The 144,179-nt window shown below is 44.4% G+C and overlaps 1 protein-coding gene across 1 annotated transcript; it reads left to right on the top strand.

Annotated features, from left to right (window-relative positions):
- The first annotated feature begins 138,011 nt into the window (after window positions 1-138,011).
- On the top strand, window positions 138,012-139,885 carry LOC125506536 (large ribosomal subunit protein uL14). Its single transcript, XM_048671334.2, has 4 exons — window positions 138,012-138,161; window positions 138,263-138,547; window positions 139,532-139,573; window positions 139,682-139,885. The coding sequence occupies exons 1-4, from the start codon at window positions 138,149-138,151 to the stop codon at window positions 139,762-139,764; spliced, it is 423 nt and encodes a 140-aa protein (XP_048527291.1). The 5' UTR covers window positions 138,012-138,148; the 3' UTR covers window positions 139,765-139,885.
- Window positions 139,886-144,179: the final 4,294 nt, after the last annotated feature.

Here is a 144,179-nt window from a genome sequence, read left to right as displayed (position 1 = left end):
TGGTCAAGACATGATGCTAAATTTTTATTGTATGAGGTGATCATGTTTTGTAACCAAGTTATCAGCAACTGGCAGGAGCCATATGGTTGTCGCTTTATTGTATGCAATGCAATTGCACTGTAATGCTTTACTTTATCACTAAGCGGTAGCGATAGTCGTGGAAGCATAAGATTGGCGAGACGACAATGATGCTACGATGATGATCAAGGTGTCACGCCGGTGATGATGGTGATCACGACGGTGCTTCGAAGATGGAGATCATAAGCACAAGATGATGATGGCCATATCATATCACTTATATTGATTGCATGTGATGTTTATCTTTTATGCATCTTATCTTGCTTTGTTTGACGGTAGCATTTTAAGATGATCTCTCACTAATTATCAAGAAGTGTTCTCCCTGAGTATGCACCGTTGCGAAAGTTCTTCGTGCTGAGACACCACGTGATGATCGGGTGTGATAGGCTCTACGTTCAAATACAACGGGTGCAAAACAGTTGCACACACGGAATACTCAGGTTATACTTGACGAGCCAAGCATATACAGATATGGCCTCGGAACACGGAGACCGAAAGGTCGAGCATGAATCATATAGTAGATATGATCAACATAGTGATGTTCACCAATGAAACTACTCCATCTCACGTGATGATCAGACATGGTTTAGTTGATTTGGATCACATAATCACTTAGAGGATTAGAGGGATGTCTATCTAAGTGGGAGTTCTTTAATAATATGATTAATTGAACCTAAATTTATCATGAACTTAGTACCTGATAGTATCTTGCTTGTTTATGTTTGATTGTAGATAGATGGCCCGTGCTGTTGTTCCGTTGAATTTTAATGCGTTCCTTGAGAAAGCAAAGTTGAAAGATGATGGTAGCAATTACATGGACTGGGTCCATAACTTGAGGATTATCCTCATTGCTGCACAGAAGAATTACGTCCTGGAAGCACCGCTGGGTGCCAGGCCTGCTGCTGGAGCAACACCAGATGTTATGAACGTCTGGCAGAGCAAAGTGATGACTACTCGATAGTTCAGTGTGCCATGCTTTACGGCTTAGAATCGGGACTTCAACGACGTTTTGAACGTCATGGAGCATATGAGATGTTCCAGGAGTTGAAGTTAATATTTCAAGCAAATGCCCGGATTGAGAGATATGAAGTCTCCAATAAGTTCTATAGCTGCAAGATGGAGGAGAACAGTTTTGTCAGTGAGCATATACTCAAAATGTCTGGGTATAATAATCACCTGATTCAATTGGGAGTTAATCTTCCAGATGATTGCGTCATTGACAGAATTCTCCAATCACTGCCACCAAGCTACAAGAGCTTCATGATGAACTATAATATGCAAGGGATGAATAAGACTATTCCCGAGCTCTTCGCAATGCTGAAAGATGCGGAGGTAGAAATCAAGAAGGAGCATCAAGTGTTGATGGCCAACAAGACCACTAGTTTCAAGAAAAAGGGCAAAGGAAAGAAGAAGGGGAACTTCAAAAAGAACATCAAGCAAGTTGCTGCTCAAGAGAAGAAACCCAAACCTGGACCTAAGCCTGAAACTGAGTGCTTCTACTTCAAGCAGACTGGTCACTGGAAGCGGAACTGCCCCAAGTATTTGGCGGATAAGAAGGATGGCAAGGTGAACAAAGGTATATGTGATATACATGTTATTGATGTGTACCTTACTAATGCTCGCAGTAGCACCTGGGTATTTGATACTGGTTCTGTTGCTAACATTTGCAACTCGAAACAGGGACTACGGATTAAGCGAAGATTGGCTAAGGACGAGGTGACGATGCGTGTGGGAAATGGTTCCAAAGTCGATGTGATCGCGGTCGGCATGCTACCTCTACATCTACCTTCGGGATTAGTATTAGACCTAAATAATTGTTATTTGGTGCCAGCGTTAAGCATGAACATTATATCTGGATCTTGTTTAATGCGAGACGGTTATTCATTTAAATCAGAGAATAATGGTTGTTCTATTTATATGAGTAATATCTTTTATGGTCATGCACCCTTAAAGAGTGGTCTATTCTTATTAAATCTCGATAGTAGTGACACACATATTCATAATGTTGAAGCCAAAAGATGCAGAGTTGATAATGATAGTGCAACTTATTTGTGGCACTGCCGTTTGGGTCATATCGGTGTAAAGCGCATGAAGAAACTCCATACTGATGGACTTTTGGAACCACTTGATTATGAATCGCTTGGTACTTGCGAACCGTGCCTTATGGGTAAGATGACAAAAACACCGTTCTCCGGTACTATGGAGAGAGCAACAGATTTGTTGGAAATCATACATACAGATGTATGTGGTCCGATGAATGTTGAGGCTCGTGGCGGATATCGTTATTTTCTCACCTTCACAGATGACTTAAGCAGATATGGGTATATCTACTTAATGAAACCTAAGTCTTAAACATATGAAAAGTTCAAAGAATTTCAGAGTGAAGATGAAAATCATCGTAACAAGAAAATAAAATTCCTACGATCTGATCGTGGAGGAGAATATTTGAGTTACGAGTTTGGTGTACATTTGAAACAATGCGGAATAGTTTCACAACTCACGCCACCCGGAACACCACAGCGTAATGGTGTGTCCGAACGTCGTAATCATACTTTACTTGATATGGTGCGATCTATGATGTCTCTTACTTATTTACCGCTATTGTTTTGGGTTTATGCTCTAGAGACGGCCGCATTCACGTTAAATAGGGCACCATCAAAATCCGTTGAGACGACGCCTTATGAACAGTGGTTTGGCAAGAAACCAAAGTTGTCGTTTCTGAAAGTTTGGGGTGGCGATGCTTATGTGAAAAAAGCTTCAACTTGATAAGCTCGAACCCAAATCGGAGAAATGTGTCTTCATAGGATATCCAAAGGAAACTATTGGATACACCTTCTATCACAGATCCAAAGGCAAGACTTTTGTTGCTAAATTCGGAAACTTTCTAGAGAAGGAGTTTCTCTTGAAAGAAGTGAGTGGGAGGAAAGTAGAACTTGATGAGGTAACTGTACCTGCTCCCTTATTGGAAAGTAGTACATCACAGAAACCAGTTTCTGTGACACCTACACCAATTAGTGAGGAAGCTAATGATGATGATCATTAAACTTCAGAACAAGATACTACTGAACCTCGTAGATCAACCAGAGTAAGATCCGCACCAGAGTGGTACGGTAATCCTGTTCTGGAAGTCATGCTACTAGATCATGATGAACCTACGAACTATGGAGAAGCAATGGTGAGCCCAGATTCCGCAAAATGGCTTGAAGCCATGAAATCTGAGATGGGATCCATGTATGAAAACAAAGTATGGACTTTGGTTGACTTGCCCAATGATCGGCAAGCAATTGAGAATAAATGGATCTTCAAGAAGAAGACTGACGCTGACGGTAATGTTACTGTCTACAAAGCTCGACTTGTCGCAAAAGGTTTTCGACAAGTTCAAGGGATTGACTACGATGAGACCTTCTCACCCGTAGCGATGCTTAAGTCTGTCCGAATCATGTTAGCAATTACCGCATTTTATGATTATGAAATTTGGCAGATGGATGTCAAAACTGCATTCCTGAATGGATTTCTGGAAGAAGAGTTGTATATGATGCAGCCAGAAGGTTTTGTTGATCCAAAGGGAGCTAACAAAGTGTGCAAGCTCCAGCGATCCATTTATGGACTGGTGCAAGCCTCTCGGAGTTGGAATAAACGCTTTGATAGTGTGATCAAAGCATTTGGTTTTGTACAGACTTTTGGAGAAGCCTGTATTTACAAGAAAGTGAGTGGGAGCTCTGTAGCATTTCTGATATTATATGTAGATGACATATTACTAATCGGAAATGATATAGAATTTCTGGATAGCATAAAGGGATACTTGAATAAGATTTTTTCAATGAAAGACCTCGGTGAAGCTGCTTACATATTGGGCATTAAGATCTATAGAGATAGATCAAAACGCTTAATTGGACTTTCACAAAGCACATACCTTGACAAAATTTTGAAGAAGTTCAAAATGGATCAAGCAAAGAAAGGATTCTTGCCTGTGTTACAAGGTGTGAAATTGAGTAAGACTCAATGCCCGACCAATGCAGAAGATAGAGAGAAAATGAAAGATGTTCCCTATGCTTCAGCCATAGGATCTATCATGTATGCAATGCTGTGTACCAGACCTGATGTGTGTCTTGCTATAAGTCTAGCAGGGAGGTACAAAAGTAATCCAGGAGTAGATCACTGGACAGCGGTCAAGAACATCCTGAAATACCTGAAAAGGACTAAGGATATGTTTCTCATATATGGAGGTGACAAAGAGCTCATCGTAAATGGTTACGTTGATGCAAGCTTTGACACTGATCCAGACGATTCTAAATCGCAAACCGGATACGTGTTTACATTAAACGGTGGAGTTGTCAGTTGGTGCAGTTCTAAACAAAGTGTTGTGGCGGGATCTACATGTGAAGCGGAGTACATAGCTGCTTCAGAAGAAGCAAACGAAGGAGTCTGGATGAAGGAGTTCATATCCGATCTAGGTGTCATACCTAGTGCATCGGGTCCAATGAAAATCTTTTGTGACAATACTGGTGCAATTGCCTTGGCAAAGGAATCCAGATTTCACAAGAGAACCAAGCACATCAAGAGACGCTTCAATTCCATCCGGGATCTAGTCCAGGTGGGAGACATAGAGATTTGCAAGATACATACGGATCTGAATGTTGCAGACCCGTTGACTAAGCCTCTTCCACGAGCAAAACATGATCAACACCAAAGCTCCATGGGTGTTAGAATCATTACTGTGTAATCTGGATTATTGACTCTAGTGCAAGTGCGAGACAGAAGGAAATATGCCCTAGAGGCAATAATAATGTTATTATTTTATTTCCTTATATCATGATAAATGTTTATTATTCATGCTAGAATTGTATTATCCGGAAACATAATACTTGTGTGAATACATAGACAAACTAAACGTCACTAGTATGCCTCTACTTGACTAGCTCGTTAATCAAAGATGGTTATGTTTCCTAACCATAGACATGTGTTGTCATTTGATTAACGGGATCACATTATTAGGAGAATGATGTGATTGACATGACCCATTCCATTAGCTTAGCACCCGATTGTTTAGTATGTTGCTCTTGCTTTCTTCATGACTTATACATGTTCCTATGACTATGAGATTATGCAACTCCCGTTTGCCGGAGGAACACTTTGTGTGCTACTAAACGTCACAACGTAACTGGGTGATGATAAAGGAGCTCTACAGGTGTCTCCAAGGGTAAATGTTGGGTTGGTGTATTTCGAGATTAGGATTTGTCACTCCGATTGTCGGAGAGGTATCTCTGGGCCCTCTCGGTAATGCACATCACATAAGCCTTGCAAGCATTGCAACTAATGAGTTAGTTGCGAGATGATGTATTACGAAACAAGTAAAGAGACTTGCCGGTAACGAGATTGAACTAGGTATTGAGATACCGACGATCGAATCTCGGGCAAGTAACATACCGATGACAAAGGGAACAAACGTATGTTGTTATGCGGTCTGACCGATAAAGATCTTCGTAGAATATGTAGGAGCCAATATGAGCATCCAGGTTCCGCTATTGGTTATTGACCGGAGACATGTCTCGGTCATGTCTACATTGTTCTCGAACCCGTAGGGTCCGCACGCTTAAGGTTTCGATGACAGTTATATGATTTTATGAGTTTTTGATGTACCGAAGTTAGTTCGGAGTCCCGGATGTGATCACGGACATGACGAGGAGTCTCGAAATGGTCGAGACATAAAGATTGATATATTGGATGGCTATATTCGGACACCGGAAGTGTTCCGGGTGATTTCGGAGAAAACCGGAGAGCCGGAGGGTTACCGGAACCCCCCTAGGAGAAGTAATGGGCCATATGGGCCTTAGTGTAGAGAGAGGGGCAGCCATGGTGGGCCGCGCGCCTCCTCCCCCTGGTCTGAATTGGACTCGGAGAGGGGGGCGGCGCCCCCCTTTCCTTCTCCCTCCCCACTTCCTTCCCCCTCCTAGTAGGAGTCCTACTCCTACTAGGAGGAGGACTCCTCCTTGGCGTGCCTATAGGGCCGGCCGGCCTCCTCCCCTTGCTCCTTTATATACGGGGGCAGGGGGCACCCCTAGACACACAAGTTGATCCACGTGATCATTTTCTTAGCCGTGTGCGGTGCCCCCTTCCACCATAATCCTCGATAATATTGTAGTGGTGCTTAGGCGAAGCCCTGTGACAGTTGAACATCAAGATCATCACCACACCGTCGTGCTGACGGAACTCTTCCCGGACACTTTGCTGGATCGGAGTCCGGGGATCGTCATCGAGCTGAACGTGTGCTAGAATTCGGAGGTGCCGTACGTTCGGTGCTGGATCGGTTGGATCGGGAAGACGTACGACTACTTCCTCTATGTTGTGTCAACACTTCCGTTGCCGGTCTACGAGGGTACGTAGACAACACTCTCCCCTCTCGTTGCTATGCATCACCATGATCTTGTGTGTGCGTAGGAATTTTTTTGAAATTACTACGTTCCCCAACAACATGATGTAGAGAGATAAATTCATGCAATATGAAATAAACCCCATCTTGTTATCCTCGATGGCAACGATACGATACGTGCCTTGATGCCCCTTCTGTCACTGGGTAAGGACACCACAAGATCGAACCCAAAGCTAAGCACTTCTCCCATGGCAAGAACTACCAATCTAGTTGGCCAAACCAAATGGATAATTCGAAGAGACTTGCAAAGATAACCATCATGCATAAAAGAATTCAGAGAAGATTCAAATATTATTCATAGATAGACTTGATCATAAACCCACAATTCATCGGTCTCAACAAACACACCGCAAAAAGAAGATTACATCGAATAGATCTCCACGAGAGAGGGGGAGAACTTTGTATTGAGATTCAAAGAGAGAGAAGAAGCCATCTAGCTACTAACTATGGACCCGAAGGTCTGAGGTAAACTACTCACACTTCATCGGAGGGGCTAGGATGATGTAGAAGCCCTCTGTGATGAAGGCCCTCTTCCGGCGGAGCTCCGGAATAGGCCCCAAGATGGGATCTCATGGATACAGAAAGTTGCGGCGGTGGAATTAGGTTTTTGGCTCCTGTTCTGATCGTTTGGGGGTACGTGTGTATATATAGGAGGAAGGAGTACGTCGGTGGAGCACCGAGGGGCCCACGAGGTAGGGGGCGCGCCCTAGGGGGGGGCGCCCACCATCGTGACCACCTCTTTGATCCCTTGCAGTAGGGTCCAAGTCTCCTGGATCACGTTCGGTGAGAAAATCATGTTTCCGGAGATTTTATTCCGTTTGGACTTCGTTTGATATTCTGTTTATCCGAAACACTGAAATAGGCAAAAAACAACAATTCTAGGCTGGGCCTTCAGTTAATAGGTTAGTCCCAAAAATAATATAAAAGTGCAAAATAAAGCCCAATATAGTCCAAAACAGTAGATAATATAGCATGGAGCAATCAAAAATTATAGATACGTTGGAGACGTATCAGGCATCCCCAAGCTTAATTCCTGCTCGTCCTCGAGTAGGTAAATGATAAAAAGAGAATTTTTGATGCGGAGTGCTACTTGGCATAATTTCAATGCAAATCTTCTTAATTGTGGTATGAATATTCAGATTAGAAAGATTCAAGACAAAAGTTTATATTGACATAGAAAATAATAATACTTCAAGCATACTAACAAAGCAATTATGTCTTCTCAAAATAACATGGCCAAAGAAAGTTATCCCTACAAAATCATATAGTCTGGCTATGCTCCATATTCCCCACACAAAGTATTTAAATCATGCACAACCCCGTTGACAAGCCAAGCAATTGTTTCATACTTCAACTTTTTCAAAACTTTTTCAATCTTCACGCAATACATGAGCGCGAGCCATGGATATAGCACTATAGATGGAATAGAATGGTGGTTGTGGAGAAGACAAAAAAAGGAGAAGATAGTCTCACATCAACTAGGCGTATCAACGGGCTATGGAGATGCCCAACGATAGATATCAATGTGAGTGAGTAATGATTGCCATGCAATGGATGCACTAGAGCTATAAATGTATGAAAGCTCAACAAAAGAAACTAGTGGGTGTGCATCCAACTTGCTTGCTCACGAAGACCTAGGGCAATTTGAGGAAGCCCATCATTGGAATATACAAGCCAAGTTCTATAACGTAAAATTCCCACTAGTATATGAAAGTGACAACATATGAGACTCTCTATATGAAGAACATGGTGCTACTTTGAAGCACAAAATATGAGACTCGCTATATCATGGTGCTACTTTGAAGCACAAGTGTGGGAAAAAAGGATAGTAGCATTGCCCCTTTTTTATTTATTTATATTTTTTTGGGCCTTCTTTTTTTTCTTTGGCCTTTCTTTTTTTGGGGACAATGCTCTATTGAATGATGATCATCACACTTCTATTTATTTACAACTCAATGATTACAACTCGATACTAAAACAAAGTATGACTCTATATGAATGCCTTCGGCAGTGTACCGGGATATGCAATGAATCAAGAGTGACAAGTATGAAAGAATTATAAACGGTGGCTTTGCCACAAATAGTATGTCAACTACATGATCATGCTAAGCAATATGACAATGATGGATGTGTCATGATGAACTAGATGGTGGAAAGTTACATGGCAATATATCTCGGAATGGCTATGGAAATGCCATAGTAGGTAGGTATGGTGGCTGTTTTGAGGAAGGTATATGGTAGGTGTATGATACCGGAGAAAGGTGCGCGGTGTTAGAGAGGCTAGCAAGGGTGGAAGGGTGAGAGTGTGTATAATCCATGGACTCAACATTAGTCATAAAGAACTCATATAATTATTGCAAAAGTTTAGAAGTTATCAAAGCAAAGTATTACGCGCATGCTCCTAGGGGGATAGATTGGTAGGAAAAGACCATCGCTCGTCCCCGACCGCCACTCATAAGGAAGACAATGAATAAATAAATCATGCTCCGACTTCATCACATAACGGTTCACCATACGTGCATGCTACGGGAATCACAAACTTCAACACAAGTATTCTTTAAATTCACAACTACTCAACTAGCATGACTTTAATATTATCACCTCCATATCTCAAAACAATTATCATGCTTCAATCTTTTCTTAGTATTCAACACACTCAAAAGAAAGTTTCACAAATCTTGAATACCAAGCATATTATTATTAGGCAAATTACCATGCTATTAAGAGACTATCAAATTAATTTAAGTGAAGCATGAGAGATCAATAGTTTCTTTAAAACGAATCCACCACCGTGCTCTAAAAGATCTAAGTGAAGCACATAGAGCAAAATTATCTAGCTCAAAGGATATAAGTGAAGCACATAGAGCAAAATTATCTAGCTCAAAAGATATAAGTGAAGCACATAGAGAAAAATTATCTAGCTCAAAAGATATAAGTGAAGCACATAGAGTATTCTATCAAATTTTAATTCATGTATGGCTCTCTCAAAAGTTGTGTACATCAAGGATGATTGTGGCATACTAACAAACAAAGATACAAATAATACAAGACGCTCCAAGCAAAACACATATCATGTTGATGAATAAAAATATAGCTCCAAGTAAATTACCGATGGAAGTGGACGAAAAGAGGGGATGCCTTCTGGGGCATCCCCAAGCTTTGACTTTTTGGTGTCCTTGGATTATCTTGGGGGTGCCATGGGCATCCCCAAGCTTAGGCTCTTGCCACTCCTTCATGATCCATCAAAAGGATTCACCCAAAACTTGAAAACTTCACAACACAAAACTCAAGATAGAAAACTTGTGAGCTCCGTTAGCGAAAGAAAACAAAAGACCACTTCAAGGTACTGTAATGAACTCATTATTTATTTATATTTGTGTTAAACCTACTTTATTCCAACTTATCTATGGATTATAAACTATTTTACTAGCCATAGATTCATCAAAATAAGCAAACAACACATGAAAAACAGAATCTGTCAAAAACAGAACAGTCTGTAGTAATCTGTAGCTAGCGAAAAATCTGGAATCCCAAAAATTATAAAATAAATTTCTGGACGCGAGTAATTTATATATTAATCATCTTCAAAAAGAATTAACTAAATATCACCCTTAAAATAAAAATGATAGCAGTTCTCGTGAGCGCTAAAGTTTCTGTTTTTTACAGCAAGTTCAACAAGACTTTCCCCAAGTCTTCCCAACGGTTCTACTTGGCACAAACACTAATTAAACACAACCAGAACAGAGTCTAAATAATTTATTCATTACTAAACAGGAGCAAATAGCAAGGAATAAAAATAAAATTGGGTTGCCTCCCAACAAGCGCTATCGTTTAACGCCCCTAACTAGGCATAACGAGCAAGAATAGATCTAGGTATTGCCATCTTTGGTAGGTAATCCATAAGTGGCTCTCATGATAGTTTCATATGGTAATTTTATTTTATTTCTTGGAAAGTGTTCCATGCCCTTTTTTAATGGAAATTGAAATCTAATATTCCCTTCCTTCATATCAATAATCGCACCAACCGTTCTAAGGAAAGGTCTAGCAAGAATAATAGGGCAAGAAGGATTGCAATCTATATCAAGAACAATGAATCTACGGGCACATAATTCCTATTTGAAACAATAAGAACATCATTAATTCTTCCCATATGTTTCTTAATAGTGGAATCCTCAAGATGCAAGTTTAGAGAGCAATCATCAAAATTACGGAAATCTAGTAAATCACACAAAGTCTTGGGAATAGTAGAGACACTAGCACCCAAATCACACAAAGCATAAAACTCATGATCTTTAATTTTAATTTTAATAGTTGGTTCCCACTCATCATAGAGTTTTCTATGGATAGAAACTTTCAACTCAAGTTTTTCTTCATAATATTGCATCAAGGCATCAACAATATGTTCGGTGAAGGCTTTATTTCGACTATAAGCATGTGGAGAATTTAGCACAGATTGCAACAAGGAAATACAATCAATCAAAGAGCAATTTTCATAATTAAATTCCTTGAAATCCAATATAGTGGGTTTAGCAACATCTAGATTTTTATTTCTTTCCATCCCACTTTCATCAATTTCAACATTAAGATCTAAACACTCTGAATTTTTAGAACGTCTTCTAGGTAAAGGAAGATCATATTCAGTTTCATCAAGATTCATATTGAAAAATAAAGATTTAATAGGAGACACATCAATAACTTTTAGATCTCCATCTTGATTTTCATAAGAATTAGAAGAACACACTTTAATAAAGGCATCTTTCGAAGCACGCATCCTAGCGATTCTTTCTTTACACTCATCAATTGAAATTCTCATGGCTTTTAGAGACTCATTAATATCATGCTTAGGTGGAATAGATCTAAGTTTCAAAGCATCAACATCAAGAGCAATTCTATCAACGTTCCTAGCCAAATCATCAATCTTAAGCAATTTTTCTTCAATCATAGCATTAAAATTCTTTTGTGAAGAAATAAATTCTTTAATATTAGATTCAAAATCAGAGGACATCTTATTATAATTTCCATAAGAGTTGTTGTAGGAATTCCCATAATTATTAGAAGGATTACTAGGATATGGCCTAGGATTAAAATTCCCTCTATAAGCGTTGTTACCAAAATTATTCCTACCAACAAAATTCACATCCATAGATTCATTTTTATTCTCAATCAAAGTAGACAATGGCATGTCATTAGGATCAGAAGAAACACTCTTAGTAGCAAATAATTTCATAAGTTCATCCATCTTTCCACTCAACACATTAATTTCTTCTATCGCATGCACTTTTTTATTAGAAGTTCTTTCAGTATGCCATTGAGAATAATTAACCATAATATTATCTAGGAGTTTAGTAGCATCTCCTAAAGTGATTTCCATAAAAGTGCCTCCTGCGGCCGAATCTAAAAGATTTCTAGAAGCAAAATTCAATCCGGCATAAATTTTTTGTATAAACATCCACAAATTCAAACCATGAGTAGGGCAATTACGTATCATTAATTTCATTCTCTCCCAAGCTTGTGCAACATGTTCATGATCAAGTTTTTTAAAGTTCATTATATCGTTTCTAAGAGAGAGGATCTTAGCGGGAGGAAAATACTTAGAGATAAAAGCATCTTTGCACTTGTTCCATGAATCAATACTATTCTTAGGCAAAGATGAAAACCAAGCTTCAGCACGATCTCTAAGCGAAAAAGGAAATGGCTTCAATTTAACGACATCATTGTTGACATCTTTTTTCTTTTTCATATCACATAAATCAACGAAGCTATTCAGATGAGTAGTATCATCTTCACTAGGAAGGCCGGCGAATTGATCTTTCATAACAAGATTCAACAAAGCAGTATTAATTTCACAAGATTCAGCATCGGTAAGAGGAGCAATCGGAGTTCTAAGGAAATCATTATTATTGGTATTGGTGAAGTCGCACAATTTAGTAGTATCTTGAGCCATCGCGACAAACAAGCAATCTAACACACGAGCAAACAAAAAGCAAGCGGACAAAAAGAGGCAAATAGAGAGGGAGGATAGAGAGAGAGGGCGAATAAAACGGCAAGGGTGAATTGGGGGAGAGGAAAACGAGAGGCAAATGGCAAATAATGTAATGCGAGAGATAGGGATTGTGATGGGTACTTGGTATGTTGACTTTTTGTGTAGACTCCCCGGCAACGGCGCCAGAAATCCTTCTTGCTACGTCTTGAGCTTGCGTTGGTTTTCCCCGAAGAGGAAGGGATGATGCAGCAGAGTAGCGTAAGTATTTCCCTCGGTTTTTGAGAACCAAGGTATCAATCCAATAGGAGCCCACGCTCAAGTCCCTCGTACCTGCACAAAGCGATAGCTACTCGCAACCAACGCGATTAGGGGTTGTCAAGCCCTTCACGGTCACTTACGAGAGTGAGATCTGATAGATATAATATTTTTGGTATTTTTGATATAAAGATGCAAAGTAAAAAAGTAAAGGCAAAGTAAATAGCAAAACAATATAAAAGTGATGGAGATTGATATGATGAGAATAGACCCGGGGGCCATAGGTTTCACTAGGTGCTTCTCTCAAGAGCATAAGTATTCTACGGTGGGTGAACAAATTACTGTTGAGCAATTGATAGAATTGTGCATAATTATGAGAATATCTAGGCATGATCATGTATATAGGCATCACGTCCGTGACAAGTAGATCGAAACGATTCTGCATCTACTACTATTACTCCACTCATCGACCGCTATCCAGCATGCATCTAGAGTATTAAGTTAAAAACAGAGTAACACCTTAAGCAAGATGACATGATCTAGAGAGATAAATTCATGCAATATGAAATAAACCCCATCTTGTTATCCTCGATGGAAACGGTACAATACGTGCCTTGCTGCCCCTTCTGTCACTGGGTAAGGACACCGCAAGATCGAACCCAAAGCTAAGCACTGCTCCCATGGAAAGAACTACCAATCTAGTTGGCCAAACCAAACGGATAATTCAAAGAGACTTGCAAAGATAACCAATCATGCATAAAAGAATTCAGGGAAGATTCAAATATTATTCATAGATAGACTTGATCATAAACCCACAATTCATCGGTCTCAACAAACACACCGCAAAAACAAGATTACATCGAATAGATCTCCACGAGAGAGGGGGAGAACTTTGTATTATATTAATAGAGAGAGAAGAAGCCATCTAGCTACTAACTATGGACCCGAAGGTCTGAGGTAAACTACTCACACTTCATCGGAGGGTCTAGGATGATGTAGAAGCCCTCCGTGATGACGGCCCTCTTCCGGCGGAGCTCCGGAATAGGCCCCAAGACGGGATCTCGTGGATACAGAAAGTTGCGGCGGTGGAATTAGGTTTTTGGCTCCTGTTCTGATTGTTTGTGGGTACGTGTGTATATATAGGAGGAAGGAGTACGTCGGTGGAGCACCGAGGGGCCCACGAGGTAGGGGGTGCGCCCTAGGGGGGCGCCCCCACCCTCGTGACCACCCCTTTGATCCCTTGCAGTAGGGTCCAAGTCTCCTGGATCACGTTCGGTGAGAAAATCACGTTTCCGAAGATTTTACTCCGTTTGGACTCCGTTTGATATTCTATTTATCCGAAACACTAAAATAGGTAAAAACTAGTAATTCTGGGCTGGGCCTGCGGTTAATAGGTTAGACCCAAAAATAATATAAAAGTGGAAAATAAAGCCCAATATAGTCCAAAACAGTAGATAATATAGCATGGAGCAACCAAAAATTATAGATACGTTGGAGACGTATCACATACTTTCTCATCTTGGATCATATGCACTTATGATTGGAACTCTAGCAAGCATCCGCAACTACTAAATATCATTAAGGTAAAACCCAACCATAGCATTAAAGCATCAAGTCCCATATATCCCATATGCAACAACCCCCTTACTCGGGTTTATGCTTGTCACTCAAGCAACCCACCATAAGCGAATCATGAACATATTGCAACACCCTACAACAGGAATCCCTCATACTTGCACGACACGGAGGGCACAATAGGACATCACAAAAATAAAACATACAACTCATACCAATCTAGATCATCAATCAACCCAAAGATAAAGGATATCTACTCAAAACATCATAGGATGGCAACACATCATTGGATCATAATATGTGGCATAAAGCACCATGTTCAAGTAGGGATTACAACAGGGTGCGGGAGAGTGGACCGCGTAAAAGAGATGAGGATGGTGATGATGATGGTGATGTTGATGAAGACGATCACCGCGACGATGATTCCCCTCCCGATGGCACTCCGGCGCCACCGAGAGAGAGGAGGAGAGGTTCTCCCCCTTGTGCTTCCTCCTCCATGGCCTCCCCTGGATGGGGAGAGGTTCTCTCTTTGGTCCTTGGCCTTCATGGTGATGATGGCCCCTCCGGGATCCTCCTCCATGCCCTCCGGTGATGATGGCCCCCTCCGGCAGGGTGCCAGAGAGGGCCTAGATTGATTTCTCGTGGCTACAGAGGCTTGCGGCGGTGGAACTTCCGATCTAGGTTAATTTCTGGAGGTTTTTGTATATATAAGAGGTTTTGGCATCGAGAACAAGTCAGCGGGGTCTCCGAGCTGTCCATGAGGTACGGGGCGCGCCCAGGGGAGTGGGCGCACCTCCCACCCTCGTGGGCAGCTCGGGACTCTTCTAGCCCAACTCTTTTACTCCTTAGCCTTCTTCTGGTCCAAAAATAAGCTCCGTCAAGTTTCAGATCAATTGGACTCCGTTTGGTTTTCCTTTTCCGCGATACTCTAAAACAAGGAAAAAACAGAAACTGGCACTGGGCTCTATGTCAATAGGTTAGTCCTAAAAACCATATGAAATAGCATATAAAACATCCAAGGTTGATAATGTAATAGCATGAATACTTCATAAATTATAGATACATTGGAGACGTATCAGTTGCCGACGGATGCGGCGTCGTCTTGTCGATCCGGCTCGAGGCAGTCCACTTCGGGGTTGAGGAAGATGGCTTGCGTCTTCTGGACACGGAGGCTTGGCAGGGGAGTGGTCGAGGCCATGGCAACGGCGATGACACGATGACGACAATGGGCGAACGAGCTCTGGAGGGAGAGAGAGCGTGGGGGATTGGTGTGTGCTACGGTTCCTCCGCAAGGGAGAGGGGGCTGGGTGCGGCCTTATCCCCTCCGCAGACCGTCAGATGGGCGGCGTGTGGGCGTCGTCGGTAGTGGCGCCGGTCGATGGGCGCCACGCCCTGTCTCCGCTGCTGTGGCGAGGAGGGAGGTGACCCGGTTGGGCTAGACCCTTTAGGCCAGATGGGCCAAATGGCCCGAGGGGTTTTCCCTTTTGTTTTTTTATTAATCTTCTACCTTTTCCTTTTCTGTTTATTTATTTCTTTACTGTCTTTCTTTAATTAGAGCTAGCAACAGATTTTTGTTAAATGTGCAAATTAGCATATAACTATTAGGTAATATTCTGGGCCAGTACAATAAGTTCCAAATAATTTTTAATAGTTTGTATATTTAAGTAAATTTAGAAACTTCATTTAATTGCTTTATGGGTCAATTAAAATAGCTTAGGGGCATTTTAATATTCTAAAAAATGTTAAACCTTTCATGACAAATTGTTAGTGAATATCTGCAACCTAACCCACATTTTTATTTTGCCATTTGAAAACTTTAATTATTTGACTTTAGTTTAAATTTGAATGTGAATTGGATTTGGATCAAAGTGAGGTTTAACCAAATTAATACTCATGACATGGCACCATTAGTATGGGGTTACTGTAGCTTAGATATCCGAGCGTTACACTTGGGCAAATTGCCTGGAGTGCTCCTGCTGCCATCATCATAGCTGCTAGAGGGACTAGTGCCCTCACTCATGTTCACTTGCTCTTATGAGTTGTTTTGGCTATCACTCTGATTAGACATACTGGCAAAGCAAACTGACAGCAGACCCTGTGAATAGATATAGATGAGGTAGAGTGGATGAGAATCACAAAGTGCCGAGTTTTTGCAAAACAAATGAGTCAAAAACTTAGTTTTAGTTTTCCCCATAAAGCATTTTGGAGCTACCGATTTGTTAAACTCAGTGACACCGAAGCAACTTTTGGAGTCTAAACTAGTGAAATCGGTCAGACTGAGACACGGTTCGGTGACTCCGAGATTGCTAGGGTTTCTCTGAGAGTTTAACTCGGTCACACCGATTTGCAACTTTTGGTCAAACCAAAAAGTGCAAGTGCAATGGCCTAGGCCAAATAGGTGAGACCGATTTCCACAACTCGGTCGGTCCGAGATGAGTTCGGCAGAAACCTAACGCTAAATTTTCAAAGCAAATCTAATCTATGGGATATTCTACTGGACATGATGATCTCAAACATGGCAAGAAACATGGCATTGACCTTGTGCTTAGAATCGGAGGTAAAAAGAATGCACAAGGGATCGAACTAATACCCTAGTTCGGCGATGAGCTCGCTACAGCGGCAACGACAGTGTTGAAATCTGTTGACTGCGATGGAAATCAGCGGCGGGAGGTCGCTAGCGACGAGGAGACAATCCGGAGACTCGAGGCGGCAGAGCAAGACACGCACGGGATGAAGGGTTTTGGAGAAACTTCCAAAATTCAACCCGTCGGTATATATATCCTGACACTGCCGGTGTGACCGAGTGGAACAACTCGGTGGCACGGAGATTGAAAACCTAGATCAACTCAGTGAACTTGGTGTGACCGAAGTGGATGGATCGGTCAAACCGAAATGCACAGAGAGGTTTTGGAAGTTTAAGTCTATGACGAATCGGGGACTCCGAGTGCTTCTCACGCAGAGTGGTTTGAATCTGACTTGATCAAACTTTGTGATGTAGCATGAATAGAGTTTTAGACGAGAAAAACATAGATAGCTAGAGGAAGTTTTTAGGCATTCTTGTCCATCCATTTGGCAAAAAAGAAAAAAAGTCAAACAATCAAAGCAACAAATGGATGTCCTTGAATGAGTAAACTATGCAATCAACATGCTCACACAATAGAATGGCAAATGAAATATGTGGGAAAGCATGCACAAACACTCTAGCATCTATCAAGAAATTGGCGATGACTAGGTCATCTATATATGAGTATATTGACTTAGGAGTCAAATAAGAACATTTGATCATAGGTCATACTCATCGTTTAAGCACAAGTGGGGTTACCAGTTTTACATAAAGCATTGTTGTGTTCACACAATTAGAGTTGCTTTAGCTCAATTGTTAGAGTAAAGCTCCCCCTAGATGTGATATCCCCCCTAAGAGGGATGAACTAACCTTGGGTTTTGTCGATGATGACTTCATGTAGATGTTGAATATGTGGATGCTCAATGTTGATGTACATCATTTGGAGTAATCCATTGGAGTGAGTTGCACTTTCAATACCTCCACGGGTTAGTCCCACAAGGAACAAACAAGAATGTCCATAGACATAGAGTGATGTTCACACAATATGATGTCAATGAAAGCATTAGGTTACCTTGTCCCTTGTCTTACCAACGAGAGGGTTTGTGACTCCTTGAACTAGTGCAAGATGTGGAAGTTGTTTCCACTTGTCCTCGCCAAAATGATATGAGTGAAGTATGTTGGCGGAGCCACCCTCAAGAACTCTCTAGTTCTTCTTCTTCGGGATCCACATCATCTTGATGGGAATCCTTGGAGTTGTAGTCATACTTGATGAAGTAGAACTTGATGTAATCTTGGGAACACTACAACAAAAGACACATCCGTGACATTTTGGGCTGAACGAAAAAAATTCTGTCATACTTATGACACTTCTATGACGATAATTGTGACAAACCCGGTATCATCATAGATGTGGTGGGTCCCTACTTCTATGAAAAAAATCATGACAGAAAATGGGCTTTTCGTCCTAGGCGGGCCGGAGACGCAGCTGCATGACATTCTTTGGGTCGTCCATGATGGAAAAAACCATGGTAGAAGCGAGGGCAAGGAAAATATCGGGGGAGTTCCCGGTTACAGTGGGTGGTCGGGGGCCGAGCGATGCGCGTTTCTCTCGTACGTACGCGCGTGTGTGCAAGGTGTTGCGTTCTAACTGAACTAGAGCGAGGCGTTGGGCTCTAACTGAACCCAAGCGATTGCACTTCAGGCTACGCGTTACTGAACCCGAGTGATCGATCGATGGCTATTAACTGAACCCGATCGAGCGATTCCTTCGCTACTGCTGCTAACTGAAGCCGATCGATGCTGCCTCTGGATGAACAGTTCCCGGTGGGGGTTGGATGAACAGGAACCCGTGGTAGTAGAGGCCGTTGCTGCTAGATGAACAGTACCTCGATTGATCGAGCCGGTGGATGAACAGGACCCCATGGAGGGCTGATTGAACAGTAGCTGGAGGAGGGCTCGTTGAACAGTGGCCGGTGGAGGGCTGGATGAATAGTAGACCGTGGAGGGGTGGTTAAACAAGACCCCATGGAGAGGGCTGGTTGACAGTAGCCGGTGGAGGTTGGATGAATAGGAGCCCGTGGATGAACAGTCACAGGTGGAGGCTAGAGGAGGTCGACGGTGGATGAACAGTAGCCCGTGGAGGCTGGAGGAGGTCAACGGTGGATATGAACACTATCCCGTGGAGTCCCGTTTTGCGGTACGCCACACCCCTTCCGATGAACAGGACCCCCGTTTCGACCGTAGCGCTCCAACACAAGTCCGTTTCCTCTGTTTTGCGGTACGCCACACCCCTCCCGATCAACAGGACCCCGTTTCGACTGTAGGAGGTCAGTTTCCTCCATTTTGCGGTACGCCAGACCCCTCCCGATCAATAGGATCCCGTTTCCACCGTGGCCGGTTGAACACAAGGCTATTTCCTCCGTTCTGCGGTACGCCAGGCCTCGTTTCCATCGACTGTTCCGTCCAAGCCGGTTGGCTACCGATGAACAACATGCGTTCCATTGCCTCCCGATGAATACGACGCATTCCGTTGCCTCCCCATGAACACGATGATGATGCAGTTTCTCCGTTCCGACCCATCCACAACCACGTACACGAGCCCTGGCCGTACGTATGCGTGAGTAGGCGTTCGAGACCGCGCCCGTATGGACGTAGGTGGTCGTATTTACTTTCTTGCACCCTAGCCGTTGTACGTACGTGTACACGCTACGTGCGCACCTCTACATCGACCAGTATGTATGTACACGTTCGCGACCAGAATGACAACGCAACGTACGCTTCGACCGGGTGGGTCCCGACTATCAGGCACTTCCTTGCCTGCGAAGATGTAGCTGGTGGGTCCCAGCAGTCAGGGGGGCGAATCATTTTTTTGCCTGTAATATGGACGCACTTCCTTGTGTGCGAGATGTAGCTGGTGGTCCCTGCAGTGAGGGGAAACATTTTTTTCGTGAAATAAGGTGGCCCGTCCGGTGGGTCCCTGCTTTCATGTGGAGGAATCATTATTTTCTGCAAAATATGGAGGCACTTCCTTGCTGCGGCCGTGGACCCAGCTGTCAGCCTCTCCACGTACAGTACTCTTCTGATGGAAGTCGTTCCTTGACCACGTTGACCAAGCCGCGGCGAGAGCACCAGGGCGGTGGACAACGGCGAGGCCTAGGAAGCGGACGACGCGGAGCCGGGGAAGACGCGGCAGTGGATGCCCACGCGGAGAGGAGTACGAGGGTTCACTGGTTTGGCTGCGGTGTGAGGCTGCCGTCGCCGCAGGGCCTGGCCAACGGTGGGAGTAGTAGGGGGTGGTGAGGCCTCAGAAGTATCACAGCCGGCCACGGGAAGCAGGAGCACGCGGCACGACCGGCACTGGTTTGGATGGCTGGAGCAACAAGACCAGAGGTTGAAGAAGCACTACCACCGTTGGATGGACATCGTACGGTCACTGGAGCTAGAATTGTCCATATTGACTAAGTTGAGAAAGCCATCCATCCCCGTCAACTTAGTAGGCCCACAAGTCAGCCTCCCACTATGGTGGGTCCCAGCTAGCAAGGGGGTATTCATTTTTTGTGCGTAATAAGGAGGCACTTCCTTGCGTGCGAAGATATAGCTGGTGGGTCCGACCTGTCAGCGGGGGGAACATTTTTTCATGAAATACAGAGGCCCTTCCGGTGGGTCCCAGCTGTCAGGTGGAGGAATCATTATTTTGCACGTAATAAGAAGGCATTTCCTTGCGTGCGGCCATGGACCCAGCTGTCAGCCTCTCCATGCACAGTCTACTTCCGATGGATGTCGTTCGTTGACCACGTTGACTACTCCGCGTCGAGCGCATCCAAGGTGGCGGACGACGGCGAAGCCCGGGACAACAACGAGCCGAAGATGGGAAGACGCGGGAGTAGAGTCGCAGACGGAGAGGTGTACAAGGGTTAACTGGTTCTGGTGCGGTGTGGTTCGGCAGTCAGTGGAGAAGAACAGGAGGTGTGGAGGGGTGGAGGGATGGCCTGGCCAACGGTGGGGTAGCGCTTCAAAGCGAAGCATGCTAAGCAAAGCTGCTAGTAGCAGGAGGCGGGAGCAGGTGGTCCCGGCGGCGCTGGAGGAAGAAGACGAGAGATTGAAGATGGACGCCAGTCGTTGGATGTAAATCCAACAGCTAACGATGTCAGAATCATTTGTTGACTAAGTTGACAACGACTTGCGTTGGCTTCGACCTATTGGCCCACATTTCAGCCTCCAAAAATGTGGCACGTATTCAACCCATTATTTCAGAATTTATAGTCAATTTGATCTTTTTTTAGAATTATAGTCCATTTGCTGGGGTGGGTGAACAAATAATGTAGCGTCCATGCGGCCCATTTATTTTTCTCATAAAGAATTGCAGGCCATTTGCACTTTCTCTAAATACATGATTTTGCTGGGCCAATTCCAATTATAATGTTGGGTTGGGTGCAGCAATGTTATCAATAAATAAATAGGGGCTGAGCATTTTGTTATAAATATATTTAAATAATAAGTGATTTATTATTACATTGGTCCTTAAATCTTACCAAGCTTTTGTACACAATCACCATGATTTTTGTTGCCAAAATATCCAGTATTTTATTGTTAAGAAATTATTTTTATAAGTTAATAAGATGTGGGATATTGTTTTCTCACATATGTAAGTATCTGTTAAATATATGATGACAATAAAAATAATATATAATAACATATAAAATAATTTAAATATGTATAATATAGTTAGAAGGGAAACAAAAGTTGGACCAGGCGTTCCTATTCTTATATATATAAATAGAACAAACCTCTGCGTTTTCTTCAAAAAATACATAAATTGGCTGCCGATGTTTCAGGAAAAATAAAACCTCGGATGGGAGGTCCATAGGCCGGTCGATACATGACGGCGCTCAAAAAAAATACAAACTGGCATGTCGTGGGCTGCGCATGTTAAAAAAATCCTAGACGGGGCAGCCCAAACCCAGCGAATACTTGTTGCCCCAGTGATAATAAATGATACTACCCGCCAGCTCCACAGCTTTGTTGTCAATTTATCTCCTACGTTGAAGCACCTAAAAAAATGTAACTATGTTGACAAACCCGTGGGCCCCAACATCAGTATAGCATTAGGAGGAAGTTTTTTTCGATGAGGCACTTGCTTGCGTACGGCCATAGACCTGGTGGGTCCCGACTGTCCGCCTCTCCACGTACAATCCTCTCCAGATTCCTCTCGTTTGTTCAGCATGTTCACAATGGCAGACAGCGGCACTGCGGCGAGCGCACAAAGGCATAGGAGGTGATCGGACCACCCAAGGCAGTGCCGTATTTGTAACGAAAGTACTGAACTAGCCCAGTGGCCAAGTGCACTACCCAACAGCTGTTCCGCCCGGGTTCGATTCCAGCCGATGCAGGGAAAATATCTCCATATTTTTTGCCTCTGCCATTATTGATTGTGGGTCCCCATTATCATCTATGCACACCATGTCCAACACTTGCCAAAACTTTGTCCCTCGTTTTCTCTATTTTTCGCACACTCGACATTGTGTGGGCATTTTGAAAATAGCATATCTTTTTGACTGTGCATCATATGAAGATGTGCTATGCATGAATGTTGATCAGCATGATGTTAACTAGATGGTAGTTCCATTTTCAACCATGAATAAAACTTGCAACATGATGTTAACCCTGTTTGAAATCCTTGACATCGTGGTTCATCCGATGAGATCATCGTGGAGCATGTGGGAGCCAACATGGGTATCCAGATCCCGCTGTTGGTTATTGACAGGAGAGTTGTCTCTGCCATGTCTGCATGACTCCCGAACCCGTAGGGTCTACACACTTAAGGCTCGATGATGCTAGGGTTATAGGGAAAGTATGTACGCGGTTACCGAATGTTTTTCGGAGTCCCGGATGAGATCCGGGACGTCACGAGGAGTTCTGGAATGGTCCGGAGGTAAAGATTGATATATAGGAAGTATGGTTTTGGCCACCGGAAGTGTTCCGGGCATCATCGGTAGTGTACCGGGACCACCGGAGGGGTCCGGGGGTCCACCAGGTGGGGCCACCAGCCCCGAAGGCCTACATGGGCCAATAGTGGGAAGGGACCAGCCCCTAGGTGGGCTGGGGCGCCTCCCACCAAGGCCCAAGGCGCAAGGGAGAGTGGGAGGGGGCAAACCCTAGGTCCAGATGGGCCTTAAGGCCCACCCTAGGTGCGCCCCCCTCTCTCCCCCCTTGGTCGCAACCCTAGATGGGTTTTGGGGCTGCCGCCACCCCTAGGGAGGGAACCCTAGATGGGAGCGCAGCCCCTCCCCTTCCCCTATATATACTTGAGGTATTGGGGGCTGCAACACACGCGAGATCATCTCCCTCTTGGCGCAGCCCTACCTCTCTCCCTCCTCGTCTCTCGTAGTGCTTGGCGAAGCCCTGCTGGAGTTCCGCGCTCCTCCACCGCCACCACGCCGTCGTGCTGCTGCTGGACGGAGTCTTCCCCAACCTCTCCTTCTCCCCTTCCTGGATCAAGGCGTAGGAGACTCACCGGGCTGCATGTGTGTTGAACGCGGAGGCGCCGTGGTTCGGCGCTTAGACCGGAATCAACCGCGATCTGAATCGCTACGAGTACGACTCCTTCATCCGTGTTCTTGCAACGCTTCCGCTTAACGATCTACAAGGGTATGTAGATGCACTCCCCTTCCCCTCATTGCTAGATTACTCCATAGATTGATCTTGGTGATGTGTAGAAAATTTTAAATTTCTACTACGATCCCCAACAATGTGATGATCAGACATGGTTTAGTTGATATGGATCACGGATCATTTAGATGACTAGAGGGATGTTTATCTAAGTGGGAGTTATTAAGTAATATGATTAATTGAACTTTAATTTATCATGAACTTAGTACCTGATAGTATTTGCATGTCTATGTTGTTGTAGATCAATGGCCCGTGCTACCGTTCCCTTGAATATTAATGCGTTCCTAGAGAAAGCTAAGTTGAAAGATGATGGTAGCAACTACACGGACTGGGTCCATAACTTGAGGATTATCCTCATTGCTACATAGAATAATTATGTCCTGGAAGCACCGCTAGGTGCAAGACCCGTTACAGGAGCAGTTGTGAACGTCTAGCATAGCAAAGCTGATGACTACTCGATAGTTCAGTGTGCCATGCTTTACAGCTTAGAATCGGGACTTCAAAGACGTTTTGAACGTCATGTAGCATATGAGATGTTCCAGGAGTTGAAGTTAATATTTCAAGCAAATGCCCGAATTGAGAGATATGAAGTCTCCAGTAAGTTCTATAGCTGCAAAATGGAGGAGAATAGTTTTGTCAGTGAACATATACTCAGAATGTCTGGGTACCACAACCACTTGACTCAACTGGGAGTTAATCTTCCTGATGATAGTGTCATTGACAGAGTTCTTCAATCACTGCCACTAAGCTTCAAAAGCTTCATGATGAACTATAATATGCAAGGGATGGATAAGACAATTCCCGAGCTCTTCGCGATGCTAAAGGTCGCGGAGCTAGAAACCAAGAAGGAGCATCAAGTGTTGATGGTTAACAATACCACTAGTTTCAAAAAAAGGGCAAAGGGAAGAAGGGGAACCTCAAGAAGAATGGCAAGCAAGTTCCTGCTCCAGTGAAGAAGCCCAAGTCTGGACCTAAGCCTGAGACTGAGTGCTTCTACTACAAAGGGACTAGTCGCTGGGAGCGGAACTGTCCCAAGTATTTGGTAGATAAGAAGGATGGCAAAGTGAAAGGTATATTTGATATACATGTTATTGATGTGTACCTTATTAATGCTCGTAGTAGCGCCTGGGTAATTGATACTGGTTTTGTTGGTCATATTTGCAACTCGAAACAGGGGCTACGGATTAAACGAAGGTTGGCTAAGGATGAGGTGACGATGTGCGTGGGAAATGGTTCCAAAGTCGATGTGATCGCCGTTGGCACGCTACCTATACATCTACCATTGAGATTAGTTTTAGACCTAAATAACTGTTATTTGGTGCCAGCGTTGAGCATGAACATTATATCTGGATCTTGTTTGATGCGAGACGGTTATTCATTTAAATCAGAGAATAATGGTTGTTCTATTTATATGAGTAATATATTTTATGGTCATGCACCCTTGATGAGTAGTTTATTTTTGTTGAATCTCGATCATAGTGATACACATATTCATAATATTGAAGCCAAAAGATGCAAGGTTAATAATGATAGTGCAACTTATCTGTGGCACTGTCGTTTAGGTCATATTGGTGTAAAGAGCATGAAGAAACTCCATACTGATAGGCTTTTCGAATCACTTGATTATTAATCACTTGATACTTGTGAACCATGCCTCATGGGCAAGATGACTAAGACTCCGTTCTCCAGAACAATGGAGCGAGAAACTGACTTATTGGAAATAATACATACTGATGTATGCGGTCCGATGAGTGTTGAGGCTCGCGTCAGGTATCGTTATTTTCTGACCTTCACAGATGACTTGAGCAGATATGGGTATACCTACTTAATGAAACATTTGAAAAGTTCAAAGAATTTCAGAGTGAAGTGGAAAATCATCGAAACAAGAAAATAAAATTTCTATGATCTGATCGTGGAGGCGAATATTTGAGTTATGAGTTTGGTCTTCATTTGAAACAATGTGGAATAGTTTCACAACTCACGCCACCTGGAACACCATAGCATAATGGTGTGTCCGAACATTGTAATCATACTTTATTAGATATGGTGCGATCTATGATGTCTCTTACTGATTTACCGCTATCATTTTGGGGTAATGCTTTAGAGACGGTTGCATTCACGTTAAATAGGGCACCGTCTAAATCCGTTGAGACGACACCATATGAACTGTGGTTTGGCAAAAACATAAGCCGTTGTTTCTTAAAGTTTGCGGTTGTGATGCTTATGTGAAAAAGCTTCAACCTGATAAGCTTGAACCAAAATCGGAGAAATGTGTCTTCATAGGATACCCAAAGGAGACTGTTGGGTACATCTTCTATCACATATCCAAAAGCAAGATATTCGTTGCTAAGAATGGATCCTTTCTAGAGAAGGCGTTTCTCTCGAAAGAAGTGAGTGGGAGGAAAGTAGAACTTGATGAGGTAATTGTACCTTCTCCCTTATTAGAAAGTAGTTCATCACAGAAATTTGTTCCAGTGATTCCTACACCAATTAATGAGGAAGTTAATGATGCTGATCATGAAACTTCAGATCAAGTTACTACCGAACCTCGTAGGTCAACCAGAGTACGATCCGCACCAGAGCGGTATGGTAATCATGTTCTGGAGGTCATGTTACTTGACCATGACGAACCTACGAACTATGAGGAAGTGATGATGAGCCCAGATTCCGCAAAATGGCTTGAGGCCATGAATCTGGGATGGGATCCATGTATGAGAACAAAGTGTGGACTTTGGTTGACTTGCTCGATGATCGTCAATCAATAGAGAATAAATGGATCTTCAATAAGAAGACTGACGCTGACAGTAATGTTATTGTCTACAAAGCTCGACTTGTTGCAAACAGGTTTTTGACAAGTTCAAAGAGTTGACTACGATGAGACCTTCTCACCCGTAGTGATGCTTAAGTCCGTCCGAATCATGTTAGCAATTGCCGCATTTTATGATTATGAAATTTGGCAAATGGATGTCAAAACTGCATTCCTTAATGGATATCTTAAAGAAGAGTTGTATATGATGCAACCAGAAGGTTTTGTTGATCGAAAAGGTGCTAACAAAGTGTGCAAGCTCCAGCGATCCATTTATGGACTGGTTCATGCCTCTCGGAGTTGGAATATACGCTTTGATAGTGTGATCAAAGCATATGGTTTTATACAGACTTTTGGAGAAGCCTGTATTTACAAGAAAGAGAGTGGGAGCTCTGTAGCATTTCTAATATTATATGTGGATGACATATTGTTGATTGGAAATAATACAAAATTTCTGGATAGCATAAAAGGATACTTGAATAAGAATTTTTCAATGAAAGACCTCGGTGAAGCTGCTTATATATTGGACATCAAGATCCATAGAGATAGATCAAGACACTTAATTGGACTTTCACAAAGCACATACCTTGATAAAGTTTTGAAGAAGTTCAAAATGGATCAGTCAAAGAAAGGGTTCTTGCCTGTGTTACAAGGTGTGAAGTTGAGTCAGACTCAATGCCCGACCACTTCAGATGATATAGAGAAAATGAAAGTCATTCCCTATGCCTCAGCCATAGGTTCTATCATGTATGCAACGCTGTGTACTAGACCTGATGTGTGCCTTGCTATAAGTTTAGCAGGGAGGTGCCAAAGTAATCCAGGAGTGGATCACTGGACAACGATCAAGAACATCCTGAAATACCTGAAAAGGACTAAGGATATGTTTCTCGTTTATGGAGGTGACAAAGAGATCGTTGTAAATGGTTACATTGATGCAAGCTTTGACACTCCTCCAGATGACTCTATGTCACAAACCGGATACATATTTATATTGAAGGGCAGAGCTGTCAGTTGATGTAGTTCCAAGCAGAGCGTCGTGGCGGGATCTACGTGTGAAGTGGAGTACATAGCTACTTCAGAAGCAACAAATGAAGGAGTCTGGATGAAGGAGTCATATCCGATCTAGGTGTAATACCTAGTGCATCAGGTCCAATGAAAAATCTTTTGTGACAATACTGGAGCAATTGCCTTGGCGAAAGAATCCAGATTTCACAAGAGAACCAAACACATCAAGAGACGCTTCAATTCCATCCGCGATCAAGTCAAGGAGGGAGATATAGAGATTTGCAAGATACACACGGATCTGAATGTTGTAGACTCGTTGGCTAAGCCTATCTCACGAGCAAAACATGATCAACACCAAGACTCCATGGGTGTTACAATCATTACTATGTAATCTAGATTATTGACCCTAGTGCAAGTGGGAGACTAAAGGAAATATGCCCTAGAGGCAATAATAAAGTTGTTATTTATATTTCCTTATATCATGATAAATGTTTATTATTCATGCTAGAATTGTATTAACCAGAAACTTAGTACATGTGTGAATACATAGACAAACAGAGTGTCCCTAGTATGCCTCTACTTGGCTAGCTCATTAATCAAGATGGTTAAGTTTCCTGACTATAGACATGTGTTGTCATTTGATGAATGGGATCACATCATTAGAGAATGATGTGATGGACAAGACCCATCTGCTAGCTTAGCATAATAATCATTTACTTTTATTGCTATTTCTTTCATCATGACTTATACATGTTCCTCTGACTATGAGATTATACAACTCCCGAATACCAGAGGAACACCTTGTGTGCTATCAAACATCACAACGTAACTGGGTGATTTCAAAGTTTCTCTACAAGTGTCTCTGATGGTGTTTGTTGAGTTGGCATAGATCAAGATTAAGATTTGTCACTTTGTGTATTGGAGAGGTTTCTCTGGGCCCTCTCGGTAATGCACATCACAATAAGCCTTACAAGCAATGTGACTAATGAGTTAGTTATGGGATGATTGTAGGATCGAGAAGAGGTGTCTAGAGGGGGTGATTAGACCCTCAACAAAGAAAAGTAGCAGTTTTTAATTTTTTTTGAGGTAAGGTGGAGTTTTAGCACAAATTTAAACATTCACAATACATTTCAAGCAAGCATGGCAAGAGTATATGAGCAGCGGAAAGTAAAGCATGCAACTTGCAAGAAAGTAAAGGGGATGGGATTGGAGTGTGCAAACACAATTGGAGACACGGAGATTTTTGGCATGGCTCCGATAGGTGGTGCTATCGTACATCCACGTTGATGGAGACTTCATCCCATGAAGGGTAACAGTTGTGTGAGTCCACATAGAGCTGCACGCATGAAGGGTCCACGAAGAAGCAACCTTGAATATCCCACCATGTCCATCGCCCACGAAGTAGGCGATCTCCTTGCCCTTACAAACTCCTTGGTTCAACTCCACAATCTTGACGGAGGCTCCCAAGTGACACCTAACCAATCTTGGAGACACCACTCTCCAAAAGGTAATAGATGGTGTGTTGATGATGAACTCCTTGCTCTTGTGCTTCAAATGATAGTCTCTCCAACACTCAACTCTCTCTCATAGGTTTGGATTTGGTGGAAAGATGATTTGAGTGGAAAGCAACTTGGGGAAGGATAGAGATCAAGATTCTTGTGGTTGGAATGGAATATCTTGGTCTCAACACATGAGTAGGTGGTTCTCTCTTAGAAAATGTATGCTAGAAGTGTAGGCACATTTTGATGGCTCTCTCCACGAATGGAGGACGGGTGGAGGGGTATATATAGCCTCCACACAAAATCTAGCCATTACACACAATTCACCAAACTCGGTGGGACCGAATCAAGAAACTCGGTCAGACCGATTTAGTTCAAAATGTGAACATTAGGATTTTCGGTGGGACCGATATGATCAACTCGGTGGGACCGATGTGCTAGGGTTAGGGTAAAACCACAACTCGGTTTGACCGATTACACAAACTCGGTGGGACCGATTTTGGTAATAATCAAAACAAAGAGTTGGTCATGCAAACTCGGTGGTACCGATTGTATATCTCGATGAGACCGAAATAATTGCAATAGGCAATAGAGAGTTTGCAAGCCCATCTCGGTGAGACCAAGATCCCATCGGTGAGACCGAACTGATTAGGGTTTCTGGCAGTGGCTGTGTCAAGTGAACTCGATGGCGCCGGATATATCAAATCGGTGGGGCCGAGTTTGACTTTTGGTTTGGGACATATGTGGATATGAGAAAGTGGTTGAGGGCTTTTGGAGCATATCACTAAGCACTTTGAGCAAGCAAGCCATTAAGCAACACCTCATCTGCTTTTAATAGTATTGGCTTTCCTATGGACTCAATGTGATCTTGGATCCCTAAAATGAAAATGAAGAGTCTTGATCTTGAGCCAATATATGTCCTTAGCATCTTGAAGGACTTCCACATCCTCTTGTCCAAGCCACTCTACTGTTGAACTCATCTGAAATATACTAGATAAAAGTATTAGTCCAACAAGAGATATGTTGACATTAATTACCAAAATCACCCAGGGAGCACTTGTGCTTTCAATGATGCATTACGGAACGAGTAAAGAGACTTTCCGGTAACGAGATTGAACTAGGTATGATGATACCGACGATCGAATCTCGGGCAAGTAACATACCGATGACAAAGGGAATGACGTATGTTGTTATGCGGTTTGACCGATAAAGATCTTCATAGAATATGTAGGAACCAATATGAGCATCCAGGTTCCGATATTGGTTATTGACCGGAGATGTGTCTCGGTCATGTCTACATAGTTCTCGAACCTATAGGGTCCGCACGCTTAACGTTCGATGACGATTTGTATTATGAGTTATGTGATTTGATGACCGAAGTTTGTTCGGAGTCCCAGATGAGATCACAAACATGACCAGGAGTCTCGAAATGGTCAAGACATGAAGAAGGATATATTGGACGATGTTATTCGGACACCGAAAGATTTTTGAGAGGTACCGGGTAAAAACGGAGTGCCCGAGGGGTTACCGGAACCCCCCGGGGAAGTAATGGGCCAACATTGGCCTTACGGGAGAGAGCGGGTAGGCCACGAGGATGTGGCGCCCCCCCATGGGGAGTCCGAATAGGACTAGGGGAGGGGGTGCGGCCCCCCTTTCCCTCTCCCTCTCCCTTCCTTCTTCCCCCTTCCATTAAGTGGAATCCTACTAGGACTTGGAGTCCTAGTAGGACTCCTCTAATGCGGAGCATCCCAAGGTCATCCCCATGTTCCTGCCTACGTCTCCCACGACACCACTTGGACCAATGACAAGAGCCCGAGCAAAGGCTATCGAAGACAAGGTGAACTCGCTCCTCTCCGAACTTCCACTTCCTACCTATGAGACATGGCTACTACCTCATGTGGAGACCCTATGTGTAATCGGTTACTTGGAGGAAAGCCACAGATCAGCTACACCCAACGGACAAGACGGCGAGGTGTAGGATCTAGAAGTAGATGTGTCTAGAGGGGGGTGATTAGACACTTAGTGTTAAAGTTGCAATTTTTAAGCTTTTTCGGTTTAAGTGGAGTTTAGGCACAATTTCAACACACACAATACATATCAAGCATGCAAAGAGTATATGAGCAGCGGAATGTAAAGCATGCAACTTGCAAGAATGTAAAGAGAAGGGTTTGGAGAAATCAAACACAATTGGAGACACGGATGTTTTTCCCGTGGTTCGGATAGGTGGTGCTATCCTACATCCACGTTGATGGAGACTTCAACCCACGAAGGGTAACGGTTGCGCGAGTCCACACAGGGCTCCACCCAAGGGTAACGGTTGCGCGAGTCCACACAGGGCTCCACCCACGAAGGGTCCACGAAGAAGCAACCACCCACAAAGGGTCCACGAAGAAGCAACCTTGTCTATCCCACCATGGCCATCGCCCACACAGGACTTGCCTCACTAGCGGTAAATCTTCACGAAGTAGGCGATCTCCTTGCCCTTACAAACTCCTTGGTTCAACTCCACAATCTTGTCGGAGGCTCCCAAGTGACACCTAGCCAATCTAGGAGACACCACTCTCCAAGAAGTAACAAATGGTGTGTAGGTAATGAACTCCTTGCTCTTGTGCTTCAAATGATAGTCTCCCCAACACTCAACTCTCTCTCATAGGATTTGGATTTGGTGGAAAGAAGATTTGAGTGGAAAGCAACTTGGGAAGGCTAGAGATCAAGATTCATATGGTAGGAATGGAATGTCTTGGTCTCAACACATGAGTAGGTGGTTCTCTCTTAGAACATATGAGTTGGAATGATGTGTGAGTTCTGATGGCTCTCTCATCGAATGAGAAGGAGGTGGAGGGGTATATATAGCCTCCACACAAAATCCAACCGTTACACAGTTTTCCAATCTCGGTGGGACCGAATCAATAAACTCGGTCGGACCAAAAATGTAAACCTAGTGACCGTTAGTGATTTCGGTGGGACCGACTGGATCAACTCGGTGGGACCGATGTGCTAGGGTTAGGGTAAATCCAAAACTCGGTTTGACCGATTACTCAAACTCGGTGGGACCGATTTGGGTAATAAGTGAAACTGAGATTTGGTCAAGCAAACTCGGTGGGACCGATTGCATATCTCGGTGGGACCGAGAATATTGCAATGGGTAACAGAGAGTTTGCAAGCCCATCTCGGTGAGACCGAGATCCCATCGGTGAGACCGAACTGATTAGGGTTTGGCAATGGCTTATGACAAGTGAAACTCGGTGGCGCCGGGTAGGAAGAATCGGTAGGACCGAGTTTGGCTTAGGGTTTAGGTCATATGTGGAAGTGGGAAAGTAGCTGAGGATTTTGGAGCATATCATTAAGCACATGAAGCAAGAGGCTCATTAAGTAACACCTCATCCCTCCTTGATAGTATTGGCTTTTCCTATGGACTCAATGTGATCTTGGATCACTAAAATGTAAAATGAAGAGTCTTGAGCTTGAAGCTTTAGCCAATCCTTTGTCCTTAGCATCTTGAAGGAGTTCCCACAACCTTTAGTCCATGCCACTCCATTATTGAACTTATCTGAAACATGCTAGATAGAAGTGTTAGTCCAACAAGAGATATGTTGTCATCAATTATCAAAACCACCTAGGGAGCGCTTGTGCTTTCAATCTCCCCCTTTTTGGTAATTGATGGCAACATACATCAAAGCTTTAGATAAAGATATAAAGAACAACAAGTAAAGCTTTGGAAGGACATGTAACAAGCATAGGCTCCCCCTACATGTGTGCACTCATGTAAATATGAAATATAGAGGCATGTGAGAGCATAACCATGACGGAGTAGGCAATGTGTTACATGTATCTTGGCCATATGCATCAGAGCAAAAGATTATCAAGGAAAAATACCTTCATGCTCATGAGTCCTTCTTGCAAACAGTATGTACAGAAGCAAGAACTCCTCATACTCATGATTTTGATGCATATACTTACCTTGTGGTCTTGAGTTGGCTTAGGATGGAATGAACCTGCACAAACAAAGTTAGATAATACAGGTACATCCACTAGCCAGAGCAAACAAAAGAAACCACAAGAATACCAAGATTGGGATGACATGTAGAGAGTGAGTACAAGGTACCATATAGAACATGTCCCCAAGAATAAAGATATGCAATGAAATTGACTGATTTCTTTCCCTTAGGTGTCTTGCTCCCCCTGAATCTTTCATGGGATATTGGGAGAAGATAGGAAACAGAAAATCAGAGCTGAAGGATATGAAAAGAACTAAATTCAAATGAGTTCATATGAACATGTCTTTCCCCCAAAAAGACATGTGGCATCTCTCCTCTTGAACATCAAGCATCTGGGATCCTTGAGTATTCTCTCCCCCTTGGAGATTTCTTTCTCTTGAACATCAAGCATCTGGGATCCTTGAGTATTCTCTCCCCCTTGGAGATTTCTTTCTCCCCCTTAATATATGGGATCCTTGAGTATTCTCTCCCCCTTAGGTGATAAGCTTTTGATGTGATCTCTCTCTCTCTCTGATGATAAGCTTTGATGTGATCTCTCTCCCCCTTTGACATCAATTTCCAAGAAGGTTTTTCCTGGAATCCGTCGAATAGGTTTGGTCCTTGAGATTCAGCATAAAGCAGTGAATAAAACTGTGATGCTTGTAGAGGACAAGATTCATTGAGTGGAGCTGGATCAGAAGAAATATAGAATATGTGGCAAACTGTTTTTCCTGTTGCGAAATCGGTGGCACCGAGTGGCATGTTTCGGTAGTACCGAAGGGATTCGGTTGGACCGAAAATGGCAATTCGGTGAAACCGAGTTCATCACAGAGAAAAACACTTGTCACCTCAGCTCACTAGTCGAGTAAGATCTCACAAAGATTTGCAATGAATTAGCTGAAAGATTTGCAAGGAATCTGATGCAGAAATATTCTGCAGAACAAAAACCAAAAAGAAAAGAGTGAAAGTTTCTAAATGAAGTTTTTTTTTGTTTAGAAGAGAAGGAAACAAATATGCAAGGGACAAATGCAATAACTCAGAAAAGAACACAAGAGAACTTCATCCAGAATTGGGCGGTGACATAGTCACCTATGTTAGAGTATATTGACTTAGGAGTCAAGTGAGGACACTTGATCATAGGTCATACTCATCGTTTAAGCTCAAAATGGGGTTACCATTTTTCGTTTAAGCATCTTGATGTATTCACATCTTGTTGAGTTGCTTTGACTCATATCTTGGAGTAAAGCTTCTCTAAGATGGAATAACATACCTTGGGTGGTGATGTGGTTCTTGCTCATGTAGTTGAACTTGTGTGGGTGCTCAAGGTTGATGTAGTTCATCAAGGGTTGGGAGCACCACTTGGAGTTTGAGTTCATCTACCTACATGGGTTAGTTCTTGCAAGGAAGAGCACTTGTGTATCCAAAAATGACAATCATGAAGCTTAATCATAGAATTTGTCAAAGGATATGTTTCATGGTTTTGTGCTTCCTTGTCTTCAACCACTATTGTGTAGAGTCTTGGTGATGTAGAGATTGCTCAAGATATGAGTGAGTCGCAATCTCATGGAATTAGACTCAACCAAGCACCTACATGGGTTAGACAACATGCAAGGTGCAAATATATCCAAGACATAAGATAGTTATCATAAGAGATATATCATGGATTAGTCATAAGCTCATGTCTTGCATGTATCCAATGGAGTTTCTACTCCAAGTTCGAAGCATCAATGATGTTCAATTCTCCTCTCAACCTGCAGAACACTTTCTCATCAAGTGGTTTAGTGAATATATCCGCTAATTGCTTGTCGGTGCGAACATGCTTAAGATCGATGTCACCCTTAGCAACATGATCTCGAATGAAATGATGACAAACTTCAATATGCTTAGTTCGAGAATGTTGTACATGATTATGACCAATTTTGATAGCACTTTAATTGTCACAAAGCAGTGGAACATGTTTCACATAAATCCCATAATCTTTAAGAGTTTGGGTCATCCAAAGTAATTGAGCGCAACATGAACCAGCGGCAATGTATTCCGCTTCGGCGGTGGATAAGGATACCGAGTTTTGTTTCTTGGAAGACCAAGACACAAGAGATCTACCAAGAAATTGACAAGTACCCGAAGTGGACTTTCTATCAACCTTGTCTCCAGCATAATCCGAGTCGGAATAGCCAACAAGATCAAAAGAAGACCTCTTAGGATACCAAATGCCAAAATTTGGTGTATGGATTAAATATCTCACTATCCTTTTCACAGCCTTAAGATGACAATCTTTAGGAGCAGCTTGATATCGTGCACACATGCACACACTTAGCATAATATCGGGACGTGAAGCACATAGGTATAACAATGAACCAATCATAGAGTGATAAACCTTTTGATCAACAGGTTCACCATCTTTGGTCAAATCATTATGTCCACTAGTAGGCATGCGTGTAGACATACCTTTGCATTCTTGCATATTGAACTTCTTGAATAAGTCCTTGGTGTACTTTGTTTGAGAGACAAATGTACCTTCCTTAGTTTGCTTGATTTGCAACCCGAGAAAGAATTTGAGTTCACTCATCATAGACATCTCAAACTTCTCTGACATTAGCTTTCCAAACTTTTCACTAAAGAGAGGGTTAGTTGAACCAAATATGATATCGTCAACATAAATTTGGCATACAAATAGTTCTCCATTAACCCTTTTAGTAAAAAGAGTAGAATCAATTTTACCAATTTCAAAACCACTTGTAGTAAGGAACTTGGTCAAGCATTTATACCATGCTCTAGGAGCTTGTTTAAGACCATAAAGAGCTTTGTGAAGTTTGTAAACATGATTTGGTTTCTTAGGATTGACAAAGCCGGGAGGTTGTTTGACATAAACTTCCTCCTCTATTTCACCGTTTAGAAAAGCACTTTTAATGTCCATTTGGTACAAGGTGATATTATGGTGATTAGCATAGGCAAGTAAGATGCGAATGGACTCAAGTCTAGCAACGGGAGCATACGTCTCACCATAGTCCATACCTTCGACTTGTGTGTACCCTTGGGCGACGAGACGTGCTTTGTTGCGAACCACTTGTCCATCTTCATCTTGCTTGTTGCAAAACACCCATTTGGTACCAATGATGTTGTGGTTGTTTTCGGGCCTCTCAACCAATGTCCAAACTTGGTTTCTCTCAAAATTATGTAGCTCTTCATGCATAGCGTTTATCCAATCCGGATCTTCCAATGCTTCTTCAACCTTCATTGGTTCAATGCTAGAGATGAATGAATAGTTTTCACAAAAGTTAGCTAAATGAGTTTTTGAGCGAGTGATTCTCCCGGTTTGTATATCATTTAGAATTTGCTCGACGGGATGATCTTTGGCAATTCTTGCTCGAACTCGTGAGAGCTTTTGCTTGGGTCTTCGTTGAACATCTTCTTCATCTTGTTCTTCTTCTTGGCCTTCTTCATTGTTGACGTCGTCGTTCTCTTGTCGTGGTGGAGAAGGAGGTTGTTGATGTTCTTCTTGACGTATTTCCTCGTTTTCTTCATCTTGATGTGTCCCACTTGTGGATGCTTCTGTGTCGATTCTTGGTTCACCTTGTCATGAAGTAGAAGCTTCCACTTGGACGGATGAAGTACTCTCCTTCACCTCCGTTGGACGAATTTTGCCAATGGACAAGTCTTGAATTGCTTCTGAAGGGTCTTTGTCTCCTACATCAATTGGCAATTGCTCTACTTGCGAGCCATTAGATTCATCAAACTTCACATCTACCGTCTCTTCAACCTTTCGGGTGAAATTGTTGTAGACACGGTAAGTGTGAGAGTTTGATCCATAACCAAGTAGAAAACCTTCATGAGATTTAGGAGCAAACTTTGATCGACGATGCTTATCAAGAATGTAGCACTTTGAGCCGAATACTCGAAAGTATCCAACTTGAGGCTTGTTACCGGTGAGGAGCTCATATGCCGTCTTGCCGAGTAGCTTGTGAAGATATAAGCGATTTGTTGCATGACAAGCTGTCTCAACCGCTTCTGCCCAAAAGTGCTTTGGTGTCTTGTATTCATCAAGCATCGTTCTTGCCATTTCGATGAGCGTCCGGTTCTTCCTCTCAATAACTCCATTTTGTTGAGGTGTGTACATAGCCGAGAACTCGTGTGAAATCCCTTCTTCGTCAAGAAAGGTTTCCACATTTGCGTTCTTGAACTCCATTCCGTTGTCACTCCGAACCTTCTTGATCTTCACATCAAACTGATTTTGGGCCTTCCTAGCGAAGTTTCTGAAGATCTTCTGGACCTGCGATTTGTCATTAAGAAAGAACACCCACGTAAATCTTGAAAAATCATCAACTATAACTAGACCAAAAGAATTTCCACCGAGACTCTTGTAGGCGTTGGGACCAAAAAGATCCATGTGAAGTAGCTCTAGTGGCCTCCTCGTGGTCATGATGTTCTTCACGGGATGTCTTCCTCCAACCTGTTTACCTGCTTGACAAGCACTGCAAAGTCTATCCTTATCAAATATGACATCATTAACTCCAAGGATATGATTTCCTTTAATAAGCTTGTCAAGGTTTCTCATGCCAACGTGACCTAGTCGTCTATGCCACAACCAACCTTTTGAGGATTTAGCAACAAAGCAAGTTTTAGGTTGTGCCTTTTTAGAGAAATCGACAATGTAAAGATCTCCTCTACGCATACCCGTAAAGACCATTTTATGATTGTCTCGACGAAATACTTGGCAATCTACCTCAGTAAATAGGACATTCAAACCGAAATCAGCAAGTCTAGATACTGAAAGTAAGTTGTAGCCAAGAGATTCAACGAGCATGACATTTTGAATGGAACTATCATGTGAGATGGCCACCTTACCAAGGCCAACCACTTTACCCTTTGAATTATCACCAAAGGTGACATATTTACGAGGGCCGTTGTTTTCAGCAAGCTCACGAAACATCTCTTCATCTCCGGTCATATGATCAGTACATCCACTATCAAGAACCCATTCCTTTCCTCCTGATTCATATCCCCGAAGATTTGCCATAAGACCAAAATGTCTCATTGCATCATCAAGATCGAAGTCACTATCATCATCATCATCATAATATTCATGTTCATCATGATCTTGTGACTCATCATTTCCTAGAGAGGGTAATTCATTAGATAAATGATCAAAGTGGTTACTTTTATGAATTCTTATAGCTTTGAGTATGATATCATTAATGATTCCAACATCTCCTTTAGTATGCTTAAGATTGGCAAGTTCAAAAAGACATTTACCAAAATTAGGATCACTAGAGTTCATCTTACTCAAGGCAATAGATTTATGGAGAATTTCATCCAAAGATTTCAAGGAATAATTGGGAAATCGTTCCTCAAGAAATTTCCATATGGTATAGGCACAATTGTGAGGCAAACTAGCAATCAAATTTTTGGGCAATCCTCTAATGGTGAGCTCAATAGTTCTAAGATTGCGAATCATGTCAATATCTTCATCTAGGGTAGGATGCAAGGGATCAATATGGGGTGCACAAGGGCTAGCAATATACTTGTTCAAATGATATTGATTGAAGATTACAAGCATCTCATTTTTCCACTCATGAAAATACTCTCCCTCAAGAATAGGCACTCTATGTCTAAGACTCCCTAATGTAGACACATCCATCTTCCTCCAATGGTGATTAAACCAAGGCAATGGAGACCAAAGCTCTGATACCACCTGTAGGATCTAGAAGTAGATGTGTCTAGAGGGGGGGTGATTAGACACTTAGTGCTAAAGTTGCAATTTTTAAGCTTTTTCGGTTTAAGTGGAGTTTAGGCACAATTTCAACACACACAATACATATCAAGCATGCAAAGAGTATATGAGCAGCGGAATGTAAAGCATGCAACTTGCAAGAATGTAAAGAGAAGGGTTTGGAGAAATCAAACGCAATTGGAGACACGGATGCTTTTCCCGTGGTTCGGATAGGTGGTGCTATCCTACATCCACGTTGATGGAGACTTCAACCCACGAAGGGTAACGGTTGCGCGAGTCCACACAGGGCTCCACCCAAGGGTAACGGTGTGCGAGTCCACACAGGGCTCCACCCACGAAGGGTCCACAAAGAAGCAACCACCCACAAAGGGTCCATGAAGAAGCAACCTTGTCTATCCCACCATGGCCATCGCCCACACAGGACTTGCCTCACTAGCGGTAGATCTTCACGAAGTAGGAGATCTCCTTGCCCTTACAAACTCCTTGGTTCAACTCCACAATCTTGTCGGAGGCTCCCAAGTGACACCTAGCCAATCTAGGAGACACCACTCTCCAAGAAGTAACAAATGGTGTGTAGGTAATGAACTCCTTGCTCTTGTGCTTCAAATGATAGTCTCCCCAACACTCAACTCTCTCTCATAGGATTTGGATTTGGTGGAAAGAAGATTTGAGTGGAAAGCAACTTGGGAAGGCTAGAGATCAAGATTCATATGGTAGGAATGGAATGTCTTGGTCTCAACACATGAGTAGGTGGTTCTCTCTCAGAACATATGAGTTGGAATGATGTGTGAGTTCTGATGGCTCTCTCATCGAATGAGAAGGAGGTGGAGGGGTATATATAGCCTCCACACAAAATCCAACCGTTACACAGTTTTCCAATCTCGGTGGGACCGAATCAATAAACTCGGTCAGACCGAAAATGTAAACCTAGTGACCGTTAGTGATTTCGGTGGGACTGACTGGATCAACTCGGTGGGACCGATGTGCTAGGGTTAGGGTAAATCCAAAACTCGGTTTGACCGATTACTCAAACTCGGTGGGACCGATTTGGGTAATAAGTGAAACTGAGATTTGGTCAAGCAAACTTGGTGGGACCAAGAATATTGCAATGGGTAACAGAGAGTTTGCAAGCCCATCTCGGTGAGACCGAGATCCCATCGGTGAGACCAAACTGATTAGGGTTTGGCAGTGGCTTATGACAAGTGAAACTCGGTGGCGCCGGGTAGGAAGAATCGGTAGGACCGAGTTTGGCTTAGGGTTTAGGTCATATGTGGAAGTGGGAAAGTAGCTGAGGATTTTGGAGCATATCATTAAGCACATGAAGCAAGAGGCTCATTAAGTAACACCTCATCCCTCCTTGATAGTATTGGCTTTTCCTATGGACTCAATGTGATCTTGGATCACTAAAATGTAAAATGAAGAGTCTTGAGCTTGAAGCTTTAGCCAATCCTTTGTCCTTAGCATCTTGAAGGAGTTCCCACAACCTTTAGTCCATGCCACTCCATTGTTGAACTTATCTGAAACATGCTAGATAGAAGTGTTAGTCCAACAAGAGATATGTTGTCATCAATTATCAAAACCACCTAGGGAGCGCTTGTGCTTTCACGGGGACACAAAGTTCAATGGACAAGAAGAAGGACTGCACCAAACTCCCAGTCATCGGACGACCGGTGACCCTCGGACGTCAGACGCCTGGAGCATCTACCAGCCGACCAAGTCCCGGCCAGAAGATGCCCCAGTGCCCGGACGTCCGATGCACTCGAGGTCCCAGACGACCAACCCCCTCCGGACGAACGACGCACCAGATATCCGACCCCGACCGGACGACCGACCAAGCGACAACAAAGGCAAGATAGCGGACGACCGACCATGACCGGACGTCCGACCCTCCCGAGCCACCGGATGACCGATGATGGCCGGACGTCCGATGCCTGTATGCCACCCGTGTGTTGGGACGAAGCCCACTTACCCTTTCATTACTCTAGACTATATATAGACCTCCTCCTCCCTCTTTCTAGGGTCAGCGTTGTGTTAGCTCATATGTGAGATAGAGCTTTGCTCATCCAACTGGATCTACTCCATCGCGAGGGACCGACACCTCTTCGGAGAAGATACACTTGGATTCAATACCCCTAACGGGAAGACCTCAAGACCTCCTCTCGGAGAAGAACCGGTTACCCTATGTATCGTCCTTTGTTGGATTCGGATTGTGTATCTCTTTTGTGTTCGAGGATCTAGTATATGTGTGATCATTCTTGTTGTTTTGAGTGATTCTCTCGTATTACCCCTCATGTTTCCCCTCGTGTTCTTCGTGTTCTTCACGGGATCCGCTCCTTTCGTGCAAGATCGGCCGTATAGGGTTCCACCCTACATCATCTTGGTATTAGAGCCACATTGATCACGATTTCAGATCTTCCCCTTTTCGTTTTCTAGCTTGATTTTGTTGTGTTCTTCCCCAATTTTGAAAATCCCCACCAAAAATAGCCCCCAATTTTTTTGTGATTTGTTGGTGTGATGAAGTTTTGTTGGATTTGATCCATGGATTTGCTTTGACACGAGTGGATCTAGTTTCCCCCATCATCCCCACCTTTTCTATCCACAAAATCGCCCGGATTTGACCGGTTTTGCCTCCACCACCACAAACCCTAGTTGTTCATCCCATGCCCGAAATCGCCCGGGCCCCAGACGTCCGCCCGTTACCTGATGTCCGACCAGCACCGGACGTCCGACGTTTCGTGAAGAAACTGAAAAAATTCAGTCCGGCCACCACCACCTCTCCACTTCCACTTCTGCATACGCACCCCAAATACCACAATCGCTTTCCGCAACCACCATTGCTTACTCGCCTCGCACTCCGACATTATTTTGCCACATTTTTCTTTGAGAATTTGAGTTGCGGTTCCTGTTTCCTAACGTGTTTCGGCTACTTAGGGACGGTTCGACATCAACATCACCGCCGCTCATCTTCGCCACGGATTCGTCATCAACAACAACCACTCCACCATTTTGACACCATACCGTAAGCAAGAACAGTAACCTCTTCTTGGTATCGCGATACACCATCATTATACACTCTTGCCATTACATTGATAACCATCATAGCCCAATTTTGCGTATCTTACCCATCGAGACTAGCCTTTGAGTATTGCCGGCAACGTCACATGTGCACATTAGTGGTCATACTTCCCATAGCATACATACCATATCATCTTGGTGCATATCTTGGTATCATCTTTTGTGTCACAAAGTTGTCATCGCATACACAATTGCTATCTTGGTTCGTGAAGCATTGCATGAGAAAAGAGCTCCAAAGCGAAAGAGCCAAACAAGCTTTTAAACAAAAAGGATAGATAAGCAAAGAGCTTTTAAGCAAGAACCATAGCATCATACTACATTAAGATTGTCATACTAGATCATCTTGGATCATATCATCGGAGTGCCATACATAGAGCATACTTGGGATAGAAGTTGTTGCATTTTTGCTTAGTAGGTTGTGCACAAGTCTTCGTATCCGCCTATTGTGCAATCGTGCTAGCGTTCTCTAGTGTTGTGCAACAAGAGCATTTTCGTGGATTCCACATTTTGGCTCATTCCTTGGTTGCATGACCCCATTTATCTCTCCGTGTGTGCGTTCCCATGTGCCATATCGTACTATTGTTCTACTTGTTGCATTTGCAAATGTGTGCATATTTTCCAATATTATTGAAGCTCACTAACAATTGCATCAAATTTTGTGCCACCATCCTAACCGAGCTCCACAATAAGCTTTTACTTGTGTAGGTGTGAGAAACCGACAAGAATTGGTACCAATTGTGCTATTTCCTTGTTCCACATTTGAGTGATCACTGATCCATCTTCAACATTGTTCAAGGTACATTTGGTATAAGTTCTTCTCTTTCTCCCACTCACATATTTGCTTGGAATGATGGATAGGCCAAGTACTTCTACCAACCCACTCTGCATCGAGCAAGACAACGACATGTCATCCTACGTCAAGAGCCACCTCTTTCATGCACAACGTGCTTTGCATCAATAGCAACAAGCAATGAACGAACGCATTGACAACCTTGCCACCGACTTGCGACTCTCCGAGCAACGTACAAGAGACTACTTCAAGAACAAGCTTAATGACGACAAACAAGAAAATGACGAAAGAATGGATGAGATTCGTGCTTTGTTGCTCAACCGCTCTTCTTCCACTTCGTCCTACTCAAGACGGAGCTGCTCAAGTCGACACTCTGACAAAACCATCTCCAGCTCAAGTACCCCAACATCGAATACTCTTCGACGTGCCGCGCGCTAAGATCGTCAAGCAAACCGCAATCCTCTACACGACAACGACTCTCAAGAATAACGACATCGTCAAAACCAAGCTACTTTTGTGCAAGCATGAGAACGACAATGCCAACGCCATCAAGAAGAGGAAGAACGAGCGCAACAACACCAAGATGCACAAGATGCCGAGGCACAACATCAAGAACAACAATTACGAGAATCTCAAGCACTTGAGGCGCAACATGCCCTCCGAGATCAAGTCGAGCCGTAGCTACTCGCAACCGGCAAAATCGTGACCACCGAGAAGCGCTTCGCAAAGAAGTTCAAGAGAGGATTTTTCAATCAAGAGTGCATCGTCAAGTTCCTCAAGGTCCTCCACAAGCTCGACAAGCACCTCAAGTCCACCAAGAGAAAGAAGACAGTGGAAATCATCCAAGACAAGAACAAGTTGAGGGAGACAATCCTCCTCATCAAGGACGTCATCACCCCTGACCCCAACACAATGAAGAGCAACGCTACGGCAAGCTCAAGTTCACCATGCCCAAGTTCAATGGAAGCAATGATCCTGAAGAGTACCTATCATGGGCAATGAAGGTTGACAAAATCTTCTGCTTGCACAACTATGAGGAAGAGAATAAGATCGCGATGGCATCCCTTGAGTTCCAAGACTACGTCCTCATTTGGTGTGAACAAGTCATTGAGCGCCGTGAGGCAAGAGGTGAACCACCCATCACTACTTGGGGTGCAAATGAAGGATGTCATGAGAGCATGTTTCGTGCCAACCTACTACAACCATGACCTCTTCAAGAAACTCCAACTCCTCAAGCAAGGAACCAAGAGCATTGAAGAATACTACAAGGAAATGGAGATTGCCATGATACGAGCTAATGACAAGGAAGATGATGAGCAAACTATGGAACGTTTCTTGGATGGACCCAATCATCCTATCAAGAAGATCGCTGACTTCCAACCATACTCGAACCTTATCGAGCTAGTGCATCAAGCTACCAAAGTGGAACATCAAGTGCAATATGACTTCAAATATGCCAAGTTCTCATCCAAGTCCTATGGTTTCTCCAACACCCAAGCTTCAACGACTCCAACACCTTCTACCTCAACCAAGCCATCTACAAGCAACGTCGACAAGTCAAGTTACAAAAAAACTTCGACAACCTCAAGTCATCCTCCTACTACAAGAAACTTCAAGCCGAGAGCTTCGTCATCCTATACCCCAAATGATGAGACCATCAAGACAAGTTCCTTCAAATGTTTTACATGCGGCGGCCGAGGCCACAAGTCTTTCGAGTGTACAAACAAGCGCACCATGATCCTCAACGACGATGGTACCTATGAATCCATGAGTGAAGGAGAAATGGAAGCCCTTGAGAAAGTTGCCATGCACCGGCAAGTGAACAACGAGGAAGATGATCAAGTATTTTTCGACGAAGATTCCAGCCCCTCTCTCGTTGTCTCCAAGGTCTTGACTCTTTGACATCAACAAGAAGAAGACCAAAGATGACATATATTCCATACCAAGGCCGACATCAACAGAAGGTCTGTCAAGGTCATCATCGATGGAGGGAGTTGTCATAACTTGGCAAGTGAATAACTATGCTCCAAGCTCCAATCGGCCAAGATGAAGCACCCACATCCATACAAGGTTCAATGGGTTAGCGACTCCGGCACTATCCAAGTCGAGCATAGAGTACAAGTTTCTTTCAAGATCGGAGCTTATGAAGACACTTTGGAGTGTGATATCATTCCGATGTCCATTTTCCACCTCCTCCTTGGACGGCCATGGCAATTTGATCGAGGTGTCATCCACAACGGCCGAACGAACCACTATAGCTTCAAGATGAAAGGAAAGGAGTATGTCCTTCGACCTATGTCTCCAAGCCAAGTGATCGCCGACAAGCAAGCTACCCATCATGGAGAGAATAGTGAGAGAGAGAACCAGCACAAAGAGAGTGAGCGCCACGAGCCCAAATTGAGTGCCTCCACGATGAGCGACAAGAAGAACTTAGTTCTATTTGCCAACAAACGTGAGATGAGAGAAGTCTGTGAGAACCCATCAACTGTCATGCACTATGTCCTTTTGTGCAAGGACGAGGCACCAAAAGCTAACACCTCTCACAATCTACCTTTAGTGTTATCTTCTCTATTGCAGGAATTCCAAGATGTTTTCCACGATGAGCTACATCCGGGTCTACCTCCACTACGAGGCATCGAGCACCGAATCGACCTCATCCCCGGAGCACCCCTCCCTAACAAGGCTCCCAACCACGTCAACCCCGAGGAAAGTAAGGAGATCCAGCGGCAAGTACAACAACTCATCAACAACGGCCATGTACGAGAAATTTTGAGCCCTTGTGCCGTCCCGGTAATCCTTGTTCCCAAGAAAGATGTTACATGAATAAAGAGCTCGATGATATGTCTAAAGAATTCTATGGTCTGAAATCTCTGTTCGCTCATCTTGAAAACTTAAATTTTGGATAAGCAGGTGTAGCAACAAGACCTCAAACGGTCCCATCTCTGTGCTCAGGTGTCATCCCTGGATCAGTAATGCTGACACCACACAGTACTTGAAGGATTTATAACAGAGTTGCAATCACACACTTATTACATCGAGTGTCTCAAAAGAGAGCTTATTACAATAAATATGGCTTAAGGCCATCTAATAACGATAACAGCGGAAGGCTTGGAAGATAAGTGAGTCCATCAACTCCAACGGCATCACTGAGTATAGAACCACGACCTAAAGGCACCTCAATCATCGTCTGAAAAGTCTGCAACATTAACGTTGCAGCCCGAAACGAGTCAGCACATGGAATATGCTGGCAATGTAACACATAGAGAGTAATGGAATGAAATAGGCTATACTATATGCATATATGGCTGGTGGAAAGCTCTATGGTTACAGTTTTGCGTAAAGCCAATTTTTCCCTACTGCAAAGAATGAATTTTATTTAACTATCATGGTAGTTGTTAAACATTGAGAATGGTTGACAGCATTCTCAATCCCAATTAAGCATCATCATTAAACAAAACCCAACAAAATTAATTTTAGAGTAACATGTTGAGATTCACATGATAATCCAGGTACTAGATACTCAAGATGTCCATAACCGGGGACACGGCTAACCATGATTAGTTTATACACTCTGCAGAGGTTTGCGCACTTTTCCCCACAAGACTCGATTTCCTCTGTTGGATTTCTCGCACTACATGGTGTTTGAGAAACGGATGACCGAGACATAGTCTTTCAAAAGCGCTAGCACCTTACGAACGGGTAGACCGTACCAACCTACATCCCCTACATCTGCTAGTCTACCACTGTAAGAGTTCACACGACTTAGTCAACTATGCTAGAGCCCATAGTAGCTTGTGGCTGCACACGGGAAGTTTCTAGCATGAATAATCTCATGATCCCTTTGAGCCTGGGTGGCGGTCCATAAAAAAACAGGCAACCGCTGGAATACCCAGGTGCCTCAATCCACCTAGATGTGTATTTAAGTTTCCACCTTAGATAAACCATTAATTTAACAAATCTCACATCTGTCATGGATACACTCACCCAATCCACGTCTACTAGCATAGCATGGCATAATAAGCAACGTAGAAGTAACTCCCAAAGGTTTGATAATAAACAGGTAATATGTTCTACCTCAACTACTTCCCAAACCCACAATTTAATTAGATCCTAATCATGCAATGTGTGAGGATTGATCTAATGCAATAAAACTGGGTAGTAGGAGGTATGATCAAAGTGTTACTTGCCTTGCTGTTGATCCACAAAACCTAGCGATTCGAAGTAGCAAGCGGCGCACTCCGGGTACTCAAGCGCAAACAAACAAGCATACAATAAGTACTCAACTAATGCACAGGTAAAACTCAAATAAAAGATCTAACCAGAAAGTTCAACTTAAGAACTCCGGTTGGCAAAAAGAATCAAATCGAACGAAGCAATGAAAGACAAACGGCAAAAGAAACAAGCTTCGTTTACTATTCTGGATCTAGGGAAATTTTATTACAGTGGAAAAAACTTGTTTGAGTTGGTTAAACGGAAAGAGGGTTTCGAGACGAAACTCCAGGCACTTGAATCGCCTGATTCCGATAAACGAGCGAAAAGTTATACTAAAACGAACATCGGATCAGAGATCGCGATCAGAAAAATCACGGATTTAATCCAAGAAAAAGAAAAATGACGAACGTTCGTTAAAACGAACGAACGGGCGAACGCTCGCTAAATAAATAAACCGGAAAAATTGATCTATTAAAAAAATGAACCTAAAAAACCAAACAAAACCGACGGAAAACCGATCGGTTTTCTAAAAAAACTAGCGCAAAAACCTACCTCCGGCGGCAGATCCGGAGGCGGCGGCGGGCGGCGAGGCAGCGGCGGCGGGCGGCGGCGCGGCAACGGCGAGGCGGCGCGGCGGCGGCTCTAGGGTTAGGGTTTGGGGCGGGGGCGCGGCTGGGCTGCCGGGCCTCGGGCGGCGGCTATATAAAGGCCCGGCCAGGCGAAGTCCTGGCCGGTTACGGCCCAGAGTCGGTTCAGACTTTTTTTTAATAATTACGCTCAGAAAAAAACAAAAGGAATACTAAACGGACTCCAAAAATCCCGGAATAAATTTTCCCCGGCTTCTAAAATCAAGCCGCACATGATGAACATTTATTTGGGGCTTAAATGCAATTTTTAAAAATGCACATTTTTCCTAAATTCAAATAAAATAGCAAATAAAACCAAAATAAATCTTATTTGATTTTTTTATTAAATCCTCAATATTTCTTTATTTTGGGAAATTCATTTTATTCCCTCACTCATATTTTTGTAATAGAAATAGTTGAAGATAAAATAAATAAAATCAAATGATCCTATTTTCAAAATTTGAGAAAAACTCAAATATGAAAATAACGAAATCCCCAACTCTCTCCAAGGGTCCTTGAGTTGCGTACAATTTTCTAGGATCAGCCAAAATGCAATAAAATATGCTATGCAATAATGATCTAGTGTATAACATTCCAAATTGAAAATTTGGGATGTCACAAACCTACCCCCCTTAAGATGAATCTCGCCCTCGAGATTTGGGTTGGCTAGAAAATAGGTGAGGGTGGTCCTTCAGCAATTCTTCCTCTCGCTCCTAGGTGGCTTCATCCTTCGTGTGGTGACTCCACTGAACTTTGCAAAACTTGGTAACCTTGCTGCGGGTGACTCGACTGGCATACTCTAGAATCTTAACTGGTTTCTCCTCATAGGTCAAATCACTGTCCAACTGAATGGCTTCCGGTGGCACTGTATCTCTCAGCGGTATATCAGCCATTTCTGTGTGGCACTTCTTCAACTGGGAAACGTGGAACACGTCGTGAACTCCTGACAATCCTTCGGGCAACTCCAACTTATAGGCTACTTCTCCCATACGCTCCAAAACATTGTATGGGCCTACAAAACATGGCGCTAATTTTCCCTTAACTCCAAAGCGCTTAACTCCTCATAGTGGTGATACTTGAAGATAAACTCGGTCTTCGACTTCGTAAACTGTCTCCTTGCGTTTAGAATCTGCATAACTCTTCTGCCAGGACTGGGCTACCTTGAGCCTATCGCGAATCAATTTCACTTTCTGTTCAGATTCCTTAATCAGATCCGGTCCAAACAACTAACGGTCTCCAACTTCATCCCACGACAATGGGGTCCTGCACCTCCTTCCGTACAAGGCTCCGAAAGGGGCCATCTTCAAACTGGATTGATAACTGTTGTTGTAAGAGAACTCTGCATATGGCAAATTCTCGTCCCAACTAGATCTGTAATCTAGCGCACAAGCTCTTAGCATATCCTCCAAAATCTGATTGACTCTCTCGGTCTGTCCATCTGTCTGCGGATGGAAAGCTGTACTAAACTCCAGTCTGGTACCCAAAGTTTCATGCAACTAATTCCAGAACTTTGAGGTGAATTGGGTTCCTCTATCTGATACAATGCTCCTTGGAACTCCATGCAGACATACGATTCTGGTCATGTATATCTTTGCCAACTTTGCACTGGTATAGGTAGTCTTCACTGGAATGAAATGAGCTACCTTTGTCAAACGATCGACTACAACCCATATTGAGTCATATCCTGAACGAGTTTTGGGTAAACCCGTAATAAAGTCCATGCCTAACTTATCCCACTTCCATTCGGGTATCGGCAATGGCTGTAGCAATCCTGTTGGCTTCTGATGCTCTGCCTTTACTCTCTGGCATACATCACAAACTGCTACATACTCCGCAATATCCTTCTTCATTCCGGTCCACCAGAAAGTATCCTTCAAATCTAAATACATCTTGGTATTTCCTGGGTGAATCGAATATGGTGAATCATGGGCCTCTTGCAGAATTAACTTCCTGATCTCCGAATCATTAGGCACATAAACACGGTCTTCAAACCATAAGGTATCGTGCTCATCCTCACAAAATCCCTTAGCTTTTCCTTTGCTCATTTTCTCCTTAATAAAACGATCTCTTTGTCAGTCCTTTGAGCTTCTCTGATCTTATCCATCAAAGTAGATTGAATCTCCAATGCTGCTACATAGCCTCTCGGAACTATCTCCAAACATAGCTCACGAAGATTCTCAGCTAACTCCCTTGGTAAATCTCCCGTCATTAAGGTGTTGACATGACTTTTACGGCTCAACGCGTCAGCTACTACGTTAGCCTTTCCGGGGTGATAATGCAATCTCATATCATAATCCTTGATGAGCTCCAACCATCTCCTTTGCCCGAGGTTCATCTCCTTCTGCATGAAAATATACTTCAAACTCTTGTGATCCGTGTACACCTCACAATGGTTTCCAAAGAGAAAATGTCTCCAGGTTTTCAATGCATGCACTACGGCTGCTGTCGGTGGGAACGACACCTATGGGATCACAAGAATCCCTACTGTGGTTGGCGGGGCGCGGGGTCGTGAGAAGACCGGATCAAACAGATAGCACACGGTTCGTTTATCCAGGTTCGGGCCGCGAGGATGCGTAAAACCCTACTCCTGCTTTGGTGGATTGTATATCTGTGTTCCTGAGCTAGCTATGGGGCATGAGGAGCTCCAAAAAGCTGAATCCTTCCTCTGGTCGCCTCGGGCCTCCTTTTATAGAAAAAGGGGTTGCCACAGTGGCACACAGGAGGTGGAAAGGGTACAGTGATGCGAGGTTATCCCTCACATTACATGACAAGGCGCATTTAATGCGTCTTGCTTAGGTGTCCTTGCTTTATCGGGGACGGGGGAGAAACCTGTCTCGTCCGTCGCCGCTCCTTCTTGTGTCGACACGCGCCCTGGCCAGCAACGCCTGCGATGCCATGTAGGTAGGCAGGTAGCTGAGATGGCACAGTGGTGGGTCTTCACGAAGATCTGCATGCCGCCATGCAGGTCCCTGCCCAGCTGGTTGGGTCGGCAGCTGCATGCGAACGGCGGTGGAGGTTTAGTCGGCATGGGCCTGATGGTGGCCCTGCGGGTGTCCTCGGTAAGGGCCTTGCCGGGGCCTCGGCAAGGGTCTTGCCGGGGCGCCTGCTGTCATCCCCGGCAAGGCGCTTGCCGGGGGCCTTGTGGTCTTCCTCGGCTGGGATCCCGCCAAGGGTTGTCGTCTCCTTAGTGTGTATTTGATCTTGAATGTCTTCACAAAGATCTGCATGCCGCCACGGGGATGTCTCCCGAAGCCCTTTGGGGGCAGTGGACTCAAGGGTGGTGTGCTCCGTAGGCGCGGGACAAGTCACCGCGGCAAGGGTCTTGCCGGGGCTGCTAGAACTGTCTCCCGGCAAGGATCTTGCAGGGGGGTCCGCTTCGTCCCCTTTGCTCTTCGTGGCCTTGGTCTTGGCGTTGTTCTAGTTCTCTCAAGCTTCGGTCTTACCCTGGCTCACCTCCCTTGCCCTGCTTGGTGTGCTGGTGCCCGTGGCTCAGACTGCCCGTGCACAGTTATAGGGGTACAAAAAGTGTACCCCTCTTTTTGTACACCGACAGGAGCCCCCGGGCCTGGGCCACACATAAGCACAACGCGTTGTTGGGCTAGGCCCAAAAACGGTGCGCGGGCAGGCGGGGCGGTTTTTACCGCGGTAAGGTTCTTCCCGCGCTGCGCTTCCCACGACTCCCGCGCGTGGCGCAGCGTGAGGAGGTGCGTGTGACGTGGGCGGCATGCGTGGGGTTGGTTCCCGCAGGCATGCGTCACATCGTAGTAAAGGGGCGGTTCGCGCCTTCCCCATAAACGGAGGGAGGCGTGGAGGCGCGGACCATTTACTGAATGGGGCTGAGGCGCGGTCTTCAAGGCGTCCACCCCCCCATGATCACGGGGTGGGGAGTGGTCGTCTCACCCGTCCCCTTGGTTCTGCACGTCCGCCACGTGTCTCCCATGCGCCTGGGGTGGCAAACGGTGGAGGCGGGAAACCGGGTTGTCGCTGGTTGGGGCGGCGGGTCGGTCCTGGCTCCCTGCGCCTTCCGTATCTTGATTGTCCGAGCGGGGCGGCCGAGCCCCAACCTCGATCCTTTATAAAGAGCGGGAGGGGGGATGGTGTCCCGCATTCTTTCATCTTCTTCTTCCTTCAGCTTCTGCTCCTCCCTTCCATCCGTCATGGAGAGAGGGAATCCCGGTCCTTCAACAGTGGCGGCGAGGGTCGCCGATCGACAATGCGTCCCTCCTTCTCCTGCACCTGCGGTGGCAGAGCTAGCCGCGAGGGGAAGAGGGAGGGGGCGAGGCCGTGGGCGAGGCCAGGGCGGCGCGCCGGCCTCGCCTCCGCCAGTAGCTCCTCCTCTAATGGAGGGCCATGTTGGGGATGACCCTTGTGATTTCTTTGTCAGGCTGTGTCGGCCGCCGCGCCGTCGCCTTCGTCTCCCGACTCCATTTGCGCGGGAGATGGATCTGGATCCAGCGGAATCATTGTGGCTGCACATGAGAGGCTGCGGGATCAGTGGCACGCGGGTCCGCGTCGACTTCCACGCCCCTCACGTGATGTATCTTTGTCGGGGATGGAAGACGTTTGCTCATATCCACCGCTTGACGGAAGGGCTCACTCTCCATTTTAAGCTGATGGAGGGTGGCCTTCTCTCCATCAAGGTCTTCGGGTGCTTTGGGACCTGTGCAAGGTGCTGCGTGGAGAGCTCTTCTGATAGTGAAGACTCCTCCTCGGGCGGGAGTGACGAGGAGGACAGCGGCAGCGACGACAAGGGTAGTAGGCGGTAGGATGACGGGTCCGACTAGGTGTCGGGTGCCGCTCCGTGCGGCACCGGTGACCCCATCATCCGTGTCGCCGGCTCCTTGAACTTCTCGGGGTCGTCTCCTTGGGAGGCTGGCGTTGGGAGGCCGTGGAAGAGGAAGAGGGCGGGCGGCAAGGCCGTCAAGTCGGAGTACGCGGGCACTGACGCCTTCGACGCGTGCTGACGTCCTACCGCCTCGTCTTCGAGCTCTGCTTTGGGCGCCGCCATCACCATCCAGCCTTTGGACGGCCACCAAGATGTTCTCTTGGTGTCTTCTGCCACCCGTAGCTCGCCTAGGCGCTCCTTTTGTCTCTTTCGCCTCCTTGACCTGCCTCCTGAGGAGAGGGACAAGAAAGGGATTACGGGCACCTTATCTCTTTTTAGTTTGTAAGCCTTCGGGCCTTTGTTGAATTTAAAACTTGTAATCCCATCATTCATGTTTTTCATTCCCTATGGACTGTACCTGAGTGGAATGTTTTTTTAATGAAAAAGGGATGCTTGCCGGGTCATTTGTTTGCAGGTGGAACCCACAACAAGGAGTAAATCCTTGATATCTTCAAGATAAACATTTCCTTGCCCGGCAACAGGCCTTGTCGTCTCCCCACTTCGCTCGACCTTCCTCACGCCATTGGCGGAGGCAGGGATGAGGTGGTTTCAGGCTCCTTGTTTCATCCTTTCGCTGCCGCGACTACGACCAAACTTGGCCCCAGGAACGAGCCCTAGGGCCTAGAGTTATGGGAGCACGGTAGCTTAGGGGAAAACGAGGTTTCACATACCTCAGTCCATAATGGAATGCATGATAAGGGATGAAGAACTTATCTGAAGCTGCAGTCCCCGGCAACCCTGGTTTGCGGTGGGTGAATCTTTGCTCTTGCAGCCCCCGGCAATACTAGCTTGCCGGCGGCTAGATGCTGGTCTGTTCCTCTCTTTTTTTTCTCCCCAAGTGGTTTGGCACGGATATCTGTGTGTCCTGTGAACCAAAGAAGACAAAAGAAAGACAAAGAGATGCACACTCGACCTCTAAGCTAGGGGTTAGTCGCCGCTAAGCACTATCAACCCTAACCAAGGACGAGACTTGACCTAGCATGCATGCTATAACTTAGGGTGCCAGTGCTTCATTTATTTATGCTCAGGGTCTGCGCCTGGCTTTGTCCAGAGGGTTACATGCGTCATCAGCAGGATAACTTGTACTAGATGTCCCCTTTCAAATTGGCCGTTGTTGGCTCCCTTCCTGCTCAATATTTGGGGAGAGGACCAGGGCCTCTATAAATAGGATTAACCACCACAGTAGGAGGCAACTGAGCCTCAGCCATCTCATCTTGGACTAGATCCAACCCATCCACACACCCACCAAGCACAAGAACACCTCGCCTCAGGAGGCTGTTCTTCCCCTTGTACTGTTCGTCCTCAGCCTGAGAGGCAATCCACCACACCACACTGGAGTAGGGTATTACACCACAACGGTGGGTCGAAGCAGTATAAATCTTGTGTCTCTTGTGTTGCGAGTTCGTCGAGCTTGCCTTTGAGGTCGTGGCGAAGTTGAGGGCGTAGGTTGGTAGGGGAAGATCTTCGTGCGCACCCCAGTGTTAGAACCTTAAGGGTTTTGTCAGAACCCGGGATCCGACATTTGGCGCGCCAGGTAGGGGTGCGCCGGAGTTTTCCTTCCGTCGATTTGCGCTCCATCATCTTCACGCCCATTCTCCATGGCTGGCGCCGCCCTCCCGGCTGGATCTACGGGTGCCCACAATGACGCTTGGGGGCTCCGAGCCCTTGCTCCCGCCTTGCGGCAGGTGCAATGGCCACCCAAGTTCAAGCCGGAGATGCCGCCGCGCTACGACGGCGCGGCGGACCCGTCGGCTTTCCTACTAGCGTATGAGGAGGTTGTCCTTAAGGCCGAGGGTGACGGCAAGTTCATGGCCAACTGGCTTCCCATGGCCCTCACAAGCGCACCGCGCGCCTGGCTGCTCAACCTCCCCAGATCCACGGTGGCATCTTGGGAGGAGTTGTGTGGCCTCTTCGCTATGCGCTACACGGCATCGGCGCACCACGCGGTCGCGGCCCTCCTCGGCGGCTCGCAAGCACCACCCTCGGATCATCACGTCAAGTCGTTCTTTCGCCAGATCGGCGCCACTTCCAAGCGCCCGGGGGCTCCGCCGGGCTGGGCCGCGCCCGAGGCCGACCCCACCTTTGACTCAGGGGATCATCCCGTCTCTGTGACGCCCCCAATTCAATCGTACACTAATCATACACGCAAACGTGTACGATCAAGATCAGGGACTCACGGGAAGATATCACAACACAACTCTACAAATAAAAACAAGTCATACAAGCATCATATTACAAGTCAGGGGCCTCGAGGGCTCGAATACAAGAGCTCGATCATAGACGAGTCAGCGGAAGCAACAATATCTAAGTACAGACATAAGTTAAACAAGTTTGCCTTAAGAAGGCTAGCACAAACGAGGATACAGATCGAAAGAGGCGCAGGCCTCCTGCCTGGGATCCTCCTAAACTACTCTTGGTCGTCGTCAGCGGGCATCACGTAGTAGTAGGCACCTCCGGTGTAGTAGGAGCCGTCGTCGACGGTGGCGTCTGGCTCCTGGGCTCCAACATCTGGTTTCGACAACCAGGTAGAAGGGATAGAGGGAGAAGGAGAAAGCAACCGTGAGTACTCATCCAAAGTACTCGCAAGCAAGGAGTTATACTACATATGTACGCATTGGTATCAAATGGATTAAGGGTATCATATGTGGACTGAACTGCAGAAAGCCGGAATAAGGGGGGGATAGCTAGTCCTTTCGAAGACTACGCTTCTGGCAGCCTCCATCTTGCAGCATGTAGAAGAGAGTAGACTGAAGTCCTCCAAGTAGCATCGCATAGCATAATCCTAACCGATGATCCTCTCCTTGTCGCCCTGTGAAAGAGCGATCACCGGTTGTATCTGGCACTTGGAAGGGTGTGTTTTATTAAGTATCCGGTTCTAGTTGTCATAAGGTCAAGGTACAACTCCAAGTCGTCCTGTTACCGAAGATCATGGCTATTCAAATAGATTAACTTCCCTGCAGGGGTGCACCACATAACCCAACACGCTCGATCCCATTTGGCCGGACACACTTTCCTGGGTCATGCCCGGCCTTGGAAGATCAACACGTCGCAACCCCACCTAGACCAACAGAGAGGTCAGCACGCCGGTCTAAACCTAAGCGCCCAGGGGTCTGGGCCCATCGCCCTTAGCACACCTGCACGTTGCGTGGGCGGCCGGAAGCAGACCTAGCCTAGTGGCGTTCCAGTCCAATCCAGCGCACGCCGCTCCGTTGCTGACGTCACGAAGGCTTCGGCTGATACCATGACGTCGAGTGCCCATAACTGTCCCCGCGTAGATGGTTAGTGCGTATAGGCCAGTAGCTAGACTCAGATCAAATACCAAGATCTCGTTAAACGTGTTAAGTATCCACGAACGCCGACTAGGGCCAGGCCCACCTCTCTCCTAGGTGGTCTCAACCTGCCCTGTCGCTCCGCCTCAAAGTAATAGTCGGGGGCCGTCGGGAACCCAGGCCCACCTCTACCGGGATGGAGCCACCTGCCCCTTCAGCCCCCAACTCCGAACAGTACCACAGGTAATGTAACTATGTAAAGCATATAGTATATGCCCGTGATCACCTCCCGAAGTGATCACGGCCCAGTAGTATAGCATGGCAGACGGACAAGAGTGTAGGGCCACTGATGGAACACTAGCATCCTATACTAAGCAGTAGGATAGCAGGTAAAGGTAACAACAGTAGTAGCAAGGACATGCTATGCATCAGGATAGGAATAACGGAAAGCAGTAACATGCTACACTACTCTAATGCAAGCAGTATAGAGAAGAGTAGGCGATATCTGGTGATCAAAGGGGGGGCTTTCCTGGTTGCTCTGGCAAGAGAGAGGGGTTGTCAACACCGTAGTCGAACTGGGGGTCCTCGGCAGTCTCGGGGTATACCGGAAAGAAGTAACGGAGGGGTAACACAATAAATAACAGAGCAATCAAAGTATAACATGGCAATGCACGATGCTAGAGGTGACCTAACGCGGTAGTAAGTGATACTGGTGAAGGGGGGCAAACGTCCGGGAAAGTATTCCCGGTGTTTCGCGTTTTCTGATGGACAGGCCGGAGGGGAAAAGTTGCAGGTTTGATATGCTAGGGATGCGTGGCTGACAAACGGATTGCGTATGCAGATTTGTCTCGTCGTTCTGAGCAACTTTCATGTACAAAGTATTTTCATCTAAGTTACGGATTATTTTATATTAATTTATAAAGATTTAATCATTTTCTAGATTTCCTGGATTTAATTTAATTCGAAATTCATTTAAATAATAAATGCTATGGGTACACAGAAGTGTACCCAAAGAGGTGCTAGTGAGGCTGACAGGTGGGGCTAGTTGACTGGGTCAACTGCCCAGTCAGCAGATGCTGATAGTGGGGTCCAGGGGCTGAGTCAGCAGTCCAGTTGCGGTCAACACATGGACCGTTGACTGGTCAAACTGGCTGGTGGGACCCAGTTGTCATAGAGGCAGTGTAAATTAATTGTTTAATTAATTTTAACAGATTAGGTGGGGGCCACATGTCATTGACTTAGATAATTTTAAACAGGCTTTTAAAAGAAAAGGGTCCACATGTCATCTCCAGTTATTCAACTAACAGTTTTATTAGGTTCTATCTAATTACGTGGTTAGGGGATTGGTTAAACCGGGCGGGCCCACGCGTCAGTGGGTCAACCCACTATTAGAACGTGCGGGTGTGCGTGCGCGTGTGCCTGTGGGTGAGTTCAGAGGACGGCGGCGCGCGCGGAGCTGGGTGCTCCGGCGACCAAAAGGGGCAGCCCGGGTGCCAAACGGATAAGCGGGAGGCGCCGCGTCAAGCTGCCTTCGTCTGTATCTAGGAGCGGCTGAAACAGCCAGGGGCGGCGACTATGGCGGAGCTAGCGGCAAACGGCGCTAGAGGGCACGGGGAGGAGGGAAAAAGGCTGTGGACGGCCGGAGGCTCACAGCGGAAGCAGCAGGGTGTTCGATGGAGCCGGTGGAGGTTGGGGTCGAGCGATCGACGACGAGGTTAGCGGCGGCGTCCGACGGTGTCGGAGCAGGGGGCGTCGGTCGATGAGGGGACTCCGGCGAGGGGAGCATGGCGAGGGAGGCCGGATCCGCGACGAGGCCTTCGGGGTCCGTCCTCGCCGGCAAGGAGGCGACTTGGCGCGGCACGGACGCGGAGGACCAGGCGGCTGCGGCCATGGCAGGAGCTTCTGTGAGGCGGCGACGCGAGGACGGCGGTAGGCGGCGGTTCCAGGCGGCGTCGGGGCAGCGGGGATCGGTGTGGATGCAGCCGGATCCGTCCGGGAACGGGAAGGGGCGACGGAGGCTGGCCGGACCTGGTCACTGGGACGGAGGAGGTTGAGGATTTCGCCTCCCACTGTAGGTGGCGGCGCACGGGAGGACGAGAGGGAGTGGGGGGGATTCAGGAGCGAGGGTGGCTGCGGGCTAGGTTATGGGGGGATATGGGAGGCCGGTTGGGCCAGGGAGGAGTTGGGCCGGATGGCCCAGTTGGCCTGGGGCTTTCCATTTTTTTTATAAACCTTATTTTCTTTTATAGTTTCTGTTTATTTGTTTTCTTTTATTTCTCATTTTAGTACAATACTACAGTGGCACCAAAATAGAGGTTGCAAACTAAGCCACAGCCACAAACCACTTAGCACCGAAACAAAATAGTTTTGAAATTGTTTAACATTTTGAAAGCATTTAAATAATTATTATTGTTACTATTTTATTCATTTTAGAGTGTTTAAACATTATTATCAAAGTTTGGTTTCTCCACCATAATTACTTACGATTTATATGTCACAACCCAAACATTTTAGTTTTGACGTTTGAAAACTTTTCTAGTTTGACTTTATTTAAAATTTGAATTTGAACGAGTTTTGAATCATCGCGAGATTAGGAAAAGTAATCGAGGTGACGTGGCACCAATAGTAGAGGTTCACTGTAGCTTAAATATTCGGGCGTCACAATTCTCCTCCACTACAAGAAATCTCGTCCCGAGATTTAAGAGGGGAAGTAAGGGGGGAAAGATCTGGTCACGAAATTCTAACAAATCTTCTCGGTCTTGGATGCTCTTCTCGAAGAGGTCAATCCATAACATTGATGTCTTCATACCTCAGCTTTGGGTCACCATGAGGAAGTCATCATATTTTTCTCCGGGAACTCCAATGCACTTACGAATAGGTAAGGGGCCGCTTGGCTATGACAACATGCTTACGAGGGAAACAATCTGGGGTTAACCATGAATGAGCATAAGATTATCTCTCAAGTTGAACATATAAAACACATCGAGAGTACGATACGAAGGTATAATGGGAGGGCCCAAGCGGGTAGCTAGCTGCTCAAAGTCTGAACCAGAGTGAGAAAGGGGTTCAGAGCGGCGAGAGTAAGCGTTGCGTCTGATACCGGAATAGAGCAGTAGGAAGGTGGCTCAAGAATTACCTATGATGCCAAGCATAAGGGATAACTTTGAAGCAGGGATGTACAGGAGAGTCAGGTTTTGATCTTGTGGAACTGTGGGTTATGGGCCCACCATGTGGGTAAAGTAGGGGGGCACTGACAACTTGCACGGTCATGATAGCAAGGCATCATGATAGCCAGGCATGTCAGAGAAGAGACTGTCGGTTATGTTGGCAACAACGTTGGTACCAAGGGCGAGGGACGAAGAGAACCATTTTCCTGCTCGTTGAACGAGGCAGACCAATAGGCAAAGTTCTCGTCCATCGGTGGCTACCGAAATGTCATCAACAATAGTAACAGGGTCTTGCTGACAGAATTGTACACTGAGGTGTTTACATAAGCAGGGAATATTACTGCTTATATCATACAGATCACAATAAGGGTTAAAAAAACCCATGGGAGGGGAAAATGGTTATTAGTTTTAATCAGAACAATGGAAAGGGAATTGTGTTTAAACACATATTTCATGGGTATATCCTTCCCAAGGACAAGTAGGGCATGATATCCATGACAGGATTTAAAGTAGAAATCTCTTTAGGTAAGGGGAGAGAAATTTCATGATATTACCCATACAATGGTGTTTGGATAATTGAGCGAGAAACATTTAGCATTGGGCTTCAAATGTTCTTTGTGGAAAATTGGAGTACCACAGACATGCTTCGAGATAGTATTGACAAGGTCTTCAAGCGAGGGTCGGACTTTGGATGCACAAAGAATCCATCAGGAAAAATTTATAAATCAAATCATCCAATTCCCTCATGGAAGAAGGGTTCTCCTTGCCAAAAAGGAAATTATAACAATAGGTCCTCCGGTCAGGTGTGCTAGGCATGACATCACCTTACCGAGTCATATAAGGACCAATGTTATAACTCTTGGAAATATGCCCCAACCATCATATCTGACCGAGGTTCAGATCCGATTGGTGTCAGGATACCTCTGACTTAGGATGCCAGAGAAGAAAAGGTGCAACACAAATTGACGAGATGGTAATGTAAGATTCTCAAGAAATGAACTATGGGAGCGAGTTCTGAAACCAGAGTTCATCATTAAACCAAGGAGAGGATGAGGGGGTGGCTGATGAACTCGGCGACAGTTCCTCGAGACTTCCAAAAGAGGGGTTTCCACAATTATGTGAACAAGGAGATAACATTAGTCAGATCAAATGATATTATGATGTATGCTCGAGGAAATCATACACAATAAAAAATGGTTGAAAGGTGCACCCGACATATGGGCTTAGGTAGCACGATCAATGTTAGAATGGTGATTCAATTATCGGAAGACTTAGAATGAAACTATCGCCCATTCACTTCAAATCAATAGGGTTGCTTAGAAGTTTTGAATTCACACGTCATAGCTCAATTGTCGGTATTCCGGTCAAAAACAATACGGGGACCAAGGAATGTACGGAGATGGCGAGAAGTATTATCATACCAAGAATTTTTTAGAGGTGGTGAAATTCTCACCACATTCTTGACAAAAGAGATGGTAATACTTCCAAGGTGAAGAAGAACAACTGCGGGGTAGCAAGGATCTCAACATGTAACACAAAACACGAACAAGTTTATGTTGAACGGAAGGCAATAAAGTGGTCGATGATAATATAAATCACCGAGGGAAAAGATGGTAATTCTCATCATGAATTTGATGGATATCCTGGAAGAGCCCAAGATGTTGGTGCTGATCTCGACACATTTGTCGAGAGATTTCATGAAGATGTAATCTATCGGCGATGACATCAAGTCAAAGGAATTATGAAGCAAAAGGTTATCGGAACCATGGTTATGACACAAACTTAAAATCAAGCTTGTTGTCCAAGGTGAAAGATATGACGAGAAAGATCGACGTAAGCTTAGCTCATCGTCGAAAGTTGTGTTCCGGGAAGAAGGGCCAGGTAGCACAGTTAAAATTTAGCACGATAATGATATAGACAACCGGGCTAGGAATGACTTGAAGGATTATTAAACTCATAAGCAATAAAAATTACTTATAGTTATTGATTCGGAGTACAGACTCGATTCACTGCCGGTGTCCTTGAGTGTCTAACAATTCAGAACCCGGGGAAAATTTTGGAATCAGTGAGAAATAATACTTGAAGAAGAACTCATAAGAAATTATGCAGTTCCGTGATAATCTCGAGATACCAGAGGGGGTAATACTCGATGACAGATCAAAGTAGAGGTTGGACTGGGGTATTGCTCTACAGAAGACAAGCGCTTAAACTTGCACGCGAAATGGTATTTAAAGGAGAACATGGTCGGAACCACGATTGCAAAAGGCCAGACCCCGGATATAAGATGAACTTATACCAAAGGAATAATTTAATTTAAGAGAAGCTTTAATGATAAGATCTACATCGTGTCCATGGGCATGAACACAAAGTTCAAGGTCGACTCCCACTTCTCCAATGCATAACCTTTCATTCACTTCTCACTTTCGAAGAAGTTGTAGTGTTGAAATTTTATCTGGCAAAATACCAGAAGTGTATGACTCGTGAAAACTTTCGAGTTCACACAGTTTAGAGAAGGCATATGTTCATCCCATAGGGGGTTCTTAGAAACATATTCCACGAGTTTCAAGAGTAAATATCACAAGTTCGAAAGTAGATTAAGGTTGAGAAAGTAGATGATACCATTTACCAAAGGCATTATGTATCCGAGGGAAGGCTCACAAGGTTATTGAATATGAAGGACGCTGTCGGATAAAATCCAACAAAGGATCTGGTGGTCCTCAAGGGATCTGGTGTGAGCATCGGCACTCAACCAGAGGGAGAAACAATGCAAGGGGATCAGACTTTAGAAACAACTGACTAATTCAGAGCTCAAATGCAAAGGAATTATGATTTTCAAATCAAGGGATCAGAAGCAATATTCTGATTAGGGATGGATAAGTTGAATATCCTTAGGGGTACAATCGACGACAATTGGATTTATTGAGAACCAGCTCATGTTTAAAATGACGTCTGAGCCGGAAAGATAATTAAAAGGATCAACTGATGATTGCGTGCATTCGCACTCATGTTGAATCAAAGGGATCAAAATGATGGTGCCTAAGGATACTAACGAATTTTGCCAGACATATGGAAAGCATCCATCATGCAAGCAGACAAGTATTGCAGAGCAATAAGCTACTAAGGATTTTTGGAGGATCGAATAGTATCTCAATGACCATTGTGAAACACATGAACAACTGGGGGATGAGCGGATACTCGATAAGTGCGAGAATTATCCGTAGGGGTATTCAGGTGACAAAGAACAGCAAGGCGTTAAGCTCAAAGGATTATCGAAACAATGATGAGTATTTCGGGGTATCTTGTAATAACAAGACCAACTGGGAATAAAAGTAAAAATGACAGATGTAAGTATTTATCCATAGGGATTTTTCGGTGGTAGGGAATTGCAAAAGCAATACGCATAAGGTCTCGAGAAAATATCGGAGAGTATTGTCAGAATATTCCGTTGAAGCAGTCGACCATCCGTAATGAAAGGGTTCTCCGGCAGGAAGTGGTAGCGAGAACCTAGAGTTAGATTTTAGCAAAATCATTTAACCCGAATAGAAGAGAGATCAGAATCCCAGAGTATAGACGAGGAGTAAAAGATCCTAATACCACCCAAATGGCGACGTGGGCCCATGGGCCGCACAGCCATGTTAGTAAAACAGTTTTCAATGTCTAGACTCGACTTCGGCCAAGGAGTTGGAAAAGGGGATTCCTACAGGCAGTCGGCTCTGATACCAACTTGTGACGCCCCCAATTCAATCGTACACTAATCATACACGCAAACATGTACGATCAAGATCAGGGACTCACGGGAAGATATCACAACACAACTCTACAAATAAAAATAAGTCATACAAGCATCATATTACAAGCCAGGGGCCTCGAGGGCTCGAATACAAGAGCTCGATCATAGACGAGTCAGCGGAAGCAACAATATCTGAGTACAGACATAAGTTAAACAAGTTTGCCTTAAGAAGGCTAGCACAAACTAGGATACAGATCAAAAGAGGCGCAGGCCTCCTGCCTGGGATCCTCCTAAACTACTCCTGGTCGTCGTCAGCGGGCATCACGTAGTAGTAGGCACCTCCGGTGTAGTAGGAGCCGTCGCCGACGGTGGCGTCTGGCTCCTGGGCTCCAACATCTGGTTTCGACAACCAGGTAGAAGGGATAGAGGGAGAAGGAGAAAGCAACCGTGAGTACTCATCCAAAGTACTCGCAAGCAAGGAATTATACTACATATGTACGCATTGGTATCAAATGGATTAAGGGTATCATATGTGGACTGAACTGCAGAAAGCCGGAATAAGGGGGGGATAGCTAGTCCTTTCGAAGACTACGCTTCTGGCAGCCTCCGTCTTGCAGCATGTAGAAGAGAGTAGACTGAAGTCCTCCAAGTAGCATCGCATAGCATAATCCTAACCGATGATCCTCTCCTCGTCGCCCTGTGAGAGAGCGATCACCGGTTGTATCTGGCACTTGGAAGGGTGTGTTTTATTAAGTATCCGGTTCTAGTTGTCATAAGGTCAAGGTACAACTCCAAGTCGTCCTGTTACCGAAGATCACGGCTATTCGAATAGATTAACTTCCCTGCAGGGGTGCACCACATAACCCAACATGCTCGATCCCATTTGGCCGGACACACTTTCCTGGGTCATGCCCGGCCTCAGAAGATCAACACGTTGCAGCCCCACCTAGATCAACAGAGAGGTCAGCACGCCGGTCTAAACCTAAGCGCCCAGGGGTCTGGGCCCATCGCCCTTAGCACACCTGCACGTTGCGTGGGCGGCCGGAAGCAGACCTAGCCTAGTGGCGTTCCAGTCCAATCCAGCACGCGCCGCTCCGTTGCTGACGTCACGAAGGCTTCGGCTGATACCACGACATCGAGTGCCCATAACTGTCCCCGCGTAGATGGTTAGTGCGTATAGGCCAGTAGCCAGACTCAGATCAAATACCAAGATCTCGTTAAACGTGTTAAGTATCCGCGAATGCAGACTAGGGCCAGGCCCACCTCTCTCCTAGGTGGTCTCAACCTGCCCTGTCGCTCCGCCTCAAAGTAACAGTCGGGGGCCGTCGGGAACCCAGGCCCACCTCTACCGGGATGGAGCCACCTGCCCCTTCAGCCCCCAACTCCGAACAGTACCATAGGTAATGTAACTGTGTAAAGCATATAGTATATGCCCGTGATCACCTCCCGAAGTGATCACGGCCCAGTAGTATAGCATGGCAGACGGACAAGAGTGTAGGGCCACTGATGGAACGCTAGCATCCTATACTAAGCAGTAGGATAGCAGGTAAAGGTAACAACAGTAGTAGCAAGGACAGGCTATGCATCAGGATAGGAATAACGGAAAGCAGTAACATGCTACACTACTCTAATGCAAGCAGTATAGAGAAGAGTAGGCGATATCTGGTGATCAAAGGGGGGGCTTGCCTGGTTGCTCTGGCAAGAGAGAGGGGTTGTCAACACCGTAGTCGAACTGGGGGTCCTCGGCAGTCTCGGGGTATACCGGAAAGAAGTAACGGAGGGGGAACACAATAAATAACAGAGCAACCAAAGTATAACATGGCAATGCGCGATGCTAGAGGTGACCTAACGCGGTAGTAAGTGATACTGGTGAAGGGGGGCAAACGTCCGGGAAAGTATTCCCGGTGTTTCGCGTTTTCTGATGGACAGGCCGGAGGGGAAAAGTTGCAGGTTTGATATGCTAGGGATGCGTGGCTGACAAACGGATTGTGTATGCGGATTTGTCTCGTCGTTCTGAGCAACTTTCATGTACAAAGTATTTTCATCTGAGTTACGGATTATTTTATATTAATTTATAAAGATTTAATCATTTTCTAGATTTCCTGGATTTAATTTAATTCGAAATTCATTTAAATAATAAATGCTATGGGTACACAGAAGTGTACCCAAAGAGGTGCTAGTGAGGCTGACAGGTGGGGCTAGTTGACTGGGTCAACTGCCCAGTCAGCAGATGCTGATAGTGGGGTCCAGGGGCTGAGTCAGCAGTCCAGTTGCGGTCAACACATGGACCGTTGACTGGTCAAACTGGCTGGTGGGACCCAGCTGTCATAGAGGCAGTGTAAATTAATTGTTTAATTAATTTTAACAGATTAGGTGGGGGCCACATGTCATTGACTTAGATAATTTTAAATAGGCTTTTAAAAGAAAAGGGTCCACATGTCATCTCCAGTTATTCAACTAACAGTTTTATTAGGTTCTATCTAATTACGTGGTTAGGGGATTGGTTAAACCGGGCGGGCCCACGCGTCAGTGGGTCAACCCACTATTAGAACGTGCGGGTGTGCGTGTGCGTGTGCCCGTGGGTCAGTTCAGAGGACGGCGGCGCGCGCGGAGCTGGGTGCTCCGGCGACCAAAAGGGGCAGCCCGGGTGCCAAACGGATAAGCGGGAGGCGCCGCGTCAAGCTGCCTTCGTCTGTATCTAGGAGCGGCTGAAACAGCCAGGGGCGGCGACTACGGCGGAGCTAGCGGCAAACGGCGCTAGAGGGCACGGGGAGGAGGGGAAAAAGGCTGTGGACGGCCGGAGGCTCACAGTGGAAGCAGCAGGGTGTTCGATGGAGCCGGTGGAGGTTGGGGTCGAGCGGATCGACGACGAGGTTAGCGGCGGCGTCCGACGGTGTCGGAGCAGGGGGCGTCGGTCGATGAGGGGACTCCGGCGAGGGGAGCATGGCGAGGGAGGCCGGATCCGCGACGAGGCCTTCGGGGTCCGTCCTCACCGGCGAGGAGGCGGCTTGGCGCGGCACGGACGCGGAGGACCAGGCGGCTGCAGCCATGGCAGGAGCTTCTGTGAGGCGGCGACGCGAGGATGGCGGTAGGCGGCGGTCCCAGGCGGCGTCGGGGCGGCGGGGATCGGTGTGGATGCAGCCGGATCCGTCCGGGAACGGGAAGGGGCGACGGAGGCTGGCCGGACCTGGTCACTGGGACGGAGGAGGTCGGGGATTTCGCCTCCCACTGTAGGTGGTGGCGCACGGGAGGACGAGAGGGAGTGGGGGGGATTCAGGAGCGAGGGTGGCTGCGGGCTAGGTTATGGGGGGATATGGGAGGCCGGTTGGGCCAGGGAGGAGTTGGGCCGGATGGCCCAGTTGGCCTGGGGCTTTCCATTTTTTTTATAAACCTTATTTTCTTTTATAGTTTCTGTTTATTTGTTTTCTTTTATTTCTCATTTTAGTACAATACTACAGTGGCACCAAAATAGAGGTTGCAAACTAAGCCACAGCCACAAACCACTTAGCACCGAAACAAAATTGTTTTGAAATTGTTTAACATTTTGAAAGCATTTAAATAATTATTATTGTTACTATTTTATTCATTTTAGAGTGTTTAAACATTATTATCAAAGTTTGGTTTCTCCACCATAATTACTTACAATTTATTTGTCACAACCTGAACATTTTAGTTTTGACGTTTGAAAACTTTTCTAGTTTGACTTTATTTAAAATTTGAATTTGAACGAGTTTTGAATCATCGCGAGATTAGGAAAAGTAATCGACGTGACGTGGCACCAATAGCAGAGGTTCACTGTAGCTTAAATATCCGGGCATCACAGTCTCCACCGCCGGCTCGAGTGTGCTCCCAATGCTTTGCACGCCCACCATCTGCAACGTATCCGTCACCAAGATGCTCATCGACGGCGGCGCCGACCTCAACATGCTCTCCGTCGAGGCCTTCAGCCTTCTTCATGTACCGCTCGAGTGGCTCCGCCCTAGCAAGCCTTTCTCAAGGGTTGGTGGAGGCTCCTCCTACTCCCTGGGGCGGATCCGCCTCCCCGTGACCTTCAGCACGCGCGACAAGTACCGCACTGAGCTGGTCGACTTCGACATAACCCACATCGGCCTCCCGTACAATGTCATCCTCGGGTACCCAGCCCTAGCTCAGTTCATGGCGGCGACCCATCCGGCCTACAACCTCATGAAGATGCCCGGGAGCAAGGGTGTCCTCACAGTAGTTGGGGACACCAAGGAAGCCTTAATGACGCTCAAGCTCGCCCTCAAGACCGCCGCGACAGCGCAGCCCGCCGACGCGGATACCTCCAAGGCCAAGGGAGCCGCACCAACCAAGAAGAAGCAGTTTTTCACTCAAGACAAGGCAGAAACCAAGCAAGTGCCAGTCGAGGAGGACGGGTGATGAGGACATCAATGCCATTGTTACACCCACAGCCCCTGCCGCTATACATACTGGACCAATTACTAGAGCTCGCGCATGCCAATTGAATTATCAGGTACTTTCGTTTCTTGATAACGATTCTAATGTTCATGAGAATATGATGCTGCCTAAATTGGATACATTTGTTTTGCTTACAAATGAAGGGCCTAGCTTGGACAAGAAAGATGAACCTTGGAGCAAGTTCAAGCATGGAGATGATGGCATGCGCAAGAGGAACAAGAACGGAGTTACAAGTGATGATTCCAGGACTCTGAAGCAACTTCGCATACTTCGTTTGTGTCCAACGACCAGACCAAGACGTCACAGAACCCCACCTTCATTAATAAAGCTTTCCTCTTTTATTCGCAATATCCATATTGCAATTTCAGTTTCTTGCTTGTTCTTCATTTGCTCGCAGGAAATAGACCCTCATGGTCAGGTTGATCGTGCTCCGGCGTGGTCAATAACCCTCGGAAGTTGGTTTAGCGATTGCTAAGGCACGACGTCTTCGCACATTCGTAGTCGGATCGTCAAAGTCGACTCCCACAGAAAACGATATCTATCTCATGGAAACATCAGGACACCTTTGCCTCTATCAAGTGGTATCAGATTTCCAGGTTGCTCGGTGAGATTTTACAGTTTTTCGTAGTTTAGATCGAGTCTGTTCTTCATACCTACAGTCCATGAAAAAAAAGCAAAAAAATTAGGGTTAGTTCATCATATCCGAACCAATCTGAGCCTTTGCATAGTATTTTCAGTATTTTGCTTTGTTGAATTTGCGGTTGCATCGTCGTGTCTAGTTGCTGGTCTTAGAGTCTAATCTTTTAGAGTTTCGAATTCTGGTCATAAGTTGTCACGCCGCGGCCACACCATCATCATCGCCCCTGCCATCTACCACCACCGCTTATCCTCCATCGATCCGTCTCCATATACCATCACCAATCCGTATCCATATACCACCACCAATCCATATCCATATACCACCACAAATCCGTATCCATATACCACCACCGCTGCCATATCCTACCACCATATATCCACCACCAATCCGAGTTCCTTTCATATTAGGTTTGTTTCCAAGGTCCGTCTAATTTCCGATTCGTGTTTCCTTGCCTGAGTAGGTTTCAGAGGAAAAAAAAGAGTCTGGAGACCCCTGGGCAATTTTTAGGCCAAAATTTTCACAGGCAAAAATATTTTTTCCCTACCCTATTTTTAGGCTTTTCTGAGTCTTTTGAGCCACATGCCATCATAGTGATTTTTTGTCGCACTTTTTCGTCATCGCTGCCCTGATTTCTGAAAAAAAAGTCAAAAAAAATTCCGTGCCCATCCTGTCAGTTTGACGAGGGGAGAGTTTTGAGACACTCGCCATTATAGTGATTTTTTGCAAAAAAAAGAGCACAAAAAAAGGAGCGCCAAAAAAACAGAGCAGAAAAAAAAGTCCCAGAGTGTGCTTTTCACTTGTTTACGTGCAGCGCCGTGATTTTGTTAGTGTTCTAGGCTCGCGTCTCTAGCACGGTCTAGCCTAGGACCAGCACAGTACCGTCGTTGAGTGTTTATTCAACTTTGCATATCTGAATTGATTATTGCTGACCCTTTTTGCTACCATATTATAAGCCTTCCCAGCTCCACATACATCTACGTCGTGTGTTTGATTTTCCCTGGTAATCGCTCTATCCAAGCTTTGAGAGTTTTGACTACGACGGTTGTCGATCACCGCCTGCTGCTGGATAAGAACTAGTAAGAATTTAAGATTTGCTTGACGGGTTTGTGACACCCACCACCACCTATTGTTAGTAGTCTGTAGGATCATATTCTTGTGTGTTTCTATTGCTGCTAACCATGGCAGGATCACAAGCCGACGAGACTGACTGGGAGAACATGACGAATAAGGAGTTGCATGATAAATTTCAGCAAATGATGAGTGGACAGGTGCAAGATGTGCTAAACAGATTTGAAGAGGCCATGGAGAAGATAGATGGCATGGACAAGACGTTTGAAACAAAGCTCGATAACAAGTTTAATGAATTGCTCGCGCGTCTTCCACCACCACCACTGGCTGCCCCTAACGCACCTCTACAACAACAACAACAACAACAACAACAACAACGTCGCTTTCCAAATCATGTGGGATGAGCACAGCGCGTTCCCATTGACCCTAGGCAAAATTCTGGTGCCGCTGTTGATGCTTCTGTCGCTCCTGCTGCTACTGCAGAGGTGGAGGACCATTACGAGGATGAGGTTGATCAAAATCAGAACTACGTGCAACCACCACCACCACCACCACCAGGTCGTCCTCAGGTATATCATCGCAACGGTAGGGCTGCACCACCATATGAGGTACGAGATCATGACCATCTTCCTAAACTGAAATTGAATATTCCACCATTTGAGGGTAGATATGTTCCTGATATATATCGTACTTGGGAGTTAGAAACTGAACAATGTTTTACATGTTTACAATATCCTGAGAAGAGACGTGTTCCTGCTGCTGTTTGTGCTTTCACTAGCTTCGCATGTGTTTGGTGGTCTGAACATTGTAGATTATATCCTATTCCAACTACTTGGGCTGCTTTGAAAACTGCTATGCATACTCGTTGGGTTCCACCATATTATCAACGTGAATTACTTCAAAAATTGCAGCGTTTAAGACAAGGAAAAAATTCTGTAGAAGAATATTATCAGGAATTACAAACTGGCATGATTAGATGTGGTATTGTTGAGGAGAATGAAGCTATGCTTGCACGTTTTATGGGTGGATTAAATAGAGAGATTCAAACCATTCTAGAGTATAAGGAGTATACTAATATCACTCGTTTATTCCATCTTGCTTGTAAAGCTGAACGTGAAGTGCAGGATCGACAGGCATTGGCGCGAACTAACTTTTCTGCAGGTCGATCTTCATCATGGACACCACGTGAATCCTCTACTTCCAGTACACCAGCACCTCCATCAAGTTCCACCTCCAGCCGTGATACAAGAAAGCAGGCACAACCACCACTATCTGCCAAGAGCACACCTGTCGGGCCTGCGCAGAGCTCTTCTTCTTCCATGGCATAAACAGGGCACACAAGTGATATTATTTGTCGTCGTTGTAAGGGAAGAGGACATTTTGCGACAGAATGCAAATCTCAGCGTGTGATGATTTCTACTGAGGATGGTGGGTATGAGTCTGCTAGTGACTATGATGAGGAGACTTTGGCTCTTATTACACATGAAGAACACGGTGGAGATGATTCTGATCATGAGACGCAGTACATTGTTGTTGAAGATGCTGACAGGTATGAATGTTTAGTTGCTCAGCGTGTTTTGAGTGTGCAGGTTACACAAGCTGAGCAAAATCAGAGGCATAATTTGTTCCATACAAAGGGAGTTGTGAAGGAACGTTCTGTTCACGTCATCATAGATGGAGGGAGCTGCAACAACTTGGCTAGCATGGAGATGGTGGAGAAGCTACCTCTCACCACAAGACCACATCCACATCCTTACTACATCCAATGGTTTAACAACAGCGGAAAGGTTAAGGTAACATGTACTGTTCGTGTGCACTTTAGTATCTCTACATATGCTGATTATGTTGATTGTGATGTGGTACCTATGCAAGCATGTTCCTTATTACTTGGTAGACCATGGCAATTTGATTAAAAAAATTGTACACCATGGTAGAAACAATCAGTATACTCTTGTTCATAAGGACAAAAATATTACTTTGCTTCCTATGACTCCTGATTCCATTTTGAAAGATGATATTAATAGAGCTAATAAAGCAAAACAGGAGCAAAATAAGAATGAAAATCAGATTGTGGCAAAAGAATTTGAGCAACACATGAAGCCTAATAATAAACCATCTAATGTTGTTTCTGAAATTAAATTGAAAAGTGCATGTTTACTTGCCACCAAATCTGATATTGATGATCTAGATTTCAGCAAATCTGTTTGCTATGCTTTTGTGTGCAAAGAGGCATTATTTTCATTCGAGGACGTGCCTTCCTCTTTGCCTTCTGCTGTCACTAACATTTTGCAGGAGTTCGCTGACGTCTTTCCACAAGATGTGCCATCGGGATTACCACCTATTCGAGGGATAGAGCATCAAATTGAGTTAATTCCCGGTGCATCATTACCCCACCGTGCACCATACCGTACCAATCCATAGGAGACGAAGGAGATTATGCATCAAGTACAAGAGCTGCTCAACAAAGGTTATATACATGAATCTCTTAGTCCTTGTGTTGTTCCTATTATACTAGTGCCTAAAAAGGATGGTACATCATGTATGTGTGTTGATTGTAGAGGCATTAATAATATTACTATTCGTTATTGTCATCCTATTCCTAGGCTAGATGATATGCTTGATGAATTGAGTGGCTCTACAATATTCTCCAAAGTTGATTTGCGTAGTGGATACCATCAAATTCGTATGAAATTGGGAGATGGATGGAAAACAGCATTTAAAACTAAGTTTGGATTATATGAGTGGTTAGTCATGCCTTTTGGGTTAACTAATGCACCTAGTACTTTCATGAGATTAATGAACGGAGTTTTATGTGTTTTCATTGGACGATTTGTGGTAGTTTACTTTGATGACATATTGATTTATAGCAAATCTTTGGAGGAACATTTGGAACATTTACGTGTTGTTTTTATTGCTCTACGTGATGCACATTTGTTTGGTAACCATGGAAAGTGCACCTTTTGCACCGACCGAGTATCTTTTCTTGGCTATGTTGTTACTCCATGGGGAATTGAAGTTGATAAAGCCAAGATTGAAGCTATTGAGAGTTGGCCGCAGCCCAAAACGATCACACAAGTGAGGAGTTTCCTTGGCCTTGCTGGTTTCTATAGGCGTTTTGTGAGAGATTTCAACACCATTGCTGCACCTCTCAATGAGCTTACAAAGAAGGATTTGCCTTTTGTTTGGGGTATCGCACAGGAAGAAGCCTTCACGGTATTGAAAGATAAGTTGACACATGCTCCTTTACTCCAACTTCCTGATTTTAATAAGACTTTTGAGCTTGAATGTGATGCTAGTGGAATTGGATTAGGAGGTGTGTTATTACAAGATGGCAAACCTGCTGCATACTTTTCTGGAAAATTTAGTGGGCCTAGTCTGAACTATTCTACTTATGATAAAGAATTATATGCTCTTGTTCGGACCTTAGAAACATGGCAACATTATTTATGGCCCAAGGAATTTGTTATACATTTTGGTCATGAATCTTTGAAACACATTAAAAGTCAAGCAAAACTGAACCGTCGACATGCTAAATGGGTTGAATTCATTGAGACTTTCCCTTATGTCATTAAACACAAGAAGGGTAAAGAAAATGTTATTGCCGATGCATTGTCTCATCATTATACTATGCTTTCACAACTTGACTTTAAAATATTTGGTTTGAAGACCATCAAAGATCAATATGTGCATGATGCTGAATTTAAAGATGTATTGCAGAATTGTAAGGAAGGGAGAACTTGGAACAAGTTCGTTCTTAACGATGGATTTGTGTTTCGTGCTAACAAGCTATGCATTCCGGCTAGCTCCGTTCATCTTTTGTTGTTGCAGGAGGCGCATGGAGGAGGATTAATGGGACACTTTGGCATCAAGAAGACGGAGGATATACTTGCTACACATTTCTTTTGGCCAAAGATGAGACGGGATGTTGGGCGTTTTGTTGCTCGCTGCACTACATGTCGAAGAGCTAAGTCACGACTCAATCCTCATGGTTTATATATGCCTTTGCCTGTACCTAGTGTTCCTTGGGAGGATATATATATGGACTTTGTTTTAGGTTTACCTCGAACAAAGAAGGGGAGGGATAGCATATTTGTTGTCATGGATAGGTTCTCGAAAATGGCACACTTTATACCATGTCATAAAAGCGATGATGCTGTTAATGTTGCTGATTTTTTTCTTTCGTGAAATTATTTGCTTGCATGGTGTGCCAAATACTATTGTTTCAAATCGTGATACTAAATTTATTAGCCACTTTTGGAGATGTTTATGGGCTAAGTTGGGGACTAAACTCTTTTTAGTACTACTTGTCACCCCCAAACTGATGGACAAACTGAAGTAGTCAATAGAACATTGTCTACTATGCTTAGGGCTGTTTTGAAGAATAATAAGAAAATGTGGGAAGAATGCTTGCCTCATATTGAATTTGCTTATAATCGTTCATTGCATTCTACTACTAAGATGTGCCCTTTTGAAATTGTGTATGGTTCCCTACCTCGTGCACCTATTGATTTGTTGCCTCTTCCATCTTCGGAGAAGGTTAATTTTGATGTGAAAGAACGTGTTGAATTGATTTTAAAAATGCATGAGTTAACTAAGGAAAACATTGAGCGTATGAATGCTAAATATAAACTTGCTAGAGATAAGGTTAGAAAACATGTTGTGTTTGCACCTGGAGATCTTGTTTGGTTACATTTGCGTAAGGATAGATTTCCTAATTTGCGCAAATCAAAGCTAATTCCACGTGCTGATGGTCCTTTTAAGGTGTTAGAGAAAATAAATGATAATGCATATAAACTTGAGTTGCCTGCAGTTTTGAGGTTAGTCCCACTTTTAACATTGCAGATTTGAAGCCTTATTTGGGTGAGGAGGATGAACTTTCGTCGAGGACGACTTCATTTCAAGAAGGGGAGGATGATGAGGACATCAATACCATTGTTACACCCACAACCCCTGCTGCTATACATACTGGACCAATTACTAGAGCCCACGCACGCCAATTGAATTATCAGGTACTTTCGTTTCTTGGTAACCATTCTAATGTTCATGAGAATATGATGCTGCCTAAATTGGAAAAATTTGTTTTGCTTACAAATGAAGGGCCTAGCTTGGACAAGAAAGATGAACCTTGGAGCAAGTTCAAGCATGGAGATGATGGCATGCGCAAGGGGATCAAGAACGGAGTTACAAGTGATGATTTCAGGACTTTATTGAAGCCACCATAAGGAGTGCATGAAGCCTTGGACGAAATATACAAGATGCCAATTCATAAATTTCGTCCAGAGGCTATTCTAGGTGTTGCGTCACCTTATTATTGGGCCAGGCCCATGTATTTTCGAAATACTTAAGTATAGGCTGTTTTTAGAGTCTGTATGTGTGGGGAAACAAGAGTTAGGGTTGGTTTCGGACCCCTCCTCCAAGGGCCACGAAATTCCCCCCTCTTCCTCCATATATATAGCCCTTAGGGCATCGTTTAGACTTTGGGTTTTGTTTAGATTAAAAGTTCGCCATAGCTGCAACTTCGCGTACTTCGTTTGTGTCCAACGACCAGACCAAGACGTCATAGAACCCCACCTTCATTAATAAAGCTTTCCTCTTTTATTCGCAATATCCAGATTGCAATCTCAATTTCTTGCTTGCTCTTCGTTTGCTCGCAGGAAATAGACCCTCATGGTCAGGTTGATCGTGCTCCGGCGTGGTCAATAACCCTCGGAAGTTGGTTTAGCGATTGCTAAGGCACGACGTCTTTGCACGTTCGTAGTCGGATCGTGAAAGTCGACTTCCACAGAAAACGATATCTATCTCATCGAAATATTGGGACACCTTCGCCTCTATCAACGGGTCCCTGGGGGCAACCTTTACCATAGGCGCCAACCTCGAGCCTGATCAGGAGGAGGCGCTGGTGAAGTTCTTGCGCGCAAACAAGGAAGTGTTCGCTTGGGAGCCCGATCAGCTGGTAGGAGTCCTAAGAGGGGTGATAGAGCACCACCTAAAGGTGTGCCCCAATGTACGCCCTGTAAAGCAGAGGGCGAGGCGGCAGTCCATGGAGAAGCAAGCTTTCATCATCCAAGAGACCCGCAAGTTGGAGGCTGAGGGTGTCATTCGCGAGGTTCGGTACCCCGAGTGGCTAGCAAACCCCGTCGACGTGCCCAAGAAAGGCGGGAAGGAGCGAATGTGCGTTGACTTCATCAACCTCAACAAGGCCTGCCCTCAAGATCCGTTCCCTCTTCTACGCATCGACCAGATCGTCGACTCCACTGCCGAGTGTGACTTGATGTGCTTCCTAGATGCGTTCTCAAAAGATGTGGAGAAGACAGCCTTCCTGACCCCGTGTGGGGTGTACTGCTACACTGCATGCCGTTCGGGCTGCGCAACGCAGGCGCAACCTTCTAGTGGCTCATGCACATCGCCTTGGGTCGGCAGCTCGGGAGAAACGCTGAAGCCTATGTTGACGACATCGTGGTGAAGTCTCGGGAGGCGAGGACCTTGATCCAAGTCTTGGAGGAGACCTTTGAAAGCCTCCGACAGGTGGACTTGCGACTCAACCCGGAGAAGTGCGTGTTTGGCGTCCCTTCCGGTAAGCTGCTGGGCTTCCTTGTGTCTCACAAGGAGATAGAGGCCAACCCAGAGAAGGTCAAAGCCATTGAATACATGAGTCCACCGCAGACCCTCAAGGAAATGCAGAAGCTTGTTGGACGGGTGACTGCGTTGGGACGCTTCATTTCCAAGCTGGGAGAGCGCGCCCTACCCTTCTTCAAGCTGATGAAGAAGAAGGGCCCATTCGAGTGGACCCCGGAGGCCGACTGAGCATTTCAAGACCTCAAGAGATACCTGACCAGCCCTCCAGTGATGGTGGCGCCGCGACCTCTCGAGCCCCTAGTGCTTTATCTTGCCACCACTCCCCACTCCGCCAGCGCGGCTCTATTGGCGGTTAGGGAAGAACACCAAGCCAAGGGCGCATCGCGCCGAGCTACGCCCCCAGCTGAGACGATGCAAGACCAGGAGGGCACCGCAAGGGCTGCAGCAGCGACAGCAGAGGATCAAGCTCAGTAGGACGACGCCCCCAAACCCGCAAAGGCCCCGACAAGCGACCAAGCATTGGGGGATCCACTACCTCAGGGGGCACCCCAACTCCCAGAAGGCACAAGCCCCATAAGTGCACCTTCCCTCGTCGAGCACCCGGTATACTTCGTTAGCACGGTGTTGCGGGATGCAAGAGCATGGTACCCCAAGCCTCAGAAGCAACTACTCGCGCTCCTGGTGGCCTCACGTAAGCTACGGCACTACTTTCAAGGCCACCCCATTAAGGTCGTCTCGGCCTACCCACTGGAGAGGGTGCTCAGGAGCCCCAACTCTGCCGGGAGGGTCGTCGAGTGGAACATCGAGCTGCAGGCATTCCAGTTGGAGTTCAGCACCACCAGGGTCATCAAGGGAGCCGTGCTCGCCGATTTCATGGCAGAATGGACGGATGCCCCGGCACTTGAAATAGGCGAGGACCGGTCCCTCTCACCGAGAAGTGAGGCGCCCGACGGCCGGTCATGTATTTCGATGGTGCCTTCGCATGCCAAGGCGCAGGGGCTGGAGCAATGCTCATCTCGCCCACTCAGGACAAGCTCTACTACGCCGTGCAGCTCTGCTTCCAGCAGGGTGAGAAGGTCTCCAACAACATTGCAGAGTATGAAGGCCTCATAGCCGGCCTGAAGGTTGCGGCGACACTGGGGGTGAAGCGTCTCACCATTAGGGGCGACTCGCAGCTCCTCGTCAACTTCTCCAACAAGGTATGCGAGCCGAAGGACGAACACATGGAGGCATACCTTGCAGAAGTGTGCAAGATGGAGAAGCAGTTCCTGGGCTTGGAGTTGCAGCACGTGCCCCGGGAAACCAACAAGGAAGCCGACGACATCGCCAGAAGGGCATCCAAGCGACAGCCCCAAGAGCCTGGCGTCTTCGAGGAGCGGCTCTTCAAGCCATCGGCGACACCACCGCTTTCAAGGACAGCGCAGCCTCGGGAGGAGCTCCTGCAGCCACCTGCCACGGGATCCCCAGCCTGTGGCCCGACTTCGGGAGCGCATCTACTCTTGGCGCTCGAGCCCCAGGAGGGATGCTAGACCAAGGAATTCAAGGAATACCTGATGCAAGGGATGCTGCCGGAGAAGGAGGAGGACGTGGAGCGTGTGGCTCGGCAAGCCACGGCATACTGCATCCAGGATGGTGAGTTATACAGGAAGCGGCCAAATGACGTTTCACTGCATTGCATCTCCAGGGAACAGGGGAAAGAGCTGCTAGCTGACGTACACGGCGGGGACTGCGGGCACCACTCGTCGTCACGAACCCTCGTCGGTAAGGCATTCAGCAGTGGATTCTACTGGCCTACGGCGCTCAACGACGCAACTGAGCTGGTGAGAACGTGTGAGGCCTGCCAATTCCACGCCAAGCAAATCCATCAGCCAGCTCAGGGCCTCCAGACCATTCCACTCTTGTGGTCGTTCGCAGTCTGGGGACTGGACATCCTGGGCCCGTTCCCTCGAGCGCCTGGGGGCTACTGATACCTCTACGTTGCCATCGACAAGTTCACCAAGTGGGGGAGGTGGAAGCCGTCCGCACCATCCCAGCTGGCTCTACGGTCAAGTTCATCAAGGAACTCATGAGCCATTTGGGGGTCCCCAACCACATCATTACCGATAATGGATCATAGTTCACCAGTAATCTCTTCAAAACGTACTGCACCAACCTTGGAATGCAGATTTGCTACGCTTCAGTGGCGCACCCCCGGAGCAATGGCCAAGCTGAACGCGCCAATGCGGAGGTCCTGAGAGGCCTCAAGACCAGGACCTTCAAGAAGAAGCTCGAAGCCTGCGACAGGGGCTGACACAACGAGCTGCAGTCCGTGCTATGGTCCATCCGCACCACCTCCACCAAGCCCACGGGCGAGACCCCGTTCTTCCTCGTCTACGGAGCAGAAGCGGTCCTCCCTCACGAGGTCAAGCATCACTCCGCACGGGTCTTGGCATTTGATTAGACGCAGCAGGACGCCACGCGGGGGATGGACCTCGTGATGGGGGAGGAACGCCACCGCAAAGCTACACTACGGGTGGCAAGATACCAGCAGGCGCTGCGGTGGTACCACTGTTGCAGCGTCCTCTCCAGGACGCTCGAGGTGGGTGACCTCGTCCTGAGGTGGGTGCTCTCCAGGGAAAGGTTGCATAAGCTCTCGCCCATGTGGGAGGGCCCGTTCAAGGTCATCCATGTCTCCAGGCCTGGCGCCGCGCGCCTGGAGACACAGGACGGGGTACCCATCCAGAACGCCTGGAACATCCAGCACCTCCAGAAGTTCTACCCATGAAGAAAGGCCTAGCGCCTGTGAAGAAGGCCCAGTGCCTGTGAAGATCTCCGCTCGTAACACTCTCACGTAATAATGAGTGGGGTTGTACACGCCCCGGAGTCTCAGGAGTGTCGCCCTTGGGCCTTGGGGGCCCCTCCCACGTCCTAGTGGCAGCACTTAGCTCCACGCTGGTGAGAAGACATGAAGACTAGACTAGGTGCCGGATGCGGCTTTTCATTTGCTTTCCGTAGTTGGCTCGCCCTCTTTTAATTGAAGTTTGCTTTTGGTGTTCTTCGCTGATTTGGTTCCGTCGCCTTCTGCCTCTGTTTCCGTCTTCAGTTTAGCCTGTACTCTCTCTCGCATTCCTCGCGATGGGGCTGGACGGGTACCCTCGTGAGCGTTTTTCCTTTTCTACCTTTCATCTGCTTTTCGCGAGGCACCCTCATTCGAGCCCACAAGCTGGCGCACCTCTCCTAATCCATGCCCCTCGGGTACCGCGATACGAAGCACTGGGTCAAGGCCAGCAGCGCCTGTGACCAAGGCTCGGGTGAACGATAAGCCTCTTAACAAAAATTTTGCAGTTCCTAAGCGCCTACCAGGCCGAGGAGGCCTCGACAGGCACCAGGAAGCAAGCGCCTCATGAGAAGGAGACTACTCCGAGCAAGTCAAGCTAAGTTATCTCTACATAAAACGACGATCTTGCGACACAGCACAAGAACGATAAACATAGCATAATACTTGAGAAATCGCAGTTTGTTGCACGCCCCTCGGGGCCCATACTGTCTTCTTTCTTAATACAGGAAGAAAAGGAAGAACGAAATAAAAGCGACGCATACCCCTACAGCGGTCCACGAGGGCGGGCTCTTGGCACCATCCTGAGCTCAGCCAGACCCCTCCTCGCGCTTCACGGAGGCGCGGCGACGAGACGACCCACTGCCGCCTTCGAAGCAGGCGCGGCGGCATGGCGGCTGGTCGTAACCACCGCTGCTGGAGCTGCCATCGGAGGAAGAGCCGTCATAGCTGGACGAGACGTGGTCGGTACCAAGGGCGGGTTCTCCCTCATCCTCATCACGACCATCGCCAAGGCCGAGCACCTCCTCATCGTTGTTGACCTCGGGGCAGCACCCGGCGCGGCGACCATCTTCCCCAAACACCCTCACATAGAGGGTCGCGTCACCATCATACTTGAAATGGAGGGTGCACCGCCTGCCCATGCCGCGCGCGGGGGCAAACATCTGCTAGCCGCAGGCCAGGGCTATGTTGCCCGCGACAAAGACCTCAACTGCGACCCAGGAAGCCCTGCTGCAGCAGCCGTCCGCCTGTAGCCAGAGCCCGCCTGGACCTGAGGCCGGCAGCTCGTCGGCGAAGAAGCGCGGGAGCTGAAGCCAGTTGCCGGCCAGGATCTCCGACCAGACGACGAACTCCGGCAGGACCTCCGCCGAGTGGAAGCACGGCCGGGGAGGCCGCACGACCACGGCACGTCTCCCTTCATCAACGTGACTACCATGACTGGAGCGACCCCTGCCACGCGAAGCAGCACCGCTGTGGCTGCGGGGGGCCACAGCGGGGGTCGCGTTGTGCTTGCGGGGATGGCCGCGTCCACGCTTGGGCACCGGAGAGTCGGGCCCCTCGCAAGGGGCCTTCCCCTTCTTCGCGGTGGAGAACCTCTTCGACGGCGCCATTGGTGTTACTACTGGCAATGGAGCAAAGGGGGAGAAGCTAGAGGAATGGGAAGAGATGGGCGACGGGGGCTCTGCCCCCCTCCCCATTTATAGCAGAAGAAGGCCAACCAGCGCCCCCCATGATCACAGGTAATGGTTTTTCCTTGCATGCAGTAGGGACTCGTCAAGTCGGGCAGTTGCCGAGGCAACATGGGGAAGCGGAGACACCCACGTCCAATCAACCGCCATGCATCAACCAAGGCCGCAAGCTATTGGGGCCCGCGGCGCTCCGCACTTGCCCTTTGGATTCGCCTCAAAGCCAAGCCCAAGCGCACCTTGGGCCCGGGGGCTATTGTCGGCATTCTGGGAACGGGGGTCCCCAAACTTGCCTGCCTGCGGCCCACGGCATGGCTCTGCAAGCGGGCCCATACAGCCCACCTTCACCAACAAGCATTCAAGACCCTCGCTAGGGGCCAAACCTCGCGAGGTGGACGACACAAGACCTCCTCGGGAGCGGCCTCACCGGGCTGGCTCGCGAGGGGCGGAGAGATCAAGGCAAGGCAAACCTCGCGAGGTTCCAATGACGTGAGCCATGACGATCGAGACCAGGCGGATGCCCGGTGGGTGCCAGCACGCACAGTGTCCTTGTTTCCTCTTTGGTGCTAAGGAGGCAAGCGCATGCAAGGAGTACCGAGGCGTCAAGCAAAGGTTTCCATATCGGTGCAATGAGACCAAGACCAGCAGGACGGCAAGACGGAGGTCACCATGGAGCCCAAGGTGGCGTCACCAACAGAGCCTTTGGCAGGCGAAGACTGCTTTTGTTAGGATAACTTGTACTAGTTGTCCCCTTTTAAATTGGTTGTTGTTGACTCCCTTCCCGCTTAATATTTGGGGAGAGGACCAGGGCCTCTATAAATAGGATTAGCCACCACAATAGGAGGCAACTGAGCCTCATCCATCTCATCTTGGACTAGATCCAACCCATCCACACACCCACCAAGCACAAGAACACCTCGCCTTAGGAGGTTGTTCTTCCCCTTGTACTATTCATCCACAGCCCGAGAGGCAATCCACCACACCACACTGGAGTAGGGTATTACACCACAACGGTGGCCCGAACCAGTATAAATCTTGTGTCTCTTGTGTTGCGAGTTCGTCGAGCTTGCCTTTGAGGTCGTGGCGGGGCGTAGGTTGGTAGGGGGAGATCTTCAGGTGCACCCCAGTGTTCGAACCTTAAGGGTTTTGCCGAAACCGAGATCCGACATCTCCCAATTCAAGACAAGATTTGTTTGTTCACATCTCTGCAAAACTTGATCAAGATTGCTTAAACAATTGTCAAAAGACATCCCATAAACAGAAAATTCATCCATGAAAACCTCAACAATCTTTTCACAAAAGTCAGAGAATATAGCAGTCGTACATCTTTGAAAGGTAGCAGGTACATTACATAAACCAAATAGCATACGTCTATAAGCATAGGTTCCAAAAGGACAAGTAAAAGTGGTCTTTTCTTGATCAGGTTGAGAAACAGGTATTTGAGCGAAGCCAGAATATCCATCAAGGAATCAAAAGTGTGTGTGCTTAGATAATGTTTCAAGCATTTGATCAATAAAAGGCAAAGGGTAATGATCTTTTCTTGTTTCTTTGTTTAATTTTATAAAATATATTACCATTCTATAGCGTGTAACAATTCTTTATGGAATAAGTTCATTCTTATCATTAGGAACAATAGTTATACCTCTTTCTAAGGGACACAATGAACATGACTTAGCCATCCACTATCAGCTATATGATAGATTATATCTGCTTCCAGAAGTTTTAATATTTCCGTTCTTACCACTTCTTTCATCTTCAGATTTAATCGACGTTGGTGATCAACAACGGGTTTAGCACCAGGTTCCATATTAATTTTGTGCTGACATAGAGTGGGACTAATGCCCTTTAAATCATCAAGGTATATCCAATAGCAGCTCGATGCTTCCTCAGAACTTTCAACAATCTTTCTTCTCCATGTTCTGAAAGGTTAGCACTAATAATAACAGGATATATCTTCTTTTCATCAAGATAAGCATATTTCAAAGTGTTCGGCAGTTGTTTTGATTCAAACACAGGATCGCCTTTAGGTGGAGGAGGACCTCCTAGAGTTTCAATAGGCAAATTGTGTTTAAGCAGAGGGCGTTGTTCAAAGAAAATTTTATCTATTTCATTTCTTGCATGCATATGTAAATCATTTTCATGGTCTATCAAATATTGTTCTAAAGGATCTGTAGGTGGTACAGCAATAGAAGCAAGACCAATTAATTCATCCTTACTAGGCAATTCTTTTTCATGAAGATTTATACTAAACTTGAAAAAATTAAACTCATGGGACTCATTACCAAAACTAACACCGACAGTTTGTCTCTCACAATCTATTCTAGCATTAACGGTGTTCAAGAAAGGTCTATCAAAGATAATGGGACAAAAGTCATCTTGTGGGGAACCAAGAACAAGAAAATCAGTAGGGTATTTTATTTTCCCACACAAGACTTCAACATCTCTAACAATCCCAATTGGTGATATAGTGTCTCTATTAGCAAGTTAGTAGTAACATCGATTTCTTCTATTTCTGCGGGTGCTATGTCATTCATAATTTCTTGATATAATGTGTAAGAAATAGCACTCACACTAGCACCTATGTCACATAAACCATGATAATAGTGATCTACTATTTTAACCGAGACAACGGGCATGCCAACAACAGGTCTATGTTTATCTTCTTTATCAGGTTTGGCAATTCTAGCAGCTTCTTCACAGAAGTAAATAACATGCCCATCCATATCTTCTTCCAAGAGATCTTTAACCATGGCAATACTAGGTTCTACCTTAATTTTTTCATCAGGTTTAGGTGTTCTAATATAGCTTTTGTTAACCACAGTTGAAACTTTAGCATGTTCCGTTATCCTAACAGGGAAAGGTGGTTTCTCAATATAAGCAGAAGGAACAACTGGATCAACATTATAAAGTATAGCTTCTTCTTTAACTGGTATTGGTTCTTTAATTTCTTCTTTAATAGGTGGGTGATATTTAAACCACTTCCCTTTAGGGAGTTCAACATGAGTAGCAAATGATTCACAAAAGGAGGCTACTATCTCAGAGTCAAGTCCATATTTAGTGCTAAACTTTTGAAAAGCATCGGTATCCATAAAACATTTAACACAATCATACTTAAGTTTAATAGCTGACTCTTTACCTTTGTCGAGTTCCCAATCTTCACAGTTGCATTTAATTCTTTCCAAAAGATCCCACCTGAATTCAATAGTCTTCTTCATAAAAGAACCAGCACAAGAAGTATCAAGCATGGTTTGATCATTAAAAGAAAGCCAAGCATAAAAGTTCTGGATAATAATTTCTCTTGAGAGCTCATGATTGGGGCATGAATATAACATTGACTTAAGCCTCCCCCAAGCTAGAGCGATACTTTCTCCTTCACGAGGCCAAAAATTATATATATAATTCCCATCACGATGAACTAGATGCATAGGATAAAACTTTTGATGGAACTCCAATTTCAAACGATTCCAATTCCATGATCCAATATCATCACATAGACTATACCGCCAATGCTTTTCCCTTAAAATATAAAGGGAAAACCTTTTTCATAACTTTATCCCCAGGTAAACCTGCAAGCATGAACAATCCACAAATTTGTTCTACATATATCAAGTGCATATCAGGATGTTCGGTTCCATCTCCTGCATAAGGATTAGCTAGCAGTTGTTCTATCATACCCGAAGGAATTTCATATTCAATATTTTCAGTAGGTGCAGTAGGTTGAGGTGTAGCTAATTGTGGTTCTGGATGAGGTGAAGATACCCCGAACAAACCCCTCAAATGATTGTTTTCCATAGTAACAAGAGACAATAAATTTCAGCACACTATATAAATGTTTCCTTACCAAAGTAGCTTCACTCCCCGGCAACAGTGCCAGAAAATAGCCTTGATGACCCACAAGTATAGGGGATCAATTGTAGCTCTTTTTGATAAGTAAGAGTGTCGAACCCAATGAGGAGCAGAAGGAAATGAGAAGTGGTTTTCAGTAAGGTAATGTCTGCAAGTGCTGAAATTGTAAGTAGCAGTGTAGTTTGATAGCAAGATAATTTGTAATGAGCAAGTAACGATAGTAGTAACAAAAGTGCAGATGGTAGCCCAATCCTTTTGAGGCAAAGGACAGGCCAAAGCGGTCTCTTATGATAAGCAAAGCGTTCTTGAAGGTACACGGGATTTTCATCTAGTCACTTTCATCATGTTGGTTTAATTCATGTTCGATACTTTGATAATTTGATATGTGGGTGGACTAGTGCTTAGGTGTTGTTCTTACTTGAACAAACCTCCCACTTATGATTAACCCTCCCGCAAGCATCCACAACTATGAGAAAAGTATTAAGAATAAATTCTAACCATAGCATTAAACTTTTGGATCCAATCGGTCCCTTACGGAATAGCGCATAAACTGGGGTTTAAGCTTCTGTCACTATCGCAACCCATCATCTAATTGCTACTCCACAATGCATTCCCTTAGGCGCAAATATGGTGAAGTGTCATGTAGTCGATGTTCACATGACACCCCTAAGGGAATCACAACATACATACTATCAAAATATCGAACACATATCAAATTCACATGATTACTTGCAACATGATTTCGCCGTGACCTCAAGAACAAAGGTAACTACTCACTAATGATAAACATGCTCATGATCAGAGGAGTATTAAATAGAATATTAGATATGAACTTATAATCTTCCACCAAACAAACCATATAGTAATCAACTACAAGATGTAATCAACACTACTAGTCACTCACAAGTACCAATCTATAGTTCCGATAAAAAGATTGAACACAAGAGATGAACTAGGGTTTGAGAGGAGATGGTGTTGTTGAAGATGTTGATGGAGATTGCCCTCCCAAAGATGGGAGAGTTGGTGGTGATGATGATGACGATGATTTCCCCCTCCGGGTGGGAAGTTCCCCTGGCGGAATCGCTCCGTCGGAGGGCAAAAGTGCTCCTGCCCAAGTTCCGCCTTGAGGCGGCGGCGCTTCATCCCGAAAGTCCTTTCCTTATTTTTTTTTCTAGGTCAAATTGACTTATATACCAGAAGATGGGCACCGGAGATGGGCCGAGGGGAGCACAACCCACCAGGGCACGCCTAGGCTCCCTAGCGCGCCCAGGTGGGTTGTGCCCACCTGGTGGGCCCCCTCTGGTACTTATTGGCTCCAATATTCCTCATATATTCCATAAAAAATCCTCGTGAAGTTTCAGCTCATTTGGAGTTGTGCAGAATAGGTAGCCTGACGTAGCTTTTCCAGGTCCAGATTTACAACTGCCGGAATTCTCCCTCTTTGTGTAAACCTTGCATATTATGAGAGAAAAGGCATTAGAATTACTCCAAAAAGCATTATTATGGATAAAAACATCATAAATAACAGTAAGAAAACATGATGCAAAATGGACGTATCACCCCCATCCTAGGGAGTCCGAATAGGACAAGGATGAGGGGGCGCGGCCCCCCTTCCCTTTCCCTCTCCATCTGCTTCCTATTCCCTCCGGTGGAGAAAGGAAAGGGGGGTGAATCCTACTTGGACTAGGAGTCCAAGTAGAACTCCCCCCTTGGCGCGCCCCTCCTGGCCGCCGGCCTCCTCCCCCCTCCCCTTTATATACGGGGGCGGGGGGCACTGAGGGAGTCTTGGACTAAGGGGTTCTCGATAGTCTGGCTCGTGTGTTGTGAGCCGGACTGATGGGCCGAGAAGATACAAGCTAGAAGGCCTTCCCCCGTGTCCGTATGGGACTCTCCTTTGCATGGATGGAAAGCTTAACGTCCGGATGTGTAGTTTCCTTTCTTGGTAAACTGACTCTGTACAAACCCTAGGCCCCTACGGTGTCTATATAAACCGGAGGGTTTAGTCCATAGAGGCTATCACAAATCATATAGGCTAGACATCTAGGGTTTAGCCATTACGATCTCATGCAATACATGAGCATGAGCCATGGACATAGCACTATAGGTGGAAAAGAATGTGGTTGTGGAGAAGACAAAAAGAAGGAGATAGTCTCACATCAACTAGGCGTATCAATGGGCTATGGAGATGCCCATCAATAGATATCAATGTGAGTGAGTAGGGATTGCCATGCAACGGATGCACTAGAGTTGTAAATTTATGAAAGCTCAAAAAGAAAACTAAGTGGGTGTGCATCCAACTTTCTTGCTCGTGAAGACCTAGGGCAATTTGAGGAAGCCCATCATTGGAATATATAAGCTAAGTTCTATAATGAAAAATTCCCATTAGCATATGAAAGTGACAAAATAGGAGACTCTCTATCAAGGAGATCATGGTGCTACTTTGAAGCACAAGTGTGGTAAAAGGATAGTAACATTGCCCCTTCTCTCTTTTTCTCTATTTTTTGGGCCTTCTTTTTTTGCCTTCTCTCTTTTTTTATTTCCTCACATGGGACAATGATCTAATAATGAAGATCATCACACTTTTGTTTACTTACAACTCGATACTTAATACGTCCATTTTGCATCATGCTTTTCTATCGATATTTATTGCATTATGGGCTGTTATTACACATTAGGTCACAATACTTATGCCTATTCTCTCTTATTTTACAAGGTTTACACGAAGAGGGAGAATGCCAGCAGCTGGAATTCTGGGCTAGAAAAGGAGAAAATATTATAGACCTATTCTGCACAACTCCAAAAGTCCTGAAACTTCATGGAAGTCAGTTTTAGAATATATAAAAAATATTGGGCGAAAGAAGCACCAGAGGGGGGCCACCCACCATCCACGATGGTGGGGGCGTGCCCCCCAGCCTCGTGGGCCCCCTGGCAGGCCTCCGGTGCCCATCTTTGGCTATATGAAGTCTTTCGCCCTGGAAAAAATCATAAGCAAGCTCCCAGGACGAAACTCCGGCGCCACGAGGCGGAACCAATCTAGGGCTCCGGCGGAGCTATTCTGCCGGGGAAACATCCCTCCGGGAGGGGAAATCATCACCATCGTCATCACCATCGATCCTCTCATCGGGAGGGGGCCAATCTCCATCAACATATTCACCAGCACCATCTCATATCAAACCCTAGTTCATCTCTTGTATCCAATCTTTGTCTCAAAACCTCAGATTGTTACCTGTGGGCTGCTAGTAGTGTTGATTACTCATTGTAGTTGATGCTAGTTGGTTTATTTGGTGGAAGATCATATGTTCAGATCCTTTATGCATATTAATACCCCTCTGATTATGAACATGAATATGATTTGTGAGTAGTTACGTTTGTTCCTGAGGACATGGGAGAAGTCTTGCTATAAGTAGTCATGTGAATTTGATATTCGTTCGATATTTTGATGAGATGTATGTTGTCTCTCCTCTAGTGGTGTCATGTGAATGTCGACTACATGACACTTCGCCATTGTTTGGGCCTAGGGGAAGGCATTGGGAATTAATAAGTAGATGATGAATTCCTAGAGTGACAGAAGCTTAAACCCTAGTTTATGCGTTGCTTCGTAAGGGGCTGATTTGGATCCATATGTTTCATGCTATGGTTAGGTTTACCTTAATACTTCTTTTGTAGTTGCGGATGCTTGCAAGAGGGGTTAATCATAAGTGGGATGCTTGTCCAAGGAAGGGCAGTACCCAAGCACCGGTCCACCCACATATCAAATTATCAAAGTACCGAACGGGAATCATATGAACATGATGAAAACTAGCTTGACGATAATTCCCATGTGTCCTCGGGAGCGCTTTCCTTCATATAAGAGTTTGTCCAGGCTTGTCCTTTGCTACAAAAAGGATTGGGCCACCTTGCTGCACCTTATTTACTTTTATTACGTGTTACCTGTTACAAATTACCTTATCACAAAACTATCTATTACCGATAATTTCAATGCTTGCAGAGAATACCTTACTGAAAACTGCTTGTCATTTCCTTCTGCTACACCTTGGGTTTGACACTCTTACTTATCGAAAGGACTACTATATATCCCCTATAATTGTGGGTCATCAAGACTCTTTTCTGGCGCCGTTGCCGGGGAGTGAAGCGCCTTTGGTAAGGAAAAATTTATATAGTGTGCTGAAATTTACTGTCACTTGTTACTGTGGAACATAATCCTTTGAGGGGCTTGTTCGGGGTATCTTCACCCCAACCAGTAGAGCAAAGAGTTGCTCCTCAACCTACTGAACCTACTGAAAATGTTTATTTTGAAATTCCTTTGGGTATGATAGAGAAACTGCTAGCTAATCCTTTTACACGAGATGGAACATTGCATCCCGATTTGCACCTAATCTATGTGGACGAAGTTTGTGGATTATTTAAGCTTGCAGGTATGCCCGAGGATGTTATCAAGAAGGTATTCCCTTTATCTTTGAAGGTAAAATCATTGACATGGTTTAGGCTATGTGATGATATGGGATCATGGAACTACAACCGATTGAAACTAGAATTTCATCAGAAGTTTTATCCTATGCATCTTGTTCATCGTGATCGTAATTATATATATAATTTTTGGCCTCGCGAAGGAGAAAGCATCGCTCAACCTTGGGGAGGTTTAAGTCAATGTTATATTCATGCCCCAATCATGAGCTCTCAAGAGAAATTATTATTCAAAATTTTTATGCTCGGCTTTCTCTCAATAACCGCTCCATGCTCGATACTTCTTGTACTAGATCTTTTATGATGAAGACTATTGAATTCAATTGGGATTTATTGGAAAGAATTAAACGCAACTCTGAATATTGGGAACTCAACAAAGGTAAGGAGTCAGGTATAACACTTAAGTTTGATTGTGTTAAATCTTTTATGGATACCGATGCTTTTCGTGAATTTAGCACTAAATATGGACTTGACTCTAAGATAGTAGCTTCTTTTTGTGAATCATTTGCTACTCATGTTGATCTCCCTAAGGATAAGTGGCTTAAATATCACCCTCCCATTGAATTAAAAGTAGTTGAACCTATTAAAGTTGAAGAAAATACTATCACTTATAATGTTGATCCTATTGTTCCTACTGCTTATATTGAGAAACCACCTTTCCCTGTTAGAATAAAGGATCATGCTAAAGCTTCAACTGTGGTCAACAAAAGTAACATTAGAACACCCAAACCCTCTGAGCAAATTAAATTTGAACCTAGTATTGCTATGGTTAAATATCTTTTGTCTGATAATATTGATGGGCATGTTATTTAATTTTGTGATGAAGCTGCTAGAATTGCTAGACCCGATACTAAAAATAAACATAGACATGTTGCAGGCATGCCTGTTATTTCTGTTAAAATAGGAGATCATTGATATCATGGCTTATGTGATATGGGTGCTAGTGATAGTGCAATACCTCATTCTTTATATGAAGAAATTATGCATGATATTGCACCTGCTGAGTTAGAAGGTATTGATGTTACAATTATGCTTTCCAATAGAGATGCTATTTCACCAGTTGGGATTGTTAGAGATGTTGAAGTCCTGTGTGGGAAAGTTAAATATCCTATTGATTTTCTTGTTCTTGGTTCCCCACAAGATGACTTTTGTCCCATTATATTTGGTAGACCCCTTATTGAATATTGTTAATGCTAAGATAGACTGCAAAAAGGATATTGTTTCTGTTGGTTTAGGGGATATGTCTCATGATTTTAATTTTGCTAAATTTTGTAGACAACCCCGTGATAAAGAATTTCCTAGTAAATATGAAATTGTTGGTCTTGCTTCTATTGTCGTGCCTCCTAATGATCCTTTAGAACAATATTCACTAAACCATGAAAATGATATGTTTATGAATGAAAGAAGGGAAATAGATGAAGTATTCTTTAAACAGGGACCTATTTTGAAACACAACTTTCCTGTTGAAATTCTAGGGGATCCTCCTCCACCCAAGGGTGATCCCGTGTTTGATCTCAAACCATTACCTGGTACTCTTAAATATGCTTATCTTGATGAAAAGAAGATATATCATGTTATTATTAGTGCTAACCTTTCAGAGCAAGAAGAAGAGAAATTATTGAAAACTCTGAAGAAGCACCGTGCTGCTATTGGATATACTCTTGATGATCTTAAGGGCATTAGTCCTACTCTATGCCAGCACAAAATAAAATTGGAGAAAGATGCTAAACCAGTTGTTGATCACCAACTATGGTTAGATCCTAAGATGAAAGAAGTGGTAAGAAAAGAAATATTAAAGCTTCTGGAGGCAGGTATAATTTGTCCTGTTGTTGATAGTCAGTGGGTAAGTCATGTCCATTGTGTCCCTAAGAAGGGAGGCATTACTGTTGTTCCTAATGATAAAGATGAATTGATCCCACAAAGAATTGTTACAGGCTATAGAATGGTAATTGACTTCCGCAAATTAAATAAAGCTACTAAAAAGGATCATTACCCTTTACCTTTTATTGATCAAATGCTAGAAAGATTATCTAAACATACACATTTTGCTTTCTAGATGGTTATTCTGATTTTTGTCAAATACCTGTGTCAAAAGAGGATCAGGAAAAGACCACTTTTACTTGCCCTTTCGGTACCTTTGCTTATAGACGTATGCCTTTTGGTTTATGTAATGCACCTGCAACCTTTCAAAGATGTATGACTGTTATATTCTCTGACCTTTGTGAAAAGATTGTTGAGGTTTTCATGGATGATTTTTCTTTATATGGAACTTCTTTTGATGATTGCTTAAGCAACCTTGATCGAGTTTTGCAGAGATGTGAAGAAACTAATCTTGTCTTGAATTGGGAGAAGTGCCACTTTATGGTTAATGAAGGCATTGTCTTGGGGCATAAAATTTCTGAAAGAGGTATTGAAGTTGATAAAGCTAAAGTTGATGCTATTGAAAAGATGCCATGTCCCAAGGACATTAAAGGTATAACAAGTTTCCTTGGTCATGCCGGTTTTTATAGGAGGTTCATTAAAGATTTCTCAAAAATTTCCAGGCCTCTGACTAATCTCTTACAAAAAGATGTTCCTTTTGTCTTTGATGATGATTGTGTAGAAGCATTTGAAATACTTAAGAAAGCCTTGATTTCTGCACCTATTATTCAGCCACCTGATTGGAATTTACCCTTTGAAATTACGTGTGATGCTAGTGATTATGGTGTAGGGGTTGTTCTAGGACAAAGAGTTGATAAGAAATTAAATGTTATCCAATATGCTAGTAAAACTCTAGACAGTGCCCACAGAAATTATGCTACTACTGAAAAGGAATTTTTAGCAGTTGTATTTGCTTGTGATAAGTTCAGACCTTATATTGTTGATTCTAAAGTAATTGTTCACACTGATCATGCTGCTATTAAATACCTTATGGAAAAGAAAGATGCTAAACCTAGACTTATTAGATGGGTTATCCTACTACAAAAATTTGATTTGCATGTTATTGATAGAAAGGGACCTGAGAACCCCGTTGCACACAACTTGTCTAGGTTAGAGAATGTTCTTGATGACCCACTACCTATTAATGATAGCTTTCCTGATGAACAATTAGTTGTCATAAATGCTTCTCGTACTGCTCCATGGTTTGCTGATTATGCTAATTACATTGCTGCTAAATTTACACCACCTGGTTTCACATACCAACAAAAGAAAATGTTTTTCTATGATTTAAGACATTACTTCTGGGATGACCCACACCTTTATAAAGAAGGAGTAGATGGTGTTATTAGACGTTGTGTACCTGAGCATGAACAGGAACAGATCCTACGCAAGTGTCACTCTGAGGCTTATGGAGGACACCATGCTGGAGATAGAACTGCACATAAGGTATTGCAATCCGGTTTTTATTGGCCTACTCTCTTCAAGGATGCATGTAAGTACGTCTTGTCTTGTGATGAATGCCAAAGAATTGGTAATATTAGTAGACGTCAAGAAATGCCTATGAATTATTCACTTGTTATTGAACCATTTGATGTTTGGGGCTTTGATTATATGGGATAGTTTCCTTCCTCTAATGGGTATACACATATTTTAGTTGTTGTTGATTACGTTACTAAGTGGGTAGAAGCTATTCCAACTAGTACTGCTGATCATAACACCTCTATTAAGATGCTTAAAGAAGTTATTTTTCCGAGGTTTGGAGTCCCTAGATACTTAATGACTGACGGTGGTTCACGTTTTATTCATGGTGCTTTTCGTGAAATGCTTGCTAAGTATGATGTTAATCATAGAATTGCATCTCCATATCATCCACAGTCTAGTGGTCAAGTAGAACTGAGTAATAGAGAGCTTAAATTAATTTTGCAAAATATTGTTAATAGATCTAGAAAGAATTGGTCCAAGAAACTTTATGATGCATTATGGGCCTATAGAACTACATACAAAAATTATATGGGTATGTCTCCATATAAAATGGTTTATGGAAAAGCATGTCACTTACCTCTCGAACTAGAACATAAGACATATTGGGCCATTAAAGAGCTCAACTATGACTTTAAACTTGACGGTGAGAAGAGACTATTTGACATTAGATCACTTGATGAGTGGAGAACCCAGGCCTATGAGAATGCCAAACTGTTTAAAGAAAAAGTTAAAAGATGGCATGACAAAAGGATACAAAAACGTGAGTTTAATGTAGGCGATTATGTATTGTTATACAACTCTCGTTTAAGATTTTTTGCAGGAAAACTCCTCTCTAAATGGGAAGGTCCTTACGTTATCGAGGAGGTCTATCATTCCGGTGCCATAAAAATCAACAACTTCAAAGGCACAAATCCGAGGGTGGTGAACGGTCAAAAAATCAAACATTATATCTCAGGTAATCCTATAAATGTTGAAACTAGTGTTATTGAAACCGTAACCCCGGAGGAGTATATAAGGGACACCTTCCAGAACGTTTCAGCCTCCGAAAAGGAAGAGGTATGTGGTACGGTAAGCAAACCGACCCCAAAACAGTCCCAACAGCAATTTTTCTCTATTTTGGAATATTTAAGAAAATAGGAAAATAAGAAGCAGTCCGGAAAGGACACGAGGCATCCACGGGGGTGGAGGGCGCGCCCTACCCCCTGGGCGCGCCCCCTGCCTCGTGGGCACCTCGTGTGCCCTCCGGACTTTGTTTTATTGCATGATACTTCTTTTGGTCGATAAAAATTCATTATATAATCTCCCGAAGGTTTTGACCACCATACCATGCAAATATTCTCTGTTTTTGTTTCGAGTTGTTTCTGCTGCATATTTAGAGCAAGATGTCATCTCAAGACTCCGACGGAGAGAGCTATGTCTCACATCTCATTGCTGACCCAAAGACCTATGGGGACCTATCTCCTTGTGGTCGAACTACGGATGATGAGGAGGATGCTCATTTGAGGAGGATCAATGATTCAAGTTCGGAGGAGGAGGATGTGCCTCTACCTCAACCTGGGGATATGCACGTGAAGTTCAAGAAGTCTAGTCTCCCTAAGAGGGCTAAACTATCTAACAATCGATCTATTCCTTCTCATTTTCGGCAGAAAAGCAAAGGAGATTTATGTGACAAGATCTTGAAGCTGGAATTGGAGGTCGATGATTTAAAGGAGGAGATCGCTCTTCTCATTTACAATGTGAAAAAAGCTGAAGGCACAATTGTCATCATCATCACCATCTCCTTCACCTCCGAAGAAAGAGACATAAATACATGGGTATGGGCACTCCCCTTGGCAACTGCCAAGCTTGGGGGAGTGCCCCGGTATCGTATCACCATCACACTTTTATCTTTATAGTTGTTCTTAGTTCGATCCTTTTGGTAATATCTTGATCTAGTAGAATAAAGTTTTAGTATGATCTAGTTTTGAGTTTTGCTTTATGATCCTTCTATGTAATCGAGTCTGTGAGCTATATATAATAAAGATTAGTGTTGAGTCAAGGGATTTGCTATCTTGCTATGATTTTGAGAAAAAATAGAAAGAACAAAAAGATCATATTGATCTTATGGAGAGTAATGACTTCTCATATAAGTTGTTGAGAGTTGACAAACATAGTTTTGGTCATTGTTGCAATTAATAGGAAGTAATAAAGAAAGAGAGGTTTTCGCATATAAATATACTATCTTGGACATATTTTATGATTGTGAGCACTCATTAAAATATGACATGCTAAAAAGTTGATGTTGGACAAGGAAGACAACGTAATGGGTTATGCTTTCTTACATCCGAAATAAATTATATTGTCATGGATCATACAACATGTTGAGCTTGCCTTTCCCCCTCATGCTAACCAAATTCTTTTCACCAAGTAGAGATACTACTTGTGCTTCCAAATATCCTTAAACCCAATTTTGCCATGAGAGTCCACCATATCTACCTAAGGATTGAGTAAGATCCTTCAAGTAAGTTGTCATTGTTGCAAGCAATAAAAATTGCTCTCTAAATATGCATGATTTATTAGTGTGGAGAAAATAAGCTTTATACGATCTTGTGATGTGGAAGAAATAAAAGCGACGGACTGCATAATAAAGGTCCATATCACAAGTGGCAATATAAAGTGACGTTCTTTTGCATTAAGATTTCGTGCATCCAACCATAAAAACACATGACAACCTCTGCTTCCCTCTGCGAAGGGCCTATCTTTTATTCTTGTCTTATACTTCATACAAGAGTCATGGTGATCTTCACCTTTCCTTTTTACATTTTATCCTTTGGCAAGCACTGTGTGTTGGAAAGATCCTGATATATATAGCTAATTGGATGTGAGTTTTCATGAACTATTATTGTTGACATTACCCTTGAGGTAAAAGGTTGGGAGGCAAAACTATAAGCCCCTATCTCTCTCTGTGTTCGATTAAAACTTCATACCCATAAGTATTGCATGAGTGTTAGCAATTGTGAAAGACTAAATGATAGTTGAGTATGTGGACTTGCTGAAAAGCTCTTACATTGACTCTTTCCAATGTTATGATAAATTGCAATTGCTTCAATGACTGAGGTTATAGTTTGTTAGTTTTCAATGAAGTTTCTGATTCATACTTCAAATTGTGAATGAATTGTTAATTTAGCATAAGAAATCATATGACAATATATATATTTATGTTGTTGTTATAAGAATGATCACGATGCCCTCATGTCCATATTTTATTTATCGACACCTCTATCTCTAAACATGTGGACATATTTTTCAATATCGGCTTCCGCTTGAGGACAAGCGAGGACTAATCTTGGGGGAGTTGATACATCCATTTTGCATCATGCTTTTATATCGACATTTATTGCATTATGGGCTATTATTACACATTAGTTCACAATACGTATGCCTATTCTCTCTTATTTTACAACGTTTACACAAAGAGGGAGAATGCCGGTAGCTGGAATTCTGGGCTAGAAAAGGAGCAAATATTAGAGACCTATTCTGCACAACTCCAAAAGTCCTGAAACTTCACGGAAGTCAGTTTTAGAATATATAAAAAATATTGGTCGAAGGAAGCACTAGAGGTGGGCCACCCACCATCCACGAGGGTGGAGGGCGCGCCCTACCCCCTGGGCGCACCCCCTGCCTCGTGGGCCCCCTGGCAGGCCTCTGGTGCCCATCTTTGGCTATATGAGGTCTTTCGGCCTGGAAAAAATCATAAGCAAGGTCTCGGGACGAAACTCCGCCGCCACGAGGCGGAACCTTGGCGGAACCAATCTAGGGCTCCGGCGGAGCTGTTCTGCCGGGGAAACATCCCTCCGGGAGGGGGAAATCATCACCATCGTCATCACCATCGATCCTCTTATCGGGAGGGGGTCAATCTCCATCAACATCTTCACCAGCACCATCTCATCTCAAACCCTAGTTCATCACTTGTATCCAATATTTGTCTCAAAACCTCAGATTGGTACCTGTGGGTTGCTAGTAGTGTTGATTACTCCTTGTAGTTGATGCTAGTTGGTTTATTTGGTGGAAGATCATATGTTCAGATCATTTATGCATATTAATACCCCTCTGATTATGAACATGAATATGATTTGTGAGTAGTTACGTTTGTTCCTGAGGACATGGTAGAAGTCTTGCTATAAGTAGTCATGTGAATTTGATATTCGTTCGATATTTGAATTTAAAAATGATCAAGCAATGGGGCTCCTAAGGTCGGGGAAGGCTCTGATACCAACTTATAACACCCTCGATGCGACTATAGCTCCCACGTGTCGAGGCACGACTTAGAGACATAATCGCATTGAAGGCATATGTCGCAAGTTAGGCAATCTTCACAACATCCCATGTAATATAGATAATAAAAGGGGAGATAACATAGTCGGCTTACACTCACCATGTCAATCAAGGTACATAAATAACATTACATCATCCAAACACTCATGGCCCGACTACGGCGCCAAAATAAAAGATAACCCAACATGCGACACGGTCCCGATCACCCCCAATTGGGCACCACTACTGATCATCAGGAAAGGAAACATAGTATCGTTGAGAGTCCTTGTCGAACTCCCACTTGAGCTCAACCGCGTCACCTGGAGCGGAATCATCAGGCCCTGCATCTGGTGTACTAGTAATCTGTGAGCCACAGGGACTCAGCAATCTCGCACCCTCGCGATCAAGATTATTTAAGCTTAAAAGGTATGGCAAGGTAAATATATGTGGAGCTGCAGCAAGCGACTAGCATATATGGTGGCTATCCTGTTCGCAAAAGAGAGCGAGAAGAGAGGGCAAAGTGCGAACGAGAAACTAGAGAACAACCTGCGCAGGCATTACTCCAACATCGTGTTCACTTCCCGGACTCCGCCGAGAAGAGACCATCACGGTAACTCACACTGTTGATTCATTTTAGTTAAGTTAAGGTTCAAGTTATCTACAACCGGACATTAACAAATTCCCATCTGCCCATAACCGCGGGCACAGCTTTCGAAAGTTCAAATCCCTGCAGGGGAGTCCCAACTTAGCCCATGACAAGCTCTCACGGTCAACGAAGGAATAGACCTCCTCCCGAGACGTTCCGATCAGACTCGGTATCTCGGTTCTTCAAGACACATCGACAGGTTAAAACAAGACCAGCAACACCGCCCGAATGTGCCGACAAATCCCGATAGGAGCTGCACATATCTCGTTCTCAGGGCACACTCAGATGAGACTAGCTACGAGTAAAACCAACCCTCAAGTTGCCCCGAGGTGGCCCCGCAGGCAGCTCAGTCGGACCAACACTCAGAGGAGCACTGGCCCGGGGGGGTTTAAAATAAGATGACCCTCGGGCTCCGGAAACCCAAGGGAAAAAGGGCAAGGTGGAAAATGGTAAAACCAAGGTTGGGCATTGCTGGAAAAGCTTTAATCAAGGCGAACTATCAAGGGGTTCCCATTATAACCCAACCGCGTAAGGAACGCAAAATCCGGGAACATAACACCGATATGACGGAAACTAGGGCGGCAAGAGTGGAAAAAAACACTAGGCGAGAGGCCGAGCCTTCCACCCTTTACCAAGTATATAGATGCATTAAGATAACATGGCAATATAATGGTATCCCAACAAGTAAAATAATGTTCCAACAAGGAACGGTCTCCAATCTTCACCTGCAACTAGCAACACTATAAGAGGGGCTGAGCAAAGCGGTAACATAGCCAATCAACGGTTTGCTAGGACATGGTGGGTTAGAGGTTTGACATGGAAATTTGGGAGGCTTGAAAGCAAGTGGTAGGCATCATAGCATTGGCATAGCAAAAGAGCGAGCATCTAGCAAAGCAAAGATAGTAGTGATTTCGAGGGTATGATCATCTTGCCTGCAAAGTTGTCAGAGTTGATTGGATCCTCGAAAGCAAACTCAACGGGCTCCTCGTTAGCGAACTCGTCTCCCGGCTCTACCCAAACAAGACAAACAAGCAACAAGGACACAATCAACCACGTGCAAGGATCAAACAATATGATGCAAGGATGGTATGCTATGTGGGATGCGATGCGGGATGCATATGCAAGATTTGACAAGGGAAAGCATGAACCTGGCCTCAACTTGGAAATCCAAGTGTGCCACTGGAAATATGAGATGAAATCGCTTGAAAACGATATAAAGAACGCCGGAATCGGAGTTACGGTTTGGAAATGGCGAGCGATTCAAATATGACCACGTTCTGCGATTTACAGCAAGTAGCCATCTAAATGCAATGAGATGAACATGCTATAGCATTCAAACATGACAACAAAATACATGGCAGGGATGCATTCATGATGCTTAACAAAATTCTAGCACTGAGCTACGGCCAATTCATCCATTAACAAGTTCAAACAAGTATGGCAAAAATGCATATGACAAATAGATCTCAGACTTTGTGAAATTAACACTTGTCTGGAATTTCAGATCAGATAGCACTCTTCGGAGCAACAAAACTACATGCTACAGGACCTGAACATGACAAGGTAAGGCATGTCATAGAGCTACTCAAAGATCTTAACAAAAGTCCCTTAGTGACCTTGAGCCAAAAGGGGTCAGAAAATACAATTGCAAGCATGCGAACATGGCAAAAACATAATCAGATCACAGACTTGGTGAAAACTGGAGCATGCTGAAACAGGTATCAAGTAGGCATGTTTACGAGCTCGATGCACTCACTACAGAGCAAGTCATGACAAGCTAAGCATACACCCATCAAGAATACACAAAATGCAAGCTAGACATAGCAAGAACAAAACCATAGCATGCACGGATCAACTACAACATCATCGGCAAAATCGCTAACAAGTAGACAATCTGCCCAGATTCACGAAATGACAAAAGTAGAGCTCGATTGACTCAAACTAGGGTGCTCCATAATTGCAAACAAAGACATGGATGGATAGAGCACTACAAGATTAACAAAACATCCTTACTGATCATCCTCAAAAGAGGCACGGATCATTAGGAAACAACATGAACATATGGCCATATGAGATAAACAGGTCAAGGACAGTGGAAATGCTAAGTCCCTGAAATCAGCATTACCAAGTGCCTCACTTTGCAAGCTTGTGCTAGTCACCACACACATCACAAAAGTACATGGGCTGCACCTCTGGAAAGATGGCAAAACCCTTAACAAAACATATGTAGGGCTCATGGGCATATCATGCACACAATAATCATGGTGAAAAAGACAAATATCTAAATGGATCAGCAGATCTGACAATTATCTCAAGTAGCACTCTTCTAGCAGCATTTCGGGTATCGAGATGAACTCAAATGAAAATGATGCAATGGAATGAAATGATGTACTCTCTGAGACGAACATTTTGATATGCTATATGCCCAAAACGGAATTACTGATGCAAAGTTATAGCACGATGAACAGGGCAACATGAGCTAGGGTTTCGGGCAAAAAAATCAACCGGATCTGGATCTGGCACTGTAGCGGTACTGTAGCAGACGGGCTCGAGGTCGCCGGAAATGGAGGTCGCGGTGACCGGAGACGCTGTGGAGCTCGCCGGACTTCGCGGATCCGGCCAGAGGAGCGGGGACTTGAGGCCGCCGGAGCTGGTAGCGGTGAGGAGGCACGCTCGTCCGCGGTCGCCGACGCGGTTTGGCGGCGCGGGACACCGGACGGCGAGGGGCGCAGCTGGCCGGCAATGGCGGGCGCGGTGGCCGGCGAAGCACCGGCGAGGTGGCGGGGCGGAGCAGGCGACGGCGTCGGGGAAGGAGAAGGCGGCTCGGTGCGGGGACGCGACCCGGTCGATGGGCTCGGAGGGCCCCGCCTGGGCTGACCCGGGCCGGCGGCGGGTGCAGCGAAGTAGGCACCGTGGGGAACACGTGGCGGCGCCCTATTGGTCGGCGGCGGCGGGCGGACGCGTCCGGTTGCGGCCGGACGTGTCCGATAGCGGCGGAGCTGAGATTTTTAGGGTTTCGAGGAGGGGATCCGAGATTTGGAATGAGGGGTCTATATATAGAGGTAGAGGGAGCTAGGAGAGTCCAAATGAGGTGCGGTTTGCGGCCACGCGATCGTGATCGAACGCTCTAGGTGATGGAGAAGGTTTTGGTGGGTTTTGGGCCAAAATGGAGGGGTGTTGGGCTGCAACACACACGAGGCCTTTACGGTCCCTCGGTTAACCGTTGGAGTATCAAACGAAGTCCAAATGATACGAAACTTGACAGGCGGTCTACTGGTAGAAAACCAAGGCCACTTGGCAAGTCTCGGTCCAATCCTGAAATCTTTAATCCCCACACACGAAAAAAGCTAGAAATGACCACCGGAGGAGAACGAAGCGCCGGAATGCAAAACGGACAACGGGGAAAATGCTCGAATGCATGAGATGAACACGTATGCAAATGCAATGCACATGATGACATGATATGAGATGCATGACAACGATAACAACACACGGAGACAAAGACCTGAACCCGAGAAAATAAAATAACTTAAGGCCAGAAATGGCAAGAGTTGGAATACATATTGGGTAAGTCATATCCAGGGTGTTACAACAATGATGGAGCATGTCATAATAAACGGAATGGTGAATAGTTGCATGGCAATATTTCTCGGAATGGCTATGGAAATGCCATAATAGGTAGGTATGGTGGCAGTTTTGAGCAAGGTATATGGTGGGTTTATGGTACCGGCGAAAGTTGCGCGGCACTAGAGAGGCTAGCAATGGTGGAAGGGTAAGAGTGTGTATAATCCATGGACTCAGTATTAGTCATAAAGAACTCAGATACTTCTTGCAAAAATCTATTAGTAATCGAAACAAAGTACTAAGCGCATGCTCCTAGGGGGGTAGATTGGTAGGAAAAGACCATCGCTCGTCCCCGACTGCCACTGATAAGGAAGACAATCAAAAATATCTCATGCTCCAACTTCGTTACATAACGGTTCACCATACGTGCATGTTGCGGGACTCACAAACCTTAACACAAGTATTTATCAAATTCACAACTACTCACTATCATGACTCTAATATCACCATCTTCATATTGCAAAACAATCATAAGGAATCAAACTTCTCTTAGTATTCAATGCACTTTATATGAAAGTTTTTATTATATCCCTCTTGGATGACCATTATATTAGGACTAAATTTATAACCAAAGCAAATTACCATGATGTCTAGAGACTCTCAAAATAATATAAGTGAAGCACGAGAGTTCATCAATTTCTATAAAATAAAACCACATATGTGCTCTAAAAAGATATAAGTGAAGCACTAGAGCAAAATTGCCTAGCTCAAAAGATATAAGTGAAGCACATAGAGTATTCTAATAAATCACGATTCATGCGTGTCTCTCTCAAAAGGTATGTACAGCAAGGATGATTGTGGCAAACTAAAGACCAAAGACTCAAATCATACAAGACGCTCCAAGTAAAACACATATCATGTGGTGAATAAAAATATAGCCTCAAGTAAAGTTACGGATAGACGAAGACGAAAGAGGGGATGCCTTCCAGGGCATCCCCAAGCTTAGGCTCTTGGTTATCCTTGAATATTACCTTGGGGTGCCTTGGGAACCCCCAAGCTTGGGCTCTTTCCACTCCTTATTCCATAGTCCATCAAATCTTTACCCAGAACTTGAAAACTTCACAACACAAAACTCAATAGAAAATCTCATAAGCTCCGTTAGTATAAGAAAAAAATCACCACTTTTGATACTGTTGTGAACTCATTCTTTATTTATATTGGTGTAATATCTACTGTATTCCAACTTTTCCATGGTTCATACCCCCGATACTAGCCATAGATTCATCAAAATAAACAAACAACGCATAGAAAACAGAATCTGTCAAAACAGAACAATCTGTAGCAATCTGGATATTTTGAATACTTCTGTAACTCCAAAAATTCTGAAAACTTAGTACAACTAAGCAATTTGTTTATTAATCTTCTTCAAAAAGAATCAATATTTTATCACGCTTTTGTTAAAAATGAGAATTGTTTTCCTGAGCGCAAAAAGTTTCTGTTTTTCAGCAAGATCAAATCAACTATCACCGTAAGCTATCCCAAAGGTCTTACTTGGCACAAAAACTAATTAAAACACAAAAACTACATCTAACCAGAGGCTAGATAAATTATTTAAAGCAAAACAGAACCTAAAAAGCAAAAGCAAAAATAAAATTGGGTTGCCTCCCAACAAGCGCTATGGTTTAACGCCCTTAGCTAGGCATAAAACAAAAATAGATCTAAGTATTATCATTCCCTCCTTTCGGGAAACAAAGAGAAAATTTCTTATCCATGGCATTTATATTTCTATTTTGTGAAAGCACATGGCCATTAATAGTAGAAGAAAGATTAAGCACATTACGAAAATTTGCATCTAAACTAGCCTTCATCTCTTTGATTATTTCATTTTGATAGAAGCACATAATAGCAGTTGATTCTACATTTTCTCCCTTGGGGTGCCCAAATATGGTTTTCATCTTCTCATAAGTGTCAATGACATCCCCTCCAAGAAAACCATTTTCAAATATAGAATCTAAAACTTGCTTAAAAGAAGGAGGTAGGCCAATATAAAAGCTTTTTAAATATATCAAAATATGATATTGGGGCACATAGCTAGCTCGAATCCTCAACAGCCTCTCTCAAGCATCTTTCAAAGATTCATCAAGCAAATAACGAAAAATTCCGGGATCATCTTCATCAAAATTATTGAAATCTTCCTTAACCACCCCGGTAAGTCTTTCCATAGCATCATTATTTATGAGCTTAGAAAGGACAGAGGGGCTATCCAAAGCATTAAAACCTAGGAGAAAACCCTTAGCTCTTCTAGAGTCGGCCATAGCGGTAGAAAGACGAACGGAAGAGGGGCGAAGAAAAGGCAAATCTTTTCGAAAATCGTTTTAGAAGTCGGGGAGAGGAAAACGAGAGGCGAATGGTGAATAATATAATGCAAGAGACGAGAGTTTATGATGGGTACTTGGTATGTCTTGACTTGTAGTAGATCTTCCCGGCAACGGCACCAGAAATTGGCAAGTTGACGGGAGACAAATCTTGACTTGACTTGGCATAAATCTCCCCAGCAACGGCACTAGAAATTCACAAGTTGATGGGAGACAAATCTTGACTTGACTTGGTGTAAATCTCCTTGGCAACGGTGCCAGAAATTCTTCCTGCTACTTCTTGAGCTTGCGTTGGTTTTTCCCTTGAAGAGGAAAGGGTGATGCAGCAAAGTAGAGTAAGTATTTCCCTCGGTTTGAGAACCAAGGTATCAATCTAGTAGGAGACAGTGAACAAGTCACTGAATACCTGCACAAACAATCAAACAACTTGCACCCAACACGACAAAGGGGTTGCCAATCCCTTCACGGCCACTCGCAAAAGTGAGATCTGGTAGAGATAGATAAATGATAAAGTAAATATTTTTGGTTTATAGACCGGAAAGTAAAAGATTGCTAAGGAAGTAAATCGGAAGCTAAGATTGTAGATCGGAAACTTATATGATGGAAAATAGAACTTGTATGATCGAAAATAGTCCTGGGGGCATAGGTTTCACTAGAGGCTTCTCTCAAGATAGAAAATATTACGGTGGGTGAACAAATTACTGTCGAGCAATTGATAGAAAAGCGCAAAGTTATGACGATATCTAAGGCAATGATCATGAATATAGGCATCACGTCTGTCTCAAGTATTAAGTTCATAAAGAACGGAGTAACGCTTTCAGCAAGATGACATGATGTAGAGGAATTAACTCAAGCAATATGATGAAAACCCCATCTTTTTATCCTGGATGGAAACAATACAATACGTGCCTTGCTGCCCCTACTGTCACTGGGAAAGGACACCGCAAGATTGAACCCAAAGCTAAGCACTTCTCCCATTGCAAGAAAAACCAATCTAGTTGGCCAAACCAAATCGATGGTTCGAAGAGACTTGCAAATATATCAAATCATGCATATAAGAATTCAGAGAAGATTCCAATAATATTCATAGATAAGCTGATCATAAATCCACAATTCATAGGATCTCGGCAAACACAATGCAAAAAAGTATTACATCGAATAGATCTCCAAGAACATCGAGGAGAACATGGTACTGAGAATCAAAGAGAGAGAAGAAGCCATCTAGCTACTAGTTATGGACCCGTAGGTCTATGATAAACTACTCATGCTTCATCGGAAGGGAAATGGTGTTGATGTAGAAGCCCTCCAAGATCGAATCCCCCTATGTCAGGACGCCGGAAAAGGCCCCTAGATGGGATCTCACGGGTTCAAAAGGTTGCGGAGGTGGACAAGTGTTTTCATGGCTCTGTCTGGTGGTTTGGGGGTATAAGAGTATATATCGGTGAAAGAATTAGGTCAGTGGAGTCACGAGGGGCCCACAAGGGTGGGGACGCGCCCTCCATCCTTGTGGCTGCCTCGTGGCTTCCCTGACGTGCACTCCAAGTCCTTTAGATGTCTTCTGGTCCCAGAAAAATCATCGCGAAAGTTTTATTCCGTTTTGACTCTATTTGGTATTCCTTTTCTATGAAACTCTAAAACAACGAAAAAACAGAAACTGATGCTGGGCTCTAGGTTAATAGGTTATTCCCAAAAATCATATGAAATAGCATATTAATGCATATAAAATATCCAAAATAGATAATATAATAGCATGGAACAATCAAAAATTATAGATACGTTGGAGACGTATCAGGTTGTTTGAGAGAGAGCATCTTCATCCTACGCCTCCCATGGATTGATAAACCTTAGGTCATCCACTTGAGGGAAATTTGCTACTTTCCTACAGAACTCTGCGCTTGGAGGCCCAACACGAATCTACAACAACAAGTTGTGTAGTAGACATCAAGCTCTTTTCTGGCACCGTCGTCGGGGAGGTGATTGCTTGAAGGTATTGAAGGAGATATGCCCTAGAGGCAATAACAAAGTTGTTATTTTATATTTCCTTATTCATGATAAAGGTTTATTATTCATGCTAGAATTGTATTGGTCGAAAACTTAAATGCATGTGTGAATACATAAACAAATACTGTGTCCCCAGTAAGCCTCTACTAGACTAGCTCGTTGATCAAAGATGGTTAAGGTTTCCTAACCATAGACATGTGTTGTCATTTGATAACAGCGTCACATCATTAGGAGAATGATGTGATGGACAAGACCCATCTGTTAGCTCAGCATATTGATCATTCAGTTTTATTGCTACTGATTTCTTCATGTCAAATGTTTTCGTAGTGCTTAGGCAAAGCCCTGCGGAGATAGCTTCACCATCACCGTCACCACGCCATCGTGCTGCCAAAACTCATCCGCTACCTCGCTGTCTTGCTGGATCAAGAAGGCGGAGGACGTTATCGAGCTAAACGTGTGTTGAACGTGGAGGTGCCGTATGTTTGGTGCTCGATTGATTGGAACACGAAGAAGTTCAACTACATCAACCATGTTGTCAAACGCTTCCACTTACAGTCTACGAGGGTACGTAGACACACTCTCCCCTCTTGTTGCTATGCATCTCCTTGATAGATCTTGCGTGTGCATAGATTTTTTTTTTGTTTTCCATGCAATGTTTCCCAACAGTGGCATCCGAGCTAGGTCTATGCGTAGATGATATACACAAGTAGAACACAAAGAGTTGTGGGCGATGATAGTCATGTTTCTTACCACCAACGTCTTATTTTGATCCAGCGGTATTATGGGATGAAGCGGCCCAGACCAACCTTACATGTCCACGCACACGAGACCGGTTCCATCGACAGACATGCAACTAGTTTTGCATAAAGGTGCCTGGCGGGTGTTTGTTTCTCCTACTTTAGTTGAATCAAATTTGACTGCGGACGGTCCTTGAAGAAGGTTAAAACAACAAACTTGATGAAACATCGTTGTGGTTTTTGCGTAGGCAAGAACGGTTCTTGCTAGAAGCCCGTAGCAGTCACGTAAAACTTGCAACAACAAAGTAGAGGACGTCTAACTTGTTTTTGCAGGGCATGTTGTGATGTGATATGGTCAAGATATAATGTGATATATGTTGATGTATGAGATGATCATGTTTTGTAGTATCGACAACTGGCAGGAGCCTTAGGGTTGTCTTTTTATTGTATGAAGTGCAGGCGTCATGTAATTGCTTTACTTTATCACTACGCCTTAGCGATAGTTGTAGAAGCAATAGTTGGCGTAACGACCTCGATGCAACGACGCTGCGATGGAGATCAATGTGTCGAGCTGGTAAAGATGGAGATCATGACGATGCTTTGGAGATGGAGATCAAAAGCACAAGATGATGATGGCCATATCATGTCACATATTTTGATTGCATGTGATGTTTATCTTTTATGCATCTTATTTTGATTAGAACGACGGTAGCATTATAAGTTGATCACTTCACTAAATTTCAAAATAAAAGTGTTCTCCCCGAGTATGCACCGTTGCCAAAGTTCATCGTTTCGAACCACCACGCGATGATCGGGTGTGATAGACTCTACGTTCACATACAACATGTGTAAGACAATTTTGCACATGCAGAATACTTGGGTTAAACTTGACGAGCCTAGCATGTACATACATGGTCTAGGAACACTAGAGACCGAAAGGTCGAATGTGAGTTATGTAGTAGATATGATCAACATAGAGATGTTCGCCATTGATGACTACCACATCTCACGTGATGATCAGACATGGGTTAGTTAATTTGGATCACGTGAGGATTATTTAAGCTTGAGGGATGTTTATTTAAGTGGGAGTTCATTAGCAATTTGATTAATTGAACTTAATTTATCATGAACTTAGTCTTACAGTTTTGCATATCTATGTTGTAGATCAATGGCCTGAGCTACCGTTCCACTGAATTTTAATGTGTTCCTAGAGAAAGCTAAGTTGAAAGATGATGGTAGCAACTACACGGACTGGGTCCGTAACTTGAGGATTATCCTCATTGCCGCATAGAAGAATTATGTCCTTGATGCACCGCTAGGTGAAAGGCCAGCTGCAAGAGCTGAAACTGATGTTATGAATGTCCGACAATCTCGATATAATGACTACTCAATAGTTCAGTGTGCCATGCTTTACGGCTTAGAACCGGGACTTCAAAGACGTTTTGAATGTCATGGAGCATATGAGATCTTCCAAGAGCTAAAGTTAATATTTCAAGCAAATGCCCGGGTTGAGAGATATGAAGTCTCCAACAAGTTCTATAGCTGCAAGATGGAGGAGAACAGTTCTGTCAGTGAACACATACTCAAAATGTCTGGGTATTATAATCACTTGACTCAGCTGGGAGTTGATCTTCCAGTTGATTGTGTTATTGATAGAGTTCTTCAAACTGCCAGCAAGCTACAAAGGCTTTGTGACGAACTATAATATGCAAGGGATGAACAAAACGATTCACGAGATCTTCACAATGCTCAAGGCCACGAAGATAGAAATCAAGAAGGAGCATCAAGTGTTGATGGTTAACAAGACCGCTAGTTTCAAGAAAAAGGGCAAGGGAAAGAAAGGGAACTTCAAGAAGACTATAAAGCAAGTTGCCACTCCCGGGAAGAAGCCCAAAGCTAGACCCAAGCCTGAAACTGAGTGCTTCTATTGCAAAGGGACTAGTCACTGGAAGCGAAACTGCCCCAAATACTTGGCAGATAAGAAGGATGGCAAAGTGAACAAAGGTATATTTGATATATATGTTATTGATGTGTACCTTACTAATGCTCGTAGCAGCGCCTGGGTATTTAATACTGGTTCGGTTGCTCATATTTGTAACTCGAAACAGGAGCTGCGGAATAAACGAAGATTGGCTAAGGACGAGATGACGATGCGCGTCGGGAATGGTTCCAAGGTCAATGTGATCGTCGTCGGCACACTACCTCTACATCTACCTTCGGGATTAGTTTTAGACCTAAATAATTGTTATTTGGTGCCAGCGCTGAGCATGAACATTATATCTTGATCTTGTTTAGTGCGAGACGGTTATTCATTTAAATCAAGGAATAATGGTTGTTCTATTTATAAGAGTAATATCTTTTATGGTCATGCACCCTTAATGAATGGTCTGTTCTTGTCGAATCTCGATTGTAGTGATACACATATTCATAATATTAATGACAAAAGTTGCAAAGTTGATAATGATAGTGCAACATATCTATGGCACTGTTGTTTAGGTCATATTGGTGTAAAACGCATGAAGAAACTCCATGCCGATGGACTTTCGCAATCACTTGATTATGAATCATTTGATACTTGCGAACCATGCCTCATGGGCAAGATGACTAAAACTCCGTTCTCTGGAACAATGGAGCGAGCTAATGACTTATTGGAAATAATACATACCGATGTATGTGGTCCGATGAGTGTTGAAGCACGCGGCGGGTGTCGTTATTTTCCGACCTTCACATATGATTTGAGTAGGCATGGGTATATCTACTTGATGAAACACAAGTCTAAAACATTTGAAAAGTTCAAAGAATTTCATAGTGAAGTGGAGAATCATCGTACCAAGAAAAGAAAGTTTCTACGATCTGACCGCGGAGGCGAATATTTGAGTTACGGGTTTGGCCTTCATTTAAAATAATGTGGAATTGTTTCACAACTCACGCCACCTGGAACACCACAACATAATGGTGTGTCTGAACGTCGTAACCATACTTTATTAGATATGGTGTGATCTATAATGTCTCTTAGCAATTTACCACTACCCTTTTGTGGTTATGCATTAGAGACAAACGCATTCATGTTAAATAGGGCACCATCTAAATCCGTTGAGACGACACCGTATGAACTATGGTTTGGTAATAAACCTAAGCTGTCATTTCTTAAAGTTTGGGGTTGCGACACTTATGTGAAGAGGTATCAGCCTGATAAGCTCGAACCCAAATAGGAGAAGTGCGTATTCATAGGATACCCTAAGGAAACAATTGGTACACCTTCTAGCATAGATCCGAAGGCAAGATCTTTGTTGCCAAGAATGGAACATTTCTAGAGAAGTAGTTTCTCTAAAAATAAGTGAGTAGGAGGAAAGTGGAACTTGATGAGGTAATTGTACCTTCTCTCAATTTGGAAAGTAGCAGATTAGAGAAATTTGTTCCTGTGATGCCTACACCAACTAGAGAGGAAGCTAGTGATGATGATCATTAAACTTCAGATCAAGTTACTACTGGACCTCGTAGGTCGAACAGAGCATGTTCCGCACCAGAGTGGTACGGTAATCCTATCCTGGAAGTCATGTTACTAGACCATGGCGAACCTACGAACTATGAAGAAGCTATGATGAGCCCAGTTTCCGATAAATGGCTTGAGGCCATTAAATCTGAGATAGGATCCATGTATGAGAACAAAGTGTGGACTTTGGTGGACTTGCCCGATGATCAGCAAGCCATTGAGAATAAATGGATCTTCAAGAAGAAGACAAACACTTATGGTAATGTCACCATCTACAAAGTTCGACTTGTCGCGAAAGGTTTTCGACAAGTTCAAGGGGTTGACTACGATGAGACCTTCTCACCCGTAGCGATGCTTAAGTCAGTCCGAATCATGTTAGCAATTGCCGCATTTTATAATTATGAAATCTGGCAAATGGACGTCAAAACTACCTTCCTTAATGGATTTCTTAAAGAAGACTTGTATATGATGCAACCAAAAGGTTTTGTCGATCCTAAAGGTGCTACAAAGTGTGCAAGCTCCAGTGATCCATCTATGGACTGGTGCAAGCATCTCAGAGTTGGAACATACGCTTTGATGAGGTGATCAAAGCATATGGTTCTATATAGACTTACGGTGAAGCTTGTATTTACAAGAAAGTGAGTGGGAGCTCTGTAGATTTCTGATATTATATGTGGATGACATATTGTTGATAGGAAATGATGTAAAATTTCTGGATAGCATAAAAGGATACTTGAATAAGAATTTTTCAATGAAAGACCTCGGTGAAGTTGCTTATATATTAGGCATCAAGATCTATAGAGATAGATCAAGACGCTTAATAGGACTTCCAGAAAGCACATACCTTGATAAAGCTTTCAAGAAGTTCAAAATGGACCGGTCAAAGAAAGTGTTCTTGCTTGTCTTACAAGGTGTGAAGTTGAGTCAGACTCAAAGCCCAACCACTGCAGAAGATAGAGAGAAAATGAAAGCCATTCCCTATGCCTCAGCCATAGGTTCTATCATGTATGCTATGTTGAGTACCAGACCCAATGTGTGCCTTGTCATAAGTCTTGCAAGGAGGTACCAAAGTAATCATGGAGTGGATCAATGGACAACGGCCAAGAACATCCTGAAATACCTGAAAAGGACCAAGGATATGTTTCTCATTTATGGATGTGATGAATAGCTCATCGTAAATGGTTACGTTGATGCTAGCTTCGACACTGATCCAGATGACTCTAAATCACAAACCAGATACATGTTTATATTTAATGGTGGAGTTTTCAGTTGGTGCGGTTCCAAGCAGAGCATTGTGGCGGGATCTACATTGAAGCGGAGTACATAGTTGCTTTGGAAGCAACGCATGAAGGAGTCTGGATGAAGGAGTTCATATCTGATCTAGGTGTAATACCTAGTGCATTGGTTCCAATGAAAATCTTTTGTGACAACACTGGAGCATTTGCCTTGACAAAGGAATCCAGGTTTCACAAGAGAACCAAACACATCAAGAGACGCTTCAACTCCATTCGTGAAAAGGTCAAGGAAGGAGACATAGAAATTTCCAAAGTACATACGGATCTGAATGTGACAGACCCGTTGAATAAGCCTCTTCCGCGAGCAAAACATGATCAGCACCGAGACTCCATGGGTGTTAGATTCATCACAATCTAATCTATATTATTTACTCTAGTGCAACTGGGAGACTGAAGGAAATATGCCCTAGAGGCAATAATAAAGTTGTTATTTATTTCCTTATTCATGATAAAGGTTTGTTATTCATGCTAGAATTGTATTGATCGGAAACTTAAATACATGTGTGAATACATAAACAAATACCGTGTCCCTAGTAAGCCTCTACTAGACTAGCTCGTTGATCAAAGATGGTTAACGTTTCCTAACCATAGACATGTGTTGTCATTTGATAACGGGATCAGGTCATTAGGAGAATGATGTGATGGACAAGACCCATCTGTTAGCTTAGCATATTGATTGTTTAATTTATTGCTGTTGCTTTCTTCATGTCAAATACATAGTCCTCCGACTATGAGATTATGCAACTCCTGAATACCAAAGGAACACCTTGTGTGCTATCAAATGTCACAACATAATTGGGTGATCATAAAGATGCTCTACAAGTATCTCTAAAGGTGTTTGTTGAGTTGGCATAGATAGAGATTAGGATTTGTCACTCCGAGTATCGGAGAGGTATCTCTGGGCCCTCTTGGTAATACACATCATAATCTTGCAAGCAAATGACTAAGGAGTTACTTATGAGATGATGTATTATAGAACGATTAAGGAGACTTGTCGGTAACGAGATTTAACTAGGTATGAAGATATCGACGATCGAATCTCGGGCAAGTAACATACCGATAGACAAAGGGAATTACGTATGTTGCCATAACGGTTCAACCGATAAAGAGCTTCGTAGAATATGTAGGAACCAATATGGGCATCCAGGCTCCGCTACTGGTTATTGACCAGAGAGGTGTCTCGGTCATGTCTACATAGTTCTCGAACCCGTAGGGTCCGCACACTTAACGTTCGTTGACGATATAGTGTTATATGAGTTATATGATTTGGTCACCGAGTGTTGTTTGGAGTCCCGGATGAGATCACGGACATGACGAGGAGTCTCGAAATGGCCGACTGGTAAAGATTGATATATAGGACGATGGTATTCAGACACCGGAAGTGTTTCAGAGAAAACCGGATTTCATCGGAGTACCGGAGGGGGTACCGGTCACCCCCAGGAGGGTATTGGACCTATTGGACCATAAGAGGGGAGCACACTAGCCTACAAGGGGCTGGCATGCCCCCCCATGGCAGCCGCCCAAGTGGGGAATGGAAAGGGGGGAGGATTCGACCTCCCCTTCCTTCTCTCTTCCCCCCCCTTCCTTCCTTCTCCGATAAATAAGGAAAGGGGCGCCACTTGAAGGAAATATGCCCTAGAGGCAATAATAAAGTTATTATTTATTTCCTTGTATCATGATAAATGTTTATTATTCATGCTAGAATTGTATTAACCGAAAACATAATACATGTGTGAATACATAGACAAACAGAGTGTCACTAGTATGCCTCTACTTGACTAGCTCGTTGATCAAAGATGGTTATGTTTCCTAACCATAGGCATGAGTTGTTATTTGGTTAATGGGATCACATCATTAGGAGAATGATGTGATTGACTTGACCCATTCCGTTAGCTTAGCACTTGATCGTTTAGTTTGTTGTTATTGCTTTCTTCATAACTTATATATGTTCCTATGACTATGAGATTATGCAACTCCCGTTTACCGGAGGAACACTTTGTGTGCTACCAAACGTCACAGCGTAACTGGGTGATTATAAAGGTGCTCTACAGGTGTCTCCGAAGGTATTTGTTGGGTTGGCGTATTTCGAGATTAGGATTTGTCACTCCGATTGTCGGAGAGGTATCTCTGGGCCCTCTCGGTAATGCACATCACTCAAGCCTTGCAAGCATTGCAACTAATAAGTTAGTTGCGGGATGATGTATTATGGAACGAGTAAAGAGACTTGCCGGTAACGAGATTGAACTAGGTATTGAGATACCGACGATCAAATCTCGGGCAAGTAACATACCGATGACAAAGGGAACAACGTATATTGTTATGCGGTCTGACCGATAAAGATCTTCGTAGAATATGTAGGATCCAATATGAGCATCCAGGTTCCGGTATTGGTTATTGACCGGAGACGTGTCTCGGTCATGTCTACATAGTTCTCGAACCCGTAGGGTCCGCACGCTTAAAGTTCGGTGACGATCGTAATTAGGGTTTTTGTGTTTTGATGTACCAAAGGTTGTTCGGTGTCCCGGATATGATCACGGACATGACGAGGAGTCTCGAAATGGTCGAGACATAAAGATTGATATATTGGAAGCCTATATTTGGATATCAGAAACGTTCCGGGTGAAATCGGGATTTTACCGGAGTACCGGGGGGTTATTGGGCCTACATGGGCTCTAAGGGAGAAGAGGAGGGCCGGCCAGGGCAGGCCACGCGCCCCCTCCCCCCTAGTCCGAATAGGACAAGGAAGGGGGCGGCGGCACCCCCCTTTCCTCTTTCTCCCTCCCCCCTTCCTTTTCCAACAAGGCAAGAGGGGGGAGTCCTACTCCTAGTAGGAGTAGGACTCCTCCAGGCGCACCCCTTGGTCCAGCCGCACCTTCCCCTCTCCTTCCTTTATATACGGGGGCAAGGGGGCACCCCAGGACACACAAGTTGATCTTCGTGATCATTCCTTAGCCGTGTGCGGTGCCCCCTTCCACCATATTCCACCTCGGTCATATCGTAGCGGTGCTTAGGCGAAGCCCTGCGTCGGTAGAACATCATCACCGTCATCACGCCATCGTGCTGACGAAACTCTCCCTCAACACTTTGCTGGATCGGAACTCGAGGGACGTCACTGAGTTGAACGTGTGCAGAACTCGGAGGTGCCGTACGTTCGGTACTTGGATCGGTCGGATCGGGAAGACGTATGACTACTTCCTCTATGTTGTGTCAATGCTTCCGTTGCCGGTCTATGAGGGTACGTAGACACCACTCTCCTCTCTCGTTGCTATGCATCATCATGATCTTGTGTGTGCGTAGGAAATTTTTTGAAATTACTACGTTCCCCAATAGTGGCATCGGAGCCTAGGTTTTATGCGTTGATGTTATGCACGAGTAGAACACAAGTGAGTTGTGGGCGATATAAGTCATACTGCTTACTAGCATGTCATACTTTGGTGCGGCGGTATTGTTGGATGAAGCGGCCTGGACCGACATTACGCATACGCTTACGCGAGACTGGTTCTACCGACGTGCTTTGCACACGGGTGGCTGCGGGTGTCAGTTTCTCCAATTTTAGTTGAACCAAGTGTGGCTACTCCCGGTCCTTGCGAAGGTTAAAACAGCACCAACTTGACAAACTATCGTTGTGGTTTTGATGCGTAGGTAAGAACGGTTCTTGCTAAGCCCGTAACAGCCATGTAAAACTTGCAACAACAAATAGAAGACGTCTAACTTGTTTTTGCAGGGCATGTTGTGATGTGATATGGTCAAGACATGATGCTAAATTTTATTGTATGAGATGATCATGTTTTGTAACCGAGTTATCGGCAACTGGCAGGAGCCATATGGTTGTCGCTTTATTGTATGCAATACAATCGCGCTGTAATGATTTACTTTATCACTAAGCGGTAGCGATAGTTGTGGAAGCATAAGATTGGCAAGACGACAACGATGCTACGATGGAGATCAAGGTGTCGCGCCGGTAACGATGGTGATCATGACGGTACTTCGGAGATGGAGATCACAAGTACAAGATGATGATGGCCATATCATATCACTTATATTGATTGGATGTGATGTTTATCTTTTATGCATCTTATCTTGCTTTGATTGACGGTAGCATTATAAGATGATCCCTCACTAAATTATCAAAGTATAAGTGTTCTCCCTCAGTATGCACCGTTGCGAAAGTTCTTCGTGCTGAGACACCACATGATGATTGGGTGTGATAGGCTCTACGTTCAAACACAACGGGTGCAAAACAGTTGCACACGCGGAATACTCAGGTTAAACTTGACGAGCCTAGCATATAACAGATATGGCCTCGGAACACGGAGACCGAAAGGTCGAGCGTGAATCATATAGTAGATATGATCAACATATTGATGTTCACCATTGATACTACTCCATCTCACGTGATGATCGGACATGGTTTAGTTGATTTGGATCACGTGATCACTTAGAGGATTAGAGGGATATCTTTCTAAGTGGGAGTTCTTAAGTAATATGATTAATTGAACTTAAATTTATCATGAACTTAGTACCTGATAGTATCTTGCTTGTCTATGTTTGATTGTAGATAGATGGCTCGTGCTGTTGTTCCGTTGAATTTTAATGCATTCCTTGAGAAAGCAAAGTTGAAAGATGACGGTAGCAATTACACGGACTGGGTCCGTAACTTGAGGATTATCCTCATTGCTGCACAGAAGAATTACGTCCTGGAAGCATGGCTAAGTGCCAAGCCTGCTGCAGGAGCAACACCAGATGTTATGAACGTCTGGCAGAGCAAAGCTGATGACTACTCGATAGTTCAGTGTGCCATGCTTTACGGCTTAGAACCGGGTCTTCAACGACGTTTTGAACGTCATGGAGCATATGAGATGTTCCATGAGTTGAAGTTAATATTTCAAGCAAATGCCTGGATTGAGAGATATGAAGTCTCCAATAAGTTCTATAGCTGCAAGATGGAGGAGAATAGTTCTGTCAGTGAACATATACTCAAAATGTCTGGGTATCATAATCACTTGACTCAACTGGGGGTTAATCTTCCTGTTGATAGTGTCATTGACAGAGTTCTTCAATCACTGCCACCAAGCTACAAAAGCTTCGTGATGAACTATAATATGCTAGGGATGAATAAGACTATTCCTGAGCTCTTCGCGATGCTGAAAGCCGCGGAGGTAGAAATCAAGAAGGAGCATCAAGTGTTGATGGTCAATAAGACCACCAGTTTCAAGAAAAAGGGCAAAGGGAAGAAGAAAGGTAACTTCAAGAAGAACAACAAACAAGTTGCTGCTCAGGAGAAGAAACCCAAGTCTGGACCTAAGCCTGAGACTGAGTGCTTCTACTGCAAGCAAACTGGTCACTGGAAGCGGAACTGCCCCAAGTATTTGGCAGATAAGAAGGATGGCAAAGTGAACAAAGGTACTCCCTCCGTTCCGAATTACTTGTCGCAGGTATTGATGTATCTAGATGTATTTTAGTTTTAGATACATCCATTTCTGCAACGAGTAATTTGGGACGGAGGGAGTATATGTGATATACATGTTATTGATGTGTACCTTACTAATGCTCACAGTAGCACCTGGGTATTTGATACTGGTTCTGTTGCTAACATTTGCAACTCGAAACAGGGGCTACGGATTAAGCGAAGATTGGCTAAGGACAAGGTGACGATGCGCGTGGGAAATGGTTCCAAAGTCGATGTGATCGCGGTCGGCACTCTACCTCTACATCTACCTTCGGGATTAGTATTAGACCTAAATAATTGTTATTTGGTGCCAACGTTGAGCATGAACATTATATCTGGATCTTGTTTGATGCGAGACGGTTATTCATTTAAATCAGAGAATAATGGTTGTTCTATTTATATGAGTAATATCTTTTATGGTCATGCACCCTTGGAGAGTGGTCTATTTTTGATGAATCCCGATAGTAGTGATACACATATTCATAATGTTGAAATCAAAAGATGCAGAGTTGATAATGATAGTGCAACTTATTTGTGGCACTGCCGTTTAGGTCATATCGGTGTAAAGCGCATGAAGAAACTCCATACTGATGGACTTTTGGAACCACTTGATTATGAATCACTTGGTACTTGTGAACCGTGCCTCATGGGTAAGATGACTAAAACGCCATTCTCCGATACTATGGAGAGAGCAACGGATTTGTTGGAAATCATACATACAGATGTATGTGGTCCAATGAATGTTGAGGCTCGTGGCGGATATCGTTATTTTCTCACCTTCACAGATGATTTAAGCAGATATGGGTATATCTACTTAATGAAACATAAGTCTGAAACATTTGAAAAGTTCAAAGAATTTCAGAGTGAAGTTGAAAATCATTGTAATAAGAAAATAAAGTTTCTACGATCTGATCGTGGAGGAGAATATTTGAGTTACGAGTTTGGTCTACATTTGAAACAATGCGGAATAGTTTCGCAACTCACGCCACCCGGAACACCACAGCGTAATGGTGTGTCCGAACGTCGTAATCGTACTTTACTAGATATGGTGCGATCTATGATGTCTCTTACTGATTTACCGCTATCGTTTTGGGGTTATGCTTTAGAGACGGCTGCATTCACGTTAAATAGGACACCATCGAAATCCGTTGAGACGACGCCATATGAACTATGGTTTGGCAAGAAACCAAAGTTGTCGTTTCTGTAAGTTTGGGGTTGCGATGCTTATGTGAAAAAGCTTCAACCTGATAAGCTCGAACCCAAATCGGAGAAATGTGTCTTCATAGGATACCCAAAGGAGACTGTTGGGTACACCTTCTATCACAGATCCGAAGGCAAGACTTTTGTTGCTAAATTTGGAGTTTTTCTAGAGGAGTTTCTCTCGAAAAAAGTGAGTGGGAGAAAAGTAGAACTTGATGAGGTAACTGTACCTGCTCCCTTATTGGAAAGTAGTACATCACAGAAACCGGTTTCTGTGACACCTACACCAATTAGTGAGGAAGCTAATGATAATGATCATGAAACTTCAGATCAAGTTACTACCGAACCTCGTAGATCAACCAGAGTAAGATCCGCACCAGAGTGGTACGGTAATCCTATTCTGGAAGTCATGCTACTAGATCATGATGAACCTACGAACTATGAAGAAGCGATGGTGAGCCCAGATTCCGCAAAATGTCTAGAAGCCATGAAATCTGAGATGGGATCCATGTATGAAATTTGGCAAATGGATGTCAAAACTGCATTCCTGGATGGATTTCTGGAAGAAGAGTTGTATATGATGCAACCAGAAGGTTTTGTCGATCCAAAGGGAGCTAACAAAGTGTGCAAGCTCCAGCGATCCATTTATGGACTGGTGCAAGCCTCTCGGAGTTGGAATAAACGCTTTGATAGTGTGATCAAAGCATTTGGTTTTATGCAGACTTTTGGAGAAGCTTGTATTTACAAGAAAGTGAGTGGGAGCTCTGTAGCATTTCTGATATTATATGTGGATGACATATTATTGATTGGAAATAATATAGAATTTCTGGATAGCATAAAGGGATACTTGAATAAGAGTTTTTCAATGAAAGACCTCGGTGAAGCTGCTTACATATTGGGCATTAAGATCTATAGAGATAGATCAAGACGCTTAATTGGACTTTCACAAAGCACATACCTTGACAAAGTTTTGAAGAAGTTCAAAATGGATCAAGCAAAGAAAGGGTTCTTGCCTGTGTTACAAGGTGTGAAGTTGAGTAAGACTCAATGTCCGACCACTGCAGAAGATAGAGAGAAAATGAAAGATGTTCTCTATGCTTCAGCCATAGGCTCTATCATGTATGCAATGCTGTGTACCAGACCTGATGTGTGCCTTGCTATAAGTCTAGCAGGGAGGTACCAAAGTAATCCAGGAGTGGATCACTGGACAGCGGTCAAGAACATCCTGAAGTACCTGAAAAGAACTAAGGATATGCTTCCCGTATATGGAGGTGACAAAGAGCTCATCGTAAATGGTTACGTTGATGCAAAACACTAATCCGGACGATTCTAAATCGCAAACCGGATACGTGTTTACATTAAACGGTGGAGCTGTCAGTTGGTGCAGTTCTAAACAAAGCGTCGTGGCGGGATCTACATGTGAAGCGGAGTACATAGCTGCTTCGAAAGCAAAAAATGAAGGAGTCTGGATGAAGGAGTTCATATCCGATCTAGGTGTCATACGTAGTGCATCGGGTCCAATGAAAATCTTTTGTGACAATACTGGTGCAATTGCCTTGGCAAAGGAATCCAGATTTCACAAGAGAACCAAGCACATCAAGAGACGCTTCAATTCCATTCGGGATTTAGTCCAAGTGGGAGACATAGAAATTTGCAAGATACATACGGATCTGAATGTTGCAGACCCGCTGACTAAGCCTCTTCCACGAGCAAAACATGATCAACACCAAGGCTCCATGGGTGTTAGAATCATTACTGTGTGATCTAGATTATTGACTCTAGTGCAAGTGGGAGACTGAAGGAAATATGCCCTAGAGGCAATAATAAAGTTATTATTTATTTCCTTGTATCATGATAAATGTTTATTATTCATGCTAGAATTGTATTAACCGGAAACATAATACATGTGTGAATACATAGACAAACAGAGTGTCACTAGTATGCCTCTACTTGACTAGCTCGTTGATCAAAGATGGTTATGTTTCCTAACAATAGACATGAGTTGTTATTTGGTTAACGGGATCACATCATTAGGATAATGATGTGATTGACTTGACCCATTCCGTTAGCTTAGCACTTGATCATTTAGTTTGTTGCTATTGCTTTCTTCATAACTTATATATGTTCCCATGACTATGAGATTATGCAACTCCCGTTTACCGGAGGAACACTTTGTGTGGTACCAAATGTCACAACGTAACTGGGTGATTATAAAGGTGCTCTACAGGTGTCTCTGGAGGTATTTGTTGGGTTGGCGTATTTCGAGATTAGGATTTGTCACTCCGATTGTCGGAGAGGTATCTCTGGGCCCTCTCGGTAATGCACATCACTCAAGCCTTGCAAGCATTGCAACTAATAAGTTAGTTGCGGGATGATGTATTACGGAACGAGTAAAGAGACTTGCCGGTAACGAGATTGAACTAGGTATTGAGATACCGACGACAAAATCTCGGGCAAGTAACATAACGATGACAAATGGAACAACGTATATTGTTATGCGGTCTGACCAATAAAGATCTTCGTAGAATATGTAGGAGCCAATATGAGCATCCAGGTTCCGCTATTGGTTATTAACCGAAGACGTGTCTCGGTCATGTCTACATAGTTCTCGAACCCGTAGGGTCCGCACGCTTAAAGTTCGGTGACGATCGTAATTAGGGTTTTTGTGTTTTGATGTACCGAAAGTTGTTCGGTGTCCCGGATGTGATCACGGACATGACGAGGAGTCTCGAAATGGTCGAGACATAAAGATTGATATATTGGAAGCCTATATTTGGATATCAGAAACGTTCCGGTGAAATCGGGATTTTACCGGAGTACCGGGGGGTTACCGGAACCCCCCCCCAGGGGTTATTGGGCCTACATGGGCCCTAAGGGAGAAGAGGAGGGCCGGCCAGGGCAGGCCGCGCACCCCCTCCCCCTAGTCCGAATAGGACAAGGAAGGGGGGCCCTTTCATCTTTCTCCCTTCCCCCTTCCTTTTCCAACAAGGCAAGACGGGGGAGTCCTACTCCCAGTGGGAGTAGGACTCCTCCAGGCGCACCCCTTGGGCTGGCCGCACCTCCCCCTCTCCCTCCTTTATATACCGGGGCAAGGGGGCACCCCATGACACACAAGTTGATCTTCGTGATCGTTCCTTAGCCGTGTGCGGTGCCCCCTTCCACCATATTCCACCTCGGTCATATCGTAGCGGTGCTTAGGCGAAGCCCTGCATCGGTAGAACATCATCACTGTCATCACGCCGTCGTGCTGACGAAACTCTCCCTCAACACTTTGCTGGATCGGAGCTCGAGGGACGTCACCGAGTTGAACGTGTGCAGAACTCGGAGGTGACGTACGTTCGGTACTTGGATCGGTCGGATCGGGAAGACGTACGACTACTTCCTCTACGTTGTGTCAACGCTTCCATTGCCGGTCTACGAGGGTACATAGACAACACTCTCCTCTCTCGTTGCTATGCATCATCATGATCTTGCGTGTGCGTAGGAATTTTTTGAAATTACTACGTTCCCCAACACCACTTGGGGAGGACCCCAAGTAGGATTCGGCCTACTTGGGGCGCCCTCCTGGCTGCTCCCTCCTCCCCCACCTATATATATGTGGGAGGGGGCGCCTAGCACAAGAACAACAATCCCTTATCCGTGTGCGGCGCCCCCTCCACCGTTTACACCCCCGGTCATATTTTTGTAGTGCTTAGGTGAAGCCCAGCCGAGATAGCTTCACCATCACCGTCAACACACCGTTGTGCTACCAGAACTCATCCACTACCTCGCCGTCTTGCTGGATCAAGAAGGTGGAGGATGTCATCAAGCTGAACGTGTGTTGAACGCGGAGGTGCCGTATGTTCGGTGCTCGGTCGGTTGGAACGCGAAGAAGTTCAACTACATCAACTGCATTGTCAAACGCTTCCACTTATGGTCTACGAGGGTACGTAGACACACTCTCCCCTCTCAGTGCTATGCATCTCCTTGATAGATCTTGCATTTGCGTAGAATTTTTTTGTTTTCCATGCAACGTTTCCTAACAGGTATATCTTTAGATCTTGCAATTTAATCTTTTAGCTTCTTGTTTTATCACTAGTTTGGTTTATAAAAGAAAATTACAAAAAAAATGTAATTGAGGTTGCATCATATTATTCATCTTTATAATGTCTTTCGTGAAAATGATGGAAGGAAAATTGTGCTCAATTGATAGAAGAAGAATTCTATAAAATGTTTGATAAAAAATCTTTGAATGTTGAGCATGGTTGCAATCTTGCTGGTATGAACTCTTTGACTATCCATGATGCTAACGATATGCAAAGCCATAAGCTTGGGGGTGCTATGTTTGAAGAAGATGATACTTTTAGTCCCCCGAGTTTTGATGAGAATATTTACTATGATGAAGGCATGCCTCCTATTTATGATGATTATATTGATGAAAGTGGGTTGGGAAGAGTGTCAACTCTAGGTAGTAATAATCCTACTATTTTGGAGTGTGTTGAATCTTATTGTTATAATTATGAAAGTGAATTTGGAGAGGTCATGACTTTATTTAGTGATGAATCCACTATTTCGGAAGAGGTTTCAATTGATTATGACAACGAAGTTGCTATCTATGATGATTATGGTGATGGCATGTATGTTATAAAGAGTAATTATAACCATGAAACTTGTCATCATGATTTTAATTTTCAATCCCATGATAGTTATTTTGTTGAGTTTGCTCCCACTACTATTCATGAGAATAAATTTGCTTATGTGGAGAGTAATAAAATTTCCATGCTTGTAGATCATGAAAAGAATGCTTTATGTGATAGTTATATTGTTGAATTCATTCATGACGCTACTGAAAATTATTATGAGAGAGGAACATATGCATTTACATATCTCAATAATATCAAGTTTCCTCCCTATGTCTTGAGAGTTTTGAAGTTATGCTTGTTTTGCCTTCCTATGCTAGTTGATTCTTGTTCCCATAAATTGTTTGCTCACAAAATCCCTATGCATAGGAAGTGGGTTAGACTTAAATGTGTTTTCCATGTGTTTCACGATGCTCCCATTATGTTTCAATTCTTTACTTTTATGTGAGCATCATTGTAATCATCATGCCTAGCTAGAAAGGCATTAAAGAAAAATGCTTGTTGGGAGACAATCCAACACTTTCCCTTACTATTTTTGTGTGTTCACATGATTAAGATACTGTAGTAATCATGTTTTATAGCTTTCATTTCAATAAAATGCCAAGTAAAGCCTTTGGATAGTGTGGATGATAGTCGACTTGATTCTGTGCAAAAACGGAAACTTTTGCTTCTAGTAATAGAATTGTTTAAACTCACTATAATGTTCCATTAAGTTTTGTGTGATTGAAGTTTTCAAGTTTTGGGTGAGATAACAATATAATGAGAATAAGGAGTGACAAGACCCTAAGCTTGGGGATCCCCAAGGCACCCCAAGGTAATATTCAAGGAAGATCCAAGCAACTAAGCTTGGGGATGCCCCGGAAGGCATCCCCTCTTTTGTCTTCAACATTATCGGTAACCTCACTTGGGACTATATTTTCATTCGTCACATGATATGAGTTTTGCTTGGAGCGTCATTTTATTTTGCTATGATTTGCTTGATGTTATTTATAATAATGTTTTGCATCTTTTATTTCAATAAAAGTGTCAAGGATAGCTTTCCACATGCTTATCTTGAAAGTATATGAGTTGTTGTTTCAAAACAGAAAGTTTATCGCTGTTGCAAAAATTCCCGAGAAAAGTCAGAATGTGATAAAATGTTGAATTTTTTTGAACAATAAGCTATGATAAATTTTCTACAGTGTGGTAAATTTTCAGTAATTTTGGAGCTACAAAAGTATGAATATTCTTGCATTCTTTACAGACTGTATTGTTTTGGCAGATTGCTGTTATGTTTGCATTGTTTGCATATGTTTGCTTGTTTAATGATTCTATTTGAGGATATGACTATTAAATATGCAGAGGCATTTATTATGCAATGTTAAATTATAATTTTAGTGATTTGCTACAATAGAGAATGATAAGGTTTTTGCATTGATTTATACTAACTTATCTCATGAGTTCTTGTTGAGTTTTTCGTGGATGAAATTTTTAAGATTTAGGAAAACCGCGATATAGAAGGAATTAAGGAGACACAAAAGCTCAAGCTTGGGTATGCCCAAGGAATCCAAAGATAATATTACAACAATTCTCAAACATCTAAGCTTGGGGATGCCCCAGTAGGCATCCCACCTTTCTTCATCAACAATTATCGGTTAGCCTCGGTTGAGCCTAAGCTTTTGCTTCTTCACATGATGTGTGCTATTCTTAGAATGTCATTTTTTTCATTTTGCTTGTTGTTTTAATAAAATACTTAGATATGAAAGTTTTTAAATAAGTGAGAGTCCTCAATTAGCTACCCCTTTACTTAACTACTCGCTTGAACTTCACTTATATCTTCTTGGAGTGGTTTGTCATTTGCTCTAGTGCTTCACTTATATATTTTTGAGCACGGTGTGCTTTAAATTTTTTGAAGAAAAAATCTCATGCTTCACTTAGATTTATGCTCATGTTAGTAAATTTTTGAAGAAATTCTCTCATGCTTCACTTATATCATTTTGATAGAAGACAATTTTATGCTCATGTTCTTCACTTAAATTTGTTTGAGCTTGCCAAAAGCAATTGCAATATGTGAAACTAATCCCAAAGTGATGGATATTCAAGAGGGATATAATAAAAACTTTCATGAAGATCATTGGACAAAATAAACTTGATTCTTTGTAATAGTTTTGAGATATGATGATAGTGATATGCGAGTCATGTTGGTGAGTAATTATGCTTTAGTAAGAATATTGGTGTTAAGGTTTGTGATTCCCTATTGAAGCACGAAAGTCAATAGTTATGCAATACATCCTACTTGTGGTGCATTATTCGGTGTTAGTTATGATTAATGCTTGCTTATGTGATTTTTCGTTTCTTGGTTGGATGCTTCTCAATCTTTTTGCCAGCTTTCACTTGTACTGAGTAGGAATAATACTTGTGCATCCAAAATCCTTAAACCCAGTTTTGCCATATGAGTCCACCATACCTATCTATATGCGGCATTCCCGTGTCATTCTAAGCAAATTTGTATGTGCCATCTCTAATTTTCAAAATAATTTCCTTTTTGTGTGCTCATGCCGCTCATGAAATGGTAGGGGTGGTTGATACTTTTCCATGCTAGATGTGTTCTTCTCAAGATGAGTGTTTATTCACTTGTCATTGCACGAGAGTACAACAAAGGTATTAGGGATGCCCAGTCCGAAAATGAAAAATGAATTTACTTTATGTTGTCAAATAATAAATTCCTTGTAAAGTGTTGGTATGGACGGTACCCATGGATACGGCTAGCCGTGGAATGTGAAAGTATGGTGGAAAAAGGAATAAACTTTATTTTCTGTTTGGGAACCGCCTATGATATATCTAGCATGGAAAGTATTGGAACTACTCAATCGTTTCATTGACAGGAAAAGCATGCCACCCAAAATGTTTTATCTCTATTTTTTTCGCTTTGAGCTCTATCACCTCTACAAATCCCTACTTCCCTCTACGAAGGGCCTTTCTATTACTTTATGCATTTTTTTATTTGAGTCTCCATCTTCTATTACAAAGCACCAACTAAGGGGCACTATGATCGTACTTGAGAATTACATGTAGCTAATATGCGAGTGTGTTTCATGAATGGACCAATGATTAAGCATAATGGGCTAGGGATAACTTGCTTTAGTGTTGATATTTTGAAAGACATGGTTGCTTGTTGATATGCTTGAGTATTGAAATCTTCATGTCAAAACTGGACTATTGCTTTGAACCATATAAAAGTCCATATGACCATGCTACAAAAGAAAAGAATATGTGATGAACATGTTAGGCAGCATTCCACATCAAAAATTCTGTTTTTATCATTTAGCTACTCGAGGACGAGTAGTAATTAAGCTTGGGATGTTGATACGTCTCCAATGCATCTATAATTTTTGATTGTTCCATGTTGTTATATTATCATTCTTGGATGTTTTACAATCCTTTTATAACAACTTTATATCATTTTTTGGGACTAACCTATTGACATAGTGCCCAATGCCAGTTGTTTTTTTCTTGTTTTTTACTTCACAGAAAATCAATACCAAACGGAGTCCAAACGCAGCAAAACTTTTTGGAGATTCTTTTTGGACCAGAAGACATCCAGTGGGCCAAAAAAGTACCAGAGGGGAGCCCCGAGGGGGGCACAACCCACTGGGTTGCGCTTGGAGGCCCAGGTGCGCCCAAGTGGGTTGTGTCCACCTCGGTGGCCTCCCGCCTCTTCGCCCTATAAATTCCCAAATATTCCAAAAACCCGAGGAGAGTCGATAGATCAGAAGTTTCGCTGCCGCCGGCCTCTCTAGCCATGCAAAACCAATCTAGACTCTGGTCTGCCACCCTGCCGGAGGTGGCCATCTTCATCATCCCTATGCCACCATGACGAGGAGGGAGTAGTCCACCCTTGGGGCTGAGGGTTTGTACCAGTAGCTATGTGTTTAATCTCTCTCTCTCATGTTCTTGATGGCACGATCTTGATGTATCGTGGGCTTTGTTAATATAGTTGGATCATATGGTGTTTCTCCCTCTCTATCTTGTTGTGATGAATTGAGTTTTCCCTTTGAGATTTTGTTTTATCGGATTGGATATTTTTATGGATTTGAGAGCACTTGATATATGTCTTGCATATGAATACCCACGGTGATAATGGGGTATTATATTGATTCACTTGATATATGTTTTGGCACTCAACTCACAGATTCCCAAGGTGACATTGGGGTAATATATGCATAGGGGTTGATGCACGTTTTCGTCCTACTTTCTCCGGTAGAAATCTTGGGGCGCTCTTTGAGGTTCTTTGTGTTGGATCGAGTATCATGAATCTAAAATTGTTTGATGTGTATCGTATAATTAACTCATGGATACTTGTGGTGACATTGGAGTATCTAGGTGACATTAGAGTTGGTTGATGAGTATCATATGGTGTTATTTTAGTACGAACTCTTGGATAGATCGAATGGAAAGAATAAATTTGCGTTATTTTAGTACAAACTCTTGAATAGATCGAACGGAAATAATAACTTTAAGGTGGTTTCGTACCCTACAAACAATTTCTTCTTATGTTCTCCGCTAGATAAGAAATTTGGAGTGATTCTTCATCACACGTTGAGGGATGGTTATATGATCCAATTAGATTAGCATTGTTGAGAGATTGTACTAGCGAAAGTACGGACCCTAGGCCTCATTTTAAAGCATTGTAATACCTTTTGTGCTCCGTTTTTATCAATTGCTACATTGCTATTTTTCATTGTTCCTATTACAAAAATCAATATCTACTATCATTACTACACCTGTATCACCATCTCTTCGCCAAACTACCGCACCTATACAAATTACCACTGTATTTTGTGTGTTGGGGACACAATAGACTTTTTTTATTTGGTTGCAGGGTTGTTTGAGAGAGACCATCTTCATCCCACGCCTCCCATGGATTAATAAACCTTCATCCACTTGAGGGAAATTTGCTACTGTCCTACAAAACTCTGCGCTTGGAGGCCCAACACGAGTCTACAAGAACAAATTTTGTAGTAGACATCAGGGTGAAACATTTGCAATGACCCTAGCCAGTTAAGTACCCGTTTAAACCAAGTGGTGGGGGACGCTTCGATATCCAGCCATCAATATGCTCGCACGGAAATCAAGAAAAATATATAAGTAATTGGGACCACGATTAGTGGCCCCCGTAGTTATTCTCTGATGCAAGTCTCCGAATTGCATTGGAAATGGATCACATGGTCCGGAGTATGTTAATTGCTCAGATTGTTTTGTTATTACCGACACCGATGATGTTGAATCCTAATGTAAGACTAACGAAGGAGGAACTCGCCTGCCAAGCCGAAGACATCAAGCGAAGAGGTCGCCCCGAGGATAAAGCTGCAGTCTTCAGCTTTGAAGACCAACTTAGGGGCTACCAGCGGTGTCCATGACTAAAGGATACTAAGTTGTACGTCCCATGGTCCATTGGCCGGGCTTATGGCCCACCGATCACTAAAAGGAAGGACTACCGAAGCTATGAACCTCAACGTGATCAATATGGAAACCTCCGAAGAGTTGGCGTGAAATTCAAGGATTGCTCTATAGTCGGCGCATTGACAATCGACCATATGTGTAACCTAGGTCTCCTCAGTGCATATATAAGCTGAGGGGTTTATTCTTTAGAGTCACGATTACCGGTCTTAGGGTTTAGAACACAATCATACGATCTCAAGATACAAAGCAGGATGTAGGGTTTTACCTATTCGAGAGGGCCCGAACCTGGGTAAACACCATCTCCCTTCCTACTGTTGGAAATATGCCCTAGAGGCAATAATAAAAGCATTATTATTATATTTCCTTGTTCATGATAATTGTCTTTATTCATGCTATAATTGTGTTATCCGGAAATCGTAATACATGTGTGAATAACAGACACCAACATGTCCCTAGTAAGCCTCTAGTTGACTAGCTCGTTGATCAACAGATAGTCATGGTTTCCTAACTATGGACATTGGATGTCATTGATAACGAGATCACATCATTAGGAGAATGATGTGATGGACAAGACCCAATCCTAAACATAGCATGAGATCGTATAGTTCGTTTGCTAGAGTTTTTCCAATGTCAAGTATCTTTTCCTTAGACCATGAGATCGTGTAACTCCCGGATACCGTAAGAATGCTTTGGGTATACCAAACGTCACAATGTAACTGGGTGACTATAAAGGTAGACTACGGGTATCTCCGAAAGTGTCTGTTGGGTTGACATGGATCAAGACTGGGATTTGTCACTCCGTATGATGGAGAGGTATCGCTGGGCCCACTCGGTAATGCATCATCATAATGAGCTCAAAGTGACCAAGTGTCTGGTCACGGGATCATGCATTACGGTACGAGTAAAGTGACTTGCCGGTAACGAGATTGAACGAGGTATTGGGATACCGACGATCGAATCTCGGGCAAGTAACATATCGATTGACAAAGGGAATTGCATACGGGGTTGATTGAATCCTCGACATCGTGGTTCATCCGATGAGATCATCGTGGAGCATGTGGGAGCCAACATGGGTATCCAGATCCCGCTGTTGGTTATTGACCGGAGAGTCGTCTCGGTCATGTCTGCTTGTCTCCCGAACCAGTAGGGTCTACACACTTAAGGTCCGGTGATGCTAGGGTTGTGAAGATATGTATATGCAGTAACCCGAATGTTGTTCGGAGTCCCGGATGAGATCCCGGACGTCACGAGGAGTTCCGGAATGGTCCGGAGGTAAAGAATTATATATAGGAAGTGATGTTTCGGCCATCGGGACAAGTTTCGGGGTCGCCGGTATTGTACCGGGACCACCGGAAGGGTCCCGGGGGTCCACCGGGTGGGGCCACCTATCCCGGAGGGCCCCATGGGCTGAAGTGGGAGGGAACCCAGCCCATAGTGGGCTGGGGCACCACCCCTAGGGCCCATGCGGCTAGGGTTGAGGGGAAACCCTAAAGGGGGCGCCCCCTTGCTTGGGGGGCAAGCCCCCCACCCTAGGCCGCCGCCCCCCCTAGTAGATTCCATCTACTAGGGCCGGCGCCCCCCCTAGCACCCCTATATATAGTGGGGGAGAGGAGGGACTTCTAACCCAGCCCCTGGCGCCTCCCTCTCTCCCCGTTACGTCTCTCTCTCGTAGTATAGGTGAAGCCCTGCTACTGTGACGCCCTGCATCCACCACCACGCCGTCGTGCTGCTGGATCTTCATCGACCTCTCCTTCCCCCTTGCTGGATCAAGAAGGAGGAGACATTCCCCGTCCCGTACGTGTGTTGAACGCGGAGGTGCCGTCCGTTCGGCGCTTGGATCACGTCGTGTTCGACTACATCATCACCGTTCTTTGAACGCTTCCGTGCGTGATCTACAAAGGTATGTAGATGCATCCGAAGACTCGTTGCTAGATGAACTCCTAGATGGATCTTGGTGAGACGAGTAGGAAAATTTTTGTTTTCTGCAACGTTCCCCAACAGTGGCATCATGAGCTAGGTCTATGCGTAGTTCTTCTTGCGCGAGTAGAACACAATTTGTTGTGGGCGTAGATTTGTCAACTTTCTTGCCGCCACTAGTCTTTTCTTGCTTCAGCGGAATTGTGGGATGAAGCTGCCCGGACCAACCTTACACGTACGCTTACGTGAGACCGGTTCCACCGACTAACATGCACTAGTTGCATAAGGTGGCTGGCGGGTGTCTGTCTCTCCCACTTTAGTTGGAGCGGATTCGATGAACAGGGTCCTTATGAAGGGTAAATAGAAGTTGACAAATCACGTTGTGGCTTTAATGTAGGTAAGAAGACGTTCTTGCTAGAACCCTAATTCAGCCACGTAAAACTTGCAACAACAATTAGAGGACGTCTAACTTGTTTTTGCAGCAAGTGGTTTGTGATATGATATGGCCAAAGTTGTGATGAATGATGAATGATCTATATGTGATGTATGAGATGCTCATGCTATTGTAATAGGAATCACGACTTGCATGTCGATGAGTATGACAACCGGCAGGAGCCATAGGAGTTGTCTTTATTCTTTTATATGACCTGCGTGTCATTGAGAAATGCCATGTAAATTACTTTACTTTATTGCTAAAACGCGTTAGCCATAGTAGTAGAAGTAATAGTTGGCGAGCAACTTCATGGAGACACGATGATGGAGATCATGATGATGGAGATCATGGTGTCAAGCCGGTGACAAGATGATCATGGAGCCCCAAGATGGAGATCAAAGGAGCTATGTGATATTGGCCATGTCATGTCACGTTTATTAATTGATTGCATGTGATGTTTATCATGTTTTGCATCTTGTTTACTTAGAACGACGGTAGTAAATAAGATGATCCCTCATAACAATTTCAAGAAGTGTTCTCCCCTAACTATGCACCGTTGCTAAAGTTCGTCATTTCGAAGCACGCCGTGATGATCGGGTGTGATAGATCCTTACGTTCACATACAACGGGTGTAAGACAGTTTTACACATGCAAAACACTTAGGGTTAACTTGACGAGCCTAGCATGTACAGACATGGCCTCGGAACACAGAAGACCGAAAGGTCGAGCATGAGTCGTATAGAAGATACGATCAACATGAAGATGTTCACCGACGTTGACTAGTCCGTCTCACGTGATGATCGGACACGGTCTAGTTAACTCGTATCATGTAATACTTAGATGACTAGAGGGATGTCTAATCTAAGTGGGAGTTCATTAATAATTTGATTAGATGAACTTAATTATCATGAACTTAGTCTAAAATCTTTGCAATATGTCTTGTAGATCAAATGGCCAACGTAGTCCTCAACTTCAACGCGTTCCTAGAGAAAACCAAGCTGAAAGACGATGGCAGCAACTATACGGACTGGGTCCGGAATCTGAGGATCATCCTCATAGCTGCCAAGAAAGATTATGTCCTACAAGCACCGCTAGGTGACGCACCCGTCCCACAGAACCAAGACGTTATGAACGCTTGGCAGACACGTGCTGATGATTACTCCCTCGTTCAGTGCGGCATGCTTTACAGCTTAGAGCCGGGGCTCCAAAAGCGTTTTGAGAGACATGGAGCATATGAGATGTTCGAAGAGCTGAAAATGGTTTTTCAAGCTCATGCCCGGATCGAGAGATATGAAGTCTCCGATAAGTTCTTCAGTTGTAAGATGGAGGAAAATAGTTCTGTCAGTGAGCACATATTCACTATGTCTGGGTTACATAACCGCTTGTCTCAGCTGGGAGTTAATCTCCCGGATGATGTGGTCATTGACAGAATCCTCCAGTCGCTTCCACCAAGCTACAAGAGCTTTGTGATGAACTTCAACATGCAGGGGATGCAAAAGACCATTCCTGAGTTGTTCTCAATGCTGAAATCAGCGGAGGTAGAAGTCAAGAAGGAACATCAAGTGTTGATGGTCAATAAAACCACTAAGTTCAAGAAAGGCAAGGGTAAAAAGAACTTCAAGAAGGACGGCAAGGAGGTTGCCGCGCCCGGCAAGCAAGCTGCCGGGAAGAAGCCAAAGAATGGACCCAAGCCTGAGACGGAGTGCTTTTATTGCAAAGGGAAGGGTCACTGGAAACGGAACTGCCCCAAATACTTAGCGGACAAGAAGGCCGGCAACACCAAAGGTATATTTGATATACATGTAATTGATGTGTACCTTACCAGTACTCGTAGTGACTCCTGGGTATTTGATACCGGTGCCGTTGCTCATATTTGTAACTCACAGCAGGAGCTACGGAATAAACGGAGACTGGCGAAGGACGAGGTGACGATGCGCGTCGGGAATGGTTCCAAGGTCGATGTGATCGCCGTCGGCACGCTGCCTCTACATTTACCTACGGGATTAGTTTTAAACCTCAATAATTGTTATTTAGTGCCAGCTTTGAGCATGAACATTGTATCGGGATCTCGTTTAATTCGAGATGGCTACTCATTTAAATCTGAGAATAATGGTTGTTCCATTTATATGAGAGATATGTTTTATGGTCGTGCTCCTATGGTAAATGGTTTATTCTTAATGAATCTCGAGCGTATTGCTACACATATTCATAGTGTGAGTACCAAAAGATGTAAGGTTGATAATGATAGTCCCACATACTTGTGGCACTGCCGCCTTGGTCACATAGGTGTCAAACGCATGAAGAAGCTCCATGCAGATGGACTTTTAGAGTCTCTTGATTATGAATCATTTGACACGTGCGAACCATGCCTCATGGGTAAAATGACCAAGACTCCGTTCTCAGGAACAATGGAGCGAGCAACCAACTTATTGGAAATCATACATACTGATGTGTGTGGTCCAATGAGTGTTGAGGCTCGCGGTGGCTATCATTATGTTCTCACCCTCACTGATGACTTGAGTAGATATGGGTATGTCTACTTAATGAAACACAAGTTTGAAACCTTTGAAAAGTTCAAGGAATTTCAGAGTGAGGTTGAAAATCAACGTGACAGGAAAATCAAGTTTCTACGATCAGATCGTGGAGGAGAATACTTGAGTCACGAGTTTGGCACACACTTAAGAAAATGTGGAATAGTTTCACAACTCACGCCGCCTGGAACACCTCAGCGTAACGGTGTGTCCGAACGTCGTAATCGCACTCTATTAGATATGGTGCGATCAATGATGTCTCTTACCGATTTACCGCTATCCTTTTGGGGCTATGCTTTAGAGACTGCCGCATTCACTTTAAATAGGGCTCCGTCGAAATCCGTTGAGACGACACCGTATGAATTATGGTTTGGGAAGAAACCTAAGCTGTCGTTTCTAAAAGTTTGGGGATGCGATGCTTATGTCAAGAAACTTCAACCTGAAAAGCTCGAACCCAAGTCGGAAAAATGCGTCTTCATAGGATACCCAAAAGAAACTATTGGGTACACCTTCTACCTCAGATCCGAAGGCAAGATCTTTGTTGCCAAGAATGGGTCCTTTCTAGAGAAAGAGTTTCTCTCGAAAGAAGTAAGTGGGAGGAAAGTGGAGCTTGATGTAGTATTACCTCTTGAACCGGAAAATGGCGCAACTCAAGAAAATGTTCCTGAGGTGCCTGCACCGACTAGAGAGGAAGTTAATGATAATGATCAAGCTCCTACTGAAATTCGAAGGTCCACAAGGACACGTTCCGCACCAGAGTGGTATGGCAACCCTGTCTTGGAAATAATGTTGTTAGACAACGGTGAACCTTCGAACTATGAAGAAGCGATGGCAGGCCCGGATTCCGACAAATGGCTAGAAGCCATGAAATCCGAGATAGGATCCATGTATGAAAACGAAGTATGGACTTTGACTGACTTGCCCGTTGAACGGCGAGCCATAGAAAATAAATGGATCTTTAAGAAGAAGACAGACGCGGATGGTAATGTGACCATCTATAAAGCTCGGCTTGTTGCTAAGGGTTATCGACAAGTTCAAGGGGTTGACTACGATGAGACTTTCTCACCGGTAGCGAAGCTGAAGTCCGTCCGAATCATGTTAGCGATTGCCGCATTCTATGATTATGAAATATGGCAAATGGACATCAAAACGGCATTCCTTAATGGTTTCCTTAAGGAAGAATTGTATATGATGCAGCCGGAAGGTTTTGTCGATCCTAAGAATGCTGACAAGGTGTGCAAGCTCCAACGCTTGATTTATGGGCTGGTGCAAGCATCTCGGAGTTGGAACATTCGCTTTGATGAGATGATCAAAGCGTTTGGGTTTACGCAGACTTATGGAGAAGCCTGCGTTTACAAGAAAGTGAGTGGGAGCTCTGTAGCATTTCTCATATTATATGTAGATGACATACTATTGATGGGAAATGATATAGAACTCTTGGACAGCATCAAGGCCTACTTGAATAAAAGTTTTTCAATGAAGGACCTTGGAGAAGCTGCTTATATATTAGGCATCAAGATCTATAGGGATAGATCGAGACGCCTCATAGGTCTTTCACAAAGCACATACCTTGATAAGATATTGAAGAAGTTCAATATGGATCAATCTAAGAAGGGGTTCTTGCCTGTGTTACAAGGTATGAAATTGAGCTCAGCTCAATGTCCGACCACGGCAGAAGATATAGAAGAGATGAGCGTCATCCCCTATGCATCAGCCATAGGTTCTATTATGTATGCCATGCTGTGTACCAGACCTGATGTAAACCTTGCCGTAAGTTTGGTAGGAAGGTACCAAAGTAATCCCGGCAAGGAACACTGGACAGCGGTCAAGAATATCCTGAAGTACCTGAAAAGGACTAAGGAAATGTTTCTCATTTATGGAGGTGACGAAGAGCTCGTCGTAAAGGGTTACGTCGACGCTAGCTTCGACACAGATCTGGATGACTCTAAGTCACAGACCGGATACGTGTATATTTTGAATGGTGGGGCAGTAAGCTGGTGCAGTTGCAAGCAAAGCGTTGTGGCGGGATCTACATGTGAAGCGGAGTACATGGCAGCCTCGGAGGCAGCACATGAAGCAATATGGGTGAAGGAGTTCATCACCGACCTAGGAGTCATACCCAATGCGTCGGGGCCAATCAAACTTTTCTGTGACAACACTGGAGCTATTGCACTTGCCAAGGAGCCCAGGTTTCACAAGAAGACAAGGCACATCAAGCGTCGCTTCAACTCCATTCGTGAAAATGTTCAATATGGAGACATAGAGATTTGTAAAGTACATACGGACCTGAATGTAGCAGATCCGTTGACTAAACCTCTCCCTAGAGCAAAACATGATCAACACCAGAATTCCATGGGTGTTCGATTCATCACAATGTAACTAGATTATTGACTCTAGTGCAAGTGGGAGACTGTTGGAAATATGCCCTAGAGGCAATAATAAAAGCATTATTATTATATTTCCTTGTTCATGATAATTGTCTTTATTCATGCTATAATTGTGTTATCCGGAAATCGTAATACATGTGTGAATAACAGACACCAACATGTCCCTAGTAAGCCTCTAGTTGACTAGCTCGTTGATCAACAGATAGTCATGGTTTCCTGACTATGGACATTGGATGTCATTGATAACGAGATCACATCATTAGGAGAATGATGTGATGGACAAGACCCAACCCTAAACATAGCATGAGATCGTATAGTTCGTTTGCTAGAGTTTTTCCAATGTCAAGTATCTTTTCCTTAGACCATGAGATCGTGTAACTCCCGGATACCGTAGGAATGCTTTGGGTATACCAAACGTCACAACGTAACTGGGTGACTATAAAGGTAGACTACGGGTATCTCCGAAAGTGTCTGTTGGGTTGACATGGATCAAGACTGGGATTTGTCACTTCGTATGACGGAGAGGTATCGCTGGGCCCACTCGGTAATGCATCATCATAATGAGCTCAAAGTGACCAAGTGTCTGGTCACGGGATCATGCATTACGATACGAGTAAAGTGACTTGCCGGTAACGAGATTGAACGAGGTATTGGGATACCGACGATCGAATCTCGGGCAAGTAACATATCGATTGACAAAGGGAATTGCATACGGGGTTGATTGAATCCTCGACGTCGTGGTTCATCCGATGAGATCATCGTGGAGCATGTGGGAGCCAACATGTGTATCCAGATCCCGCTGTTGGTTATTGACCGGAGAGTCGTCTCGGTCATGTCTGCTTGTCTCCCGAACCCGTAGGGTCTACACACTTAAGGTCCGGTGACGCTAGGGTTGTGAAGATATGTATATGCAGTAACCCGAATGTTGTTCGGAGTCCCGGATGAGATCCCGGACGTCACGAGGAGTTCCGGAATGGTCCGGAGGTAAAGAATTATATATAGGAAGTGCTGTTTCGGCCATCGGGACAAGTTTCGGGGTCGCCGGTATTGTACCGGGACCACCGGAAGGGTCCCGGGGGTCCACCGGGTGGGGCCACCTATCCCGGAGGGCCCCATGGGCTGAAGTGGGAGGGAACCCAGCCCATAGTGGGCTGGGGAGCCACCCCTAGGGCCCATGCGGCTAGGGTTGAGGGGAAACCCTAAAGGGGGCGCCCCCTTGCTTGGGGGGCAAGCCCCCCACCCTAGGCCGCCGCCCCCCTAGTAGATTCCATCTACTAGGGCCGGCGCCCCCCTAGAACCCCTATATATAGTGGGGGAGAGGAGGGACTTCTAACCCAGCCCCTGGCGCCTCCCTCTCTCCCCGTTACGTCTCTCTCTCTCTCGTAGTATAGGCGAAGCCCTGCTACTGTGACGCCCTGCATCCACCACCACGCCGTCGTGCTGCTGGATCTTCATCGACCTCTCCTTCCCCCTTGCTGGATCAAGAAGGAGGAGACGTTCCCCGTCCCGTACGTGTGTTGAACGCGGAGGTGCCGTCCGTTCGGCGCTTGGTCATCGGTGATTTGGATCACGTCGTGTTCGACTACATCATCACCGTTCTTTGAACGCTTCCGTGCGCGATCTACAAAGGTATGTAGATGCATCCGATGACTCGTTGCTAGATGAACTCCTAGATGGATCTTGGTGAGACGAGTAGGAAATTTTTTGTTTTCTGCAACGTTCCCCAACACCTACCATGTTACCATTGTTCACAGATTTACAACCCGGGACCCCCTACCCGAGATCAGTGGGTTTTAGCACTGACAATGATCTGCATACTTTCAACCCGGCGATGCTTGCAAAACAAGTTTGGCGACTTATGAATACCCAGATTCTATTTGTGCCTAGATCTTGAAAACAAGGTACTACCCCAAGATTCTCAAAGCAGGACCAATGAATGGATCGTCCTTCGCGTGGCAAAGCCTTGTTGCGGGCATCCAAACATTCAAACGAGGCTACATTTGGCAAATTGGAAATGATGATAGTGTTAATGTTTTTGACGGACCCTCGGGTCCCATCTAGTCCTAGCAGGATTATTATCACTCAACGAGGTCATCAACTATTAACAAAGGTTAGTGAACTCATTAACGTCATTACTGGCGGATGGGATGAGGAGTTGGTTACTACTACCTTTGGTTTTATTGATGCACGAAGGATTATGCAAAACCCACTAATCATAGGTGCCTTTAATTATTTCATTGCATGTAATTCAACACGAAGGGAATCTTCTCCATCTGCACAACCTACCATTTAGAATGGAACCACCAATTCGGAGGTAGATCAATATTTGTGGCTGCTCCTAGACCATCTACTATAATCCAATTTGGAAGAGGTGTGGGAATTGAAGATTCCTAGGGAAGTTCAGATTTTTATGTTGGAGGGCTCTTCACGACATCCTTCGATTAAAAAGCATCCTAATTAATCATCATATTGGCTACGAAGGTCATTGTCCCATTTGCAACAAAAGAGCCGAAGATGTCAGACACCTCATGTTCACTTGTGACAGGGATGTTTATCTTTGGGATAAACTAGGACTTGAGAACCTAATTCAAGAAGCTTTAGTTATTGATCTTTCAGGATCGAGTGTCCTTGAACATATTTTCAGATCTCCTTCTGCCTTGATGCATGGTACATAATTAGTGGAGGTTCAAGTCGTAGTTGTAGTAGGCTGCTCGTGTCTTTGGTGGTTGAGGAGGCAAACTACGCATTCAGAGAGGGTGCCACTGTTTGGCCGTTAGCCGGTTTCAGTTTTGGTATAGCTGCAAAATGCAAATCTGAACCGACAAAACATCCAAAGTAGTACCCCTAAATGGTCCAAATCAAATCTTGGCTATGTGAAGCTCAATGTTGATGCATCTTTGTACGTTGATTCAGGCACAGGAGCGGCGACTGCTATCCTTAGAGATGTGAATGGCTCATTCATTGCAGGCAAGTGCGTCTATTACTCATATGCAGCAAATGCAACAACACTGGAAGCTTTAGCCATAAGGGATGGACTATATCTTGCAAATTCTTTTGGAAGTAATAAGGTGCAAGTAGAATCCGATTCGATTGAAGTCACAAAATTTTCCATATCTCGAACCACTTTCACTATTGGATTCCTCGCATCGAGATCTTCAAAATTAGATCTCATGTTGATATGTTGTGACGAACTTTTTTCATGAAAAAAGCTGAACGAAAAAACACACAAGGAACATGTTTTCCCCCTTTCCGAAAGCCGTTTCTGAGAGACACGGTCGTGCCTCTTGCGGAAGCAAATTCGTGCGTCTCGCGGAATCAAAATCGTACTTCTCGCGGAAGGAAATTATGTTTTCGTTTCCGAAAGGCACGGCCGTGCCTCTCGCGAAAGAAAAAAATAATTTTTTTTCGTTTCCAAGAGGCACGGTCGTGCATCCGGCGAAAGCAAATCCATGCCTCTCGCGAAAGCAAAACTATGCCTCTCATGAAAGGAAAAAAACATAGTTTCTTTTTTTGTTTCTGAGAGGCACAACCGTGCCTCTCACGGAAGCAAAAAAATATACTTTTTTCGTTTCCAAGAGGCATGGCCGTGTGTCTCGCGGAAGCAAAAAACCGTGCCTCTCATGAAAGCAAAACCGTGCCTCTTGTGGAAGCAACAAAGAGTTTTTCACGTAATTTTTTTTTGATTTTCTTTTTCGAGAAGCTAAGAAAGACCCGTGGAAAACAAAAAAAAACCCATCTAAAAAGTAGAAAACGCGTGTGAAAAAATATTAAAAAAAATCCGGAGAAAGCAAGCAAAGCGCGACATATGGCGGTGACTGAGAGCGCGCCAAGTGATACATGCTCAGCCCATTCCAATTGAGCTTTGAGGAGGCTCTCGAACGAGCGCTCCTGAATTAGTTGCTCCTCGAAATCACTAAGTGAATACTCTTTTTTTTTAGGAACACTAAGGCCTCCTTTGGTTTAGAGAAATTTCATAGGAATTCTAGAGGATAGGATTTTTATAGGATTTTTTCCTTTAGAGCCCTTTGGTTCATAGGAATGGTTTCTATTCCTACATAGGATTGGTTCCTATTCTCCACATTTCATAGGAAAATAAAAAAGAGCCTAGACTCAATGGAAAAATTCCTTTGGTGTCAACCAAATGACATCTTGTTTCCTATTCCTACTCATAGGATTTAAGATACATGTCATCTCATTTCCTACAAGATTTCTATTCCTATAATAATCCTATCCTATAAACCAAAAGAGGCCTAAGTGAATACTCATACTCTCGTCCACCTGCCCTGCATAAAAGGTTGTGTGTGAAGGTTTTCCGGCCCATTGTTCTCTCATGAGAAAACTCGGCCCAGAAGAGCAACTAGCGAGTGGCCCTAACTCGCTCCCTAGAACCCAAGGACGAGGCCCACCTACCTCACTCAATATAAGCAACCCAAGCCGCGAAACCCTAATCGATACACTTACTCTTCGCGTCGCCGCTCGGAGCAAGCGCCGCAGGGGACGCCGCCATGTCGAAGCGCGGTGCGTGTAGCCGCCTCTCTCCGCCCTCTTCGGAGGCTCCTGCCTCCGTTCGTGTATTTCGTTAATCTAGCCTAACACACACTTGGTGGGAAATTTTGCAGGGAGGGGAGGATCGGCGGGGAACAAGTTCAGGATGTCGCTGGGTCTGCCGGTGGCAGCGACGGTGAACTGCGCCGACAACACGGGCGCCAAGAACCTGTACATCATCTCCGTGAAGGGCATCAAGGGAAGGCTCAACCGCCTGCCGTCGGCCTGCGTCGGCGACATGGTCATGGCCACCGTCAAGAAGGGGAAGCCCGACCTCAGGAAGAAGGTCATGCCGGCGGTCATCGTGCGCCAGCGCAAGCCATGGCGCCGAAAGGACGGTGTCTTCATGTACTTCGAAGGTAACGATGATTCCCAGTGTTGTTTTATGAGATGCTGTGTTAGTTCTGATTAGAAGATCTGGATGCTTGTGATTCCGCATGACTCCCTTAGATCCACGGTAAACAGTACAACGCCGTGAAGAAACACCAGAAACGATGAAAGGTTGTCGAGTCTCTCAAATTTCCAAGGAAATTGTCTTAGAACGCCTTCATACTGCTCATTTCTTTTATGCCGTTGTCACTGTTCTGTATGGAATTAAGGAGTAGTATAATTATAGTGCCCGACGTTTTTGAAGTATGCTGTTGTCAAAATTCCTCCATGTCGAAGTCTAGCATTATTTGATTGAGCCATGTAGCTTTCGTTGCTGCATCAAGGTACTTTGGTGACGATGGGCAATGAGGTCCTTCATCAATATCTGGAGCGAACTTTTAATGTTTGCGTATTCCTTTGTAAACACCACAAAATAGCCTTCTAGGTGTTTCTATTCAAAGAATATAATCATCATCATCGGAATTCCTCCATCTGGAACATGGTCGCATATTCTATGGCCTTATGTTGCAATGGAACTCTGGGAGTTGCATCTCACACCATGATTCCTTCTGCTTGGTTCTTTGTTGCTCTACTGTTGTCTTTTATAAACACTAATAACAGTATGCTGGTTAGTTATGTTCTCTTTATAAGAATTTGTAGTTTGTACGTTGTACTTACTTTACTCCAGTTATGTAATTTGTTTATGCACAAAATTATTTATCTCTAGCAGGGGAGCAGATAGAGTTGTAGCTTCTTTATGCTTTTAGTTCCTTTTGGATGTTCATAGTACTATGAGAAACCAATCACATATTGGTATGTATACTGTGAGATCTTCTCAAGTTGCATGATGTACAACATCTATGTGCATGTCATGTATGTAGCATATTATTAAGTGTATTCCCCTACCATTTCATTTATGTTTTTCTCAAATTACAGAAGCTGTCAACTTAACCGCTATGATACATTGTTTGCAGATAATGCTGGGGTGATTGTGAATCCTAAGGGTGAGATGAAAGGTAAGACTGTACTTTATTGCTGTGACCACCATTGTGCATTCTATACGACCTTGAGAGGCTAGAACTGTGCTGCTCAGGTTTTAACTTGTCATTTGCTCTGTTATGCAGGATCTGCTATCACAGGACCCATTGGTAAGGAGTGTGCTGACCTCTGGCCTAGGATCGCTAGCGCAGCAAATGCCATTGTCTGAGGAGCTTGATTGGGATAATGATATGTTTCCTTAGTTTCAGATTTGTCCTGGATGATGAATGTACCTGAATTATTTGTTTGCCAGATATTTATCCGAATGAGGCTCAACCTCTTAACTCTTTTGTTCTCTGGGTTAAAAGATCTCTTTATCACTTATCAGCTTCTTTGCTATAACTGTTTGTGCACATGCTCCAAAGGTTGTGATATCGACATCATAAGAAATGCTCTTCCCTTTAAACTTGTGATGAAATGATACTCCATGCGTTGCCCAGCTTTCAAATCCATCCATTTGTTAGCATGACAAGATGACAAGAAAATCGTGAGCATGATCACCGTGCATGTGCCCTCTTTCTTGAGGCGGCTTTCAATTCCATCGCTACTTCACGCTCGGTCTGGTGCGCAATGAGCAGATGGTGAGAATGTGCATCATGGTTTGGGACAGCAGGCCCTCCAAACTTAGATATATTGCCACATAGCCATGGGGTTAAGGACACCCCTAATGTCTGTGATGTCCTCCAAAAAAGTGTGGGAAATTCCATGATCCTCGTAGGGGCAACAAACACACTCTGCTTGTTACACAAGAATTGCATGTCAAAGCCAATCCCAAGGACGAGGGGGTTGGTGCACATCTTCCAAATCCATTGGACCCGAAGGATGATCACCTTCTTGGTGAGGTCCGGGATCCCTCCAACTGCTTGAGGACCTCGTTGTTGACCGCAAGAAACATAAGCTGGCTTCCAAGTGGCGTGCCGACGAGGAATAACTTACCAATTAAGGTGGCTTCCAAGTGGGAACTCTAGTGCCCCACCGGAAGCTTTCCTAGTCGAGGGTGGAATCCCGAGGTGGAATGGGGCTAACTCGTGCCGTTCACCAATGCCGCCCCAAGGCCCACATCCTCCAAACAACAAATTGGGGTCACCAAGCACCAAGCATTTGGCGAAACTGACGTGTAGTCTAAGTGTGATCAAAAAGTGCAAGCACGAACAACAAGCAGCATTAGGATGGCAAAAGATAACCACATCATCTCCAAAGAGTTGATGAGGACATCAATACCATTGTTACATCCACACCCCTGCTGCTATACACACTGGACCGATTACTAGAGCTCGCGCACGCCAATTGAATTATCAGGTACTTTCGTTTCTTGGTAACGATTCTAATGTTCATGAGAATATGATGCTGCCTAAATTGAATACATTTGTTTTGCTTACAAATGAAGGGCCTAGCTTGGACAAGAAAAATGAACCTTGGAGCAAGTTCAAGCATGGAGATGATGGCATGCGCAAGGGGAACAAGAACGGAGTTACAAGTGATGATTCCAGGACTCTAAAGCCACCATAATGAGTGCATGAAGCATGGGACGAAATATACAAGATGCCACTTCATAAATTTTGTCCAGAGGCTATTTTAGGTGCCGCGTCACCTTATTATTGGGCCAGGCCCGTGTATTTTCAAAGTACTTAAGTATAGGCTGTTTTTAGAGTCCGTATGTGTGGAAAACAAGAGTTAGGGTTGGTTTCGGACCCCTCCACCAAGGGCCACGAAATTCCCCCTCTCTCCTCCATATATACAGCCCTTAGGGCATCGTTTAGGCTTTGGGTTTTGTTTAGATTAAAAGTTCGCCATAGCTGCAACTTCGCGTACTTCGTTTGTGTCCAACGACCAGACCAAGACGTCACAGAACCCCACCTTAATCAATAAAGCTTTCATCTTATATTCGCAATATCCAGATTGCAATCTCAGTTTCTTGCTTGTTCTTCATTTGCTCGCAGGAAACAGACCCTCGTGGTCAGGTTGATCGTGCACCGGCGTGGTCAATAACCCTCGGAAGTTGGTTTAGCGATTGCTAAGGCGCGACGTCTCGCACGTTCGTAGTCGGATCGTCAAGGTCGACTCCCACAGAAAACGATAGCCACCATCTCATCGAAACATCGGGACACCTTTGCCTCTATCAAGTGGTATCAGATTTTCAGATTGCTCGGTGAGATTTTACAGTTTTTCGTAGATTAGATCGAGTCTGTTCTTCATACCTACAGTCCACGAAAAAGCCAAAAAAAATTAGGGTTAGTTCGTCCTATCCGAACCAATCTGAGCCTTTGCATAATCTTTTCTGTATTTGCTTTGTTGAATTTGCGGTTGCATCGTCGTGTCAAGTTGCTCGTCTTAGCGTCTAGTCCTTTAGAGTTTCGAGTTCTGTTTACAGGTTGTCACTCCGCCGCCGCACCATCGTCATCATCATTACCATATACCACCACCCCACCATATACATCGCCGTTGCCATATACAACCACCAATCCGAGTCCACATATACCATCGCCATATACCACCACCAATCCGAGTCCAGATATACCATCGCCATATACCACCACCAATCCGAGTCCAGATATACCACCACAGTCCGAGTTCCATCAGATTCATCTTTGCCACCAGTCCTAATCCGTGTCCAGTATTTGTTGCTTTGTTTTTGAGTTCTAGATCACGCCATACTCCGAGTCGTGAGAGAATAGGACTCCTGAGATTCCGTGCTACCCGCAGAAGAAAAATAGTTCCAAACTAAAAGAAAATCTGGCTAGGCAGTTTTTAGACCATTTGTAAACTTTTTCAAAAAAAAATTTTGTTGCGGAGCAAAAAAAAAGAGGAAAAAAAGTGCAAAAAAAAGTGAAAAAAGAGAAAAAAATTCAGAGTGTGCTCCTCCATTGTTTACGTGCAGCGCCGTGATTTTGTTAGTGTTCTAGGCTCGCGTCTCTAGCACGGTCTAGCCAAGGACCAGCACAGTACCGTCGTTGAGCGTTTATTCAACTTTGCATCTCTGAATTGATTATTGCTGACCCTTTTTGCTACCATATTATAAGCCTTCCCAGCTCCACATACATCTACGTCGTGCGTTTGACTCTCCCTGGTAATCGCTTTATCCAAGCTTTGAGAGTTTTCACTACGACGGTTGCCGATCACCGCCTGCTGCTGGGTAAGAACTGGTAAGAATTTGAGATTGGCTTGACGGATTTGTGACACCACCACCACCTCTTGTTATTATTCTGTAGGATCATATTCTTGTGTGTTTCTATTGTTGCTAACCATGGCAGGATCACAAGCCGACGAGACTGACTGGGAGAACATGACGAATAAGGAGTTGCATGATAAATTTCAGCAAATGATGAGTGGACAGGTGCAAGATGTGCTAAACAGATTTGAAGAGGCCATGGAGAAGATAGATGGCATGGAGAAGACGTTCAAAACAAAGCTCGATAACATGTTTAATGAATTGCTCGCACGTCTTCCACCACCACCACCGGCTGCACCTAACGCACCTCTACAACAACAAGAACGACTACCTACACATCGTGAAACAGCCCTCCGCCGAGCGAGCCGTCTCCCTCTTGCACCTGGCCAAACTGTTGGTGCTGCTGTTGATACTTCTGTGGCTCCTGCTGCTGATGCGGAGGAGGATGATTTTGCCGGCGATTACGAGGATGAGGTTAATCAAAATCAGAACTACGTGCCGCCACCAGCACAGCAACCACCAGGTCGTCCACATGCAAATAATGGCAATGATAGGGCTCACCCTCAGGTACGAGATCATGACCATCTCCCTAAACTAAAATTGAATATTCCATCATTTGAGGGTAGATATGTTCCTGATATATATCTTACTTGGGAGTTAGAAACTGAACAACGATTTACATGTTTACAATATCCTGAGGAGAGACGTGTTCCTGCTGCTGTTTGTGCATTCACTAGTTTTGCATGTGTTTGGTGGTCTGAGCATTGTAGATTATATCCTATTCCTGCTACTTGGGCTGCTTTGAAAACTGCTATGCGTACTCGTTGGGTTCCACCATATTATCAACGTGAATTACTTCAAAAATTGCAGCGTTTAAGACAAGGAAAAAAATTCTGTAGAAGAATATTATCAGGAATTACAAACTGGCATGATTAGATGTGGTATTGTTGAGGAGAATGAAGCTATGCTTGCACGTTTTATGGGTGGATTAAATAGAGAGATTCAGACCATCCTAGAGTATAAGGAGTATAATAATATCACTCGTTTATTCCATCTTGCTTGTAAAGCTGAACGTGAAGTGCAGGATCGACAGGCATTGGCGCGAACTAACTTTTCTGCAGGTCGATCTTCATCATGGACACCACGTGCATCCTCTACTTCCACTCCACCAGCACCTCCATCAGGTGCCACCTCCAGCCGTGATACAAGAAAGCAGGCAAAACCACCACTATCTGCCAAGAGCACACCTGCTGGACCTGCGCAGAGCTCTTCTTCTTCCATGGCATCAACAGGGCACACAAGTGATATTATTTGTCGTCGTTGTAAGGGAAGAGGACATTTTGCGAGAGAATGCCAATCTCAGCGTGTGATGATTGCTACTGAGGATGGTGGGTATGAGTCCGCTAGTGACTATG

Source organism: Triticum urartu, chromosome 1A, assembly GCF_056163025.1.
Source record: "Triticum urartu cultivar PI428250 chromosome 1A, HENAU_Tu73, whole genome shotgun sequence".
In the NCBI taxonomy this organism is placed as follows: domain Eukaryota; kingdom Viridiplantae; phylum Streptophyta; class Magnoliopsida; order Poales; family Poaceae; genus Triticum; species Triticum urartu.
Note: the sequence above shows the minus strand (reverse complement) of the source record. Positions and strands in the feature narration are given on the sequence as shown.

Coding starts and splice junctions, on each gene's coding strand:
- LOC125506536 (XM_048671334.2), top strand. Junction 138,548..139,531: donor TGTCTTCATGTACTTCGAAG/GTAACGATGATT, acceptor CATTGTTTGCAG/ATAATGCTGGGGTGATTGTG. Junction 139,574..139,681: donor TCCTAAGGGTGAGATGAAAG/GTAAGACTGTAC, acceptor TCTGTTATGCAG/GATCTGCTATCACAGGACCC.